This window comes from Erinaceus europaeus, chromosome 9 (assembly GCF_950295315.1).
Source record: "Erinaceus europaeus chromosome 9, mEriEur2.1, whole genome shotgun sequence".
Taxonomy (NCBI): domain Eukaryota; kingdom Metazoa; phylum Chordata; class Mammalia; order Eulipotyphla; family Erinaceidae; genus Erinaceus; species Erinaceus europaeus.
The window spans coordinates 39423165-39559719 of record NC_080170.1 but is presented as its reverse complement, the minus strand read 5'-3'; the positions used below and the strand labels follow the sequence as shown (position 1 = coordinate 39559719).

Here is a 136555-nt window from a genome sequence, read left to right as displayed (position 1 = left end):
GTAAATCTCTATCATGAGGTCTCTTAATAAGATGCAAGTTATTTATCTCAGACTTCTGGGTCCCTCTTCCCAAAATATCACAGATAACTCTCAAGTGGCCGATAATAGTAGAAGATATCCAAACAGAGGTGTCATGAGACCTCATTACTGAGAGAGCTCATTTCCTCATCCTGAGGTTGTCAGTTTGGAGGATAGAGCTGACTTGTTTTTAGGAGAAATTTCTGGAATGAAAGTGATCACTTTCAAATTGAGATGGAGTGGCTATGTTGCTGCTAAGTCACCTATCGTGTTCTCTGTTCATTCCTCTGATATCATAGGGGACCTTAAGATATTTGAGAATGACCTTTCCTATGTGACAGAAGAGAAGAGAATTGTCAAATGAGGTATAAACAGAGCCCTGTGACCAGGCACCCAAGGGTGGACCTCAAGATAGTCTGACTTGAAGCCAACTCTAAGTCTCAGGATATCTACAGCTGTCTCTGAATCCTCAGTCCAATCTTGAATCCTGCTGATTGAATCATTATCTCCATGACTAATTTCTTCCCTCTATACTCTGCTCAATGCACCCACCAAAGTCATTATGCACAGTCTACCTAGAAGCTAATGAGTGTTGATAGCCTTAAAGTATATAAGCACTGATGCTCAATTGTCATATAGTATTAAGTCCTTAATAATTTTCTTTGCATTGGTTCTATATCTGATTAAATCATAAGTACTTTATGAAGAGATATACTCATCTTCTGGGCCATCAATGTACAGTACTACTAGTAAAAATAAGTACCAAGATATAATACTTGTGATTATTATACACTAGTTAATAGGTTAGTTTCCACTCTCACATATATATTAATTCACTGAATGCAGAAATAATTTCTTATTATAGCATTATTACACTTGTTTTCAGGAAAGTCCAGAGATATAATGTAACATTCCCAAACAGTGAGCTGACAGATGAGAAACCGTCAATTAAACCCAGGAAATTCATCTTCAAGAGTTGTATTGGATGGGGCTGGGCAGTGGTGCACCTGGTTATGTACTCATATTAAAAATGCACAAGGACCCAAGTTCAAGCCCCCAGTCCCCACAAGCAGGAGGAAGCTCCATGAGTGTTGGAGCAGGGCTCCAGGTGTCTCTGTCTATCTTCCTCTCTATCTCCCCCGCCCCTCTCAATTTCTCTCTGTCTCTATCCAATAATAAATGAAAATAAATAATAAATACTTTAAAAGAGTTGTGTTGGAATAATTCTGAACAAAAATTAATTATCAAAAACTGAAATTGTGTTTTGGTAATAGTAATAGTAATCTAAGAAAATAACATTATGGTAAAAAGAAAAGAAAAGAAAGTATTGGAGTAGTAGTTCTGCTTACCAATATCTACCTTCCATACCTGCCAATTTGATGCATATATATATATATATATATATATATATATATATATATATATATATAGAGAGAGAGAGAGAGAGAGAGAGAGAGAGAGAGAGAAATTTACCTGATCTGATTGTAATTATCCATTTGTGGATGATTTACAGCAATGTCAAGATACTTTGCAGGTCATCTTCCATGTACTACATAGAAGTAGTTTTCACTCAGAGATTCCTCCTAATACAAATACAGTGACATCAATGGTGGTATTAAAGGATGATGATGGTAGTGGTGGTCATTATTGAGCTTTCTATTTTAATTGTTTAATGTTCTATCTCTTCTTTTTAACCTGTCATCAACTTGAAGAATTCAAGGATTGTATTGTCAGGCTCAAATAAATTTGTAGTTCTATGTCTTCTTAGCACAGTGAGTCTTTTTTTTTACCATAACTTTGTATATTTCTTTGTCCCTTTAACATTGCTAGCCTAAACATCCATTTGTCTGATATTAAAACAACCACTTCAGCTTCTTACAACTACTGTTTGTATGATATATCTGCTCACATTTTCTTTCAGAGCACTGATCATGTCTCTTAGATAAAGTCAGGACTTATTTGGTGCTGGCTTAGAATCTTATGAAGATCAATATAAATGGTTTGAATTCATCTCATAGTAGTCCTGCAATTCCCAAACACTCTGGTTTACTGCTCCATTTTTTTCAAATATGCTATTTAGATTGGTAAACAGATCATTCTCTTCCCTCCTTCTGCTGAGTAACCCATTACAGCCAACACTGAGTCAGTCCCAAGAAAAGGCTCTGAAGTTGGTCCATGATTTGGTGTGAGCAGCTCTACCATAAATACAGTATGCCCAAAGTGTATAGTTTGTTTAGCACCTGAGATGAATAACCTGTGCTCAAAATGTGTTTTTATAGAGACTAAGACTGAAAACATTTAAAATGTATATATTCATTTATTAATGAAAAAAGGAAGTGAAGAACCAGAGCATTATTCTGGCATGTGCTGAGTTGGGGATCAAATCAGTACCTCACACTCATTTAAGTTCAGTATTATACCACTGAATTACTTCTCTGGCCACTTGAGATCAAGATCCATAATGTTCAAAGTGTTTATGTGTGGGCTGAGATTTATAGCATGTTGTTGATGTCACAGGGTCTAGCATCCAGGGTACAGGACTACCCTGTGGTTCTAGGCTTCCATGAGAGGATGGATGAGAGGCTACCATGAATTGTCAAGGTTCTTCCAGGCCCCAGAATCAGTGGGGAGGTTCTTCAGTGGGTAGATCACAGGATATGTGTGTGGAGACCTGGGTTCAATTCCTATCATCAAATAGTCCTGAGAGGTGTCCCGTCCCTGCCCTGCCCCATGCTTATAAAATAAATTAACCTAAAAATAAAATAGAATCACACTGAAAACTCCTCCAATTTCTGTGAAAAACCACACTTTGTTTCTCCAGATAAGTATTCTGAGAAATGTTTCCTGAGTCACTCTGAGCCCTGGTGAAAATAGGTCACCTGACCACGTATCTTTGTCATGGATATGGGGTTTGGTCTACTACACCCCAACAAGCCAAGACCATCCCACTTCCCATCATGTCCAGTTCCCATCATGCTTCATTGCAGAACCACAGCTGAGTCACCCTTTCCTTTCCACACTGGTTCTTCTCTAGCCCATCCTTCTACTGCATCCGGACGCTGGCAGAGCACCTCTGATTTGCTACTTGCCTGCCTAAAAGCTTTATTGGTCTTCATCCACCTTTCAGCCAGTGTGGGGTGTCATCTAATGTATCTGTCAAAAGGGCCTCTGAGCACCGTTTGGATTCCCTCCAAGCCATCTTGGAATGATTTTTACTCTAGATCTGTGGAGTCTTCTATACCTGTGCTTATCTCACCTTAAAAGAAGGCTCTAATTTCACTAGCTGACCTACAACCATCTTAATGATCCCAGATTACTTCCCCAGAAGAAAATTGAACACTTCACAGGCTGGGAAAAACCTCCATTTTGAGGGGGAGGCTGGATAGTGTCATACCCAGTTAAGTGCACATAGTACTATGTGGAAGGACCTGCGCAGTGACGCAGGTTTGAGCCCCTGCTCCCCACCTCCAGCAGGGACAATTCATAAGGGGTCATGCAGGTCTATCTCCACCACCCCCCCAAATTCTCTCTGTCCTATCAAATAAAATAGAAGGGGAAAAATGGAAAAAATGACCACCAGGAGTGGTGAATTGATAGTGCCAGCACTGAGCCTTAGCAACAACCCTGGAGGCAGAGAGAGAGAGAATAAGAGAGAGAGAGAATGAGAGAGAGAGAGAGGAAGGAAGGAAGGAAGGATGGAAGGAAGGAAGGAAGGAAGGAAGGAAGGAAGGAAGGAAGGAAGGAAGGAAGGAAGGAAAACTCAACTTCACCCCCCACCCCTGGTTTTACTGTGTGCTCTCATCAGATCCTACATTTTCTCTTATAGCATTTCTTTTCGTTTGACTTAATACACTGATCTGTGGGGTTTTGTTTCTTCTTTTATCATTTTTTTTAGATAGCAACACACAGGCAGAGGAGTGCAAGTGATCACAGCAGCAAAGCTTTCTTCAATGTAATGGGGGCCGGGCTCTAACATGAGTCACACACATGGCAAAGCAGCACACTATCCAGTTATGCTGTTTCACTGGCCCCAGTGAAATGGAGCCTGTGTGTAGACCTCACACTGCTCAGGGATACCTAATCAAGGTGGAGGGCTCCATCTCAGCTCAGGTTCCCCTGGACAATTGAAGTCCCTGGTCCAGAGCTCTACTGTTCTATATGGGAAATACTCTCTTAGGAAGCAAGAACATCCTATCTGGTGCCTAGTGCATTTGCACAGGCTGCAGCTTCCCAAGCTGATTCTCTTGTTCTAAGACACTGGAGGCAAGACGATGGTGCACCTCAAAGAGCACACATGTAACAATCTAAAGGACACATGTTCAAATCCTTGTTCCCCACTGGCATGGGCAAGACTTAGTGAGTTGTGAAGCAGTGCTACAGGTGTCTTTCCCTCTTTGTCTCTACCCACCCCCCCTTATCTATCAGTTTCTCTGTCTCCATCCAATAAGTAAACAAAACATATTAAATTTTTAAAAAGGAGATTCTGGTAGATTATCAAAGTCTTCCTCCTTCACAAGTTCACCAGGAGAGAACACGCTGACTAGCCCAGCTAAGCTTTCCACTAAGCGCATAGTGTCAAACATAATAGTGCTCATTAATATCTGTGGCTTCAACAAATGAAGGGATGCTGCTCAGACAGAAATAGGCATGTGTCTGGTCTTCTTGCTTCTTTTAGGTCCATTGGTATCTTAGAAAGTTCACTTTAGCTTCTATAACACAAGTTGCTCTTGAGATCCCCTCACCAAAGGCAAGGTTTGCTCCTCTAATTGCCCCTTTTCCTAACCAGCCCCTTGAGGTTTACCTCAGGCTCCCCCTATCCTCCCCCTGGAGTCCTAGAATGCTTCTCTAGGAGGATCTCTAGAGCCTTGGGCCCCCTGGAACCAGTTCTTCTCTGGGGGAGTGAACAGAGTTGCTTGGTGGGAAATTAAAATGCTTCTCCCTGGCAGGAAGACTTTGGAAGGAGGCTTCCTTGGGATAGGGTCTAGTGACCCCACACCCTAAGCTTCCTGCTGACACTCGGACAGAGCTGAATGCTTGGGATTTTCATGTTTTCTCTCTTACTGCCTTCTTGGAGAGGATCCTAACTCTGCTTTGGTTTCTCTTTCTTTCTTTCTTCCTTCCTTCCTTCCTTCCTTCCTTCCTTCCTTCCTTCCTTCCTTCCTCCCTTCCTTCCTTCTTTCCTTTCTTTCTTCCTTCCTTTCTTTCCTCTTTCTTCCTTTCTTTCTTCCTCTTTCTTTCTTCCTTTCTTCCTCTTTCTTTCTTTCTTTCATTCTTTCTTTCTCTTTCTTTCATTTTTAGGTCTCAGATGCCCCAGCAAGTAAGAGAATTTATCTCCTCTCTTTGCTAACTTTACAAGATGTAAGTACTTGTTGGTAGAAAGATAGAAGAGAGTTGGTCTTAATCTAGTTTTTCTTTATTTTCTCTCTTCCCCTATTTCATGGATAGAGAACATATTCTCTGCCAAGAGCCATTTGGATACTTGTAACCTCATTCATGGGCCACAGAAAATTATCAACTTATAAATGAGCACTTGGTGTTACTATGAAAAAAGTCTCTAGATTGACTAAACTTTTGAGTCCTTGGCAGGATGGGACCAAATGATTTCACAAGTTGTATTCAGCTTCAGGGCCACCTCCTGCTCTATATCTGGCACACTGGTCGATTCAACAGAGTAAAAACAACATATTCTCCCAAGTTTTATTTGTATACAGTGGAAGAATCTGAGCAGGCAGGAAATATAAATATGATTAGTAGAACTACTATAACTAAAGCAAATAATATAATATAATATGATATAATGTAATATAATATACATAATCCAAGAGGCACTGTCTGCATTGACACGCCGAGTGGCTTCTGAGTGAGTGAGGCTCACGTTCAGACACTTATCTGCCCACTGCCTGAGCCACACATCTGCACACTCCTGCCCCAGGTGTGGAGCCACTTGGCATGTCTGGGACTCACCTGGCATCACACCTGCTCTTATCAGTTGCAAAATAAGTCAGTCAGAGAAGCAGCATGTCCTTCTGAGCCCCAACCACCCCTCCCACCCCATCCTTAGAGGAGTGTGTATTTGATATAATTTATCCTCATAGGCCAGTGCACAGATATGTTAAACAAAAATCAGTTTGTTTTGGTTTCTAATTCTCTCAGAAACCTGTCAATCTGTCTACCTGTCCATCAACCTATCTATCCACCACATTCAAAAATGATGTGACAGTGTTCCTACCAAATTGAATTTACATTCAGGAAACTACTGGACAAGTGGCCTGTGGCTAGAATTTGTTCATCCCTGCTTTATAATCCACTCTTTCACTGCTTCACTGTGAGCATTTTCTTCCATTTAAATAACTTCTCTCCTTTTGAAGAATATGTATTTCCATTTATTTTTCTTCTATCATAAACAATACTGCTTCAAGTCTTTTGTATGTTTCTTTAGTTTTTCTATATATTTATATCTATATATTATTTATTTAGTTTTTAAATATTTAATGGCAGTACTACTGGTTCATTGCACACGTTCATTTTCAATGTTATGAGCTAAAGTCAACCTATTTTCTAAAATTACTGCATCCTTCTACCTCCTGTCAGCAGGAAATACCACTGCTCAGCTGTGATCTGATTGGTGTTTTGCCTTCTAATGGGTGTGAATGGTCTGTGGTCTGAGCTTGTGGTCTGTGGTCATAGTTTCCCCCTGACTACTAATGATGTTAAGAATCTGTTCACATACCATTCGTGCTTCCTCTCTCAAATGAAATTACTATTCTTTCTTAAAAGTATGTTTGTGGGGAGTCGGGCGGTAGCGCAGCAGGTTAAGTGCAGGTGGCTCTAAGCACAAGGACCAGCGGAGGGATCCCAGTTCGAGCCCCCGGCTCCCCACCTGCAGGGGAGTCACTTCACAGGCGGTGAAGCAGGTCTGCAGGTGTCTATCTTTCTTTCCCCCCTCTGTCTTCCCCTCCTCTCTCCATTTCTCTCTGTCCTATCCAACAACAATGACATCAATAATAACTACAACAATAAAACAACAAGGGCAACAAAAGGAATAAATAAATGAATAAATAAATAAAATTTTTTAAAAAGTATGTTTGTGATAGGTTGATTTCTGTTTGATTTTTAGATACTCACAACACTCTAGATACTTGTATTCTATTTACTATTTTTTACTGTAAATATGCTTTTCCTGTTCCTTCTCTTTTGTGTTTTGTTTTAAAATGTGAGTTAGCTTTAACAAAATAAAATTTATCTTAATGTACTTTTATGGCTTTGGCTACACCAAGTCTTGTTTTGTTTTGGTTCTCCTTGGTGTTTTGCTGCTATTGTTGTTAGTTGTAGTCTTCTATATGATCTCCTAAGCACTGAATAGATAATTATGTTGATAGCTTCCTAGGCTTTCATTTTCGCTGAGATTTATTTTCCTATGGTGCAAGCCTATCTAATTTTAGTTTCCCCATACATATAGCTGAACTATTTCATGACAGACACTTACTCTCTTGATCAAGTTCTGGTGCAGAACTTCATTGCCTTCCACTGGTATGATTTTTTTCTTTTTTTTTTTTAGACTACTTTTTTGTATTCCCTTTTGTTGCCCTTGTTGTTCTATTGTTGTGGTTATTATTTATGTTATTGATGTCATCATTGTTGGATAGGACAGAGAAAATGGAAGGAGGAGAGGAAGACAGAGAGGGGAAGACAAAGATAGACGCCTGCAGACCTGCTTCACCACTTGTGGAGGGATTCCCCTGCAGGTGGGGAGCCGGGGGCTCGACCTGGGATCCGTACGACGGTCCTTGCACTTTGTGCCACCTGTGCTTAATCTGATGCTCTACTGTCCAACTCCCTGGTATGATTTTCTATCCCTATACCAATACCAGATCTTCTTAAATACAATAACCTTAGAGAAAGAAATGGAAAGGTCAAATTTCTTCTTCTGTTTCCTCATCTAGAGGGCTTTGGCTTTGCTTGCAACTTTGCACTACTCTATACATGGCACTTTCATGTGTACATGTGTGTGTATGTGTGTGTGTGTGCGTGCGTGCCCGTGTGTGTGCGTGTGTGTGTGTGTGTGTGTGTGTGTGTGTGTATGTATAAGTTGCCAGTCCAACAAACAAATAACCCAAACAAGTCCACTTGACCTCTTGCTTGAGTTGTACTGAATTCATAGATTTGGTACTAATTGGCATCTTTAAAATGTTCACTCTTCCTGTTCATAAGTGCATAGTTTATCTCAGTTTTCTGCAGTATTCTCAGTCAAAACTTGAATATTTTCAAATAAAAGTCTTTATCCTAGCTACTTTTATATTTTTAGGCTTTTACTGTTAATTGGAAGTCAGTTTTGTTGAAGTACAGAAATTACATGGATTTCTACATTAAGAAGATGTAGCCAAAATTCTCCAGATTCATAATAATTCATTAATGGTTTCTTGTAGATATATTTTTTTTAATTTCTTTGTTGGGGAATTAATGTCTTACATTCGACAGTAAATACAATAGTTTATACGTGCATAGAATTTCCCAGTTTTCCATATAGCAATACAACCCCCACTAGGTCCTCTATCATCCTTTTTGGACCTGTATTCTTACCCCCTCCCCACCAACCCCAGAGTCTTTTAATTTGGTACAATATGCCAATTCCAGCTCAGGTTCTACTTGTGTTTATCTTCTCTCTTTTTGAACTTCTGCCTGAGAGTGAGATCATCCCATATTCATCCTTCTGTTTCTGACTTATTTCACTTAACAAGATTTCTTCAAGCTCCATCCAAGATTGGCTGAAAAAATGGTGAGATCATCATTTTTTATAGCTGAGTAGTATCTATTGTGTGTATATATACCACAATGTGCTCAGGCACTCACCTGTTGTTGGACACCTGGATTGCTTCCAGGTTTTGGCTATTACAAATTGTGCTGCTAAGAATGTATGTGTACACAGATCTTTCTGCATTGATGTGTTGGGTTTCTTAGGATATATCCCCAAGAGAGGACTTGCAGGATCATAGGGCAGGTCCATTTCTAGTCTTCTGAGAGTTCTCCAGACTATTCTCTCCAGAGGTTCTACCAATTTACATTCCCACCAACAGTGCAGGAGGTTTCCTTTGACCCCACAACCTCTCCAGCATTTGCTGCTGTTACCTTTTCTGATGTGTGATATTCTCACAGGAGTGAAGTGATATCTCATTGTTGTCTTTATTTGCATTTCTCTGACAAGCAAAGACTTGGAGCATTTTTTCATGTGTTTCTCATCCTTTTGGATCTCGTCTGTGGTGAATATTCTGTCCATGTCCTCTCTCCATTTTTGCATGGGGTCACTTGTTTTCTTGTGGTTGAGTTTGGCAAGCTCTTCATTTATTTTGGTTATTAGCCTCTTGTCTGATATATGGCATATAAAGATCTTCTCCCATTCTGTGAGGGATCTGTTGGTTTAGGTAGTGGTTTCTTTTACTGTGCAGAAGCTTTATAATTTCATGTAGTCCCATAGGTTTATACTTGCCTTAGTCTTTTTTTTTTTTTTTTTTTTTTTTGGATTCCTTTCACTGAAGATGTCTTCAAAATTTCTGCGGAAAAGAGTTCTACCAATATTTTACTCTAAGTATCTGAAAGTTTCTGGTCTTCTAACATCCAAGTCCTTGCTCCACTTGGAATTTACTTTTGTATTTGGTGAAATATAGTTGTTCAGTTTCATTCTTCTGGATGTTTCAAGCCATTTTTTCCAACGCCATTTGTTGAAGAGGCTCTGCTTTCTCCATTTAATAGTCTGGGTATCTTTGTCAACGATTAAAAGTTTATAGGTGTGGGGGCTTACTTCTGGGTTCTCAATTCTATTCCACTGGTCAGTGTGTTTATTCATGATCCAGTACTAAGTAATTTTGATGACAATGGTCCTGTAATAGAATTTGAGATATAGAACTGTGATGCCTCCTGTTCTGTTCTTTCTTCTCAAGATTCTTTTGGCAATTCTAGGTCTTTTCTGGTTCCAGATAAACATTTGTAGCATTTGTTCTATTTTAATTAAAAATGTGGTTGGGATCTTGATGGGGATAGCATTAAATTTGTATAAGGCTCTGGGTAGTATATTCATTTTGATTATGTTAATTCTTCCAACACATGGACATCGAGTATCTTTCCACTTCTTTGTGTCTTTTTCAATTTCCTTGAGTAGTGACTCATAATTTTCAGTATACAAGATTTTCACTTCTTTGGTTAGGTTTATTCCTAGACATTTTATTGTTTTGTTGCTATAGTAAAAGTAATTGAGTTCTGGATTTCATGTTCTTCTAACTTAGTGTTTGCATAGAGGAATGCCACTGACTTTTGAATGTTCATTTTGTAGCCTGCCACATTACTGTATTGCCTAATGATTTCCAAAAGCTTCTTGCTGTATTTCTTAGGTTTTTCTATGTATACGATCATGTCATCTGCAAATAAGGAGAGTTTGACTTCTTCTCTTCCAATCTGTATCCCTTTAATTCCTTGCTCCTGCCTGATTGCTATGGCAAGAGCTTCCAACACTCTGTTCAATAGTAATGGTGATAGTGGGCATCCCTGTCTAGTACCTGATCTGAGAGGAAATGCTTCCAGCTTTTGACCATTGAGTATGGTGTTGGCTGTAGGTTTGTTATATATAGACTCCACTATCTTCAGGAATTTTCCATCTATTCCCATTTTTGTAGTGTTTTGATCATAAGGGGGTGTTGTATTTTGTCAAAGGCTTTCTCTGAATCTACTCTTATGGCCATGTGGTTTTTGGTCTTCCTATTATTGATGTGGTGGATCACATTGATCAGATTGTTTATTTGTAATTCTTGTTTCCTGATGTGTGCCTGTATGGCTCTGAAATTCCTTCTCAGTACTGCCTTAGCTGTGCCCCAAATATCTTGATAGCTTATGTCTTCATTTTCATTGAACTCTGTATACATTTTTGAGTTCTTCCTTTATTTTCTATTTGATCCAGTAGTTGTTAAGTAGTGTACTTTGGAGCTTCTACATTTTGGGACTATTACTAATCTTTTGTTGATTGTTGAGTGTTAGTTTAATTCCATTGTGGTCTTAAGTAGGGAGGTTGTGGAGATGTGGTAGATCCTGGCAGGGCTTGACCTGAGAGGTGAGTCCCTCCTGGTATCTCTCTCTCTCTCTCTAGGGAGGGGTTGAGCAAAAGTGGGGACACATGAACCTCAAAAGGTTGTGGCCACTTTAAGTCTTCCCTGCCTCACAAAAACATCCTGCATCTGCCCACCTCTAGGAGCCTGGCATTCCTTAAAACATTAAGCCTGCTCCATGCTACATTCCCTAATACTGTGGCCTATCCTTTTATTATCTACATATCAATCTTCTGCTGTGTCTTACAAATGACTAAAGGTTTCCTTCCTAATTCCCCTCAGGGCATTGCTAATCCTATCAATTGAACCCCTAGCAACAGTTGCCAGGGAGGTCCGTACCATTCCCGGCCCCCTTTGTATTTCTCCACCCCTTTCCTAACCATATATGATATTGTCAAGCCACTTCCATTTCTGTCTTGTCTCTTCTGTGTCCCAAGCTGGAGGAGGGCAGGTGTGCAGACCGGGAGGCTGACGGCCATTGCAGTTTGTGCCACATGCCTTAACCAGGTGTGCTACTGATAGACTCTGGGGTGTTCAAATAAATAAAGATTGGTATTGCTTTGCTGCCACAAACTTAGTTCCTGGGTCATCTCTCTCTCCCTCATGTTGCTAGCACAACAGTCTGAGAAGATGCTTGGGATGATTTCAATACTCTTGAATTGCTGACGCTGTCTTTGTGGCCTAACATATGGTCTATCCCTGAGAATAACCCATGTCAACTTGAGTAGACACTGTATTCCAATTTCTTGGGTTGAATGACCCTGAAAATATCTAATAGTTCTAGTGTATCTATCTCTTCATTTAGCTCCCTCATTTCTTTATTGGTTTTCTGCCTGGATGACCTGTCAAGTTGAGAGAGTGGGCTGTTGAAGTCCCCTACTATGACTGTGTTGCTGTTAAAATATTGTTGTAGCTCTTTCAGTAGATGTTTGATGTAGTTAGATGGCTTCTCATTGGGTAGACAGATGTTAATAAATGTTAAGTCCTCTTGATTGACTGATTCTCTGAGAATTAAGTTAGGTCCAACCCTATATTTTTAAATTTTATTTATTATAAAGTCTATCATGTCAGATATGAGAATAGCTGTTCCTGCCCCTTTTTGTGGTCCATTGGCTTGTATGATAGTTTTCCATCATTTCACTTTGAGCCTGGTGTGTGTTGTTGAGTTAGGTGAGTTTCCTGTAGACAGAAAATTGTTGAATTGTGTTTTCTGATCCATCTTCCTGCTCTGTGCCTTTTAATAGGTGAATACAATCCATTGACATTTACTGATATGAAAGATTGAAGATATTTTAACACCATTCTTTAGATTTGTAGAGTGTTCTGATGTATGACATATTTATGGTGGTCTGACTATTTATAGGAGACTTTTCAGAGCTTCTTTCAGGGCAGGCTTGGTGACAGTTGATTCTTTCAACTGTTGCTTGACTGAGAAGGTTTTTATTTCTCCTTATAATCTGATTGACAGTCTAGCAGGATACAGTAGTCTTGGTTGAAAGCTGTTATCATTGAGCATTCAGTAGATATATTGCCATTCTCTTCTGGCCTGTAGTGTTTGTGTTGAGAAATTTGCTGCTAATTTTATGGGTTTCCTCTGTAGGTGACTCTTTGTTTTTCTCTTGCAGCCTTCAGGATCCTTGCTCTATCCTTATTCTTTTCCATTCTAAATAGGATGGGTCTTGGTGTCTTTAAGTCTGGGTTAATTCTTTTTGGGACCCCCTGGGCTTCTTGAACATTTATGTCTTTGACATTGTCTAGACTAGAGAAGTTCTCAGCTATTATGTCCTGAAAAATGCTTTCTTCCCCTCCCTCTCTTTCTTCCTCTGCTAAGCCAATAATGCGTACATTCTTTCTTTTTAAGTCATCTGATAGGTTTCTGTTGTTGTTTTCGGTATCTCTTAATCTCTTTATGAGATCTCTTACTTCTTACTTAGTTGTCTCTAATTCATCCTTGATCTTGCTAATTCTGTCTTCAGCTTTACTTATTTTGTTATCTCTCCCCTCTACTGTTTTCTGGAGTTCATCTATTTGTTACCCTGTTCTGATACTGTTTTATCTTGTTCAGCTAGTTGTGTTCTTAGCTCAGCTATTTCAGCTTTCAGCTCTCTAATAACCTTGAGATAAGTAGTGTTGTTTTTCCAGAGTCTCATTTATTATTTCTGCATTTCTAATGACAATTCCTTCAAACACTTTACTCACTCCTGTGATTATTTCCTTAACTAGTGTTTGGATGTAGACCTCATTATTTTGTGCTTCACCCTTTGGGGGACTTTTAGCTGGACTCTTGTCCTGGTTCATTTATCCAATATTTCTTCTTGTTGGATTTACTGTTCTATATAGTATGTTATGAGGTCCCTCACTCAGTACTTTTCAAATTACTGACCACTCTTGCCTGGATTGACTTGTGTCTAAGTAAGGTACTTAAAGGGTTCACAGTTGTGGAAATTAATAGTTGTTTCAATATTATTTTAATCCCTGAGTTGGAGCACAGTGGCTTTTAAAGACTCTTCTGTTCTTTTTCTTCCCTGTTAGCTATGGGAGTGTGAAGGCTTTTAAACTATAAGTGGCCTTCTTAGCTTAACTCTCACTCCTAACCAAGAGATAAAGCAGGATGTGGGACAGATAATATGGTTATACAAAGAGGCTCTCACTCCAAGGATCCAAAGCTATGGGGTCAATTCAGCTTTCTGTCAAGCCTGGCAGTACTGCTGGACACTGTGAGTCTCTAAAAAAAAAATCCCATTTATCAGTCTGTAGGTTCTGAGGCAACTATTCACTATGTTCTCATCAGGAGAACAATATGGAAATGCTCCTATCACACAGCCCCACTGCTAGGCCACCAAGGTGTAGATCTTCTGAGTTTCCTGGTTAGTTCTCTGTACCCCGGTGACAGCACCATGCCTCCCCCTGCTTCTCCAGCCTCTGAATGCAGTAGCAATGGAGACTCACAGTTGCATTTGGTGTGTCTTAGGGGAGTCCTCTCCTCTCTTCAGTTTTCTTTTTGTTGGTGATGCCTCAACTGGTAACCTGCCGGCCTGTTATCAGCCCCTTAATCTCTCCCTAGGCTCCTCTCTATCCATGAGCCACATATATTCACACTCACCAGTGATTTGGTGCATTCCTGAAGTTGTTTTATTCCTGCCTTGTTGCAGCCTCAGATGATATCTATTGGTATTCCTAGTTGACCTGGGAGAGGAGAGGAGGGAAACATAGCTGCTGCTGCTCTCTGTCTTTTCCTTTCTTATGGACTTTCATCAGTACAATCACATTGTTTCTAAGGAATTCTTCCCTTCTCAGTCTATCTTTATGTCTTTCATTTCTTTTGCTTGTCTTCCTTGGTTAACTAGAATATATCCAGTGCCATTTTGAAGAGAAGTGCAGAAAGCAGCACCCATATCTTGTTCCTCATCTCAAAGAGAACTGAGAATCATCTGGTATCTCAACACTATGTCTCAAGACTATGTTGGCTGGAGAATTACTGTCTGCATGCTTTATCAGCTTAAGCAACATCTTCTATGCTTAGTAAAATAAGGGCTCTTCTCACAAGTAGATGCTGGTATTTGACAAGTGTCTTTGAAGCAGCTATTAAAATAATCACATTTTTTCCCTTGAAATATCTTATTTGAGGACTGGAAAGGTATCTCAGAAGTAACATCACGGAACTTATGAGCATAAGATCTGAGTTCTTATGTCCTCAACAGCAGATATGCCAGAGCAATGCTCTGGGCTCTCTCATTAAAATAAATCAAATCTTTAAACATACATAAATAAATGTATTATCTGATGAAATATAAAGGAGCCTATTTAATAGTAAATAAACTTTGTATTCTCTAATAAAGCCAACTTGGTTACACACTTCAAAACTTATTTGGTTTATTACCTCATGAATATTATAACACCTGAGAGTGAGGTTTGAGTGTTAAATAGAGGGTCAAGGTAATTCCAGCTTCACAGAATGAGGGGAGGTCAGTCGAGTTTTATGGGCTCAAACACTTTATATAATTTTTAGATAAATCCATATTTAAAATATTTTCTAGCACTTATTAAGGTTTTTTGTTTTTTCTTGGCCTGAAGTTTAGTAGATTTTTTAACTACTATGTCTCTAGAATATATTTTTTATATTTTCTACTTCTTGATCTACTCTTGGTTAACATTTTTTTTAAACCTATGATTGTCTCAAAATGTTTAAACATAGTGAGAAAACTGATCACTGGACTACATTGTGTCTTATTGTGTCCATGATTTCTGTAATTATAGTCCCATACTAATTAACACCAGAGTTCACCTATGTCTTTCTCGGTCGGTTTTACCTGTATTTTACTTAAACTTTGCAAAGAGTTACTTTATTGAAGCTTCTCCAGTTTATCCTTCTTGACTAGAGTATTAGCATCTAGTTTGTTATTCTCACTTATTTCTGTATACTTTGTTTAGTCTTGTTTTTAGACCATTTTAGATTGGATTTTCACCTCATTAATTTTCAGCCCCCTTTTTCCTAACAAAAAAAAGTATTTTAAACAATAAATCTCTCTCCGTGCTCCTAATATAGTCTACATGTTTTTGGTACGTGACTTTTATTATAATTTAGTTGTAAATATTTCCAAATTTCTATTATAAGTGTCTCTCTGAACCACTGGTTTGATTAGAAAACATTTGCAATTCCACCATGTTATTAGTTTTTGTTTGTTGTTTTGATGACAATTTCCAACTCAATCACCCTATTCCTGAGATGGTGGTCCCCATTCTAAGAAAATCCATTTAAAGAAGTTTTTGAAACCAACCTCATGAGCCATATATAGGTAGTCATATTTCAAATGACCTGGCTAAACTTAAAAAGAATACCTGCTCCCCAAACTTCCACATAATGTCACTCAGATTTTCTGCTCCTTACTTTCCAGATTAGAGACCCAGTCTGACACATCCCCAGATCAGACATGGACTCATGAAGCTGGTATCAGGGTAGAGGATGGAGTCTTTGTTCTTGGCAACATACTCTCAAGGGTGTTGATCTTCTTTGTTTCTTTCAGCTTCTATTTCCTCAATGAAGACAGCCAACTTTACGGTGGTAAGAGAGTTTGTTTTCCAAGGCTTCTCCAGTTTCCAGGAGCACCAGCTCACCCTCTTTGTTGTCTTCCTTGCACTGTACTTATTCACCCTGGCGGGCAATGTCATCATTGTGACCATCATCCGTCTGGATCGCCGCCTCCACACGCCCATGTACTTCTTCCTCAGCGTGCTCTCCACATCCGAGACATTCTACTCTTTGGTCATCATCCCCCGCATGCTGTGCAGCCTGGTGGGCCTGAGCCAGACCATCTCCCTGGAGGGCTGTGGAACTCAGCTCTTCTTCTTCCTGGGTTTCGCCATCACCAACTGCCTCCTACTGGCAGTGATGGGGTATGACCGCTACATGGCCATCTGCAAGCCACTCCGATACTCAGTCATCATGAATTGGAGGGTCTGTGGCCTGCTGGCCTCCTCAGTCTGTGCCACAGGCTTCTCCCTCTCACTGGTCCAGGCAGTGGCCATCTTCAGACTCCCCTTCTGCAACTCTCTGATTGAGCATTTCTTTTGTGATGTCAGGCCCATTCTTGACCTGGCTTGTGCCACCCCATTCATCAATGACATCTTAACACTAGTCATCAGCCTGCTGGCTATTTCAGCCCCAGCAAGCTTTCTGTTCATCTCCTACATCCTCATCATCTCCTCCATCCTCAGGATTGCTTCAGCCGAGGGCAGGAAGAAAGCCTTTGCCACCTGCGCCTCTCACTTGACGGTGGTCATCATCCACTATGGCTGCGCCTCCATCGCCTACTTCAAGCCCAAGTCAGAGAACAGCAGGGACGAAGACCAGCTGATTTCGGTGACCTACACTGTCATCACACCCCTGCTCAACCCTGTGGTGTATAGTCTCAGAAACAAAGAGGTCCAGGATGCCCTGCGCAAGGTGATGGGCAGGAAACCCCTTTCCTAAAAAGAAAAAAAAAAATCTCCACATAAGTGTACCAATCTAGGGGACACTTGTTGGGAAAGTGACAGAACAAAGAGCCCAGATTTTGAATCACAGCTGGATCCATACAATACAACTGGGCTCCAGGCAAGGTAAAGACTGAGCTCTAATACTCAGAACTCACTTCCTCTTCCTCCCAGTCCACATAATTAACACACAAGTCACTCTAAGGCCTGTGCACAGACATCCACTGGCCCCATTCCAGAGGATAATTATGAGGTCACAGGGTGATGGAGTGTTTATCACTATTTCAATTTAAAGTGACCCATCTGCTAGGTTAAAGTGTTAATCACGTTCCAGTCCCCACTCAGCTGAAACTTTTTTCAATACAAATTGGATGCTGAAGCAAGTGGTTCCAAGAAAGAATAGTGCACAGAAATCTAATTACCTGCAGTGTTAATAAGATAAGCAAAGGGGAAATGCAGATAGTGTTTAGGATATAGGTTTGGAGTGAGCTACAGTATCCTCAAAGAGAACACTTTTCAAGCAACCCCAAGGCCAATTTCCTGTCATACATGGGAGCCAAAGAAAACAAAGCTAGGGGTGCGATGGGGAGAGGACCTTCTAATACTGCCAGACAGGAGCTGGCCATAGGGAAGGTATGATGGGAATCATGACCAGCTCTCACCTGTTTCACAGAGAGCTGCCACACAAAGCCAAGTTCTGACTTCTTCTGGATATGAGCAAATAGCATGTCATCCTAGTAATTGGGAAGTTCACTCTGGGGCTCCATGTTGGGGCCTTGATACTTTAACAAATAAAACATGATTCATCACCATACCAAAAGCCAACTACTGACAGCAGCAGGCTTGATATAGAGGAAAGGGTGTGTTTTGAACTTGGAGAGAGGAGTTTGAGGGTGCCTCCCTAGGAGCAAGGTTTGTGATAGACTCACTCCAAAGTTGCCATCTCCCTGGCTGGAAAGTGGGAAGGGGAATCTATTGGGAAAAGGGAAGTGGCATTGAGTGGTCTCTGTTAGACTTGCTGCTGACAGAGGAAGGTAAAACAGAAAGCCTCCCCACTCCCCAGCCCACAGTTCCCTGCACTTCTTTATCCAGATCTGGGTTGCTTGATGTGATTTTAATCCTTATCCTACTGCAAAAGCACCCAAAACAGGGTTTCTGGGAGCTGAAGTGAGAGGAAGAGGCTCAAAGAATGTGATGAAGTAGCAGGATGTGTTGTCAGGGAATAGAAACCACTTGCCTTTGGGTTAGAAGACTCACACATGGCTTTCTCTTGTCCTCATGGGCCACCACACTCACATCCCTCAGTTTAAATTATTAACACTTCAAAAGAGAAACCACTTGCCAAAACCAGACACTTCCTGAGGCCTGTTGATGATGATTTCCCTGGTTTACAAGGGAACAGACAACCTTCTGACTGGGCTTAACTCTCCTTCAACAGTCCCACATTAGCCATGTAAGTGGGTCCTGCTTGGGTGCTGAGTCAGGCTGTCCAACCCCTCTGAGCTGGTCCTCCTGTCCATGCAGTGTAGACAGGACCTGCTTCATGGTGTTGCTGTGAGAAACATCATATGATTTGGCACCGAGCAGGGTTTGTGCCTCTCAATAATCAGCTGTCCTATTTCAGCCTGCTGCCCTGAACCCCCTTTCCCAAGCTGCACACCTTATGGCTGTATGTTGATTGGCAGCATCTGAGAGCCCGTTGGATTTCAGGTGCAAGTGTGGAGGCAGGTGGGGAGCAGGGGGGTGAATTTCCCTGAGTTGCCCAATGAGACACCACTGGCTGTGAGCATTATCTGCAGAGAGGCAAGTTCAGACTCAGCTGATGAGCCACCAGATAGGACCCAAAGTACGTTTCCTTCTCCTTTCTGGCTTCATGTTTCTGAAGGGCCCTGAGATGCCCACACAGTTGCTCCAGTGCTCAAGACCTATCTGCCTTTCACTATGGATGCTCCAACATGGTGTCTCTGGTGGCAAGTGGGTGGCACTGGGGACAGTTCTTGGGGTGACTTATTCAAATTTAAGTACAGTCCATGGGACACTGCCCAGGGACAAATAGGAACAGCCTTTTGGGGCTTAGAGGGAGGTTGAGGAAGGAGAGAAGCCCCTCTCCCCTCTCCCATCACCCCTGTCATTTCCTGGGGGATGTTTGGTCTTTACTGCCCTTTGAATGTGGCAGATACATCCCCATTGTGGGTCTAATGTGTGTTTGAACATAGATGGTTAACCCCCTGGGAGCTCGTCTGTCAGACTTCCCTTGGCATACCAGCCTTGTGGTCGAGTGAGATGTGGCCAGAGTATTTAGGGGATTTCCAACCTTCCTATCAGCCTTGCTGCATCACCCCACCCTTCCTCCCGCTGGTGGGCTTCACCTTCTTTAAATTTCTATTTCCCCGTTCCTGCATCACCATCCATACCTTCTCATTGCCTTGCTCTCTTTTCCCTTATAAAGAGATATTGGTCTCATTGGCCAACTTGGCTACTTCCCCTGCACAGCTACCCCTTTATAAACTTGTAACTGCGACAATGAAATGTTCCATCCTCTGCCACAGTACCCTTAGGAGGTTTGTTGTATCGTCCACTACCACACTACTCTGGGAGACCCCTCAGCAAGCTCACCCCTGCAGAGGCTGGCCTGAGGTTCCCCACTCTCCATCTGTCTCCTGGTAGCCAACAGCAGACAGAGAAGTGGGATCCGGGCTGGCTCATTCCCCCGCCCCCAAGGAACCAGACACCCTGTATCCCCTGCCTGGAGTCCAGGCAGATGGAACACATTCTTTTTCCCTCTCTATGCTTTTGCAGCTACAAGTGGCACACCAGCAGGTCAGTCTTTAATGTCCCTCTCTACACACTCCCAACTGGGGCAATTCGAAGATCTGAACAGCAAGGGGAACAGGAGAGGCAACAAGAAGGCAGACCCCAGTCTGAAGTCACACAGCAAAAAGGACTGAGCTTCCTGCTCAAAACCCATCTGTCTTGGCAGTTTCTCTCCTGTGCTAGCAACTGCTTACTCAATCCTCCTCCCCTCAAATAAATCACCATGTCTGCAGAACTTTCTCTATTCCAGGCTTCACATAACTGCTTCTTTCTTCTCCATAACCCAGTGACATGCCAGAACAGGTGCACAATAAAAGAAGTAATAAAGGGCAGGAAGTAGATATCACAGTGATTATGCAAAGAGACTCTCATGCCTGAGGCTCTGAAGTCCCAGGTTCATTCTCCCCACACTATCATAAGCCAGAGATGATCAGTTTGCTCTGGTAAAATAATAAAAATCATTACATTTACAATAAATAAAAGAGGTAAACAAAAATAGAATGCCTAAATTTATTTACTAATGTTGGGGTATTATATGAAAAGTTCTCCAGCCCTTATAGTTTTTGCTAGTCTGGGTGAGTACCACAAACAGTGCTAGACTGATCAACACAGGGAAATAGTCCAACCGTAGTATGTGTAATGCATGCACAAAGAGAGTTTCATTGTTAGGGGAACAAGGGTTTTTATACTCAATACTTTGCTTTCAAAAAAGTCAGAGAGTATGTAGGGCACCTGCAACTGATATGACAGGAAAGGGGCATCAATACCCCTTTCTTTTTATTATTTTATTTTTATTAATGATTGAATATACATTTACAAAATTATAAGATACTAGGGGTATAATTCCACACTGTCCCCACTACCAGAGTTCTGTGTTCCCATCCCTTCCACTGGAAACTTCAGTAGTTCTCCCAAGGCCATAGATATAAGTTAATTTTGTATCTATCTATATCTGTACTTTTTTTTTCTATTATCCTGCCTTCAGTTCCTTTATAAATCACATCTATACCTATTACTACTTCCAAGCAGCCTTCCTTTTTTCCCCTTATCTCTCTAAGAGAAACAGTTCCTGACTTCTTCTGGTGTTTTCCAGATTTGCCTCCCTTTCAGTGATGGTATAAAAATAAGATTCCTGATGACAGAACACATCGGGTACTGGTGGAATTGGGGTTTGAAACCCTCTGGTCATCTTCTTCTATCATTTACCCCTCTGGGAGTATAGACCAAAATTCTTTTTGGCATGCAAAATGCTTCTGGAATTGCTTCTCCTCTGGACATGGACATTGGCAGGCCAATCCATACCACCAATTTGTTTTATCTTTCCCAAGTGTGGTAGGGTTCTGTAGAGGTGAAATTGCAGGACACATTGGTGAGGTCATCTGCTCAGGGAGTTCAGGATGGAATCATTGTTGCATCTGCAACTTTGTGGCTGAAAGGCAGTAAGGTATAAATCAGGACAAAATGTTTAATGAACAGAAACCTAAAAGTAGGAATACAACAGATGTGAATAGGGTGGAAAGAGGATAAGTTTATTTTAGATATGTTTTTAAAGGTGCATGACTTTAGTAATCTTTAGTTGAACTTGGTAGCTAACATGGAGGTGGACTAGAAATATTGTCTGGGAAGAGGGTATCAAAGTTGAGAATACAACTACTAAGTTGGGGGGGAGCCAAGGTGGTGACTTGTAGACAACACATGGCCTGAGCTCTGCAAAGAGGCTGCTTCTAAACTGGGAAGTTCAGGTGAGGGTAGGAATTCTAGGTCAGTAATGGGATAGGGATCCACTGGGTGGGCAGACAAGAACTAAAAAAAGAGTCCTATAATTCATATTTAGGCTGGCAAACAGAGGCCAAAAAGGGAAAAAGGAACCAGGAAGACTGTCTGGGAGTTTTCTGTTTTGCTAGTTCCCAACCTCCACACCAGCTACTCCTGGTGGGATTCCTGTGGAGGGAATTTCTTAAGCAAGATTCCTAGATCAGAAGGGGTGTCTTTCAAATGTGTGTCATTCAAAAGACATTGAAGGTAGCAGGAACTCTATCTGAGTGATAGAATACCTGATCAATCAAGGCCTCAGTCTTGCCTGGTGTGTCATTCAGGGGTGTTTTTCAAAAGACATTGAAGGTAGCAGGAACTCTATCTGAGTGATAGAATACCTGATCAATCAGGGCCTTGGTCTTGCCTGGGGTAAGGTACCTGTGTGTTTCTGCTAATGCTTGAGTTTGTCTGAAAGTTACCTCTTATAATTGCTTATTTTTATCTTGGTTTACATGAAGCTGTGTGGAGTCAATCTATACTGGTTCAATCTGCAGAGTGACTGTTAGGCAACTTTATTTAATTTTACTCTATTATTGTTATTACTTGTGCTTGCCTCTTTCCCACCCTCTCCAACTTGAGCAAAAGTAGCCATTGCTGCTTCTTCCATTGATAGGTGGTTGGGTGTGCTACACATTCTGGGAGGGACTTGCTCCACCTTTTCTCTATTTCTCTTTTTCTTTATTAAAGCTGATCTGAAAAAAATCTCTTTCCTTTCACTGCTTTTTTTTTCTTTTTTATTCACTGGCATTTGTGAATTATCTTGTATAAGAAATCTAGCTGAGAGTAGATTCTTTCTCCTTCTTCTTCTTCTCCTTCTCCTTCTGCTTCTCCTCCTTCTCCTTCTTCTTCTCCTTCCTCATCTTCTTCTTCTCCTCCTCCTCATCCTCCTTCTTCTTCTTTTCCTTCTTCTTCTTCTCCTCTCTCCCGCTGTCTCTCTCCTCTTTCCTTCTCTCTCTTCCCATTATCTCTATAATTTATAGTTGACAGCTTATTTTTGTACTTATCTATTCTTAATTTTCCTTGCTTCTTTTCTTTTTTTTTTCTTTTCCCCTTTGTATTATTGGTTTTTGTTATTAGAGTGGGGGTGTTGCTTGACTATCTGGTTTTGGTTGAATTGCATTAATCTTTGCTTCAGCTGATATTGCACTTTCTGAAGTTTGTGACTTCATCTGAGAAAAGACTCTAATGTGGTCTATATTTACACAACACAAATGAAGAGTGACAGGACAGAAAAGTACAAACCACACCAACTTTAAAAAAAAAGGTCAAATCGAGAGCAATGAAAGAGGACAGGACCCCAAACTCCAAATAAGTCAGAAGCAATTATAAATAAGATAACTATCCAAACAGTAATGGAACTATTAGTTACAGAAATGAGGGAAAATATTGAGGAAAGGGCTATGATAAACAGGGAAACAACAGATGAAATCCTCAAGGAAAATACCAGCTACCTTGAGGTAACTAGCAAACTGAAAACTGAAATAGCTGAGATAAAAGTACAACTAGCAGAACAAGCTTATATTGTAACTGAAATGAAGAAGGAAGCTGAGGAAAGGGAAAGCAGGTTAACAGGAGAAGAAAACAGAATTATCCAGACAGAGGATGAGCTAGAGGAAACTAAGAAAGAGGTAAAAGACCTAAAAGAGAGATTGAGAGATACTGAAACCAACAAGAGACATAAGGGATGATCTCAAAAGAAGTAACATTAGCATAATTGGCCTACCAGAGGAAGAAATAGAGGAAGGGGACATAAACATCCTAGAGGAAATAATAGAAGAAAACCTCCCAACCCTAAAGAACAGAAAGAACTTTAAGATTCAAGAGGCCCAGAGAGTCCCAAACAGAATCAACCCAGACCTGAAAACACCAAGACACATCACAGTTACAATGAAAAGAAGCAATGATAAAGAAAGGATCCTAAAAGCTGCAAGAGAAAAACAAAAAGTCACATACAGGGGAAAACCCATAAGACTATCAGGAGACTTCTCCTCTCAAATGCTAAAAGCCAGAAGAGAATGGCAAGATATTTATCGAGCCATCAATGAAAAAGGATTTCAACCAAGAAACTATATCCAGCTAGACTTTCATTCAGACCAGATGGAGGGGTAAAAATCTTCAGAGGGGAAAATTGATTGAATGTCTCAAACTTCTTAATGCCAGACCATAGGCTGAGTCTTTGACATACTGACTCTCTTAAAAGCATAGACCAGGGACAACAGAAGCAACCAGTGGCATTACTCTATAAGACTCAGCTATATAGACAAAATGTGAAATAATACGAATTATGGTGATGATGTGTATGGTACAGAAGATCCTAACAAGGGGATTTTTGAAAGTTAACCCAATTGCCAAATAATGTGATTATAGCAATAACTATCTATTGCTTTCTTAAGCCCTAAGACAACAGGAACCATCCACTTCCTCTATAGAGCCTATATTTCCCCAGTCCTGTAACCTCTAGAGTGGGGATCATTTTCATGTATGCTTCTCTCAGTTCATACCAAATGATATTGCATCTGTTGATCCCAACCTAATCAACGCAATGAGTACTACTTTGGTATGCTTCACTGAAGACTGTGTCCAGGAACATCAGGCATGGAATGTCAACCTTTCAGCCTTATTACTTGGGTGAGACCTTTCCTTTCATAGGATTCTCTAATTCCATTTCAGTTGGTTCACTTCCTAACAAGTCCCAAAATATAGATATAGACCAGGTCCCATGAGATAGGGCATATGTTCACATGTATCCATAAATTAGGGCAAAATATATACCTGAAAGCAAAAGTACACAATAGTCTGCAGTGAGTCACCATAAAGTTCCTAATGAAATAGAGTCTAGTTAGACTTAGATACCCTCCTCACTTGCTTCCTATCATAGTTCTCTCACTCATTCCAAAGATGTCCTCATCAAAGCAAGGACTGAAAAAGTTGAATAAGGGCAAAAGACTGACATACTTTAATGATGACTCTTTAGTCACTATCAGGCCACCACATCACCTGGGGCCCTAATCAGGGAGTCCTGAGACTCCCAAACAGACATGATGGGCCTAGACCTCAAATAAATCCCTCTTTCCATTGTTACCAGTCATTTCTATCAGGTTTGCTATATATAGACTCCACTATCTTCAGGAATTTTCCATCTATTCCCATTTTTGTAGTCTTTTGATCATAAAGGGATGTTGGATTTTATCAAAGGCTTTCTTTGAATCTATTGACATGACCATGTGGTTTTTGGTCTTGTTTTTATTCATGTGGTGGATCACATTGATTGATTTACATATATTAAACCAACCTTGAATCCCTGGGATAAACCACACTTGGTCATGATGAACAATCTTTTTAATATACTGCTGTATCCTGTTGGCTAGAATTTTGTTCAATATTTTAGCGTCTATGTTCATCAGAGATATTGGTCTGTAGTTTTCTTTTTTGGTTGTGTCTCTGTCTGCTTTTGGTATCAAAGTGATGTTGACTTCATAGAAACTGGAAGGGAGTATTCCAGTGTCTTCAGTCTTCTGGAAAACTTTTAAACGTAGAGGTATTAGTTGTTCTTTGAAGGGTTTGTAGAATTCATTTATAAAACCATCTGGTCCAGGAATTTTATTCTTGGGAAGGTTTTTGATAACTGTTTCAATTTCATTAGTGTGATGGGCCTGTTCATATTATCTAGTTCCTCTTTACTTAATTTTGGAAGTTCATAGGTATCAGGCACGGGGCATTTGGCATGGGCTCCCTCCACGCTGCTCAGCCACTAGGAGCAGGGCGGCAGACATAGCGGGCAGGGCTGCACTTTCTGCTCCAAATTGTCTGCTATCAATCATCATGATTCCCAATAGCTGGAAGGAGGGGTTGTTTTAAATAAAATTGATAACTCACTACGAGTGGCCAATCAATAGAAGACAAACTTGATAGGCACCTCTAACAGAAAATGAGCTGTAGGCTGGGGATGTGAAAATTGGAATAAAAGACACAGTTCTCCCATTAAATGGGAAATGGGACCACAGATGCATCCATCATGCCAGAGCTGAAGGTTCTATGTTGAGAATAGCAGACAGTAACAGCCAGGGTCCCTGGAGGCTTCAGATAGTAGAAGAGTCTTCTGCCTTGATTGTGTGACTATCAGGGGCATTCAGGATGCCCCCATGTGGTGTTCATCTCCATGCCCTTGATACCACTGTCCCTGTGTCAATGCTGCGCTCCCCTGTATTTCAGAACGCCAAGTTCTCCTGTATCACATTCTTTCCCTTCAGGAAAATTGGATGACATGAGCTCACTAGTAAATTTTCCTGTTCCTAGTAGATTTTAAACTCTCAGTGGAATCAGCTACTTTTATGTGTGGTAAGGCCTCTGGGCTTCAAGGAGGTTGAAATTTCCCCAGGATGTGTACATGTGTAGCTGAAAGCTGGTAACTTATTTATGGATTTATAAGTATGGATTGCTATTCACAATCCCAGCCTAGTCTTATCTCAGCTGATATTTGCCTCTTTACCATACCTAATAACCATGTAATAAACCTTGATTGTTTTAAGCCCACGCCAAGCCGAGCCTACAAAGCCTTTATTTTGTAATTACAATAATCACCAAGGCATGATTCCTTGAGGATGCTGAGCAAATTTTTCACTTCTTAACCAATTTTCACTTCTTAACCAGCTTCCAAGAAGCTAGCACTGTACTGCAGCCAAGCAAACTGAGCCAGAGCCAGTACAGCAAGATCAATGACAGCACAAAGGGTCTGTTTCTATGAAAGGATGGGAGCCACTCCCCTCTGTCCTCACTGGAGCAGAGCAGAGATGAGCATTTGACCTCTTCATTTGCTGATTGTTATTCAGAAATGGGCTTGGACTGTGATTCCAAGGACACAGACTGTGCAGCAGAAGCAGACTTGGTATAGAAGTTTCGTAGACCTTCTGCACACCACCACTGAGTAGAAGGAAGGCTGCAAAATTGCACTGAGGGACAGTTAGAAATGTGAGGCAGGAGGCATTAGGAAGTGGCATGTCCATGCACAAGAATCCAGGCTCAAGTCCATGCTTTCTACCTTCAGGGTGGAAACTTCACAAGCAATGGAGGTTTGCTGGTGTCTCTCTTTCTCTCTCCCTCTCTACCTCTCCCTCCTCTCTCAGTTTCTCTCTGTCCTATCCAATAAAAGAAAGGCAAAAATATGAAGCAGGGACAGGATTGATCTCAAACCATGTCAGCAGACAGTCTGGAGCTGGCAAGCATCCCTCAACACTGGCTTCAAAATAGGATGTGGATGCTGTCCCTTTATACCATTGGGACAGACCAATCGTAGGAGCAGTCTGTCCTGCAGAGTGGGACTTCAGGGAAAGCAGCTCTTTCCATAGTCATTCCTGAGGATGAACCATGCCAAGTGCAATCAAACCAAGAAGAGTTGGTGTCACTTCTAGCTCCTGTCATGTCACTTTGATTAAGCAGAACAACTAAGAAAGCACATATGGCATCTGAAGACAGCATAATGGTTATGTCAGATTTTGATGTCTGAGATCTGAGGTCCCAGGTTCAATCCCCAACACAACCATATACCAAAGCCTAGCAGTGCTCTGGTCCCTCTCTGTGTCCTTCTCTCTGTTTTACTCTCTTTCATTAAAATAAATACAGAAGTAAATCAATAAATAAACAAATAAACAAAATTTAAAAGAAAACACATAATTTTGAGGCCAATCTCACAAAAATGGAGTGGCTCTATCTCCAGTCAGGTTTTTTTTTTTTCCTACAAATTGAGACATATTGTTCCCTTAGGGGAGTTGAGCCTTGGCAATGGCTGGTCCAGTCTTGGCTCCCTGGTGACTATCACAGGTGGCTCCTGCTGTGCAGTCACCCCATGGGGTCAGCAGGGATGTTTGCCTGGAAGCCCTGTCTGAGACTTGAGCTCTGGTCCATCCTGGATGCAGACACTATGAATGAGAACCAGTGCTTTCTCCTGGCACTTGCAGTGCTCACACAGAAAACGCTGCTGTAACTCAGGTCTGTGCTGGGAGAATCCCAAGAGAAAATTCTTTTTTTTTATTTAACAAAGGAGACATTGACAAAACCATAGAATAAGAGGGGTACAATTCCACACAATTCCCATAGCCAAGAGAAAATTCTAAAGACAAGCCTCTGCAGACTCAGGCACTTACTGGGAAATTTTTTATTTAGGTCAAGCTTCAGATTTGTGTTCATTAATACAAGTCTTCAGCCACTGCAGTTAAAGTGCTTATACTTATAACACTATTTCAAAGAGTTGAGTCTACCCTGCAAAAAAGAACTATACTTCTTCCACTTTCCTTCCAATCCCCAGCCTCTTTCATCAGGATTTGAAAGTGTGAGGAGGGTTGGTGTTTCCAGTAAGATCTCTTTGCACTTGGAGCTTTAGTACTGGGAGTGTCACGGTTGGGCAGCCAGCATGCTAGGGACTGGGAGCTCTTTGCTTTTGCCTATGTACAACCCTCTCTCCTTGGAATGGTCAGTAAAGGCACTTCTGCCCATTAGAAGTGAGTTACAGCCTCTAGAATTTGTTCATCTAGGGAATGAAAAGACATGAGCAAGAAGCAGAAATAGATGGCAAGAATGGCCACTGTGTCCAAAGAAGCCTATGCCTGTGAGACTCCCCACTTCTTGGGAAATGTACACAGTTTACTCCCATGGTCAGGAAACATCTTCCCAAGCTATTCCCCAGATCCCATCATCAGCCTGGAAGGTCCTGTAGGGCCTGTGCCTCTGTGGAGTTGTCTGACTTCACCTTGGAGGTGGGGTGACTGTGTGCCTGTGTGGAAGAGAAACAACCCAGCATAGTCCAGTGCAGCCCAGCTCAGTCCATGCTTGCTTATACCCTGAGGACATCTATCAAATCTGTCCTCTAACCAGAAATAAGACAACTGGTAGAAGCTTTTATGGAATCTCCAGCTTTAGTATCCAGATCCCTCCTTCCTCTTCACCTCCTCCTTCTCCATCTACACCTGCATTCTTCCTCCCCCTCTTCTAATTCCTCCTCTTTCTTCTTCTCATTCTGCTCCTTTTCTTACTCCTCCTTTTCCTCCTCTGCCTTCTCCATTTCTACTTTCTTCTTTCTCCTTCTGTGCTTACTTCTCTTTCTTCCCCCCTTCCTTCTATCCCTCATCTTCTCCCTTCTCCTTTTTCTCTTTTGCCACAGGTTTATCACTGGGATTTGTGTCTACTTTGAACTCCATTGTTCCTATCAGCATCCCCCTCCTCACCCTATTTTTATTTTGATAGAGGTTCAACAGACAAAAGTAGGGGGAAAAAGAGAAAGAGAGATACAGGAAGAAGGTGAGCCAACTAACATACGGCCTTAGCCCTAATGAACTTGCTGATGGTGGCCAGGGGCTTGAACTCAGCTCATTGCATATAGTAATATGGGCACTCTACCAAGTGTGCAACTACTTGGTCCTCAGTCAGTTCTCTTGATGCCACCATTAATGGCACAGCTGAAATCACACTAAAAAGTAACACCCATTTAGAAAGTCAAGGGAAAGGTCATCAGTAGTCTTTTCATGCTAAGAGGAGGTGGACCTCCTCCCCACAGCTCTGCGCAGGGCTTCTTGGACCTCCTTGTTCCTCAGGCTGTATACCACAGGGTTGAGCAGGGGGGTAATGACGGTGTAGGTGACTGAGATGAGCATGTCCTGTGCTGGGGAGCTCTGGGACTTGGGCTTGAGGTAGATGATGGAGGTACAGCCATAGTGGATGATGACCACAGTCAAGTGGGAGGCACAGGTGGCGAAGGCCTTCTTCCTGCCCTCAGCTGAGGCGATCCTGAGGATGGAGGAGATGATGAGGACATAGGAGATGAAGACCAGGCCCATGGGCAGCACAAGGACACACACACTGACCACAAAGTTGATGATTTCGTTGACAGTGGTGTTGGCACAGGCCAGCTTCAGCATGGGCCTCACGTCACAGAAGAAGTGAGGGATGACAGAGCCATCACAGAAGGGCAGGCCAAATACTGATGTCACCTGCACAATGGCCATGCCCAGGCCAAGACCCAGTGATGCAGAAGCCAACTGCACACAGGCCCCTCGGCCCATGATGAGGGAGTAGCGCAGAGGGTTGCAGATGGCCACATAGCGGTCGTAGCCCATGACTGTGAGCAGGAAGCAGTCGTTGATGCCAAAGGTGAGGTAGAAGAAGAGCTGGGTAGCACAGCTCTGGATAGCAATGGGCTGGCCAGGGTTCAGGAGGCCACAGAGCATGCGGGGGATGATGGCCATAGTGTAGCAGGTCTCAGAGATGGACAACATGCTGAGGAAGAAGTACATAGGTGTGTGGAGGTGGCGGTCCAGACGGATGATGGTCACAATAATGGTGTTGCCAGAGAGAGTCAGCAGGTACAAGGTCAGGAAGACAATGAAGAAGATGAGCCTATGCTGCCAACTAAAGCTGGAGAAGCCTTCGAACAGGAACTGGGTCACAGAGGTGAAGTTTGGTGTTGGAGAGGAGGAAGGACTGAGTCTCCAAGAACTGGGCAAAGGGAAGAGAGGTGTAGTCAGGGAGCAGAAAACAGAAGAAGCTGAGTCAGGGCCTTTATTAGACAGTGTCTATCCTAGTGAAGCTAAATGAGTGCCTGATGCCCTGTGCTAAGGGAAACAAACCATCATGGCAGGAAAGGGGATTAATTTTATTCACATCCAAAACAGTAGTCAGAGCCTCCACTATATTAACTCAGGTCAACCTCTCAATCTTTTACACAGGTGGAGATTGGGGAAAGCAGAACTTCAAGAGCTGAATTTGGGGACAGGGAGGAGTTGTAAACCCCCAAGTCTTCCTGTCTCTAGTACCATGGTTTTTCAAACTTTCCCTTAGAACAAAGTACAAAATAGGTCCTAACTATTCTTTATTATTTGAAAAAGGCCAACAGGACCTGAATACCTCAAGTCATCCTTGTTTCCAGATTCAACTTAAGCATAATTTTAAAAATATTTCAATTGTATGAAAGAGAAACATTGAATGACCAGAGCATTGGCTTATGGTGGTGGTGGGGATTAAGCTTGGGACTTCAGAGCCTCAGGCAGAGAAGTCTTTTTGCATAAGCATTATGCTATCTCCCCACTCCTAGCTTTAGCATGTTAACTGCTGGAGTTGAGTCCAACCCAAATTGAGTAACCTCCTTCCCCTAGGACCATATCAGACTATGAGCATGGCCCAGATCATAAGACTGTGCATCCTGAATTGTTAGGTAATTCCTGAGGGTCCTCACCTTTGCCCACCCTTACAAAAGCATCACCCACAGGACCTGAAATGGAGAGCAGAGAGAGAGATTTAAGATTGAAAGCTAATAGAAATTAAAAGGCAAATATGTGGAAATAATTACCTAGCCATTGAAGAGGGGAGTTCCAGGAGAACTCTGTAGTCTTCCTGTAATTTTTCTGAGATTAACTCCCTAGAAGTCCAACAAGGAAAGGTGATATAAGTGAGAGATAAAATAAGTCTATTTGTTTGCAAGACTCAGAACTTACTCTCAATGGCAAATTCTGCCAAGTGGTCTAAAATGATTTTTCCACCCCTTGCCCAATACCCAAGTGCTAATCTTTACTTTCTAGTCCTCCCAAAATCCACTGTGATCAGGAGACACACACAAAAAAGGGAGCACTTCTATTAACTATTCCTCCTGGAGACCATACACCAAGTACCTTTAAGATGAGCAAGCAAAGTTTGGTAAGATTCTGCGGGTGTTTTGACTTATCTCCTGGAAAAAGGCAACAAGCAGAATGGCATAAGTCTGGTTATCCCTTCAAGGAAAGAATGGAGTTTCCTAGTGTGAGAGGAAAGATAATACATATAACACATTTAGACAGAAAATCACCAAATGTACTATTTTTTTCCTACTTTGGTTTTATATATTCTAAACTACAATGGGGACCAAAATGAACCTACTCCATGTGAATGCAGAATTGGAGAATATATAGGGACAGATTGGACTTTGCCCCTTAAGCAAAATCTCCTCCTGACAAAACCCATTTTGGTTCAGTACTGCCTCCATCAGAAAGCTGGAATAATAACAATTATCTCTTTCTTTTTCTATTCTGAAAACAGAACCCCTGGGCCTGTCTCCTTGCTGCCCTGCTATGCCCTTACAGATATGTCTATCTCTATCCATATCTGACCACCACTATCAAGATCTGTGATGACTCATGATCTTCTCCCTTACTTTAGCAGACCACAGTCAGTCCAAGACTTCCTTCAGAATGTGTCATTCCTTTAAAAAAAAAAAAAAAAAAAAAACTTTTGCTGCTTTTTAAAAAAATTTATGCAGCTTTTCTACATACAATTCCCCCAATAACCCCTTGATCTTTGAAGAACAAGAGTGGAACTGATTTGCAAACTGAACACAGCAACACTCTACAAGTTGCCATGGGTTTATAATGGGTAAATGGACTTGAAGTATTGGACAAAGAACACAACACATTGGAAGACCCTAGTAAACAGTGGTCTTACTAAAGGTTATTTCTTCTCACTTTCTTGAAATGAACCAGTTTTCATATCTCAAAATGGCTGACTTGGGGTAAAATGTTTTTGTCTTGCTCTCTAGAGCTTGAAAACAAACACATAATTATCTCAGGCTTAAAATTATCCCAAGCCTTGGTCTGATAAATTCTATCATTTCTGGGCTGAGTGGTGACACACCTGGTTGAGCGCACATGTTACAATTCGCAAAGACTGGGCTTCAACTCCTGATCCCCACCTGTAGGGGAAAAGCGTTACGAGTGATAACATAGTGTTGCAGCTCTCTCTTTCTCTCTCTCTCTCTTTCTCTCTCTCTCTCTCTCAATTTCTGGCTGCCTATTAAATAAATAAATACAGGTAATAAAAATATATAATTTCTACCATATCCATTGTCATTGTTTATATGAACTTTTTCCTCTTTCTTTTTTTTTTTTTTTGGCTTTTAAAAACTTTTCTATTAGTAATTTAAAAATGATTAACAAGATTGTATGATAGGGGTACAATTTAATACAGTTCCCACCACCAGAGTTCTGTGTCCCAAATCCTCCACTGGAAATTTCCGTATTCTTTATCCCTCTGGGAGTATGGACCAAAATTCTTTTGGGAGTGCCAAAGGTGGAAGTTCTGACTTCTGTAATTGCTTCTTCACTGGGCATGGGCATTGGTATTCTTATTTGTGATTTACAAGATTATAAGATAATAGGGGTATAGTTTTATACCACTCATACCACCAAAGTACTGTAGCCCCCAGGATAACTACTATAGTTCTCCCAAGGTCTTAAATATGGGTGGACTATATATTTTTTTCAAATTCATGTGTTTTGGTTCTTTATACTCCACATATAAGTGAAATCATCTAGTAACTGTCCTCATTTCCTTACTTCACTAAGCGTAATCACCACTAGTTCCATCCATTTTGTCCCAAAGGTCACAATAGATCTTATATGGGATTTTTCAAACTCACTAAAACCCTTGAAGTACATGGACCAGAATCACTCATCTGACTTTGTTATCCCTACCTAGGACTAGGTAGAAAATATTCTCAGTTGTGCTTCTAATCCTCTTATAGCAGATGTCCAACAACCTCCCTTTCCCTTTCATCATAGTATATCAAGTGAATGTTATCTGGGAACAATCTCAGGGACATCAAGGTTGCTTTTCTGTGTTATAACTGGTAGTCTGAAACCATTCAGTAAAAATCAGTTTTTATCATACCTGCATAGTTAAGCTTTGTCCAGGTTAACTTTATAATGTAGTGCTCCTTTCTTAGCCAGAAGGTCTTACACAAATCTGTAGCTAGAATATTTATCTACTTTTTCCTTCAGACAGTTCATCACACCTAAATTCTAAAACAGCAGAATCTTTCTCATGCCAGCATTTTGAGGAAGATTCAACAGAAAGAGCAGTGGGTGAAATATGGGGTGTGGAAAAGAAATCATTGGTCAGAGTAGGGTTACTCATTTAGGCAAGGAAGAAAAGATGAAAGACAAAAATCAGGGAGTTAAGATGGACTGAAAACAGCCCCCACCCCACCATTCAGATAATGTCTTTGACTGGAGTTTTCACTACTATTTCTTTGCCTAAAATAAATATAACAAAATAAAGAAGTTAAATAAGATATCCCCTGACCCAATGATGGATAAATACACTATTCCTGTTTTGTTTTTTGTTTTGTTTTGTTTTTCTCCAGGGAAAAGGACATTTATCTTACTGGTCCCTTATTTTTTCCCCAATCTACTGTGAATAGTAAAATTTTGCTTAGAATTGAGCAAAGCCATTTTTCAGAAACTCAGTATTCTGAATAGCCACAATGTATAGTATTAGGTTTTTTATTTTTTAAAAAATTTTTTCATTGGGAAATTAATATTTTACATTTGACAGTAAATGCAATAGTTTGTACATGCATGACATTACCCAGTTATTTTTTTAATTTTTAAAACTTTTTGGTATCATCTGTATTACACGACTCCTCACTGACTTTTTTCAGATACAAAGAGAACAAGACAGAAGGAAAGAAGATAAATTCCACAGCACTGAAACTTTCTCCAGTATAGTGAGATCTAAGTACAAACACAGGTCTGTACATGACAAATCAAGCATAGTATCCAGCCAGATGAACTATCTTGCTGGCTACAGGTTCAGAATTTTTTAAATAGCATTTGAAACAAGAAGCAGTTAAAGATCCTTGAAATTTTATAGAAATCTTTTCTCTGCATTTGTATATACACCCATACTTACAAAAATCTTAGGAATCACAACTCTCTTTAAGGAATAATTTTCCTCATCTTCTGTTCCCTCTGAGCTCTTTTGGTATAATAATTGAATGTGTGCTACACCAGACATCTCCATTCTAGCATAAAAGGAAGTGACACTCACCAAAAGGCCTGTTTTTCTTGAGTCTTCTAGAGAGATGTTCTCATCTCCCAATTAGGAAATAAGACCACATGAAATGATAGATGTGTCTTTTCCCTACGAGTTATAAAATGTGTCCCACACTTTTCTCATGCCCTGAAATTATTTAAAACCTCTGAATTAGTTGATTCCATGTCACTTTGTAATGAAAAAAATGTTATTTTACCAAATAGTCTATGAATGTCATATGAGGCTTGCTTACTGGACAGAGCTCTGATTTAATATACAGTCCCCCTTAATGGCTTATTTTTAGATCCAAAACTATTTGAAACAAAAGAAAGAAGAAGGGGAGGAAATAATGCCTGTCCCTGTCTTTGAGTATCAACCCCTTTAAGTTGTTATTGAGAACACTGCACTAAGCTCTTCTTCCCTATCGCAGCCCCTCTTTGGTCACAGTAGCAAATCTCTATTGTGAGGATTCCTAATAAGATGCAAGTTATCTATTCCAGTCTCCTGAGTGCCTCTTCCCAAAACATCACTGGCAACTCTCAAGTGACCCATAATAGACTAGACCTAAACAGAAGGTATCTAGAGACCTCATTACTGAGACAACTCATTTCCTCATCCTGAGGTTGACATTCTGAAGGGTAGAGTTGACTTGGTATTAAGAAAAATCAATGAGATGAAAATGGCTGCTTTCAAATTGGGGTGAAGTGGCCATGGTCCTGTTAAGCAACTGTCATACTTTCTGTCCATTTCTCTGATATCACAGGGGAGCTTAAGGTGTTTGAGAATGACCTATCCTACATGAGAGAGGAGAATTGTCACAAGGTGTAAACAGTACACTATGGCCAGGCATACAAGGGTGGACTTTAAGATACTTAGACTTAGAACCAGTTTTAGGTCTAAGAATATCTACAGCTGTCTCAGAAACCTCAGTTCTATCTTGAATTCTGTTGATTAAATAATTATCACAGTAACTGATCTTGCTTTTTCTCTGCCCTGTTCACCAGAGTAATTTTTGGAGCCCCTAGATAAGCTTCATTCAATGGCTCAGTTGTTGGCAAGCCATTCCAAGCACTACATCTCATTTGTTATTCACAGCCTACATAGAGGCTAGTAAGTGTTGGTTGATATCCTTAAAGTTTATAAGCATTGGAACTCTATTGCCATATAGCATTAACTTTTTAGTAATTCTATTTCACATTGATTGAATTTATTACTCAGTCACAAGCACTTTATGAAAAGACTCTCATTCATCTTCTGGGCTATCTTGTACACTACTAATATAAATAATTACCAAGCTGAAGTGCCTATGCCTATTATATACTAGTTATTAAGCTATACAACACACATATGTTAATTCATCTAATGAAGGAATAATTCATAATATAGCATTATTAAACTCATTTTCAGAAGAGAAAACAGATCCAGAGATATTATGTAACTTTCCTTAGGACAGTAAGCTGGTAGACAGGAAACCACAAATTAAGCCCAGGAAGCTCAACTCAAGGGTTATATTGGAATACTTCTGGACACAAAAGTAATTTGCATTAACTAATGGCTAGATTTAATTGAAATTGAAATTGTGTTTGGTAATGGCATGAATTATGAAAATCTATGAAAACAACTTGAGTATGTGTTTTTTTAAAAAAAAAAAAAAAAAAAAGAAGGAAAGAAAATATAGAGCATTGGAGAAGTGGCTCTGTATACCCACGTCTACTCACCATACCTGCCATTAATTTTTTTTATTGATTTAATAATGACTGATAAAATTTTAGGATAGGAGGGGTACAATTCCCACACCAGAGTTCCTTATCTCATCCCCTCCATTGGAAGCTTTCCTATTCTTTGTCTCTCTCAGAGTATGGACCCTAGAATTCTATAATTGCTTCTCCATTGAACATGGGTGTTGTCAGGTGAATCCATACTCCCAGCCTGTCTTTATCTTTCCCTAAAGGGGAAAGGCTCTGGAGAGGTGGGGTTCCAGGACACATTGGTGAGGTCATTTGCCCAAGGAAGTCAAGTTGGCATCATGGTGGATGTGCAACTTGGTGGCTGAAAACCATTAAGATATAAAGCAGAACAAATTGTTTAATAATCAAGAACCTAAAGGTAAGAATATAGCAGATAAGACTTGGGGTCTCCATTTGGAAAAAATCTAGGAAGTCTATTTTAGGTATATTCCAAGGGGCCCATAACCTTACTAATTTTGCCTGAGCCCAACAGCTAATAAGCAGGTGGGCTAAGGGTACTGTCTGGGGAGATGATGTCATAGTTGGAAATAGGACCAGAAAGCTGGATCAGGGGAAAAATAGCCCCCAAATATGGGAAAAGTATGTAAATACTATTAACTATAAACCCCATCAATTTGATGTGGGGCCTGTGTCTATTCATATTCAGCACAGGAGCCTGTGTAACCTCTGCATTCCTGTGGGTCTGAGCTCACATTCTATGGCCATAGCTAGGAACGTTCTAGGCTACACTCATTTCAGGACCTATCTTCCCCAAGTGGCAGAGTATGTTGACTCAGACTCCCTTTGAAGACTGGGGCTGTTTCTACCATTGGTGTTCTACATCAAAGGCAAGGTCCTGTAGAGGTCCATGAGAGGTTTTATGATGTTTTTCTTGTTGGAGATGACCAGAGATAGTGGAGAGAGGGATCTGTTAGAGGTCTAGGCCCATCATATCTATGTGGGAATACTATAATTCCCTGACTAGATGTCCTGATGATGGGAGTGACCTGCCATTAATTTGATGAGTGTTTGGACAGATTTATCTGATCTGACTCAGTCTGTCCACCTGTGATCAATGTCACAATAGTAGTGTTGCTAGTGGTGATAGGGATGGTGATGGTGGTGGTCATCATTGAGCTCTTTAATATAATTATTTAATTTTCTCTATCTTCTTGTTAACCTGCCATCCACTTCAATGATTTGAGAATTGTATTATCAGAAGCAAATTCATAGTTCAATGTCTTATTTACATAGTAACTCTTTTTGCTATAAATAAGTATATTTCTTTGTCTCTTTAATATTCCTTTCCTAAAATATATTTGTCTGATTATAACACAGCCATCTCAGCTCTCATGACTATTATTTGACTGATATAGCTATTCACAGCACTTTCTTTAAAAGCTCCCAGTAAGGATCTCTCACATAAAGTCAAGACTTACTTGCTTGCTTGGAAACTCATGAAGATCAGTAGAAATGGACTTCTGGCTTGAATTCCTTTCATGGTGGTTCTGCAATTCCCACATACTCTCCATTTTTTCAAATATGCTATTGAAATTGGTAAACCTAGCATTCTCATGCGCACTTGTTCCTTCCCTCTTTTTGCTGAGTAACCCACTAGTTAATGTTAAGTTAACCCTAAGACAAGGCTCTGAAGTTGGTCCAGGATTTGTTGTGAGCAGATCCACCAGTAGATGCAATGTGCCCAAAGTGTACAGTTTGTTTAGCACCTGTGCTAAACAACTGAATAACCTGTGCTCAAAATATGTATGTTTGTAAAGACTAAGACTAAAAACATTTAAGCTTTATTTATTCATTTATTAATGAGAGAGGGAAGCTGTTGGTATTCTTCATATTGGTTTGGTCCCCTTCACCCCACCTCTAGGAGATTGTGGTTTGGCCCTTGCTAGTTTCGCGGGCGCCCTTCTCCCCGCCCCAGAAACCCCTATAGAGTGCCAGAGTTCTTGGCGTGGCTGCGTGAGGAGAAGGGTGCAGGAGAGATCTGTGTGGTGATTAGTTTGGGTTAGTTTATGAATTGTTGTTCATGAATAAAGAAATACAGCTTCCCGGCCCAGCCATGTGTCCTCGAGTCTCTGTTCACCGCCGTCTCTGTCTACCGCCTCGAAGCTAGCCCGGCCTGCTGGACCCCGAACTTTAACGACAGGAAGCAAAGAACCAGAGCATCATTCTGGCATGTGCAGAGTTAGGGATCAAATCAGTACCTCACACTTATGCAAGTCCAGTATTCTACCACTGAATTTCTTCTCTGGCCACTTGAAATCAAGATCCATAACATTCAAAGTGGTTTTCTATAGACTGAGATTTATAGCATGTCTATAATACATGTTAATGGTGATGTCATAGGGCCTAGCATCAAGGGCATAGGACCACCCTGTTGTTCCAGGCTTCCATGAGAGGATGGATGAGAGGCTACCATGAATCAAGTCAAAGTTCTTCCAAGCCCCAGAATCAGTGGTAGGGAGGTTTCTCAGAGGGTAGAGCACAGAACTTGTGTGTGGAGACCTGGGTTCAATTCCTGTCATCAAATATTACTGAGAAGTTCCCTATCCCTGCCATGCCCCACCCTTATGAAATAAATAAATTCACCTAAAAATAAAATAGGATCACACTGAAGACTCCTCCAATTTCTGTGAAAAACCACACTTTGTTTCTCCAGATAAGTATTCTGAGAAATGTTTCCTGAGTCACTCTGAGCACATATCTTGGCATGGCTATGGAGTGTTGGTCCTTTGCACCCCAATAAGCCAAAATCAACTCCATGTCCACCTCCTGTCATGCTTTACTGAAGAACACTTTACCTTTCCACACTGCTCTCCTCCAACCTATCCTTCTACTGCACCTGAACATCAAATGTGCATGCACCTGATTTGTTGCTATCAAAGTCCCTGGTCAAGAGCTTTACTTTTCCATTTGGGAAGTGCTCTCTTATGAATGTAAGACTATCCTGTTTTCTGTCAAGTGCATTCTAGTAAGCTGCATCTGTCTGGCAGATTCTCTTAATCTAAAAAAAAAAAAAAATACTGGGGGGCAAGGTAGTGGCAAAACTGATTGAGCACACACGTAACAATGCATAAGGATCCAGGTTCAAATCCCTGGTCCCCACCTGCAGGAGCAAGTCTTCATGAACAGTGAAGAAGTGCTGCAAGTATCTCTTTCCCTATCTCCCCCTTCCCTATTGATTTCTCTTTGTCTCTATCCAGTAAGTAAGCCACTTTTAAAAAATAGTAATGAAAAAGTACTGATGGATTAGTAAGGCTTCCCTTAGTCACAAGCTCAACAGGAGCAAATGCCATGACTGTTTTTTCAGTCTCTGCTTTCAACTCCCTGTACAGTCCCAGGACATAAGTAGATGTTCAATAATAGCTGTGACTTCAACAAATTAATTAACACTGCCCAGACATAGAAGAATAGGTGTGACTGGTCCTCATGCTTCTTCTTGGTTCATTGGAATCCTTAAAAGTACATTTCAGCTTCTATAACACAAGTTGCTCTTGTGAGTCCTTCATTGAAGACAGTATTTCCTCTAATTGCCCCTGTTCCTAACTAGCCCCCTGGTGTGTGCTTTCCTCCTCCTCCCTGGAGCCCTGAATCTCAGGGACTTTCTCCTCTCTGGAGAGTGAACAGAGTTGCTTGGTAAGGGATTAAGACACTTCTTGTCAGAGAAACCTTCTTGAGCAAAGGCTTTTCCTCAGGATGAACTTAGGGTTGTCCCCAAGCCCTGTATCTCTTGCTGACACCAGGACAGGGCTGAATTTCATGATATTCATGTTTGCTCCTTTGTTGCCTTCTTAGAGAGAGTCCTGCTCTGCTCTGCTTTTTTTTTTTTTTTTGAAAGTTTCAAATGCCCCAGCAACTAAGAAAATTCCTCTCTTCTCCCTTGCCAGCTTTGCAAGAAGTAAGTACTCATTAGAAAGAGAAAAAAAAAAAAAAAAAAGAGTTGGTTTTAATTTTTCTTCTATATTTCTTATTGTTGTCAGGGCTGAGGAACCCTTGTTCTGCCAAGGGCCATTTGGATATTTATAACATTATTCTCAGGCCATATGAAATTACCAACTTAAAAATGAAAACTTGATGTTGCTATGAAAAGAGCCCCTGGACTGATTGAATTTTTGAGACCTTGAGAGGGCCAGACCAAATGGTTTCACAGACAGTTTTTGGCTCAAGGGCCACCTATACTTGCACATTGGCTGACTCAAGAAAGTGAGAACATATTTATTTGAACATAATGGTAAGAGTCTGAGTTGGAAGGAAATAAAAATATATAATTAATTAGTTAATACAATTCATATGATATACATGACCCAACAGACAATGCATTGACAGCCCTGGTAGCTTCTGAGTGAGTAAGGCTTAAGTTCAGACACATTTCTGCCTACTGCCTGAACCACACAACCGCACATTCCTGCCCCAAGTGTGGAGCCATTAGGCATGTCTGGGAAACATCTGGCATCACACCTGCTCTTACCCTCTTACCAATCACAAGATGTGTGAGTCAGAGAAACAGCATGTCCTTCTGAGCCCTAGCACCTCTATGTACAATCCACACATACACAAAGGGTACACAATTATTCTATCAAGTTATATTTACAGGACAACTGACCTGTGGTTATACTTTGCCCACCCTCATTCAATGTGAGCATTTTCTTCCATTTAAATATATTTTCTCCTCTTAAAAAATATTTATTGACATTTTTTCTGTCATAAAGCTGCTGAAAGGCTTTTATATATGCCTTTAGTTTTTCTGGATTAAATATCTCATGGCAGTACCACTGGCTCATAGAATGTATTCGTTTTCAATGTTATCAGCTAAAGTCAACCTGTTTCCAAAAGTTATTGCATTCTTCTACCTCCTGCCAATAGGGACTAGAAACTCCACTGCTCTGCATCTGTGATCTGATCACTTGGTGTTTTGCCGTCTGATGGGTGTGAAATGGTCTGTGGTCTGAGCTTGTGGTCTGTGGTTATAGTTTCCCCTGACTACTAATGATGTTAAAAATCTGTTCACATACCATTCGTGCTTCCTATTTTTTTTCATGAAATTTCTATTTTTTTTCTTTAAGCTATGCTTGTATTAGGTTTTTTTTGTTTGTTTTGGTTTTTATAAATTTGCTCTACTACTTGTATTCTGTTATTTTTTTTACTATATAATTATTTTCCTTTTTCTTTGTGTGATTTTTTAATATGATTTAATTTTTATAAAATGAAATCTATATTCTTTTAGGTTGTATATTCTACTATGCCAAGTTTTTTAAATAGGTTCATAGATTATCTTCTAAATATGGCAAAGGGCATTTTGATTGTTTCTTCTTTGGTTTTCAGTATAACTGAGATTCATTTTCCTATGGTACAAGACTATCAAATTTAATTTTCCCCTATGGACAGCTGCAATATTCCAGTACCACTGACATTCATTCTTTCCATCAAGCTGCAAAGCCATTCTGGTGCAAAACTCTATACTATCTTCCACTGGTATAATTTTCTGACTATTTGCCAATACCAGATCTTCTTAAATACAATAGTCTTAGAGAAACTATTCTCTAAGGTATTGGAAGGATGACTTTTTTTTCTTCTGTTTCTTCATCTACAGAGTTTTTGGCTTTGCTTAGATGTTTGCTCTCTCATATATATTTAAGGGTCTAGTCAACAAACAAATAACCCCAAACTAGTTCACTTGACCTCTTGCTTGAATTATACTAAATTCATAGATTTGGGACTAATTGGCATCTTTAAAATGTTCAGTCTTCCTGTTCATAAGTGCATAGTTTATCTCAGTTTTCTGCAGTGTTCTCAGGCAAAACTTGAATATTTTCCAATAAAAATCTTTATCCTAACTCATTTTATATTTTTAGGCTTTTACACTTAATTTGTAGTCAATTTTGTTGAAGTACAGAAATGACATGGATTTCTACATTAAAATGTTGTAGCCCAAATCTTCTAGATTCATAATAAGTTATTTAATTGTTTCCTTGTGGATTTTCTATCAGTACAATCACATTGTCTCTAAGGAATTCTTCCCTTCTCAGTCTATCTTTATGTCTTTCTTTTCTTTTGCTTGTCTTCCTTGCTTAACTAGAATATATCCAGTGCCATCTTGAAGAGAAGTGCAGAAAGCAGCACCCATATCTTGTTCCTCATCTCAAAGAGAACTGAGAATCCTCTGGTATCTCAACACTAAGGCTATGTTGGCTGGAGAATTACTGTCTGCATGCTTTATCAGCTTAAGCAACATCTTTCATGCTTAGTAAAATAAGGGCTCTTCTCACAACTAGATGCTGGTATTTGACAAGTGTCTTTGAGGCAGCTACTGAAATAATGACATTTTTTTCCCTTGAAATATCTTATTTGAAGACTGGCAAGGTATCTCAGGAGTAGCAGCATAGGGCTTATGAGCACAAGATCTCAAGATCTGAGTTCTTATGTCCTCAACAGCAGATATACCAGAGCAATGCTCTGGTCTCTTTCATTAAAAAATTAAATAAAAATGCATATACATATTACTTGAGGAAATATAAATTGGACAGCTTTAGCAGTAAATAAATTTTGCATTCTCTAATAAAACCAACTTGGTTATGCATTCTATTCCATGCTCTTGGGTTTAATTTCACAGTATTTCCTCATGAATATTAACACCTGAAAATGAAATTGACTGCTAAATATTGGTTCTAGATAACTCTAGTTTTAGGGCTGAACAGTGATGCACTTGATTACAAGGTTCCCGGGTTCAAGTCCCCAGTCCACAACAGCAGAGAATGGTGGGTTCAAAAGCAGTGAAGTTGTGATGTAGGTGTCTTTCTTTCTCTCTCTCAATATCTGTCTTATCAAATTAAAATACTTTAAAAATAAAAATAAGTCCTGTTCTTAAAAAAAAAAAAATTAGCAAGGACTGGAAGAAGGAGCCCGGTTTGATCTCCTGGTTCCCAATTTGCAGGGGAGTCCTTCACAGGCCTTGAAGCAGGTCTGCAGGTTCCTCTCTTTCTCTCCCCCTCTGTCTTCCCCTCCTCTCCCCATTTCTCTCTGTCCTATCTAACAACACCACCAACAACAACAATAAAAATTAACAAGGGCAACAAAAGAGAAAAATAAAAATAAAATTTTTTTTAAAGTCCAGCTTTATGGATAGATGGGAAGACAGTCCTTCCATTCTTATGATCTCAAATAGTATATGTCATTTTGAGATAAACTGTTCTTTAAATATTTTATAACACTTTAATTATTACCTTGGCCTGGAGGTTAGTAGATTTTAAGGTACTGTATCTCTTACAGTATTTTTTCAGGTTTTCTAGTTTTTAAAAGCTTTTAAAATATATATATATATATATATTTATTTATTTATTTATTTATTTTAGAAGCTTTTATTTATTATTGGATAGAGACAGAGAGATTGAAGGGGAGACAGATAGGGAGAAAGACAGATGGACACCTGCAGCACTGCTTCACCACTCATAAAGCTTTCCCCCTGCAGGTGGGGACAAAAGCTTGAACCCGAGTCCTTGTGTAGTATAGTATGTGCACTTAGGTAGGTGCACCACTGTCTGGTTCCAAATTTTTCTACTTATTAATTCACTCTTGGCAAGTTTTTTTAAACATATCAATTTCATCAAAAAATGTTAATGTAATGAGAAAATTAATCATTTGGCTTTTTTTGTACATTCTGTGTCCATGACTTCTATAACTATGTCCCTGTACGAATTCATATCAGAGTTTATCTAGGTTGTTGCTTGTTCTTGGTCATATATATGCACATTTTACCTAAAGTTTATAAACTGTTACTTTCATGTAGTTTCTCTATTTTGTCCTTCTCTTATAAGCCACTACCATTGGCTTCATCATTCATGATTATTTCCATACACCTTCTTATTTAATCTTGTTTTTATAATGTTTTAGGATGGATGTTTGACTCATTAATTTTCAGCCTCTCTCTTTTTTTCTAACAAACAAGATTTTTTAACTTCTTTATTGGGGAATTAATGTTTAACATTCGACAATAAATACAATAGTTTGTACATGCATAACATTTCCCAGTTTTCCATATAACAATACAGCCCTCTGTAGTCCAAGAGGTGGTGCAGTGGTAAAGCTTTGGATTATCAAGCATGAGGTCCCGAGTTCGATCCTTGGCAGCACATGTGCCAGAGTGATGCATGATTCTTTCTCTCTCCTCCTTTCTCATAAATAAAATCTTTTAAAAAAAAAATACAACCCCCACTAGGTCCTCTGTCATCCCTTTTGGACCTGTGTTCTCCCCCTGCCCCACATCCCACACCCACCCCAGAGTCTTTTACTTTGGTGCAATATGCCAATTCCAGTTCAGGTTCTACTTGTGTTTTCTCTTCTGATCTTGTTTTTCAATTTCTGCCTGAGAGTGAAATTATCCCATATTCATCCTTCTGTTTCTTACTTACTTCACTTAACATGATTTTGTCAAGCTCCATCCAAGATCGGCTGAAAATGGTAAAGTCACTGTTTTTAATAGCCGAGTAGTATTCCATTGTGTATATATACCACAACGTGCTCATCTGTTGTTGGACACCTGAGTTGCTTCCAGGATTTGGCTATTACAAATTGTGCTGCCAAGAACATATGTGTACACAGATCTTTCTGGATAGGTGTGTTGGATTCCTTAGGATATATCCCCAGGAGAAGAATTGCAGGATCACAGGGTAGGTCCATTTCTAGCCTTCTGAGAGTTCTCCAGACTGTTCTCCAGAGAGGTTGGACCAATTTACATTCCCACCAGCAATGCAAGAGGGTTCCTTTGACCCCATGACCTCTCCAGCATTTGTTGCTGTTACCTTTTCTGATGTATGATATTCTCACAGGAGTGAAGTGGTCTTTATTTGCATTTGTTGTCTTTGTGTTGGTATTCTTCATGTTAGTTTGGCCCCCTTCCCCCTACCTCTGAGAGTAATGGTTTGGCCCTTGCTAGTTTCGTGCCCCTCTTTCTCTCTGCCCTGTATGCTAAGGACTTGCAGAGTCCCAGCAGCAGCGGCGGAGAGAGAATGATAGGGAAGCACATGGTGTGGTGATTTGCCCGTTCATGAATAAAGATTAAATTGCAGCTTCTCAGCCCAGCCATGTGTCCTCGAGTCTCTCTCTACTGCTGCGACGCTAGCCCGGCCTACTGGAGCCCTTGAACTTTAACAACAAATGGTGCCCATGTGGACCTGACCAGCGCATCTCTCAGATAAGTGAAGACAATTTGGCTACCTATGTACTATGGCCTTCTCTTCTGCTTGTGAAGAGATCTCCAAAGGCCTCTGCCTTTTCTTCACGAGACTGTTTCGCTGTTTCTGGAACATTTATCTCTGGACCACTCTGTGGTTTCTGCCCAATGCCAGCCCGCAGGAGCCCAACGCCAGCCTGCATGAGCCGGCTTTCCGCCTGAAATGAGGCATTGGGCACCGGCTCACCCCATGAGGCTCGGCCGCTGGGAAGAGGGCAGCAGACATGGCAGCCCATCATGGCTGCTCCCCTGGGGCACCTCGGGCCGCACCTTCTGCATGGCTGGCCAGCCCGCCCTCCTGCTATGAAGTCTGGACAGATCCTGGACCACCCGGAGACCGTGGGCTCCCTGACGCAACTGGGCCCCCTGGCCGAGATCTCCAGCTTGGGTCTGAAGGCAGATGAGCTATAATACGCAGAGATTCGTGCAGAGATCACAACCTATAATTCCTACAAGTGGAGCTGCGCGTGAGGCCACCTCTGGATGGTAACCCCCCCAACAACTAAGACAGTACAGATCTAAATTCGTGTTTAAAATGACATGTCTTCATAACAAAGGTTTCTCTCCTTGTGTATTAAAGACCATGTTTACGTGTGTGTTTAAAGTTTGTTGACATTAACTTTAAGGTTAAAAATGTAACTTTAAGGCTATATTCTTACCAGACAGAGTTAAATGAAAAAGGTTTTCAACATAGTTCTCATAAAGGTAAAATTAACTTACATTTAAAGTCTGAGTTAAAAATTAATTAAAAGTCAATGTATTTTAACTAAGTTAGTCTAAAAAAAAAACTGCGCACACCTAGGGTGTGTCTCCATCTTGAATGGGTGTAACAAAAGGTTAAAAAGACACTGTTGATATGTAAAACTCTCATATTCCTTCTCAGTTAAAAATGTTAGATTGTGCTATGGTTATGCTAACAATTGTAATAGAGTTATCAATTGTGGTAAACTTCTAACCTGCTACAAGTTTTGTTTCATAGTAAGTAAATTGCAGCTGTCAAGTTCTCTACTGAAAAGCGGAATTCTGATGGCTGACATTCCCCATCGGGACAGACATACAACAATTCACCCCCTGGCAATTCTTCGGTGGACATCTGCTTTGTACTCGCTTCTATCGGACTCACTGGTACCCCTCGGACACTTTGCACAAAACTAGCAGCTTCACTTTATGCTGCTGGGTTTCTCAAAGACTGACTGCAGCCAGCTGCCTTGAGATTCTAGGCCATACCCCCCCATGCTAGGTAATGCCCACACACACACACACAAATGCCGTCGAGGCAAGTAAAGCCCCCATAGGCAAGAAATGTTTTTTTTTAGCTGATAAAGTTTTGCCCACAGAGGCAAAAACGCCCCCCTCAGGCCTTCCCTTGGCAGCACACTGGTTCTTGTCTTACATGTTCCTCCATGTTTGTGCCAGTTTCTTTTTTGAAAATGCCTGTGCAATATAGGTTTCTGTTCACCCCACACTGATACTATGGACATTTAGTTAAAAAGAAAAGGGGAAAATTGTTGGTATATTTCATATTGCTTTGGCCCTTGCTAGTTTCGCGGGTCCGCTTTCTCCCCGCCCCCTATGCTAAGTAGTTGGAGAGTTCTTGGCACAGCCGCGTAAAGAGAAGGATGCTGGAGAGATCTGTGTGGTAGTTAGTTTAAGGGTCTCTTGCTCTGCCGCCAGAGGAGAAAGACAGGAGAGCACATGTTTGCCTGCTCGTGAATAAAGATTCTCTGCCCAGCCGTGTGTCTCTGGTCGTCTCTGTCTGCCGCTGCGAAGCTAGCCCGGCCAGCTGGAGCCCCCAACCTTAACGACATATTTGCATTTCTCTGACAATAAAAGAGTTGTGTTTCTCGGCCTTTTAGATCTTGTCTGTGGTAAATATTCTGTCCATGTCCTCTCCCCATTTTTGGATGGGGTCATTTGTTTTCTTGTTGAGTTTAGCAAGCTCTTTATTTATTTTGGTTATTAGCCTCTTGTCTGATGTATGGCATGTAAAGATCTTCTTCCATTCTGTGAGGGGTCTCTTGGTTTGGATAGTGGTTTCTTTTGCCGTGCAGAAGCTTTTTAATTTGATGTAGTCCCATGGATTATAGTTGCCTTAGTCTTCTTTGTAATTAGATTTGTTTCATTGAAGATGTCTTTAAAATTTATGCAGAAAAGAGTTCTGCCAATATTTTACGCTAAGTATCTGAAAATTTCTGGTCTACAATCCAAGTCCTTGATCCACTTGGAATTTACTTTTGTATTTGGTGAAATATAGTGTTTCAGTTTCATTCTTCTACATGTTTCAACCCATTTTTTCCAACACCATCTGTTGAAGAGACTCTGCTTTCCCATTTAATTGTCTGGGCACCTTTGTCAAAGATTAGATGTCGATAGGTGTAGGGACTTACTTCTGGGCTCTCAATTCTAATCCACTGTTCAGTGTGTCTACTCACATTCCAGTACCAAGAAGTTTTGATGACAATAGCCCTATAGTACAATTTGAGATCTGGGAGTGTGATGCCTCCAGTTCTGTTCTTTCTTCTCAAGATTGTTATGGAAATTCTAGGTCTTTTCTGGTTCCAGATAAACATTTGTAGCATTTGTTCTATTCTCCTAAAAAATGTGGTTGGGATCTTGGTGGGAATAGCATTAAATTTGTAGATGACTATATTCCTTTTGATGGTGTTAATTCTTCGAACCCATTAACATGGAATATCTTTCCACTTCTTTGTGTCTTTTTCAATTTCCTTGAGTAGTGACTCATAGTTTTCAGTATACAAGATTTTCACTTCTTTGGTTAGGTTTATTCCTAGATATTTTATTGTTTTTGTTGCTATAGTAAAAGGAATTGATTTCTGGATTTCATTTTCTTCTAACTTAGTGTTTGCATAGAGGAATGCCACTGACTTTTGAATATTAATTTTGTAGCCTGACACTTTACTATATTGCCTGATGATTTCCAAAAGATTCTTGCTGGATTCTTTAGGTTTTTCTATGTATACTATCATGTTATCTGCAAATAGGGAGAGTTTGTCTTCTTCTCTTGCAATCAATATGCCTTTAATTCCGTGCCCCTTCATGATTTCTATGGCAAGGACTTCCAACACTATACTGAATAGTAATGGTGATAGTGGGCAGCCCTGTCTATTACCTAATCTGGGGGGAATTGCTTCCAGTTTTTCACCATTTAGTATGATGTTGATTGTAGGTTTACTATATGTAGACTCCACTATCTTCAGGAATTTTCCATCTATTCCCATTTTTGTAGTGTTTTGATCTTAAGGGGATGTTGGATTTTGTCAAAGGCTTTCTCTGCATCTATTGATATGACCATGTGGTTTTTGGTCTTGCTTTTATCTGTATTATGGATCACATTGATTGATTTACATATATTAAACCAACCTTGAATCCCTGGGATAAACCCAACTTGGTCATGATGAACAATCTTTTTAATATACTGCTGCATCCAGTTGGCTAAAATTTTGTTCAATATTTTAGCATCTATGTTCATCAGAGATATTGGTCTGTAGTTTTCCTTTTTGGTTGTGTCCCTGTCTGCTTTTGGTATCAGAGTGATGTTGGCTTCATAGAAGCTGGAAGGGAGTATTCCATTGTCTTTGAAGTTCTGAAAGACTTTTAAAAGTAGAGGTATTAGTTCTTCTTTGAAGGGTTTGTAGAATTCATTTGTAAAACCATCTGGTCTAGGACTTTTATTTTGGGGAAGGTTTTTGATAACTGTTTCAATTTCATTAGCTGTAATGGGCCTGTTCATGTTGTCTAGTTACTCTTTACTTAATTTTGCAAGTTCACAGGTATCTAGGAAATTGTCCATTTCTTCCAGGTTTTCTAGATTGGTGGCATATAGTTGTTCATAGATGCCTTGCATGATATGTTAGAATCCAATTTTAAGAAATGTTTGAGAACAACTTCATGAGCTATACATTGTGAGTATATTTCAAATAACCTCAGTGAATTTAAAAAGAATGCCTGCTCTCTTAAATTCCAAAGAATATTGCTTAAATACTGCTCCTTAACTTCCAGGACAAAGACCTAGGCTGCCACCTCTGCAGATCAAATGTGGATTCATGCAGCTGGGATCAGGGCAGAGCACACTTAGTCCTTTCTCTGGGAAACATGTTGTAAAGAGTGTTACTTTCTATTTTTCTTTCAGCCCCAAATTCCTCAATGAAGACAGACAACTACTCAGAAGTGACAGAGTTTGTTTTTCAGGGCTTCTCCACCTTCCAGGAGCACCAGATCACCCTCTTTGTGGTCTTTCTTGCACTGTACACATTAACCCTGGCAGGCAATGTCATTATTGTGACCATCATCAGCCTGGACCGCCACCTCCACACACCCATGTACTTCTTCCTCAGTGTATTGTCAGCATCAGAGACCATTTACAGCTTGGTCATTGTCCCCCGTATGCTCTCCAGCCTGGTAGGTCTGGGTCAGCCCATCTCCCTGGGTGCCTGTGCCACCCAGATGTTCTTTTTTGTAACTTTCGGCATCAACAACTGCTTCCTGCTCACAGCCATGGGCTATGACCGTTATGTGGCCATCTGTAATCCCCTGCGCTACTCCCTCATCATGGGGAGGAGGGCATGTGTCCAGTTGATGGGAGGAGCCTGGGGCATTGGACTGATTGTAGCCATGACACAAGTGACCTCTGTGTTCAGATTGCCCTTTTGTGCCACCATGGTGGCTCACTTCTTCTGCGACATCCGCCCAGTAATGAAGTTGTCCTGCATTGACACCAGGGCCAATGAGATCCTGACTCTGATCATCAGTGTGCTGGTGCTCGTGGTGCCCATGGGCCTGGTCTTCATCTCCTATGTCCTCATCATCTCCTCCATCCTCAGGATTGCCTCAGCCGAGGGCAGGAAGAAGGCCTTTGCCACCTGTGCCTCCCATTTGACGGTGGTCATCATCCACTATGGCTGCGCCTCCATTGCCTACCTCAAGCCCAAGTCAGAGAACAGCAGGGACGAAGACCAGCTGATTTCAGTGACCTACACTGTCATCACACCCCTGCTCAACCCTGTTGTGTACACCCTGAGGAACAAAGAGGTCCAGGACTCCCTGCGAAGGGTGATAGGCAGGAAGCCCCTTTCCTAAGGAAATCTCCACACAAGTGGACCCGTTTAAGGGACACTTGTTGGGAAGGTGACAGAATAAAGAGCCCAGTTTTTGAGTCATAGCTGAATCCATACATTGCAGCTAGGCTCCAGGCAAGGCAAAGACTGGGCTATAATACTCAGAACTCACTTCCTCCCCCTCCCAGTCCACATAATTAATACACACTTGGCTCTAAGGCCTGTGCATAGACACCCACTGGCCCAATTCCAGAGGATAATTATGAGGTCACAGGGTGATGGAGTGTTTGTCACCATTTCGATTTAAAGTGACCCATCCACATTCCAGTTTCCACTCAGTTGAATCTTCTTTGGATACAAACTAGATGCTGGAATAAGTAATTTCTAGAAAAAAAAAATAGTACCCAGAAATCTAATTACCTTGGGCATTAACATGGCAAGTAAAAGGGATACAGATAGATTAGAGGAAATGGGATGAGGAGTGAGCCACAAAACCTTCCAGAGATAATACTTTCCTTTCTTGTATTTTTTAGTTGTTAATTTTTTTATTTGTTTTTTATAGAAACAGAGAAAAATTGAAAAAGAAGGGGAGATAGGAAAAAAGGAAAACACTGGAAGCACTGTTTACTATTTATGAAGCTCCCCCACTCCTCCCACCCTCCCCAATGCCCTACAGGGGCTTGAACCCAGGCCTTTGATCTCTGTAATATATGCTCAATCATGTATGCCACCTCCCAATCCTGAGACAATACTTTTCAAGCAACTTTGAGGCCAGTTTTTTGTCACACATGAGAGCCAAAGGAAAAGGGAGCTGGGGCCAAGGTAGAGGACACCCCTATACTGTTAGAAAGGAGCTGGCTATGTGACAGAGTTGTTAAGACCAGGACATACTCTCATCTCTTCTGTAAAGAGCTACCACATGAGGCTGGGGAAGCACTAACAGCAATGTCCCCTCAGAGACAGTTGGGCCACAGGCTTAGAGAAGAGACACTGGCTACTCAGGGACTCAAGTGCTGGAAGAGCCCATGGAATCAGTTAAGAAAGAAAAGCTAGAGCAGAGCCAAGTAGCACTTGAGGAAGGGGTTGGGGCCACAGAAAAGTTGTAAAGGTCCAGCCACAAAACAATTTCAGTGGGAATTTGAAAAAGAATCAGCTTCACATCTTCATAACAAGCCATGTAATTTTGTTACTCCTAAAATAATTTTTTCAAGCTAACAGGGATTTTAACATGAAAACTTCCATAAAATTAACTGAATTAGAAACAAGATAATCCTCTACAATTTCTTAACTCAAAATGATATATATGTACATATATATGTACATGTATGTATATATATGTTTATATATATACATATGAAAGTAGGTGAACTGTAGACCAATCTGCAAGGCAAACTGTGAACTGTGTTCAATAAAGCCTTAAGAATCAATGGCTGGTATTATTGGGCAAATGAAAGTTATTAGACTGATTTATTAGGAAAGGAAACACACACACACACACACACAAAAAAAACACGAGTGCACAGTATTCTCACCACAAAACACTTCTGAAATAGAGAAACTACAAATAAAGTGTAAAGTGATTGTGAAATTTATAGGCAGGTGCATGAAAATCTACCTCAAAATAAACTCTTCAATTCTATCTCCATAATTCCAAGATCCCACTGCTTCCAATGGAGAAAAGGTCACCTCCCCAACCATGTAAACTTGGCAGTTCTGTGACTGCTAAGTCCCTTTAGGAGTCAGAACAGAGCACTTCAGAACCCTACTCCCTCTGCCTCCCCGTTATCCTTGGGGTAAATCCAACTCTGGTCAAGATCTCCAATTTGGGGAGAAAGCAGAGGTCCTGAGTTCTGTGGAGTTGGTCTCCCTCTACCCGTGCCACCTTTTTCAGTCACAGTGAAACCCATGATGGAATGAAGGGGATCCTGAGAGGTCTCACAACCACCCACCCCAGCTCTCTCACCATCCTCCCTATGCCAGGATTCAAATCTGGGGAGGTAAGGGGCACCCCTTTTACTTTGATCAGAACCCCCTTCCCCACAGTAGAGTTTAGCTAACAGGTGCAATTGTAGGCCTCCCAGTACCCAGTTACATTTTTTAAACATCATTAATTAACAAAAAAATTCTGTTGGCAGGAAAATCAAAATTTCTCCTAACAGTATAGCTTACATTATAGATTTCATACACCAACTACTTTTGGTGCTTAAGCTTTTGAAATTCAAAATCATCCTTTGTAAACTAGAACTTCCTTTCCACTCTAGGAATGTCTGCTGAACTCAAAAACTGTCTTAGCTTTTAAGACAATGGACTCAGCTACAAGTTAAAAACAACAACAAAAAAACCTTTTTTGAAATTCAGTTGTATTCTTTTTCATCCCAACGCCCTTGGTTTTACCCTTACCTGGAGCAGAGGAAAGTCCTCCAAAACTATGTAGAATGTGGAAAAGATGTAGAGTGTGTATTGCTATATTTACACATTTATACCAAATATCAACAATATTAATTATCATGGATTTTTTTATGTTTCATTATTCAGATGTGGTAGTTACCTATCAATTCATTTGGATTTGGGGCCAGGGTGTGTTTTTCTTGTTTAATTTTACATATAAAAAAATATATATATGCATTGGAAGCAATTAATTTACACCCTTAATAAACACACACACACACATATATTCAACACAGTTATAGACCTCCAAGAAACCCAAACCCTGGAATTACTTTATCAATATCTTTTTTAAATTTATTTATTGGGGAATTAATGTTTTACATTCAACAATAAATACAATAGTTTGTACATGCATAACATTTCTCAGTTTTCCATATAACAATACAACCCCCACTAGGTCCTCTGTTATCTTTCTTGGACCTGTATTCTTCCTCCCCCACTCCTTTATCAATATCTTATTACACTTATGAATTGATTTGTGAAAATATTTCAGTGAATTTTTAGAAGATTTCAAGGTTACTATTATCAGCTGAAAATTATGATAATCCTTCCTCTTCCTTCCCAGTTCATGTATCTTATAATAATTTGTCTTGACTTCATAATGTTGATCAGTACATTCAGAAAAGGTTAAAGAATAATGATTAGTGGCCATTCTGTCTCATTGCCCTATTTATTGTTCATGTTTTTCGTTCCTCTTTTACAGCACAATGCTAAATTCTTAGTTAAGACACAAACATTTTGATAATGTTAAGAAACTATGTCTTCACAGGAGTATGAATCAAACTGTCAACGCCCATGTTCATCAGGGAAGCAATTACAGAAGCCAAACCTTCCACCTTCTGCACCCCATAGTGACCCTCTGTCCATACTCCCAGAGGGAAAAAGAATAGGAAAGCAACCAGGGGAGGGAATAGGATACAGAGTTCTGGTGGTAGGAATTGTGTGGAGTTGTACCTCTCTTACTCTAGGGCTTTTGTCAGTGTCTCTTTCTTATAAATAAAAATTTTTTAAAAAAGAAACTATATCTTTAATCTTATCTACTAAGATACTTTAAAGAATGGGTGTTAATATTTTACCACATATCCTTTCCAGTATCGAGGGAAAAGGCCATAATTTTTCTCATTTTACATATTTGCATGGTGAAATTGACTAAAAGATCAAAAAAAAAAAAAGGTAAAATCCTCCTGTACTGCTGGAATTAGAGTTAGCATATATCAAATACTTGCTGTGTGCCCCGCACTTTTTCTATAGTTGTGTGTTAATGAACTCATTTCCTCTTTAGCAACCCTGTGGCTTACATCTGCCATTATACCCAATGTAATGGTGGATACTGGGGGTGGATACTGATGCAGACTCCACTTAACAGAAGTGGGATGTGAGGCACCTGTGCTCTCACTCAAAGGCCTACGGTTACTTCGTCTTTAAGTGAAGTAAGGGTTTGAACTCTTGAGAGTTTGAATCCAAGACTTTCCCTCTGGGTGCTCGCCCTGCCCCGCCATACTTTGCCATGCTGGGCACTTGCTTGAGTATGCTGCAGCTTCTCTTTATTTAGCTGACTTCATTTTCTTTATTTAGTTCTTTGCCTCTGTGCACACTGACTAAATGAAGCTTCATGTCCAATGTTCTTCACTATGCAGAATAATTTGAATGGCTCTTCCCCCCACCCCTTCTTCTAGGCTTGGTGCCTTTTAAAAGACCAGCAGATTTTTTTATTCCTGAAATGCTTGGTGACATTACTTTCTGAGTTTGGATTGTGTTATTTAATAGTCTGAAATTATCTGGAGCTGAGATTTCTATGTGGAGGGTAACACTTTGGTGTGGGCTCTGTGATTTCAAAAAGGTCATTTTAGGCTGGTCTTGTTGCCATGGGGAGAAGGAGAATCCCCTATCTAGATTTCTAGCTGCAAGCCTTTCTGGATCTGAGCTTGTCTATGAGCTGCCTGCTTTAGGCATTTCTGTCTACAAATCTGGGATCATTCCCAGTAAGACATGTGGGGAAAAAAATTAGTGTACATTTTCTAGCCTGTGAAGACTCCCTTCTCTCCCCAGTTCTTGGATAGCAGGTCAGTGAGTATCTAGAACTATCTTGTTTTCCCACCATTTGTGGAAAAGGCAGTAAAAGACATGTATAGAACTGTGAGATTCAAAGCACTTCAAGGATTTAGAGAGCAAATCTCCCAGCAGAGAGATAGGAGAGAACACAGCTCCTAACTTTCACTAATCTAAGACTCAGCTGTCAGGAACCACACCGTCACTCCAAAGCAGCTTATATATAAGAAGAGACAGCTGGGGTGGGGCAGTAGAGTCTCCTGATGGAAATGACCACATAAAAAGGCATTAGAGCTCAGTCACTGGCCCCAGCTTATCAGATGCTAGAGAGCCACAGGTGCCAACCCACAGAGGGAGGAAGACCAGCCAATGAGCCCACCTATCAGTCTGCTCTACCTGAAACGCAGCTGGTGGACCGTTCATGTGCTGTCATGCCTACCCAAACTGACCTTATTCAGAAACAATATCCCCCCCCCCCCCTTGGCTTATCTTGGTCTTTCCCACCACAGTTCTCTATTCAACAGTTACCTTTTTAAATGGGAAATCGGGATCAGTGAGACAGTGTACGGCAGGGTGCCTGCTTTGCCATGCATGTGACCCAGGTTCAAGGCCCTGCTACATGATGTGGGAATACTGACAACGGGGGAAGCACCAGTGTTACAGGCTCCTTCTCTCTCTTTCCATTTGAAGCTGGCCCCTGGCTTATCATACACACATGCCTAGTAAATATTAGCTTTCTTCTCTATTGCCACAGGAAAGAGAGTATGAAAAAGCATAGTGTGGAGTTCCATGGTGATGGCAACTTTGGCAAAGACAGCTAGGGAGGCCCAAGGCTCAGTCAAAATGAAAAGGGAGTCTCTCCTGCTCAGTTACAGTCTCAAAGGCTGTAAAAGCCTCTAAGATATCATCCTAAGAGGATGGCAAGCCATGGCAGGCATTTCTGAGCATGCAAAAATCCTGGTGGCTTCCAGAGACTTCAGGTGTGGAACGACAACCCTTCCGCTTCATCACGTGGGTGAGACCTTTCCTTTCATAGTATTCTCTAATTTCATCCCAGGTGGTTCACTTCCTAACAAAGTCCCAAAGTTCCAGGAGATAGAGCATATGTTCACAGGTATCCATAAACTAGAGCAAATATATACCTGAAAGCAGTAGTACACTAGAGTTTGCAGTGAGTACCCCCCAACACTTCATCTCCACTATTCCAACCTTTGGGTCCATGATTCTTCAACAATTTGTTTGGCTTTGTATGTTAACTCTCTTTTCAGCCACCAGGTTCCAGATGCCATCAGGATGCCGGCCAGGCTTCCCTGGACTTAAGACCCCACCAATGCATCCTGGAGCTCCACTTCCCCAGAGACTCACCCTAGTAGGGAAAGACAAAGGCAGACTGGGAGTATGGATCAACTAGTCAATGCCCATGTTCAGTAGGGGAGCAATTACAGAAGCCAGACCTCCCACCTTCTGCAACCCACAACGACCCTGGGTCCATGCTCCCAGACGGATAGAGAATGGGAAAGCTATTGGGGAGGGGATGGGATATGGAGATTGGGTGGCAGGATCTGTGTGGAGTTGTACCCCCCATCCTATGATTTTGTTAATGTCTCCTTTCTTAAATAAATAAATAATTTTTTTAAAAAATCCTGGTGGCTTATAAGTAACAGCTTTCCCTGAAAATTTAAACCCTGGAGCCAAAGGGGAGACACATCTGTGAGGATACAGGAGATCAGCCAGGACCTAACTGGCAGTCCAGGTGAAAGGAAATGGTGCTCAGGACAAGCTTCCTAGAGAGGCTACAAACCAGTGCCAGTAGGACCCAATCTGATTGAGATGCCATGAAGACATCCCAGTGGAGCCCATGGATGATTGTTCAAACAGCTATGAAGTTTGGAAAGGAGTCTGGGTTTAACTTTTGAAATTGCTCAAATCCAGAAAAAGACAACATCACCAGGTCAAATATATGAAGACATAAGGGTACAACTGAACTAGGCTGCCCCAGTATCAGGAAATCAAAGAAAGGAGGATAGAGAAATTCTTCTTCTAGCGTTTGCCCTTCTTCCGTAGCCAGTCAACAGTGTCAGGTTGAGCCTGATGTAAAGTTTCGAGACCTTTGAATCTGGAGAGGCGGCAATCATTGACTATGTGGGTCATAGTCTGTCTGTAGCCGCAGGGGCAGTTCGGGTCATCTCTGGCTCTCCAGCGATGGAACATAGCGGCGCACCGGCCATGGCCTGTTCGATAGCGATTGAGGAGGGCCCAATCATAACGTGCTAGGTCAAAGCCGGGTTGACGCTTGCAGGGGTCTGTGATGAGGTGTTTGTTCTTTACCTCAGCTGACTGCCAACTCTGTTTCCAAGAGTCTGGAACAGAGAAATGAAGAAAAATCACAAGTTTGAATGGTGAAAGGATGCGCCCTGGAGGCCATGTGGCAAGGTTTCCAAGGAAGTGAAATTGATCAAGTGGATCCACATTGCCAAGACAACCGGAAAGAAGATTTAAATTCAGTGACCAGGGGCCTCCAGTCACCCTGAAAATTCTTTATTGGTGGACGGATGGCAATAAAAGCCTTTCTGTGTGCATCCAGGAGAGAAAATAGAAGAGAGATTGAAGACAGTGCAATTTCTTCCTCAAGTTTTAATGTAAAAAGGAACAAATAAATATTCCCTGAAGTGCTTTCAGTACTCAGCAAAACATTGTGGAATTAATGCAAGTGGATATCTTATTTTCACTTTTGGTCCTTTTGCATGGGGACAATTATAATAAGTCAGTTTGTGACTGTGACCAAATTTGAGTGGGTATAAAGGAGAGTTCACAGATTTTTATTTTTTTTTAGTGTAGGACTATACCCCATGGTGAGGTCACAGAGTGACTTATTGAGACATATCCTACTTACTATGGGAAGTAAAAAGCACAATTTGTTTTTAAGAAGTATGTCTAGCTTCATTTCTTTTACCCTTTAAGTATTGATTAATCAAATACTGAAACGTGAAAGTGTACAAGAAAGCACTGGTACTTTTAAAAAATCCCTTTAAAGTTAGGACGATCTGATAAACACGTAACTATAATACTAATGAAGTTTCAGAGTCAGAAACTTAATAAAAATGATAACACAGAAAAATATTTGCAACACATATACTAAAAAAGCCTATCGTCTCATTAGAGCTCTCTTAGTTGAAGAAAGCAGCAACACAAAGTGAGAAATGAGCACATTATGTAAATAGACATTTACAGCAAATGAAGTTCCAATGGACAATAAGTCCATGAAAAGATATTCAGCCTCATGCCTAAGTGGAGAAATAAAACTCCAAGAAAAATAATTGACCATCGGCATAGCAGAGCCTGAGAGAACTGGCCGGCACTCTTGGCTGGTAGCGATGTGGTCAAGGAAGTGAGCTCAGCTATTCCAAGCCTGAGGCCTGACACAGCCTGTTTGGTTTTAGCCTGGCAATAGTTACTAGGGTTTAAAAGTACTTGTCGCTAACTAAGGATTTTTATTTGCAAGAATGTGCCCTGATGTATTTCCACAATGTACAATTATCCATGGATGGTGATTCTCTTTACAAGAGTTTATAAGATGCCTCAAACTGCAGTCTAAATAGCCATCAGTAAGATAGGCTAAATGACTTATGTTGTAGTCTTGTCCAACAGTATGAGTTTGTTTGAATGAATGTAATAAATCTCCACATGCTGACTTATAAAGATATCTCAAATGTATTGTTGTATGAAAAAAAATCAAGTCTTCTAAAGGCACCTAGAACACACACAGAGAGAGGAAGAAAGTTACACAGAGACTGTTTCTAAATCTCATCAGCAGACTTGGGTTTGATATGGCAGGCTAAGCAATTTAGAAACAACTTTCTGTGTGTTTTAGACTTAAGCAAATATGTGGAGAATAATCAGAACCAGGTTTCTTCCCTCTAAAGAAAGGAATTGCAAATGGAATGGGGGTCCCTGAAATGTACTCTGAGTCTAGTCTGGAATTAGAATTAGAGATTCCATCATGGAATGGTGGTTTTTAAGACAGAAATGCACACACACACACACACACACACACACACACTACTTTGTAGTTTGCTCTCTGAAAAAGTTTAAAGCAATTATGCAACAGTAATAAGCACACCTACACCCAGATCTTGTTTTCTAAATATAATTCACCACTAGACACGCCGTGGCTTCTTGCAAAAGCGGCTGATCACAACACTGGTTGTGGGAAGGCACAAGGCAAGTAGAAGACCCTTGGCCAGCTGGAGTATAAAGAAGTGTCAGAGTAGTAAGAGCACAGGAGTCAGGTAGTGTATTTCCTCCTGGCCAGTTATGTTAGCGTGTTTACCAAACATGGCCCGAATCCAGAAGTAGGTGTGTAACAGCTCTTCCTCACGGCAGAATCCACTCCCCTGGAGGGATGACAGAATGTCATCAATGGATCCTGAAACTCAAGGGTGAGAGTTTGATGAGGAAAAGAATAGAGACAATAAAGACTCTCCTCTATAATTTTTCTTGCTGAACAAGCACCACCCCAATTGAACCATGGGAAAGAGATCAAAATTTCTGTATTTTTCTGGCTCCCTTCTCAGGAAAGAGCAGGAGTCAGACCTGAGGGAAAGGCAGGCCTTGCGCTGGGGAGATAGTTCAGTTTCTAGGTTGGATCCCCAACACTGCCATATGCCAAAACTCTTTTTCACTCCCATTTCCTATTACTTGTAAAAACAAATACATCTAAGGCCAGGGTAGATAGCATAATGCTTATGCAAAGATATTCTCCTGCCTGAGGCTCCAAAGTCCCAGGTTCAATGCCCTGCACCACCATAAGCCAGAACTAATCAGTGCTCTGGTTAAAAAAAAAAAATACAAGTGAAGAGCAGGTCTGAACAGCTCATATCAGAGAAGTAAATTCCTGTATAAGTGGATACAAAGATATCCTTTTTTTTCCATAAGATTTTTTCAGAGCTGTTCTGAGACCACTTACCCTGAAGGGCTGAAGTTTGAGGAACTGGATCAGAAATGTAGTTGCCATATCACACGTGATACCTAACCCTTATACATGTCACCCAGAATCATTGCTGGAAACACTGAACAGGCAGTGGACATGGGAGGGAGCACTAGGAAGCTCCTGTTAGGTTCTCCAGAGTATTGCCCATACTTTCCCTCTGCTGATTTCTAACCTGTCCCCTTTCACTGTGATGAAGCTCACCACGAGGTTCTCTAGCCTGTGACTCCTTCCAAGGGAGCCAGCCAGCTCACAGGTGAGGATCTCTGGCAAAAATGAAATAATAAATAATAAATCAAATAAATGGGGTGACAGCTTCTCTTACTTCACCCCTAATGATCTTTGAATTTAATGATATTTCATAAGCCTCGCCTTAGTTGGTACAGAAAAGCAAACAACTGGGAGCTGGAGCTATTAAGACAGTGTGACTTAGTACAAGGAGTTAAACTGAAGTGTGGAACAGAATAGGCAGTGTGTCTCTGCCTTGTGTTTACACAAAATTTTGACATTTGACCAACATTGAATTGCAGACCAGTGGGGAAATGAAATCCCTTCAAATAGAGGAGCTAGGAAAAGTGGCTACCCACCTCTGTAAAAGAAGAAGACTGGCCAAATAGTTACTTGGATAATGTGTTATTTTGCCATGTGTGTGACCCAGGTTCGAGTCCAGCCCCCATCACATTGAAGGAACTTTTTGTGCTATGGTCTCTTTCACTTACTCTGCTTCTCTGCCTCTCTGTTTCTATCAAACTAAAAGGAGGAGAAGCAGGAGGAGGATAGGGAGGATGAGGAAGACAAGGAGCAGGAGGAAATAAGAATAAAAAGAAACATGGATTTGGATATCTATCTTGCTACATATATAAAATTTAATTCCAGGCAGGTTTAAATATGAAAAGCATATTAATATGCTCAAAAGAAAATAAAGGTTTTCTTCCCTCCTCAGCTATGGTTGCCATTTCTGAATCCTGCAGCACAAAAACCACGACCAAAACTGATTATTTTCATTCCAGAAAAGGAGAAGAAAGTGTCTCCTGATCCCAAGCAGGTTCTTGATGCATTGAAGGAGGTTATCATGGTCCCTGGAATCCAAGAGTGGCTCTTAGCAGGAGCTCATTTGGGTTTAGTAACCATGGTTTTCCAAGGCCTTGCTGTTTAAAAATAGAATATTGTTTAAGAAATAACACCTGACACATAAGATGCTGCTGTCTCAACTCTCAATGTAGTCAGTGTCCCAGGGTAAAGGCACCCTCACATAAGGAGACCCTATAAACTCGGGGTAGCCCTCCATGGAGCCCAAGAAAGGTACCAGAAGCTCAGAGAGTCTCCTTGAAGACACTCCTATGGGCATCTAAGCTTTTCTGCTCACTGAAGGGAATTTCTCACCCACCTCCCTCTGCACAGCCCTTCATGCCCTTCACCCCACCTCTGGCCTGGTCCTGGGTAACCAGAAAGACAGCATTTGGATGCCTATCCTTGAACTTCATTCTGAACAATGGGTCCCTATGGGCCATGACTCTGACCTCTGCCTTCATCTTTCTATTAAGTCCCAGATTTGCAGGAAGAACAGTAACATAAGGATGGTGAGGGGCAGATGGAGCACACAGTGGTGCACCAGGTTAAGCATGTAAAAGGCAGTAGCCTTGAAATTCCCTTTTTATGCAGTTGTTTGTTAAGTGCTTTTATTATGAGTTGCTTGTAGTATGAGGTGGAAAATTCCTTGCCCCTTCCCCCTTGAATAAGCAGGACCTAATCAGTGAAGGCCACCCATTGTTCGAAGGACCCTGCCTGGGGACAAGCCTTATCAGGACCTCATCAGTGAAGGCCACCCATTGTTCGAAGGACCCTACATGGGGACAAGCCTTATCAGGACCTTTGAACAGACTTTGTGGTGTGCTGCCTACCGGATGGGTGGTCATAGCCGATGGCAGGAGGATGTGGTGACCCTGCCTGGTTGAATTCTATACTTACTATATTTGAAACTAGCCCGCGCTTTGCTTTGAATGGATCATGCTTTTGCTAAGTTTGAAATGATTGGATCTTGTGTTTGCTATAGCCTGTTATTGGATGTAGGTTGATAAGGTGATGTGCTCCCCCTCCCTGAGTGTAGTCTGAATTCCTATAAATTGTATGGTTTGAGCCCTGTTCGGGGTCGAGCTTGGTAGACTAACACCAGTCACCATCTCGGCCTGGATTGCAATTCGTCAATAAACATCTTTGCTTCCTTACAGTGGATGGTGGTTTGATTTATGCTCGCTAACAAAGCACACACATCACCATATGAAAGGATCTGGGTTTGAGCCCCTACTCCCCACCTGCAAAAGGGCTCTTAATGAGCAGTGTAGCCAGTCTGCAAGTGTCTATATTTCTCTCTTCCTCTCTATATCCTTTTTCTCTCTCAATTTCTCTCTGTCCTGTCAAAAACTGATCCAGGTTTCTAGTTCTTTTTCCAAGTATGACATTCTCTCCCCAGACAATAACCTGGGTCCACTTGCATATTAGATGTCAGGCTCAGGTAAAAACTAGTAAAGTCATGGGCCCTCTGGAATATACCTAAAATAGACCTACTAGCTTTTTCCAAAATGGAGACCCCAATCTCCATCTGAAATATTCATGCCTTTAGGTCTATTATGAGTCAACAATTTGTTCTGCATTATGTCTTAACTCTTTTTCATTCACCAGGTTCCAGATGATACTATGATGCCAACCCAACTTCCTTGGGCAGAGGGCCCCACCATGTGTCTTGAAGCCCCGTCTCCCCATATCTCTGCCCCACTATGGAAAAAGAGAGACAGGCTGGGAGAATGGACCGGCCTGCCAAAGCCCATGTTCAACAGGGAAGCAATTACAGAAGCCAGACCTTCCATCTTCTGCACCCCATAGTGATCCTGGGTCCATACTTCCAGAGGGATAAAGAATAGGGAAGCTATCAAGGGAGGGAATTGGATATGGAGCTCTGTGGGTGGCCACTGTGTGGAAATGTACCCCCTCTTATCCTATGGTCTTGTCAATGTCTCCATTTTATTATTATTAGTAATAATAATAATAATAATAATAAATTGAAAGATAGAAAAAAAATGGCTGTCAGGAGCAGTGGGATCCAGTGATAACCCAAGTGGCCAAAAAGAAAGAAACAAACAAACAAACGAAAAACAGTGAGATGTGAAAAAATACTTCAGTGGCTTAATGCTAAATGAATAACTTCTATTTATCTAGAAAGTGTCCTCAGAGCTATGAAAATCATTTTCCTTTAATTTGCCACATTCAAAGTCCTCCTGCTGAGGCAAGGAGATAGCTCACTGAGTAGACTGCACACATTACTATGCATGAAGGCTTGGAGTCAAGTTCTGCACTACATGGGAGTACCATGAACAGCAGGAGAACTCCATGTATGGTCTTTCCTCTTTGCTAGCGTGTCTCTCTTCACTATCTCTCCCCCTCTTTCTAAATTAAAAACAAAACAAACAAAACCACTGGTCCCTGGAAGTTGTCACACCTGCATAAGACCCTTAGTTCATTTTCTTATTCCACATTAAAAAAAAAAAAAAAGATACTCTGATTCTTTGCTCATCCTCTGACTTGCCAGGACAAGAGTGGCTTGTTAGGAAGAGGAGGAAGGGCTAAGCTGCAGTCATCAGCTACACTTCCTGACTTGTGTTTTGTTCCTGGGATGAATCACCACTTACAGAAACTGCAGAGTCTCACAAGGCATGCCCACAGTTACCATGGCACAAACAGCAAGGCCAAACCACGCTCCCCATCAAGAGATGTTCCCTGACAGCTTACATAAAACTCATTTCCCCTGGCAACCCCATCCGTCTTCCTTTCATACTCGCTGGAGGCAGTCCCACTAGGCATCCACCCTTTTCTTTTTCTTTTTCTTTTTTTTTCCCTGCAGATTCCCTGGATGTTAAATGGCACATCTCCTTTTTAAAGGATTCATTTAATAGAATCTTGAGATCACTGAACAAGCCCATTCTGGCAACAGTCATCCCTGCAGTGTGGTTAATTTCTACTTCCGGCAAAACTTACTGTTTAGGCAAATTCTTTTAGTCTACTGCTGCATTTCTTTTTATACCTAAGCTGTTTCATAATTACCCACTGGTTAGTCACATGGTGAAGGTAACTGGAAAAGTCTGACTGTCAGTGGATCTTCCAATCAGATGTTCTTAGCGACATCTCATTCATCTCATTTCACAACGTTACCACTCCACTGTAAGATTTAGCCCAACAGCACTTTAGCTATTTGCTGCTGTCCCAACAGAGACCTGAGGAGGGGGTAGAAATTCAGAATGTGGCCCCTCCTCTGCTTCAAGGAGAATCTCACTTAGCAGTGCCTTGCCTCCAAGCTGAAATCTGCAATAGAAACGTGGTCCATGAGAGGTTTGTGCCCCCACTGCAGGGATGACAATGGGTTCATCAAGAGTTGGTTGAGTGCATATATTACCATGCACAAGGACCTGGTTTCAAGCCCCCAACCCCCACCTGCAAAGAAGATGCTTCACAAGCCATGAATTAGGGAGAACAGCTGCTATTTCACTTCCGATGCAGAAATCAAGAATCAGCTCTGTCTGGAAATAGATGTGAATCCTTGTCCACGGTCTCTTGAAGAACATGAAGCTGCATTGTGTGCTGGTCCCTCCACACTCCACCAGATTATATTATAGCTGAGACCAGGGCCTATGTACTCCAACTCTTCCTTTCTTTTCTATTTTTTCTTTTTTAAAATTTGTGTTTATAAATATAAATATTGACAAGACTATAGTCTTTTCTATTTTATTTCATAGAACAGAAAGAAATTGAGAAGGATGGGGGAGATAGACAGAGAGAGAGAGGAAGTGAGAGAAGACAGCTGAAGAGATGAAGAGAGAGAAGGGATGTATGCTATGGAGGACAGGAGGGAGAGGAAAATGATTATACAAAGGACATGGGCTTGTGTGGCTTTGGAAAGTAAGTGGCCTCCTAGAAGGCAGGCTGTAGAATAGGCATTAAAGCCACAAAGCCATGGGGGCTAACACTAGAATGATCCTACAGAATAACCTCATTAGTGGCAAAACCTCAGTCAGACAGAAGGAGCTCAGGAGTTAGAAGGGAGCCACAGAGTCAAGAGCTCTCCCAGAAGCTCCCGAGCTTGAATGCATTCCATAGTTTATTGAATTCAAATAGCAATGTGACAAGCTGCAGTTCAAACTTTTCCTATCAGAGCTCTTTGGGGCTGTTATCACCATTCTATCCATCTAAAGATGAGGAAGCAGGTCTCTGAGATGTTAAATGTGTGCCTGAGATAAGATAGCACATGATACTGAGACAGGAGTTCATAGCACTTGCCTCTAAGAGCCATGAACTTCCTTGTTGAGGACAGAAGAGTTACTCCATATTTCACTCTTAGAAGAATCAGTGTGGATGTGGATGTAAGTGGGCAGAGACCCATGATAGATGAGCCATGAAAATTGTGGCAGTCACTCCCCCAGCTTCCTTATATAGTCTCATTCTTAGATACCACATACCAGCAAGTGAAAAGAGAAAACTTCACTTGGGTGAATGAATTACCTTCCAGAGTTTCTCCAGTTTCCTGCACCAGCTCACCCTCTTCGCGGTCTTCCTTACACTGTACTTGTTAACCCTGGTGGGCAAAGTCATCATTGTGACCATCTTCACTCTGGACCACCACCTCCACAAGCCCATGTACTTATCAGCATACTGCCAGCTTCAAAGAACATGTACACCCTGGTCGTCATTCCCTGCAGGCTCTCCAGCCCCATGAGTCTGGGTAAAGCACACATGTTACCTATGTGCAGGACCCTGAGTTTAAACTTCCCATCCCTACTTGAAAGGGAGAAGCTTCACAAGCAGTGTGAAGCATGTTGCAGTTGTTTCTCTGTCTCACTCCTTATCTCTCATTCTTTTATGCTTTTCCTCTTTGTCTCTATCATAACAAAAAAGGGAGGAGACACCTTTCTGAGAGCAGGGGATTCATTGTGCAGACACTAATAAATTATCCTGGTGGCAAAAAAAAAAAAGTAAAAATAAATAAAAGAATAAATAAAAAAATAAAATCTATGAAATTTATCATCCTTTGAATTCTGGATCTTTCTCAAAGGAGGTCCAGGTTGACTATTCAGGAAGGTAGAGATCTAAGTTGATTATGTAAATTTTCCTTTACATAATCTAAGGATTATGTAAAGGAAACACTGGAGGAAGTTATTAAAGTTATTTGATGATCTAGTTGAGGAGAGAAGTAGCACCAGATAGTCACATTGGCATTGAGACTGTCAGATTATGCATATGTTGCTGGTGGTGTTATATGTGAATGATCCCAGAATGGTCTTTGGCGATACTTTTGTAGAATAGATGGACATAGAGGGGGTGGGAATGAATATAGAGCAAGGGCTAATAGGGTGAACTGTGGAGAATTCACAAACACAAGGAGCTCAGGAATTAGGAGGGAGCTACAGAGTCCAAAGCTTTCCCAGATGTTCCTGAATTTGAACGTATACCATAGTTTACTGACTTCGAGTAGCAGTGTGACAATCAGCAGTTCAAACTTTTCCTATCAGAGCTCTATGGGGCTGTTATCACCATTCTATCCATCTAAAGATGAGGAAGCACCAGCACATTTCCTCGTAACAGCTCACCCTGTTCATGGTCTTCCTTGTACTGTACTTGTTAACCCTGGCAGGCAACATCCTCATTGTGACCATTATCAGTCTTGCCTGCTACCTTCACATGCCCATGTACTTCTCCTCAGCGTACTGTCAGCTTCAGAGAATGTGTACACCCTGGTCAGCACTCCTTATCTCTCATTCTTTCATGTTTTTCCTCTTTGTCTCTATCATAACAAAACAAACAAACAACAACAACAAAAAAAAAAAACAGGGAGGGAGACAGGAAAGAAAATGTACCATCTAGTGATTCCCTAGTCACATTCAATCATTTATCCTGGATAGCATACCCGAAGAGCACGTAAGGCAGAAGGTGCATTGAGCTTCCACACAGATGTGACTCCACCAGTCAGTTTTATTGGGTGAGAACACAATCACAGGACACTTGAGTTAAGACTCACCTGAGTTGCTTTTCATTTGTGCATCCCCCCAGGAAGTGGTTGAATCTCCTTCTCAATGAAAAGGGTCCAAATGCCTGCTCTGTCTTCCCTAGTAGTCTGGTGGAAGAATCAGCTATGCTAGTATATAGTAGATATACTAGCATAGCATAGATATACTTTATATAGTATAAAGATAGTGTTTATTGCTATGATGTCATGGGGAGCATTAGGAAACATAATATACCTTCATTGTTATAACTACTACTCTTATTTTATTGTTTGTTTATGGGTTTTGTTTTGTTTTTTAAAGTTTTTTTTTAGCTTTTATTTATTATTGGATAGAGACAGTGAGAAATTGACAAGAGAGGAGGATATAAAGAAGGAGGAGAGAGAGAAAGAGAGAGATGCCTGTAGCCTTGATTTACCTCTAGTTAAGATTTACCCTTGCAGGTGGGAACTAGAGGGCTTAAACCTGGGTCCTTGCACACTGTAATGTGAGCACTTAACCAGGTGTGCCAACACCTGGCCCCCTACTATTACTATTTTATTAAGTAGAGAGGATCCTACTGTTTTTGTCCCTCCTATCTTTCCTGACCTCTTCATATGATTTCACTAGTTAAGGTAATTCCTGCCTTCTTCCACATGCTCTTAAGTTGCATGAGTCCACCCTTAAATTTAAGTTTTAAGGTTACATAGAGGGCCAGGTTACAATGCACATGGAATCAGGTTCAAAACTTCAGTCCCCACCTGCAGGAGTAGTTTTGCAAGTGGTGAAGCAATACTGCAGGTGTCTCTTATTCTCTCTCCCTCTGTCTCCCGTTACCCCCTCAATTTCTGGCTGTCTCTATCCAATAAATAAAGATAATTTTAAAACTTTTTAAAAAGGTCACATATAAATATTTGTAGAGCATAACAAAAAACATTTCCAAAATTTACATTACTACAGTCCCAGCAGTGAATACTTATCCCCTACTCAGTTCTTCCCTACTTCCTCTTTAGTGGATTTCAAATTACTTACCTGAAAGTATATATATTGTATGTGTGTGTGTGTGTGTGTATGTGTGTGTGTATGTGTGTATGTGTGTGTATGTGTGTATGTGTGTGTATGTGTGTATGTGTGTGTATGTGTGTATGTGTATGTGTGTGTGCATGTGTGTGCATGTGTGTATGTGAGTATGCGTGTATGCATGTATGTGTGTATGTGTGTATGTGTGTATGTGTGTATGTATGTGTATGTGTGTGTGTGTATATGTGTGTATGTGTATGTGTGTATGTATATGTATGTGTATGTGTGTGTATGTGTGTATGTGTATGTGTATGTGTGTATGTGTGTGTATGTGTGTATGTGTGTGTATGTGTGTGTGTGTGTATGTATGTGTGTATGTGTGTGTATATGTGTGTGTGTGTGTATACATATATACAAATAATGAGACAGATATCTACAAAGCAGCACTAAGCTTTACTACATACAAGGCATGCCAATGCTCTCCATTCTACCTATTCGGTACCTACTTATGTAAGTTATATTAATAAATACATAATACCTGATCCATGTTTTTGACCAGATACTAAATGGTTGAAGATTAAAATCCGTGTTCAGAGGCCAGAGAGCTGTCCCAGTCTGGTAGAGCTCCGTGTTTGCATGCATAGAGGCCCTGGGTTTGATGCTATTATCTAAATAAATAAGTATATAAAATGCAGACATTTAAAAATTATAAAATAAATAAAGCTCATAATCAGCTGAAATCAATACTGAAGACTTTATTCCAGACTCCAATTCTAAGATGCTGAAATGAAACTTAATTATACCACAGAAATTTTGTAAAACTTTGCTAAGTCACTAATAAAAACTGGAGAAAAGTTAAATCTTATTAAAAGCTTAGTAATATGACAAATGTAGTTTTTAAATATTCAGTGATCATATTTAAACATTTAACCTTTTAGAGAACAGATATCTTGTCTTCACCATGGCTCCTAGATAATCTTAGCAGTCACTAAAATATGCATTTGTCTATTAGGTACATAGTCTTCAAAAGAAAAGTGGAGATGCAAAATATCAAGAGGAAATTACTTCATTTATCTTTAATACTTTCTTCACATTTTATTAGATATTAATTTAAAATAATTTATCCTGAATTCTGATTTGGTGGCTAAGTTAAAATCCCAATGCAAATTCAATTACAAAGTTTATGAACATTCTCAGTTTAAATGGAATTTAAAAATTACATTTAAGTGATCTGGGAGATGGCACAGTGGATAAAGCATTGGACTCTCAAGTATGAGGTCCTGAGTTCAGTCCCTGGCAGCACATGTACCAGAGTGATGTCTGGTTCTTTCTCTCTCTCCTCCTCTCTTCCTCATAAATAAATAAAATCTTTAAAAAACTACATTTAAAATGTAGTTTTAAAAAATATATATTAGTAATTTAATAATGATTAACAAGATTATAAGATAACAGGAGTACAATTCCATATAGTTCCCACCAATAGAGTTCCATTAAAGTCATCTTATTAAATTTTAAATAAATACACAAAACCAGACAATGACACAGAGATTAGAATTCTGGTATCTAAATTTCTACTATTCTACTTTGAACATTTAAATATAAGTATTTATTGACTTTACACAACTATAATGTTCTTTATCTTTAAAAAAATCTAATAATCAAAAAAATCTAATAATCAACACATTGTTTCTTTTCTCTTTTACTTCTTTTTATAACCAGAGCACTGTTCAGCTCTAGCTTATGATGATGTCAGGAACTGAACCTGTGACCTTGAAGACTCAGGTACAAAAGACTTTTTGCATAACCATTATGCTGTCTCCCAGGAAACACAGTATTTCTTAGCACTTACACTTAATATTGATTTTATTCCCATTTACTCAAACATGCAAAAAGGTTAAAATGTTCAGAGAAAGAAATCTCACAACTATCATCACTTACTCTTGCCTTTTGCTCTTATAATATTAAATATAAGGTAAATTTCAATAGATTGATAGAATTTTAGCCTCTGAATCACATAAAAACTATTTTAGTCTAAGTTAGAATGATTAACTATATTTGGAAATGAATACTTGAATATTTTCAAAGATCTAAATAAACTGCTTTATTCAGATTACTGATTAGAGATAATAAGTATGTTACCACAAGTTCATTGTTTACCTGCAAATTGAAATAGCATAGGAGGAAACCTAGATGACCTTGGATATAGCCTGACTTATACTGCAGTGACCCGGCACCAGACTTGTACGCTTAAGGCCACAAGTTCCCAAGTTCGATTCTAGCATCATATTCCAGGGATGAACAGACTTCTGATCTGTCTTCCTTTCTCTCATGAAAATGAAAAACTAAAACTTTAGGGAAAACAACAACAAAGAAATAGTTCATATTAAAGGAATCAGTTTAATGTTACTAAAACTCAAAACTTCTCTGTGAATGACCATTTCAGAATGACATTACAAACTATGTATTGGGGTTGGAGAATATTTGTAAAAGATACATCTGATAACAGAGTGCATATATAATATATATGTATTTTTTTTATATATGTATTATTTTACTAGCGATTTAATACTGATTTACAAGATAATAGGGGTATACTTCTAACTACTCCCACCACCAACGTTCTGTGCCCTTTCCTCCATGGCAACCAAAATAATTCTCCCAAAGTCTTAGATAGGGGTGAACTCTATTTTTTTTAACGTCATGTGTTTCAATTCTCTATATTCCACATATGAGTGAAACCATCTGGTAGCTGTCCTTCACTTCCTTACTTACATCACTAAGCATAATTATCTTCAGTAGAGTATTTTTAATTGCCGAGTAGTACTCCATTGAGTATATGTCCCATGACATTTTTTTCTATTTATAAGACTCAAATGAGTGACTTTATTGCATTTTAGAGGTTCTTTTTCCCTTATCCTACCAAAGTACTCCTCATTTAATTTAAAATTATATTTGAGAAATATACGTGCAGACGCACGCGCTTGTATGTGTGTGTGTGTGTGTGTGTGTATGTATGTGTGTGTGAGAGAGAGAGAGAGAGAGAGTGTGTGTGTGTGTGTGTGTGTGTGTGTGTATGACTTTTTAAAGTAAAGAAACAAACAATTTGGGGTAGGGTGGGGTGGGGCAGTGGCACATTGGGTTAATTTCACATATTGCCACGTGTAAGGACCCTTGTCCAAGACCCTGCTCCCCCCCTGCAGGGGCCATTTCATAAGCTGTGAAGCAGGTTTACAGATGTTACTTTCTCTTTCTCTCTCCCTATCCCTCTCCACTCTCAATTTCTGTCCAATATAATAAAAATGGAAAGAAACAAACAACTTGACATAAAATGGTACAATAACCTTAACAGGCACCTCATCAAAGAAGATATACAGGTGGTAAACAGGTGGAAAGATGCTCTACAGTTACATGTCATCAGAGAAAAGCAAATCAAACAATAATGAGCTAGCATTGCACTTTACCAGAATGACCAAGTTAATCTCTAAAACTCCAGCCTGACTAAGAATCAAATCATGGTTAGAAACTTAGTAAATAGAAAATATAAAGTAAGATGGCAGTTATATCCAACAATTTCTCTAAATAAAATTAGTGTGGGTGAATTAAACTAATCAACTAAAGCCCAGAGGCATTCAGGCTGAATTTTAATAATCTGACACTATGCTCTCAAGATAATATGATACAGAGAAGTTGAAAAAAAAGAGGTTAAGGTGATATTAAAAAAATTTTGGCAAACAAGAAATTGATATAAGGTTACAAATAACAGACCAACTATTCAAAGTGAAAATTGCAAAGGAACTTACTGGTAAACAATATCCCATTTAAAAAAATTCCATCCAAGAGTATATAAAGTCTTCAAAGAATAGCTTCAAAATGCATTTTATCAGTGATAAATCTCCAGGGGGAAATTGACCAATATCCAGGTACAGCAGAGGTATTCTAAGAGATGTTTCTCTTAGAAACTGAATAATAAAAATTCAGTAGGTTAATAGGCCTATAAAAATGTTATAATGACAATGAATGAGTCTATTCTTTATACAGAAAATAGTCATGATTTTGACTCTACTATATGCCTTCATGTCACTAATGTTATATGAATAATTTCCATGGACCACAATGCAATAAAGTTAGAAACCACCCTCCCTTACCCAAAGTAATAGAAGCCTGCATTGTCCCTCATCGTAGAACTGAGTACATCCTACACAAATATTTTGGGGGTACTTATAAGATTACTCTGAGCGCTTTCAAACATTTACCTGTCTAGTCTTTGCAGCAATAATTACACACACGCGCCTTTACAAATAAGGAAATTAATTAAGGAATGGAGAAATGGAATGGCTTCCCCAGCTTCATAGGCAGTATGGGGCAGTGTGGAGACTTCTGACTCCAGGACTGAGCCCTTTTTCTAAAAAAAAAAAAAAAAAATTAAGCTTATTTCTGTGGCATACATCTCTAGATAAATTCTGAATTAAAAAGAAGAAATAAAAATGAAAATTTACTGCACTTTAACAACAGCATTATTTAGCTAACCCAAAGAGGTAATTTTCCCAAGCAGGTCTCAGAAAGAAATGTATTGCTTTACATAATTACTGTAAGACAAGAGAAAATAAATTGGTAACTCAAAGAACTGAGAAGATATCTTAGTGGTAGAGCATAGAATTTATATGAAAAAAAAAAAGGCATACAATTTGATCACCAACACCACCATATGCCAAAACTTAGCAGTATTCTAGGCCAAAATATTAATACTACTACTAATAATAATATTTTAAAACAAACAAAATAACACAAAGAAAGTAAAAAACAATAAGACTGATATTAAATAGGAGCAAACAAAAATGATACAATTAGTTTTAAATGTATATCCTTTAAAAGTAAAAAATAATGATCAACTATGATCAAGAGTAATCAGAAAGACACTATGAGCAAGGTCAGGTGGGAACAGATAGATACAGAGAGAATTTTGATTAGTATATACCTCGAACAACTTTATATTAACCTATCTGAAAAACATTCAAAATGGGGAAAATTCAAAGACATATATAAATTGCCAGGAGCCATTTCTCTGCTTGATAGAAGCTAATCCTTGAAACAACAGAAGCCCCTGAGATAAGTTTCTAATTCCCGTAGGAAGGATGTTTGCCAGAAACTAAGTGACATACCATATAGTTATAGTGACATACCATATAGTTATGGTTTAACAGAAATAGTTGCAAGGGACCTTCCACCGCAATCTCTGCCTCCCCCTTCCCCCTATGCTCCCCCTTTCCCAAAGCCTTAAAATGCCTGTGAACACAATAAAATTTTGCAGCTTGATCAGAAACTTGTCTTGCTGTCGTTCTTTCGTGTCTCTTGTCCCTGTCATTCCAGGTCTTTTAGGTTCCTAGCCCCTGTTCACCGCCCTGCTGGTCGGGGCAATAAATCACCATAATTATACCTAGAAGAAATAGGAAGTTTATGGGAATAACCTACATAAGAGAAAATGATAGTAATTGAAAAACCTGCTCTTCCAAAAAAATCAAATAAGTTACCAACAAAGAAAAACAAAAAAGACACCAGACTTAGAACACAAAAAAGTGTGAAATTCCCCCCCCCCAGCATTTAAAAAAATGCTAATTGCAAACATTGGATACCAAAAATAGATTTAAAAATATATATCAGCCAATAACAGAGAGATCAAAATTAGCAAATTGGATTCAGCAGTACAGAAAAAAAAAACTAAGTAAGGTTTTCCTTAAAAATGAATGAATGAGTCATCTTCAGAAAAAGCTATTAGTGCAGTTCACCACTGTAGCCAATTAAAGAATATAAGACACATAATTATACCCACTGATATAGAAAAAGAGTGAACTGCAATTGAACACCAAGCAGGGACTTCTTGACTCTGGTCTCCTGATCCATAGGTAAAGCTGGCACATGCAGAAGTTTCAGGATTAATGGTTATGCTTGAGGAGTAAGTCCATTCAAATTTGGCACAAAGGCAAAAATGCCCTCTTGTCTATTAGCATTCAGTATCGTTATTGATTTGCAACCAGATGCCACTCTCTCAGAGAAAGGAGATACAAAAAAACTAAAGACTAAGAACTGTCCAAATGCTTGGACGACAACATTATAGGTACACATTCTTTCCTTTCAGAAAGCAGCTCTTATCCACTCCCGGAGTATTCTGAATCTTTTTCAGATTGATATACATGGAGAAAAGTATATTTTTCAGACCAAGGAAATAGGCTGGGTTATCTCTACATTATCGGGAGCTTGAGATCCCAGAGGCCCCAGGTTCAATCCCTGACACTGCTATAATGCTAGATCTCTAATCACTCTATTTCTCATTATTTCCCATAAAACACAATTTATTTATTTATTCATTTATTATGAGAGAAGGCAAATGAGAAAAGAGGGAGAGGCAGCATTAGAGCAGTGCTCAGCTCTGGCATAAGGTGGTGCCAGGGTTCTAAGTTGTAGCCTCTGGGGCCTCAAACATGCTCATTGTTGCTCTAATAGACTGAGTTCTCTCCCCTTCCTCTCTGAAGAGGAAAATGAGGTACTGAAGTAAGGGGAGCTAGATTTGCATTCACTTCACCCTGTTCTGACACATTTCAGAATATATAGAGTCTGAAAAGGAAGTGGAAACTGAGACTGGACTCTGGATCAGTAGAGGCTGGAGAAATTAATAATGAGAACTGATAGACATGACAAAACGAAGAGATAAGGCATGTGTGTGTAGTAAGGATATGTGATGAGTGGGGCTTGGGGAGGGCTGAGCTTATTTGTGGCATGGATGTGGTGTGTATGTGGTATAATGTTGATAAGTGTGTAATATAATGTGGGGGGTGATGGTAAGGGTGTGTGTGTTGGATATAATACACAAACAGAGCCTAGAGCTTCAGAATTGGGGGCAGAAGAAGAGATAAAGGGAGGGGAACAGAAATTTAATTCATCATGTGCCTGTTACATATCAAGACAATTTCTACACAGTAATTTACACAATCTCCATAGTAACACAACTTATGATAGGGTTATATTCCAATAAAGGCATCATAAGTTGAAAATACCCTAAATTAAAAGTGTATTTAATACATCTCACTTACTAAAATCATAGCTTTGCTGAACTGACTTTAAACAGCTTAGAACATTTGGATTAACCTACAGTTGGGCAAAATCACCTACTCAAAGCCTACTTTGTAATGAAGTGTTGACTGTTTAATGTGATTTATTGAATGCTGCACCTCCACCACACTCCTGGCCCCTGAGACTGTGTGACTAAGTGAATGCTGTGTTCACTGCCCTGCCAGCCTTACAGGAGAAGTGGATCACACCACATCACACTAATCTAGGGTGTAATTCCAGATGGGGGGTAGGGGGCTTCTAATGAATGTTTGTGGTTTCACACCATCATAAATTTGAAAAAGTGTAGATCAGCAGGATGAGTCAGGACTGTCTGTTTTTTTTCTATTTCATAGATGAGCAAAGGAAGACAAATGAATTAGGAACTAAAATCTAGCATCCCTCCAGATATGTTGGGGTTACAGCCAAACATATCTGTATACAGGCATATTTTACTATTTAGATTACTGTCTTATTATAGTTACTGGTAAATTAAGCCCTTGTGTTTTTTTTTTAATTTCTTTTTGGGGAATTAATGTTTTACATTCAACAGTAAATACAATAGTTTGTATATGCATAACATTTCTCAGTTTTCCATATAACAATACAACCCCCACTAGGTCCTCTGGTCATCCTTTTTGGACCTGTGTTCTCCACCCCACACAACCCACCCAAGAGTCTTTTACTTTGGTGCAGTATGCCAATTCCAGTTCAGATTCTATTTGTGTTTTCTCTTCTGATCTTGTTTTTCAACTTCGGCCCGAGAGTGAGATCATCCCATATTCATCCTTCTGTTTCTTTCTTACTTCACTTAACATGATTTTGCCAAGCTCCATCCAAGATTGGCTGAAAACGGTGAAGTCACTGTTTTTAATAGCTGAGTAGCATTCCATTGTGTATATATACCACAACTTGCTCAGCCACTCATCTGTTGTTGGACACCTGGGTTGCTTCCAAGGTTTGGCTATTACAAATTGTGCTACTAAGAGCATAAGTGTACACAGATCTTTCTGGATGGGTGTGTTGGGTTCCTTAGGATATATCCCCAGGAGAGAAACTGTACGGTCATACGGTAGGTCCATTTCTAGCCTTCTGAGATTCCTCCAGACTGTTCTCCACAGAAGCTGGGCCAATTTACATTCCCACTAGCAGTGCAGGAGGGTTCCTTTGACCCAGCATCCTCTCCAGTATTTGCTGCTACTACTTTTCTGATGTATGACATTCTCACAGGAGTGAAGTGGTGTCCTTATTCTTGTGGGGAGGTCTCTTTTCAGGCTCAGACTCCTGGCGTGCCCACCCTGTAATGCACCAGATGTGGGGGTCTAGGAGAACGTCACCAGAGGCAGCAGGGGCTGAGTCTTACAGGACTCACTCTGTGTCCATTGCTAGTGACAGGACAAGAGATGACCTAGAGACCAAGCTGAAAGCAATAATCCATTGCTTTTAAGGGGTTGCAGAAGGAGGTAGCTTGTTTATACCATATATAGTTAAAGTAGAAAAGGGGCAGAAAGAGTTAAGGGGTTGGGAAAACTATCAGGTGAGTGATCTAAGGAATGAGGAAGCTGGGTTTTGATGTGCATGGGTATAGGGGCCCTTGCATCTCAAGATGGTGAGGTTTGGTTATAGTCTTATTCAGAAGGGCAAGAACAAAGAAGTGAGAAAAGGGGCCTCTGATAGCTTCTGTGTAAGCAGGAGAGCCATTTTAGGAATGAGGAACTAGGGTTGGTTATCAATGGCTAGCAGACAGAGAGGTGTCCTGAGGGTAGAGAGAAGATGGGTCAGGTATGGTAACTTCTGGTGGCTTTTGAGTAAGCAGACCATTTGGTTTAAAGACAAGGAAGTAAGCTATTGTATTGGGAATTCAGAGTCCCTGTGAGGCAGAGAATCTGACAGGTGAAGCTGAAACTGAAGGCCGTTCTCTCCCATGCCCAATCTCTAGGAGAGAGATGCTGGCAGGAAAACAGTGTTCCTCAGGCACCCATCTTTCAATGGGCAGTTCCACCACATTCAAAGATATCCTCACAGTTTCCCTACAAAGTGGTATCTCATTGTTGCTTTATTTGCATTTCTCTGACAAGCAAAGAGTTGGAGCATTTTTTTCATGTGTTTCTCAGCCTTTTGGATCTCTTCTGTGATAAACATTCTGTCCATGTCCTCTCTCCATTTTTGGATGGGGTCATTTGTTTTCTTGTGGTTGAGTTTGGCAAGCTTTTTATATGTTTTTGTTAGTAGCCTCTTGTCTGATGCATGGCACGTAAAGATGTTCTCGCACTCTGTGAAGGGTCTCTTGGTTTGGGTAGTGGTTTCTTTAGTTGTGCAGAAGCTTTTTAATTTGATGTAGCCCCATAAGTTTATACTTGCCTTAGTTTTTATTGTAACTGGATTCATTTCATTGAAGATGTCTTTAAAATTTATGCGGAAAGGAGTTCTTCCAGTATTTTCCTTTAAGTATCTGATATTTTCTGATCTAATATCCAAGTCCTTGATCCACTTGGAATTTACTTTTGTATTTGGTGAAATACAGTGGTTCAGTTTCATGCTTCAGCATGTTTCAACAAATTTTTTCCAACACAATTTGTTGAAGAGACTCTGCTTTCCCCATTTAATACTCTGGGCACCTTTGTCAATAATTAGATGTCTACAGGTGTGGGGGCTTACTCTCAGGCTCTCAATTCTAATCCACTGTTCAGTGTGTCTATTCATGTTCCAGTACCAAGCAGTTTTGATGACAATAGCCCTATAGTACAATCTGAGATCTGGGAGTGTGATGCCTCCAGTTCTGTTCTGTCTTCTCAAAACTATTTTGGTAATTCTAGGTCTTTTCTAGTTTCAGATAAACATTTGTAGCATTTGTTCTATTCTCCTAAAAAATGTGGGTGGGATCTTGATGGGGATAGCATTAAATTTGTAGATGGCTCTGGGTAGTATATTCCTTTTGATGGTGTTAATTCTTCCAGCCCATGAACATTGAATATCTTTCCACTTCTTTGTGTCTTTTTCAATTTCCTTAAGTAGTGACTCAATTTTCAGTATACAAGTCTTTCACTTCTTTGGTTAGATTTATTCCTAGATATTTTATTGTTTTTGTTGCTATAATAAGAGGAACTGAATTCTGGATTTCATGTTCTTCTAACTTAGTGTTTGCATAGAGGAATGCCACTGACTTTTGTATGTTAATTTTGTAGCCTGACACCTTACTGTATTGCCTAATGATTTCCAAAAGCTTCTTGCTGGATTTCTTGGGTTTTTCTATGTATACTATCATGTTATCTGCAAATAGGGAGAGTTTGACTTCTTCTCTTCCAATCTGTATCCCTTGAATTCCTTGCTCCTGCCTGATTGCTATGGCAAGAACTTCCAACACTACTCTGAATAGTAATGGTGATAGTGGGCATCCCTGTCTATTACCTGATCTGAGGAGAAATGCTTTCAGTTTATCTATTTTGTTACCTTGTTCTGATACTGTTTTAGCCTTTTCAGCTAGTTGTGTTCTTAGTTCATCTATTTCAGATCTCTAATAACCTTGCAATAAGTAGTGTTTTTTTTTCCAGAGTCTCATTTATTATTTCTTCAGCTCCACATGTATAGGTTCCAGGAGAAGGTAGCATGTCAGGTCCTGGAAGCAGGACAGGCACCACACCAACACAGGAAGAGAACAGCTGGAAAGGAGAGTGCAGGAAAAGAGGCCTGACTTCCAGCGACCTGGAAGAGAACCCACAATCCCTTGTGGGTTGCCGTAAATTTGTACTATACTCATAGACTGGCATCATCCATATGCTAATTACGTTCATCAGCTTCAGCTGCATTCTAATTACTTCCCAAAATCCCCAAATTGTGTCACAACAACTCTTCATGGGCAAGACGACCTACACAGGGTATTGGCCAGTGGTTCCTGGAGCATCAGACTGAATATAGCCATCACAGGTTTCTCCCAGGCCTGGGTGATCCATGATGCCTGCAGGTGATGCAAAGCCTGCCCTTCTGCAAAGCCAACATCACCTCCCACTTCTTTTGTGACATCTGGCCCCTGATGGAGCCAGCCTGTGCCAACACCACTATCAAAGAATTCATCACACTATTCATTAGTCTGTACATCCTTGCCCTGCCCATAATCCTTATCTCCATCTTCTCTGTTCTGATTATCATCACCATTCTCATAATTGCCTCTGTCAAGGGTATAAAAAAAAGCTTTTGTCACCTCCCCTTCCCACTTCCCACCATAGTCATCATCCACTATAGCTATACCTCCTTCATCTACCTTAAGTCCAAGTCCAAGTCCCAGAACTCCCTGCTGCACAGGCTCATCTCTGTGACCTACACTGCCATGTCCCTGCTCAAACCTGTCATGTTCAGCCTGAGGGACAAAGTCAAGGAAGCCGTGCTCAGAGCTTTGGGCAGAAAGTTCCTCTCCTGAGTGCTGCTCATCTCAGTTGCAGTGAAATGGAAGACTGTGCAGAGGTGTCACCATGAGGGAACCAGTTAAACAAGGGACAGAATGAGGGCACCAGGTACTGATCCAGGAAACATCTGGGGACAAGAGAGAACAGTGTGTGTGTGGGGGGGGTTGGGGGAGTATGGAAATGATTAACAAAAGAAAAGGTGGGTGGATTCACGTAGATGGGCCAGCTTAATGAAACTGCAGTAAGATACAGCTTATCCTGGTGCTCTAATAACATAAGTAATTTTCCTGTGATCCTCAGCAGGAGGTGTCAGAAAGCAGCAGTGTGGTGACTGATACAATCACAAACTGAAATTCATGTCATTAGACCGTAGCCTGGCCATGAAAATAGGAGGCACTAAAAACATACCCTTCGCTATTTACATGTTTCACTTCCTGTGCTCTGCTTCACACTTCAATGAAAAACCACTCCATCAACTGGTTATCTGTGCCCAGCATTTGGTGTCTGGACCCAGGCAACTCCTTCAGCCCCAGGTTCTGATAGCCATTTGACACAGTAGCTGAGAAGATTAGATTTTCAACAGCACAAACAAAACCGCTAAGATGGCTCCCTGGACACTGGAGACTTTCAAAAAATGAACCCACAATATTCACAGCCCACTCATTTTCCCAACACCCTGGAGCTCTGCTGGGGTGAAAAGGGCACACTCACCCTGTTGATGTTTGTTTGGTAGGTCAAGCTCTCTTGCTACAAGTGAGGGCTTTCTTAGAGAAAGATACATCCCCCTCACACCCTTCCTGAGTGATGTCTACTTTTCATGATGATCATGAAAAGACATCATCCATCCTGCCTCTGGATCACCAACTCTAGGGTTCAGTCCTAGGACTTTCTGTCAAGCACCTGTCTTGGGTTCCTTCCAGGGAAGCCATCTGCATCAGGTGACATCTAAGCCATCAGGTCTCTGATATGCCTAGACTAATGCTGGTGCACAGTAGAGTCTCCATCCCCTGTTCTGCGAGAGAGAGGAAGACACAGGGAGTGGTGGGTGGCTGAAACAGTTTGTAGTGGTGGCTCTATCCTTTCTTCCATGTAGTATTTTCCCCCTTCACAGGTTGTCATGTATGAATGCACACTGGGGATCAAGCATCCTCATAAGCATTTCACTCACACCTAGCTATCTGGAAAACTCCAAGCTAAGTCCTTTATTTAACCTACCTGACAGGTGAAGGGCCTGAGACCTGACACTCTGATGCCTCCTCCCTCCTCACAAGGAGGAAGCACAAGGAAGTCCAGAGTGGCTAAAGGCAGAGAATAGTAACAAAAATCCCCCACCCCCACCCTACCCTGTCCCTTTCTTGATTCCTAAACCTCATTCTTAAAAAAAAATTCATTATCTTTACTATACTGAATAGAGACAGTCAGAAATCAAGAGGGAAGGGGGAGATAGAGAGGAAGAGAGACATACAGACACTTGTAGCATTGTTTCACCACTCACAAAGCTTTCTGCCTACAGGCGGAGACCAGGGACTAAAACCTGGGTTCTTGTGTATTATAACATGCACTCAACCAGGTATGCTACCACATGGCCCTCTAAACCTCACTCTCTGCATTGAGGGTCACTCTGATTCCTTCCAAGAGCTGCAGAGCTGGAGCAGGGGATGCCTGAGCAGAGTGACATTCTAGAAACACACTGGTTGGAAGTTGCAAGGGCAGGTATACCAGCCTCAGCTCCTTCATAAGCATATATCTGAGTATACTCACTCAATTTCCTGCCTTTCTTCCTATCTGACAGTATCACCTTCAGGTTCACAGTGAATAGTTGAGAGGAGTGTGGCATAAGGGTTCCTGGCATGTGTGTTGGACCAGCCTCCTCTGGTCCAACATTCCCTCTCTCTCTCTCTCTCTCTCTCTCTCTCTCTCTCTCCTCTAAATCACTGAGTCTTGGGACAGCAGAGATTTCACTCCTAGATTGACTCTTACTTCCCAAGATGTTCCAAGCTTGAAATGGGCTTTCCCTCATCATCTCTGGTTCTGTTTCAGTAAAAGGAGCCTGCCTGTGCTCCAGGTATACCAAGCATCCTATCCTAGACACATCTGTCCACATAGATGAGCTATCAGTAGCCCTCAGAATTCCCACCCACCTTCCCTTCCCTCTGATCCAGCTTCTCACAGCATCCTCCCCAGTGACCTCAGGTCACCTCGGGACCTATGTGCTTCCCAGTCTTCATGTGCCATGAATAAACAAATGCTGTCTGTGGGTGGGTGTGCTCACACGTGCACAGCTCAGCTAGGTGTTCTCTAACACACTCTAAAGCATCAATCATGCAAATCATTATGCTCTCTCTAGAACTTACCTTCCTTTACTTGGTACATACAGTGTAATACTTACTATCTAACTATCACCAAGTCAAAGATATATGAAATAACTGAAAATTTGTTCAGCCAGGAAGGTTGCTCAATAGATAGAGCACAAGTATGAGATGTATGTTCAAATCCCAGTGCCGTGTATTCCAGATGGATGCCCTGTTCTCTCCCTCCCCTCTCCTCTTCTCTCTTTTTCTCCCTGCTTCTCTCTCTCTTTCTATAAATAAACTTTAAAGGGGGAACCCTGTTTATAAAAAGAGTTTTTCGGGGGCAGCAAGTGAGCTCACTTGGATAATGTGTTTGCAATTTCATAGCCGTAGCTCAGCCTCTACCAAAGCTTCAGTACTGTGGTATCTTTCTCTCTATCTCTTTTTTTTTTTTTTAATATGGAACACTTCATGAATTTTCATGTTATCCTTGCACAGGAACCATACTAATCTTCTCCATATCATTCCAATTTTAATAATGTGCTACTGAAGCAAGCACTTTCTATCTCTTTATCCCCATCTCTATCTCTTTATCTTAAAAAGTCAGTGTGGGGCTATGAAGCCCCAGTAAGACAACAACAACAACAAACTTTAAAATAAGAGTTTTCATATGTAAAAAATAATCATAGAGGCCCCAGTTTTAGTAAAGGACAACCGTGTGAGAGATATAGTTTTGGAGTTAAGGACTTGAGTCCCCAAAATTTGGGGGTTGCATCTATAAACCCTATGGTGAATGGGTTTAGATGAGGTCAGATGGAAGGGGACTTCAGTCACAATGAGGATCTTGTGAGGAGGGGAGGGAATCTAGGAGGCTGGGACAGACAATGGCCTCTCCAAAAGAGAAAGACATGGAAGAAGAGCAGAGCAGACTCTCCAAATTGCTCAAGTGTATAATGGGGACATCACCAAACTCACAGACTAGACAGTCATTTTCTCTTTGGAGATAGAAATGTGAGAAAGTGGTACTCATAACTACAAGTTGGTTCTCAACCCTCTCATACCCTCCTCCATCCCAGAACTACTATTTTATCATTTCTCTAGTCCCCCCTTTACAGATTCTTCCTGACTAGTCCCAAAGTGATGGCAGCACAAAGCTCCAAGACTTGGTCACCTTTACCATCTTTGCCACCTTTTCTTGTTTATATTTTTATTTTATTTTTTTATTTATAAAATGGAAACACTGACTAAACCATAGGATAAGAGGGGTACAACTCCACACAGTTCCCACCACCAGAACTCTGTATCCCATCCTCTCCCCTGATAGCTTTCCTATTCTTTATCCCTCTGGAAGTATGGACCCAAGGTCATTGTGGGATGCAGAAGGTTGAAGGTCTGGCTTCTGTAATTGCTTCCCCGCTGAACATGGGCATTGACAGGTTGATCCATACTCCCAGCCAGCTTATCTCTGTCCCTAGTGAGGAGGGGGTCTGGGGAAGCGGAGCTCCAGGACACATTGGTGGGGTTGCCTGTCCAGGGAAGTCTGATCAGCATCATGCTAGCATCTGGAACCTGGTGGTTGACAAGAGAGTTAACATACAAAGCCAAACAAATTGTTGACCAATCATGGACCTAAGGGCTGGAATAGTGCAGATGAAGAGTTTGGGGATCCTCCACTTTGTAGATAGCTAGTAGGTATATTTTAGTTAAATTCCAAAGGGCCTGTTGCTATGCTAGTTTTTTTTTTTCCTTTTTCTTTTTGCCCCTGAGTCTGAAATCTGGTATGCATGTGGATCCAAGTTATTGTCTGGGGAGATGATGTCATGGCTGGAAAAAGGACCAGAAAGCTGGATCAGGGAAGAGAGTAGCTCCCTAATATGGGTAAGGGGTATAAATATTGTTGACTGTAAACACAATGATTTGATGTGATCTGGGTTGCCACCTCTTCTTTCCAGGGCCACTAAGCAAAAATGAAGTTCATCCAGGGGGAGCTGTCTATTCATGCCACAAAGGAAGCTGTGCAGACCCCACCCTCATCATCAAGCCCAAGGGTTCACCTGTGATGCCACTCTTAGTCCCTCTTGATAGCTTCAGCCTGACCTGTTCAACCCTGTGGCCTCTTTGGAGACCCACACTTTGAGGACCACCCAGGGCAAGTGTGGGCTGATGCAGCCAGAAAGCAGCCTCACCAGAGGAAGGGGAGGGGTGCAGGGCAGCTGGTGAGAAAGTTGGGGAATCTCCAGAACCAGTTGCTAAGGGACTTTGGAGTCCAGGAACAGGGGGACTGATAGCCTCACTTGAGAGATATATGAAATAGATGTGTTTAAATGCTCTGGAGTATGCATGTTCTGGCCTTGCTTGGTGTTGTTAAAATTCAGTGGCTCTAGCTGGCCAGGCTAGCTTCACAGGCGGGTAACAGAGACTCAAGGACACACGGCTGGGCCGGGAAGCTGTATTTCTTTATTCAGGAACAACGATTCATAAACTAACCCAAACTAATCACCAAACAGGACTCTGCTGCCTCTTTGCCCCGCGACGGCGCCAAGCACTCTCGAACTCTGGAACTCTGGAACTCTCTCAGGGTTCCTTGGGGCGGGGCCAAGCAGGCCCGCGAAACTAGCAGGACTGATCCAATTTTCTTGGCAGGGGGAGAGCTAGAACAACCTAATGTAAAGCATACAACAGCTTGGAAGACGCATTTTGCTCTACCCATCCTCGACAAGTGCACAGGGTGCTCAAGTCATCCTGTGGCCATTGTCTGTCACCTGTCACCAGGGCATGCTTAACAGCTTCATTTCAGTTTGTCTCCTGGTCACTGGCACAGGCAGGCCTTTCCTTCCTGAATGAAGAATGACTGAATGTAGAATTATACCCACATTTTGGTGAAAAGTGCAAAGAAACAAACTGATTCATACAAGATGTCTAGAGCAGTAGAGCTGGGGAACAGAGCAGCAGAAATTTTCCAAGCAGAGAAGGGGAAGTCATTCCAGTGAGGAGAGAACCCAGTGTGTACAGGCTCATCTGTCTCCTACCCCCAGGTCTAAGAACTAAGCATCTGGGGGCTGGGTGGTGGTGCACCTGGTTGAGCTCATACATTACAATGCACAAGAACCCAGGTTCAAGCCCCACCTGAATGGGGAAAGCTTTGTGAGTGGTAAAGCAGTGCAGCAGGTCTCTCTCTCTCTCTCACTCTGTGTGTGTGTGTGTGTGTGTGTGTGTGTGTGTCTCCTGACTGCTGGCTATCTCAATAAATAAATATCTCAATAAATAAATAAAAATAACTAAATAAAATAATAATTTTTTTAAAAATAAGCATCTGTGACTCTATAATTCAGAAACAGCAGAGCAAAGACAGACCAGCAGCAGGACCCACTCTCTGTGGAACCATGCTGGCCTCTTTCAATCCAGTGAGGAACCCAAATCATAAAAAGAATAGATTCCTTCCCATTAGGACAATGGAGGGTCTCAGTAATTATTACTATTATTATTATGACTAACATACATTTATTTTTAATTCTTTCTTTTAAGTACTTATCTATTTTTAAGTAAGAGAATGGGAAAGTGCCAGCAAAATAGCTCTCTTGAATAGTGCGCTGCTTTGCCATGTGCATGACCCAAGTTCAAACCTGGTCCCCACTACCTTATCAGGCTAGCCTCATGAAGGAGAGAGAGGTGACCCTGGAACCAAGCTTGTGGCGGCAAAGCAATACAAATCTTTATTCATCCAAGTGCCCCAGAGTCGGGTGGTAGCACACCTGTTAAGCCACGTAGCACAAACTAGAATGGCAGAAGTTAGCCTCCCTGTCTACATGCCTGCCCTCCCCCAGGTCAGGACACAGAAGAGACAAGACAAAAACAGAAGTGGCTTGACAATACCATACATGGTTAGGAAGGGGTGGAGAAAGGCAAAGGATGCCAGGAATGGTATGGACCTCCCCAGCAACTGTTGTTAGGGGTTCAACTGGTAGGATTAGCAATACCTTGTGGGTAATTAGGAAGGAGACTTTTAGTCATTTGTAAGACAAAGCAGAAGATTGATATGTAGATAATAAAAGGACAGGCCATAGTATCAGGGAATGTAGGGTGGAGCAGGCTTAATGTTTTTTTAAAATTTTTTATATTTATTTATTTATTCCCTTTTGTTGTCCTTGTTGTTTTATTGTTGTAGTTATTATTGATGTCATTATTATTGGATAGAATAGAGAAAAATGGAGAGAGATGGGGAAGACAGAGAGGGGGAGAGAAAGAGAGACACCTGCAGATCTGCTTCACCTCCTGTGAAGAGACTCCCCAGCAGGTGGGGGGCTGGGGGCTCGAACCAGGATCCTTACACTGGTTCTTGAGCTTTCTGCCACGTGCGGTTAACCCGCTGCACTACCACCCAACTCCCAGGCTTAATTTTTTTTAAGAATGCCAGGCTCCGGCAGGAAGATGCAGGATGTTTTTGTGGGGGAGGGAAGACTTACATGGCCGCCAACCTTTTGAGACTCATGTGTCCCCCTTTCAGCTCAACCCCTGAGCTGAAAGAGAGACTTACCAGGATGGACTTACCTCTCAGGTCAAACCCTGCCAGGCTCCACCACATCCCCACAACCTCCCTACACTACCTCAAAGGAAGTTTCAGTTCTGTGATTTCTTCTCACTCTCTCTGTCTCTCTCTTTGTCTGTGTGTGTGTATGTGTGTGTGTGTGTTTCTCTCTCATTCTATTCTCTCCCTTACTCCTTCTCTGTCCTCCTTTCTCTCTCTCTCTCTCTCTCTCTCTCTCTCTCTCTCTCTCTTTCTCTCTCCATCTAAGGAAGAGAGAGAGAGAGAGATAATAAAAGAGAGAAAAAGAAAGATGTGAGCACTGCCCTACTCTGGCAGACACCATGTTCTGCTTTGTACTTATACCCGCAGACATGGCCACTCTGTGCTTCAGCACTGAGCTGCCTCGCTGGCCCTTGGTGATGCAGTTCCAAAGCTCAGGCTGCTAACTTTGTAATTCATGGGTTTCCAAGCACAGCTGTAAGAAGCGCAAGGCACTTATTCACACAAGTAAACATTAAATAAATCAGTTTCCCCCAAGGCTATTTCCAGAGGAAGGAAAGATGTCCCAGCCCCTCCACCCCCAGAGAGTCACCAGAAACTGAGTAAATGAACCCCACACATAATGAGGTCTCCAGATATCTGTCTATGTCTCCCAGCACCAGGGCTCTTGGGACTCCTTTAGGGAGCAACCCCCCAGGATCCCCCACTGCATTTAAAGAGCCTCTTCTCCAGCTTTGAAAACTTTACAGAGAGCACATAGGAGCCTGCATGCCTGTGAGCCCACACTGCCCCTGTCGTAGGCCCTCTGGGTCCCCTGCTCTTCCCTGTGCCCCCATATCATAGTCACAAGAGCCAGTATCTGTGCCTTCCCTCCCTCGGATCCTGCTGTCCTTGCACACAGGAAGCAGACACAGGTAAGTGTTCTTTAGAAAAGGAGTAAGAGGGGCCAAGAGCAGCTTACCTGGTAGCATGCATGTCCTGCTATGCCTGAAGCCCTGGGTTTGATCCCCAAAACCACAAGGGCACACCATAAATGGCACCAGAGAAGCTACAATGATGGTGGATATGTGTTGTAATGTCATTCCTCTCCTCTCTCTCTCTCTCTCTCTCTCCTTATACCTCTTTATTTCTCAAGGAAGAATAGGAGAAAGGGAAAGAGGGAGGGGGAAAAGGAGGGTTACTTCCCAGGGCTTGTTTTTGATTCACTGGTTTACTATAAGGTTAAGGATCTATAGTTCCTTCCCTGGGTTTCTTGAAAGAATTAGTGGCCCTCAAGGGTGGAGGGGGCCAACAGACTCAGTAGTTGTTCTACATGAGGACAGACTCCCACAGGTCAGAGGACATTGACGGTGGGGCCTCAGTAGGGATCCACAGGTATCTAGGAGTATCCTCCCTGGGAGGAAGAAAGGTGCCATCCCCACAGGTCTGTTAGGACAGCCTGCATCACCACTGCTCGCAGTACCTGCATCATCACCTTGTAGCCAAAGATTCAGTGGAGGCATGCACAGCTCAGGGCAGTGCCACCTCTGCCTGTGCCCAGGTCCTCACACATGAACAGTGTCTTCAGTCATGTAGCTTCAAGTCCAGTGACTTTCACCCTTGGAATTATTTCCTGTGTAGCTTCCCTTTTTTCTCGGCATTCTTGCCACAAATGATTAACAGCTGGCCGCCAGATCCTCTTAAATACATTTTGGTAAACTTGGAGGAGGTCTCCATGCCTACTAAACTTTATCAATGATGTGATTTACTTTCATGCATGAAGACTGTCATGAATATTCATAAGCAAATCAGAATGTGATTTAAATGCCCTGCAGGAGCTTGGTGTCTAATGGGACAAAAATTTGACATATTACCAAAATGGGGATGAGCCCTACTCTCAAAAAAAACCATGTGTCTCTCTGTGTGTGTATAGGTGTGTGTGTGCGTGTGTGTGTGTGTGTGTGTGTGTGTGTGTTATTGAGACTTCAAACACTTGTGATTTTACTACTATCAGGTTGATTTTTATTTCAAGGAGAGAAAGAGAGAGAGACAGAGGCAGAGAGACCATAGCACTACTCTATGGTAGAGTGGAGCTTCAGCCATCAATAGTTGCCATGCAGCACTGGGGCTCAAACCCAGATCCTCACATATGGTAAGACAAGTTTGAGCTGATAAGCCATCACCCAACTCTAGTGTAACTGCTTCGCAGTCAAAAGTCTGTTCATACTGTAGGTGAAGACACTTGCACCTATGGCTTCTTCGCTGGGATGGGTGACCTCTGCAGAGGAGGATGGCCATTCACAGGTTGTACTGGCTGGAAGCCCATTTAGGAGGCAGAGCAGGAGCTGGCTTACAATGCAGGTGACAGCTGGGCACTGTCAGGGGACTTCCAGCATCTAGGCAGAGTAGGAAGGAGCAAGGGAGGTAAGAAACACCATGGGCTAAGTCTGCCTCTGACTCATTCCAAAGCAAATGCAACGGGGTCCTACCTACTCTTGAGGGGAAAGTCATAGGCACACCTGAGGTGAAGCCACACCTCTGAAGCTCTATAGCATTGCAAGCCAATGTTAGCCTGATAAATACAAGAGACCTCTAATTAGCTATGAGCAGTGTTTTCAAACATCAAATTCATGCCTGATCCTAAGCCAGTGACACTCAGAGGTGAAAATTATCATGAAGACTGGCATTTTTGTGAAAGGGACACTCCAGAAGTTTGAAGTACCTAGTACACACAGGAATATCTGCATACCTATGTGTGGCTAGAGAAATAGCCTCCCTTGGTCTTTGGATGACAGGAGAATCAAACAGGAAAGACCCCCGAGTCTGGAGATGGTGGATGGGGGTTGAATTGTACATCTTATGACAGGAAACATGTGGCTCTGAGCTGCAGAGGCAATTATGAAGGACAACATCAAGAAAAAACTTTTTTTTTTTTTGCCACCAGGGCTATCATTAGAGTTGGGTTCCTATAGAAATCTACAGCTTCCGGTGGTCTTTTTATTTTTTTTTCCTTAATTTTTCTTATAGAGACAAATAGAAATAGAGAAGGAGAAAGAGAGAGAGAGAGAGAAAAATGGGGGTGTTCTGGGAAATAGTGCACCTAGTATGGCACACCATGCACAAGGACCTGGGTTCAAACCCCTAATGTCCACCTTCCAGGAGGAAGCTTCATGATGGCTGGGGCAGTGCTACAGGGCACCCCCAAAAAATTTTACACCAAATTGAGTAAATTCAGGGATACCTACCCTACTAGGAAATGTACCCCATAATTGTGGCTGGGAACTCAAAACTGGTCTATTTCATACATTTCCTCAAATTGCTTCCCTGAAATGATGTGTCTTTCATTCTGCAATTCAGACATCCTGGAACTCAATGAAGACAGACAACCAGACACTCATTGCCCAATTTACCTTCCAGGGATTCTCGAGCTTCCAGGAGCACCAGCTCACCCTCTTCGTGGTCTTCCTTGCACTGTACTTATTAACCCTGGTGGGCAATGTCATCATTGTGACCATCATTAGCCTGGATCGCCGCCTCCACACGCCCATGTACTTCTTCCTCAGCGTATTGTCAGCTTCAGAGACTGTGTACACCCTGGTCATCATCCCCCGCATGCTCTCCAGCCTCGTGGGCCTGGGTCAGCCCATCTCCCTGGGTGCCTGTGCCACCCAGATGTTCTTCTTCATCACATTGGCCATCAACAACTGCTTCTTGCTCACAGCCATGGGATACGACCGATATGTGGCCATCTGCAACCCCCTGCGCTACTCACTCATCATGAACAAAAGTATATGTGCCCAGCTGGTGGGGGGCGCCCTCAGTATCGGGCTGCTAGTAGCCATCATCCAGATCTCCTCTGTGTTCAGGCTGCCCTTCTGTGGCACAGAAGTAGCCCATTATTTTTGCGACATACGCCCAGTGATGAAGTTGTCCTGTGCCAAAAATGATATGCATGACATAATGACTTTTGTCATCAGCTCACTGGTCATCCTTGTGCCCATGGGCCTGGTCTTCATCTCCTATGTCCTCATCATCTCCTCCATCCTCAGGATCGCCTCAGCTGAGGGCAGGAAAAAGGCCTTCGCCACCTGCGCCTCTCACCTGACAGTGGTCATCATCCACTATGGCTGCGCCTCCATTGCCTACCTCAAGCCTAAGTCAGAAAACAGCAGGGATGAAGACCAGCTGATTTCAGTGACCTACACAGTCATCACACCCCTGCTCAACCCCATGGTGTACACCCTGAGAAATAAGGAGGTCCAGCATGCCTTGCGCAGGGTGATGGGCAGGAAGCTTTCCTGACAATGAGGGACACACTCTCCCCAGCCCTGCACATCTACCAGAGGAGGAAAGACAATGAAGAGGAGCTCCTGACCTTGGCTCCAGAGCTGCCCCATGTGGGGGAGGTGGAGGCCAGCATGGCAGCCCAGTAGACTGGAGACTGTACTGCAAATGAAACTCGGAAGGTGCCTTGTGGATAGACAGACAGGGACAGGGTTGTCTGGAGAGGAGGTAGTCACTAAGAGCTTAGCATTGACCTTCGGTCTCTGGGTGCCATTCACTTACTGAAGGGAATCTCTGGCAGAAAATATGCCCCCAGAGCACATGCTCCCTTATCCCCTTCCTACACTTGAACTTGGCTGTGTCCCTTTGGTACACCAGTCCTGCTTATACAAGGCCTTTCAAATACAAGGGACAAGGTGACCATGAGGACAAGGGAGTGGTCTCAGGGAGAGAGATGGGCTCTTCTCCTACCACTATAATTTGCTCAGGTTCTAGTGGGAGTATATATCATAGGCATACGCATGTAATACCTTCATACAACCCTATATATGCACATTCACATGTACACACACACATTCACAGGTACACTTACAAACATAGAGACATACAGGCAATAAGTTCATCCTAATAGACATTTTTAATTTTTTATTAATTGTATGTTACAAGACTGTAAGATTCCACACCACATCCACCACCAAAGTTCTATATCCCTAGCCTCCCAAAGATAACCCCCAGAGTTCTCACAAGTCTTACAATTTGTTTGCTTCTGTTTTCTTTTTTCTTTGCTTTTTTTTTTTTCTGGCAAGTTTATGCCTATCAGATCTCTAGATTCCACATATGACTAAAACCATCTGGTAACTGTCTTTCATCTCTTTGCTTACTTCGCTAAGCATAATAACCTCCAGTTTCATCCACTTTATCACAAAGGATACAGTATCATCTTTTTGGATTGCAGAGTCATCTGAATAATCCTATAGTACATATATGCACATGTGATATTCTCGTATCAATACCGTAATACCACATGCATGCACATGTGTAATATTCTCAGTCAGCAGGCTCGGTGCTGATCTGAACAGGTCCCAGAACATGCAGAAAAGAGGATTCAGTTGCCATGATTGTTCTGAACAGGTAACACCAGATCACACCCCAGACCCAGAGCACTTCAAATACAGTAAGACTGAGGAGGCAGTCATAGCTAGAGCCTTTGGGAGAAAGCCTGAACAGCTCACAATGCAGGTCTGGCTAGAAACTCAGTCCTATCTCCAAAGGAAGTGACTGCTCCTCCTCTCTGTCACCCTCTGGAGCCATTACTGTCCCTGGAAGGACTTTCTGGACTGGATCACACAGACAGTCACTCTCATGTACCCACTGGATTTTATGGTGCTCCTAAAGACTAGCTAGCCACACCCTTACTCAGGGAGGAAGGAGAGACTTTTAGGGTTCTGATAAAATGCAATTAGCAGTATCTGGGGCCCAAGCTCTAAGCTCTGCTGGCTAAGTATGAGCCTGGCATGCCTGGCACTCCTGACTAGATATCAATGCCACACATGTGCTGAAGTGGTGCTCTAGTTTCTCTTTCTCTAGCATAAAAATGTTATTTAGAAAAAAAAAAAAAGGAAGCAGAGCACAGAAAGAAAGCAGGAGGGAATGGGCTCGTGCTTCCCTGACTCATCTCTAGTCAGTCCCCTTGATTCAGAAAGCTTTGATTTTGGATGTTTTTAGCCCAGAACAATTTAAACTCCAGACAGTCTCTCCCCAAGCAATCTTCACTAAATCCCTCCTTTCTAATCAAATGAGGGATAAAGTTAGCTACAGTTAGCACTTGGCTCTATATAAATTCCTTGAAAACCTAATCAGAGAGGGAAACGTGGAAGAAGGTCTTTCTATCCCAGCAGTAAGAAAAAAACAGTTAAACAACCCCCCTCACCCCACTCCACCCCACCCTGGCTCCATGAGAAACTGAGGCTATCTGGAATCTGGAGATGGGAGGTCAGTCTCAAGGGAGTTTTTCAGGCATTGACTATTATTCAGGGGTCACTATGTTTGGACTCACTAGAGAGTGAGCAGACCCCTGGGCCCACAGACAGGGAAGCCACCAACTATCTGGGGTCCTAGCTTAGAGGTGGGGGTGGGGATAATGACCTTTGTGAAATACACTGGGGTCTTTCTCTATGATAAGGCCCTTTTTCCAGGAAACAGCCTGCATAAGGGTTCTGTTACCCCAGAAGTTAATTCCTCCACAGTTTCCTCTTCCTGCCTCATCGTGGAAGGAAGCAGAGCCCAAAGAAGTGGGGAACCTGCAGTCTGGAAGGGCCAGGGGGCAGGATAAAGTCAGGTGGCTAGTGGCACTGAAGAGACAGAGCCCGATGTAACACTGAAGCATCACCAGAAGCTGTCACCCACACCAAACAGCTTCAGTGATCTGGGTCCCAGACATCACAAGGACAGACCCCTGCAGAGACAAAAGAAGCTGCAGGAAATATTGGAAGCCAGATGAAAATAAACCCTCACATTTGAACATTAAAGGCTTGTCCTCATCAATTCCTACCCCCACTCCCCTCAACCCTGGGACACACTCATTTTCAACAAACCCACAGAGATTCTAAACAGCCATGGGGAGGGATTGTTAAGGGCTCGAAAGAAAAAAATAGGCACTGTGCAAGAAGAGATGGCTTGTGATGAGCAGAGACAGACAGAAAGCCAGAGGAAGAATGAGAAATAAATGTGGGTCCTGTGAGATAGAGCATATGTTCACATGTATCCATAAATTAGGGCAAAATATATACCTGAAAGCAAAAGCGCACAATACTATGCAATGAGTCAGTATAAAGTCCATAATGAAATAGTGTCCATTTAGACTGAGATGCCCTCCTCACCTACTTCCTATTATACTTCCCTCACTCACTCCAAAGCTAACCTTATCAAAGCAAGAACTGCAGAAACTGAATAAGCACAAGAGACTGGCATACTTTAACAATGACTCTTTTGTCACTATCAGGCCACGCCATCAGCTGCGGTCCTAATCAGGGAGTCCTGAGATTCCCAAATAAACACAATGGGCCTAGACCTCGAATAAATCCCTCTCTCCATTGTTACCAATTATCTCTATCAGGAACAACACAATAGACCCCTTTGTGGGCCCCCATAGGACCTTGCCCTCAACTTGGATCAACAATGGTAGAGAATGTTCCATTCTCTGAAGGGAGGCTGGACAACATACTCTGTGCTCCACCTGAGGAAGATGGGTCCTGATATTGGGGTAGCTTGGAACATTCCTACTCATATACCACAGCTGTCTCACAGAATGTGAACTCAGATCTTCAGTGATGCTGAGGCTACATAGGCTCCTAAGCTGAATATGGGCCCCAGATCAGATCAAATCGATGGGGTATACAGGCAACAATATTTATACATCTTTCCCATATTTGGGAGTTAGTCTCTTCCCTGATCCAGCTTTCTAGTCCTTTTTACAGCCATGACATCATCTCCCCAGACAATAACTTGGATCCACCTGCATATCAGATGTCAGGCTCAGGGAAAAACTAAAAAAAAAAAAAAACTAGTATCACTACAGGATCTTTGGAATATAACTAAAATATGCCTACTAGCTATCTATAAAACAGAGCCCCCCCCCCCAACTCTTCATCTGCACTATTCCAGCCTTTTGGTTCATGATTAGTCAACAATTTTTTTTTTGGCTTTGTATGTTAACTCTCTTTTCAGCCACCAGGTTCCAGATGCTAGCATGATGCCTACCAGACTTCCCTGGACAGAAAACCCCACCAATGTGTCCTGGAGCTCCAATTCCCCAGAACCCCGAGCCACCTAGAAAAGAGAGAGGTAGGCTGGGAGTATGGACCTACCTGTCAACACCCATGTTCAGCGGGGAAGCAGTTACAGAAGCCAGACCTTCCACCTTCTGTATCCCACAATGACCTTGGGTCCATACTTCCAGAGGGTTAAAGAATAGGAAGGCTATTAAGGGAGGGGATGGGACAGGGAGTTCTGGTGATAGAAATTATGTGGAGTTTTACCCCTCTTATCCTATGGTTTTGTTAGTGTTTCCTTTTTATAAATAAAAGAAAAGAAAAAGAAATAAGAAATAAATGTGGGAAAGCCAAGGTAAAGTAGCAGGCATACAACACACCTTTCACCAGCTCAGCCTGTCACGAAGAGGCAGAGTTCCCCTCTTCCCTCAGTGCAGACATTAAATTTGTTTCTGTTGTAGTGACCTGAGCAGTTGTGACTTGCTTGTGTGTTTTGCTGTTCAAGCTGCTAGATAAGCTGAGCAACTTCTCAGCCCTTCTACTAGGCCAGGAAGAAAATATCTTCATATAAACTTTTTAGTTTTTATTAATAAAATGGAAATATTGACAAGACTATAGGATAAGAGAGGTATATTTCCACATAATTCCCACCCTCAGAAATTCATATCCAATTCCCTCCCTTGATAGCTTCCCTATTCTTTATCCCTCTGGGAGTATTGACCCAAAGTCATTAAGGGGTGCAGAAGGTGGAAGGAATGCTGTTGCTTCCAGATATTTTTTATGTTTGTCTACATTGAGATACAACTGTTCTTTAAAAAAATACATATATATCCAGACAGATTTCTGATAAATCCAGGAACTCCACAAGATACACACAGGTTTTTAAATCATTTTCTAATTACAAAGTAGTAAATGCACATTCCAGAAAGGTTATAATAATATAAAAAAAACACAAATGGAAAAAAGTAGGAATGATTTGAAACATCCAGTTAGCTGGACAATATAAGAACTGCATGTCCAGGCAGGGGTGTACCCAATTAAGCATACACATTATCATTCTCAAGGACCCAAGTTCAAAACACTAGACCTCAGCTGTAGGAGGGAAGCTTTATGAGGCCACCAGGAGCAATGGACTTGTCATGTAGGCACCAAATCCCAGCAATAACTCTCCTGGCACATACACACACACACACACACACACACACACACACACACACACACACCACTGTTCAGTATTTTTTTCATTATAGACCTACTATTTTACATTTTAAAAGTCACATTTTACTTTCTCACTTAATAGCAAAGTTTTTTTTCTATATGACTACCTACTCTTCACAAGCATATTATTAAAGACTACAAAAATATTCTGACATATGAGCATCAATATTTTCTCTAGTCGTTAATTGGTTTTTACCATTTGGGTACCATCTCATTTTTCACTAGTACAAATAATTGTAGCAAATTGCCATGTCTATTTTCAAAAGTAATCCATTTTTGATTGATTCTCACATGTAGCAGACTTAGATAAATTCCAATTTCAGGTAAATGTGGAGAGGAGAAAGGTGTTGTTCCACTGGATTCTAATATGCTCAGGTCCCCTCTGCATGAGAAATCCCCATAGTGCACAGAAATGTTCTAGCTGTGTTTTGTTTTCTTTATGCTGGGTAGTGAATACAAACCTAGAGTTAATCTTCCTCCTGAAGTGTATTAACCCCAAATCTCTCTGCTAATAACTCCATCTCCTTTCTCTTAAAGGAAAAAAAAAAAAAAAGAAAGAAAGAAAAAAAAACTATTCTAATTACCTGCAATCATTTTCTGCCGTGAAGCTTGCTGGCTGGGTTTGGCCTGTTTACTGCATTTGTACAATGAATGGAGTAAAGGATATGCTAGATAATGTTCAGGTACACAGATAAGTGTGCCTAGGTTCTGATGCAATGAACCTACCAGGGCTTGAGTGTGTGGGCTCCTAGATAAAGAGCTATGATTGAGGGCTAAGGTATTATTGGCCAGTGTTTCATAAAATTGTTTTCAAACTGGGAGATTTTTTTTATAGAGAGACAGAGAATCTGGGGCCTTGAATCTGGGTCTTTGCACATGGTTGTGGATGCACTTTACTTGGTATGCTACTGCCTAACCCTTGGGGCAATTTTTGTTTTTGTTGTTGTTGTTGTTGCCCTTATTGTTGTAGCCTTGTTGTAGTTATTATTGTTATTGTTGATATTGTTCATTGTTGGGTAGGACAGAGAGAAATGGAGAGAGGAGGGGAAGACATAGAGGGGAAAAGAAAGACAGACACCAGCATAAGTGCTTCACTGCCTGTGAAGCCACTCTCCTGCAGGTGAGTTGCTGGAGGCTGAAACTGGGATCCTTACACCTGTCCTTGGGCTTTGCATCACATGTGCTTAACCAGCTGCGACACCACCCGACCCCAGGGCAATATTTAAGAGCGTGCAATATATGTTGTTGTGACCCCAACAGGAATTTGGGACAATTAGCATACAACTGAAGTCAGCCTGAGGCAAGGGGAGCACACTCACAAGGAAATGTACATAAGCAAGGATTTACAGCAACTCTCTCTCTTGATTGGGTCACCTTCATCATGGCACTCTCCATTTGGTGTGGCTCCAGATTGACCCTGATCTTTTCACGTGGTGATCTTGCGTAGCTTAGTTGCTGACTTTGGACTTTTGCCTATTTTTCTTAACTAGACTTCTTCCCATATGTTTACTGTGATTCTTATGAATAAACCTCTCTTTTGTTTAACCCTAAATGGAGCTGTGTTTTGTTTTAGTTACAATATATGTGTGTCATAAAATTTCAAAACAGAGCTGCAAATTTCTCTGCCAGTCATCTTCTGTGTCTCTCCCTCACCTTGCTGGCTTCTCTCTTCCATTTCTCAAAAGTTAGCTTTTGAGAAATTGCTGGGCTAACAGAGAATTGAGATGACATTGTGCAAAGTCATCACCTTATAAAGTCAGACTACTAGAGGCCAAAAATGCTGAAAACCCAAGGGGCCTGTCTGATAATACAGCTGGCTGGCAGGCCCATGGCTCATTGGAAATGAGTGGTGTTTTTTTGTTTTTTTTTTCCAAAATACCCTACTATCCATCCTCACTTGAAAAACCCAAGTTAAAAGAAATCAGATTTCCTTTGTATCCCCAATGGGAGAGTTCAGGATAACTTTTTTTTAAGAGAGAAATTAAGAGGAGAGAGGGAGAGAAGAAAAGAGACACCTGCAGACCTACTTCACTACTTATGAAGCTTCCCTCTTACAGGTGAAGATTGGGGACTTGAACCCAAGTCTTTGAGTGTGGTAATGTGTAACTTTACCAGGAGCTTCACTGCCTAGCCCTGATTTTTAGTTTTAATTAAAAAAAAATGTTTTTAAACTACAATGCAAAGACATGGATGACAGAGAGGTAGAATGCTCTGAGTCAGATGCTCCATCCCAGGACCCTCCAGGAGGGGTGGATCAAGAGGCTTGGCATCCCCACAGTCAGTCATGCTTAAGAAACCTAGTCCTCCCCAGCACTTGTGCCATACACTTGCAAGGGGTCTGGGTTGAACATCTCTAATCATAAAGAATGTGTACATATTCTCTCTCACCCCCAAACAGAGCTTCCAATGTTTTTCCAAAGCCACTGCAATCCCTGAGTGATTCCTCCCAAAGCAAATGGAGAAAAACAAGGTGGTTTTCTCCATTATCACTTACATAAATCTCTAGAACTTTCAAGTGGTAATGTGTCTTACAGAGGAAATAAAGGAGAGAAAAACCAAAGGGGAAATATTAGATTTTGCTTTGGGGCACTTGCGCAGACAAGCCAATGAATGTTTCACAACCAAGTTCCTCTGTCTCTCTCATGTGTCAAGGTTTATACAAACCAGCCCTCCATTAAATAACCACAGGAGGAAGGAAATATCTATGAAAAGGAAGGAAAAGTGAAGGAGAATGGAACTGAGCTACAAAGAAGGTAAACAGAGCACACATAACTGACAGTTGTCCTCATAGGTTGGACATTTGACTTTTATTATATCCCAAGAAATGAAATAGGGATGTTATCCATACGTCATTGTTGAAGGTGATGAGGTCAGAACTCATACACAGTGAAGGGGCTATGGAGAGAGAGAGAGACTCTACCTGCCACCTCATGGCCCTCACTGTGTCCCTGAACACATTCTACGTGCATCACTCCAACAATGTCCAGAGATGCCATCTTGCCTATACTCTCGATCCATCAGGTATCATTGGTGAGCAAGCAGAGTCTATGGGATGAAACTGGGTCGGTCACTGCCTGTGCTCAAGTCATTCTGGCAGCTTTCCTTGTACCTTGAATAAAGTGGAAATGCCTTTCCCAGTCTACAAAGGTCTATCCCATAGCCTATTCCCATAGCCTATCATTTTGTTGTTAGAAAGTATTGCATTAGGAATAATAATTTACAAAAAGAAAACTTGGCATCATGCATTCATTTATTTGAAGTCTTTATCAGGAGATTAAACTATTAGTAAGTGGTGAGGGGTAGAAACAAGTCTTGGATGTCACAGTCCCAAGGCACCTGCACTCTAAAGAGGGGACTTAGATCATGGACAGGCCAATGAGTGTGTGAGTAAGATAAGATTTATCAGAACAGCAATCCTAGCTGATAGGACCCCTGGTGGGGAACCACATTAGCTTAGAGTGGCCTTTGAGTGGGACTCCTCTCCTGAGAGAGAAGATAGAAGCAGGCCATAACTGAGGGCTTGGGTAATGTTTGCTTTTTCTCTCTTTCTTTCTTTCTTCCTCTTTTTTTTTTTTCTGAGAAAACCAGATAAGAATCGTTTTTGACTTGGCAGCCCATGGAAGTTTTCATGGCAGAAAAGTTTGCCCTCAATCCTAGAAAACCTTACAAGGAAAGCAAATTTCCCATTGAGCTCAGCAACTTAAGTTTTCCCCTGAAAGTTTTGTCTTCTTCTTAAAAAAAAAAAAATAATAATAATAACTCTACTTTTATTTATTTTAAATACTTCACTTTTATTTTTTAAACCTTTTTTAAATTTATTATTGGAGAGAGATAGAAAGACATGGGGGTTAGAGAGAAGAAAAGAGACAGAGAAACCCCTATAGCACTGCTTTATCCCTGCAGGTGGGGACCAGGGACTTGAACTGTAATGCATGTGCTTAACCAGGTGCACCACTAGCTGGTCCCAAGTTTTGCCTTCTTCCTGTGATAAGTTAATGTCCTCCTGTTGAGAACACACTGTCAAAATTCACAGCTACAGCTAGCATGACACTCACATTCCTTTCCCATTAAAGTTTGATCATCTTAAAGGGCCCCAATGTGCTGCTAACAGTTGGAGTTGACAGAGAAGGCAGGTAAGTAGACAGGTAGTGGTAAGACAGGTGATATTGGCTCCTCCCAGAGCCCCTGACCCAGAAATCAACAGCCTTCATTGAGATGGTTGCTAAGAGACACAGCTGAGTAACTTTACCAACTGTACCTCCAGAATGTCCCTGCATGTGTGATACACTGTTGAAGTTCTTGCCTAGCTACCAACACTGCTTTACAGATATACAGAATGAAGATCAAGGATCAAATGCATGAATGGCTCTGCTTCTGGGGTAACCAGAAACTTTGGTAGGAACATGCATAGGGTATGGACACTGAGTGTATATTGATGGCAATTGTAGAGTTCAGAGGCTCCCAGAAATGCAAGAATCTTTCAGAGGCTAGAAGAACCATGCCCAGCTCTTCAATGGTTGAGAAGTGTAATAAAACACTCAGAACTACAGCTTGTTGACCCATGGAAATCATTTTCCTTATCATCTCTCTCATACATTGTGTGCAGTGTAATACCAGACATTAGGTTGGTCTGTATTTTTATGACATCATACCATAGAGAGCTTTGGATTCAGAAAACAGAGAGAGCTGAGAAGAGCTGTGATTGAGATGAGGGCCAGGTCACGTGTCAGATTCCAGGGAGCTACTGAGCACAAGTTAACAAAATTAATAAAGATCTTCTTTGTCATTTGTTTGTTTTGTTTTGTTTCATTATTTAAAATCAACATACCTGTTCTCAAGGGGGTGACTGTGAAGGTGTCCTAGGAGTGAAAGGTGGAAAAGCATGAGTTGGCTTTTGTCTTTGAATGCTGACTGATCCTGATAATGAAAAGCAAGCAGAGCCATCTTGTACAGACTGGAATGAAGGAAGGAAGGAAGGAAGGAAGGAAGAAGTGAGCTGAAGCTGGTCCCCTCAGCCAGCGAGGCTGGAAGCAGCTCTCTTGTGCTAAGTCTTGAGACTTGGGAAACCTCTTTATTATATTTATCAAATTTCTTAGCCTCAAAAACCTTTACTTTCTAAACTTATCCAATTTATTCTGTGTAATGAAATGGAGAAAATTATGTTCCCCAAAATTCCTCATATGGAGACTTCGTATTTATTCAAAAGAAATTACTTTCTTTGGAATATGAGACCCGAAGGAAATGTTCAAGTAAAACAACACAGCAATTAAATCGCTCTGACTAATAAAAGGATGAGGAATTTTAACCAGAGAGAATTCTGGTGGTGACAGAGAAGGGTAGGGTGGAGAACCCCACCACTAGGGGCAGAGAGGGGATTTGGAAAAGATCTAGCAAAAATGTCATCAGAGGGGTGCAGGGTTGTTTGCTTTGAGCACAGATGCAAGCCCTTTCTTCCAGAGATGACATTTTTATTGCTTTCTTGGGCTTGGCTGGATTATTTTGTTGACCTGAAGAAGTGCTGATCTCACGTTAGCATAGGGAGAAGATAGAAGATTCCAGCAGGTCATAACTCAGAAGATGACATTGGAGATAGGGGGAGGGAAAGTTAATATCTGAGTCAGACACAATCAAGTTCTTTATGATTTCTCATAGTATTATTAATGAAAAATTTTTTCATTACTTCAGCTGAACTGTTACATGAGAAATGAAGGTCTGAGATGCAAGGAAACTCCAGTTGTGATAAGAACTCTACCCCTCAGGAGTAGAGTTCAAGGACAACTCTGCAGACCCCCAACAGACTGTCCTTTCTAGAGCCCTCAGGGAATTTTGTACTTTCTTTATCCAAGCAGTGATGCCCACAAGAAAAATAAAACTCCAAAGAAGTATAATACCAGCTACAGATACCATCTCATTTTTTTCTAATAAAGTTTTAAAATGCAGAAATAAAGTTAATTTTGATAATGTATTTCACTTAACACAATATTTCTAAAATTTGGCTATCTCACCATGTGATCACTATGAAAATGATGAATGAGGTATTTAACATTCTTTCCATACCATGTCTCTTAAATGCAGTGTGTATTTGGCCCTTACATCATGGCCCAACATAAAGCACCATGTTTCATGTTTCTATTGTCTGGCTTGTCGTTCTGCGCTGTGGAGAAGAGAGAGAGGAGGTCCGGAGCGAACAGGAAACATTTACACTGGCACCTCAGAGTTGGGTGGGATAGAAACAGGTTGGGCCACGTGGAGGTAGTGAAAATGGCCGCCTCATGCAGTAACCTTTCCTGCGTCTAAACACCAAAGTGAAGCGCTGGCAAGAGAGGTGAAACGCAGGCAAGAGAGAGAGAGGTGTGGAAGAAGAAGGGCTTTTATAGGAGTAGCTTTCATGAGAAGGTGGAGGAGTAACCATAGCACTCCAGCATAGGATAATAACTCTAGTGAGAATGGGAAGGGGGAGGAGTAACCAAAGCACTCCAAATATTGCAGGGCAAATAGGCAATGCCCTGAGGGCACAACATGGCGTGATAGGTGCTTTGAGAATGTCCCAACTCTCGAGGGAACTAGCAATAGCCTGAGGGGACAACATGGCAGATGTGACTGCATCTGCACAATTTCCCAGCACTGGCTGGCTAGGCTCACCATTCTGGAAGGTGAGTGGAAGCTCAGAGTCCCGGGGGTAGGAGACACCCAACTGGGTTCACAGAAAATTAGTAGTGAATCAACATTTGGCATATTTATTTATTTTTATTAGCTATTTAATAATAGCTTATAAGATCATAAGACTTCAGAAGTATAGTTCCACACTATATGTTCCACCATGGCTCTGTAACTCCCCTTCTCCCAGGATAACCAACATAGTTTTCACGAAGTCTTATTGTTCGGCTAATTTTTTTTTCTTTGCAAGTTCATGTATTACTCATATTAGCAAAATTATCTAGTAGTTGTCATTCAGAAAAATGCAGGCCATTTGGTAGCATATATAAACTATAGCAATAATAACCCTTGAACATAAAGAACTGAAGGATAAAACTCCAGAGCTTTACCTTTTCAATCTACCCACACATTATTATTATTATTATTATTATTTTAATGAAAAGCCAGGAGGTAGCAAGTAGAACAATCAGTACACAAAAACCTTTCATACCTGAGACTCCATTGTTTCAGGTTAAATCCCAGGCTTGACTAAAGGCAAAGCTAAAAGGTGTTCTGGTCTTCCCTGAGCAGACAACCCCACATATGTGTCCTGGAGCCCCCTTCCCCAGAGCTCTGCCCCACTAGGGAAAGAGAAAGAGAGTCTGGGAGTATGGATCAACCTGCTAATGCCTATGTTCAGTGGGGAAGCAATTACAGAATCCAGACCTTCCACCTTCTGCAACCCACAATGACCCTGGGTCCATACTCCCAGAGGAATAAAGAATAGGAAAGCTATCAGGAGAAGGAATGGGATATGGAGTTCCAGTGGTGGGAATTGTGTGGAATTGTACCCCTCTTGTCCTATGGTCTTGTCAGTGTTTCCATTTTATAAATAATTTTTTTTTAAAAAAAGGTGTTCTGGTGGAAAGAAGAGGAAATGTTGAGATGAGAGGAGAGGAGAGGAGAGGAGAGGAGAGGAGAGGAGAGGAGAGGAGAGGAGAGGAGAGGAGAGGGGAGGGGAGGGGAGGGGAGGGGAGGGGAGGGGAGGGGAGGGGAGGGGAGGGGAGGGGAGGGGAGGGGAGGGGAGGGGAGGGGAGGGGAGGGGAAGGAGAGGAGAGGAGAGGAGAGGAGAGGAGAGGAGAGGAGAGGAGAGGAGAGGAGAGGAGAGGAGAGGAGAGGAGAGGGGAGGGGAGGGGAGGGGAGGGGAGGGGAGGGGAGGGGAGGGGAGGGGAGGGGAGGGGAGGGGGGAGGAGAGGAAAGGAGAGGAGAGGAGAGGAGATAGGGTAAGGTAAGGTAAGGTAAGACAGGAGGGAAGGAGAAGGGAGAGAGAGGAAGGGAGGGAAGGAAGTCAAAATGTGCGGCTGGTGGCACACCTGGTTAAATGCATATTTAACCACCATGTACAAAGACCAGAGTTCAAGCTCCTATTCCCTACTGGCAGGGAGAAAGCTTTGCAAGTGCTGAAGCAGTACTGCAGACGTCTCTCTGTCTCTCTTTCCCTCTCTATTCCCTTACCCTCTCAGTTTCTTTCTGTCCTATTAAATTAAATAAAGTTTTAAAAAAATCTTAAGAAGAAATAGAAAGGAAAGTCAACAAAAGAAATAATAAAGAAGAACATTCAGTAAATGAACTAAAATTCATCTCATGAATTCACTTTTCTTTTTTTGTTTTTTTTTGTTTTTAATTTTATTATCTTTATTTATTTAATGGATTGAGATAGTCATAAATTGAGAGCAAAGGGGATAATAGAGAGGGAGAGAGACACCGACAACACTGCTTCACCATTCTCAAAGCTTCCCCCCTGCAGGTAGAAACCAGGGGTTCAGACCTGGGTCCTTGCACATCATGACGTGTGCACTCAACCAGGTGCACCACAACCCAGTACTTCTTCCTTTATCTTTATTTAGTAAAAAAGGAAAAAGAAAAGAGGTAAAAGGGACAGTATAGATAATACACAACTGCTCTGGAATTATTCTAGTACTTTCCATGGTGTTCCTTTAATAGGCATATTATTGTATATCATTGGATATACCAATTTTCTCTTTAAATAGATGGTGCATGCAAGAGGACCCATGATCGATCGCTGGGCATTGCTTCATGCGGATACTGAAACAGGTACCTACACACACTCTAACATTTGATCTCTGCAACATCCTGCATAAAATATTTAATTGGAGGGCTTCTTTGCCTTCCTGAAGGTTGATAAGGGAGAGCCAAGAATCTTGTGTTTCCCAGAGTCTCTTTATTACATGAAAAGTGGCCATCTTTGAGCACCACCTAGAAGAGAGAAAGTCTTTGCTGGGGTTCAAGGCCTAGTCATAGACCTGCCACTCTGGTCATGTGGCTTGGCAAACTTTTGTGTGTTGTCAACCTGGGAAAACATGGTGTGGACTTGGCAGAGAACTCCAGGAAAGACTCCAAGCATGAACCATTCAGATTCTGGAGTGTTCAACAATAGGATTCCAAGTGGCCAAGCATCTAGACATGTCCTTCAGGAGTTGATCCTGTCTGACTTTCTGGATCAATATTTAGATGGGTCCAAAAAGGATGAATTGGGAATTGGGTGGTAGCGTAGTGGGTTAAGCACACGTGGCGTGAAGCGCAAGGACCGGAGTAAGGATCCCGGTTGCGGCCCCCAGCTCCTCATCTCAGTGAGTCACTTTGCAAGCAGTAAAGCAGGTCTGCAGTTGTCTATCTCTCTCTCCCTTTCTCTGTCTTCCCTCCTTTCTCCATTTCTCTCTGTTCTATCCAATGACAACAATAACAACAGCAATAATAATAACAACAACAATAAAAACAAGAACAACAAAAGGGGAAAAATAGCCTCCAGGAGCATTAGATTCATAGTGCAGGCACCAAGCCCCAGCAATAACCCTGGAGGCAAAAAAAAAAAAAAAAAAAACATCAAAAATTTAAAAAAAAAAAAAAAAAAGGATGAATGACAAATCCCAAATGGTCCATCTGAGACTTGGCATAAGCAGGACTGGAGGACACAGCGGTCCCCCACTGTAATGTATTTCTTTCCCTCTCAGCAGCTCCTGCAGTGGCCCCACTGTGCCAGCAGAGACACTGCCCATCATGACCAGGCTCTGACATCAGCCTTCCTTTCCTGTCACCTCCCTTCCTTTTATAGGGTGACTATTTCCAGCTCAGATCCCATTTCCTGGAGGAGCCAGCTAACACCAAGGGCTATCTTGCTCATGGAGTTTGCTCCTTGGCAGGGAGAAAGATTACCAGTCCCAAATTATTCTAGAAACAGAATGTGTGGAAGCCTGCTTTCTAATGAAGCCATATGGGCAGGGGATAGTGAGGGTGTGGCTGGTGCCTACCCCTTGGAGAAGGTTGAGACATGAACCAAGCAGGCATATAGACAATGCACAAATAAATTTCTGCAGAGAAATAAGGGGTGTGCTTTTGCCCTGCTCCCTTATCCACCATATGCATTTTGTAAACAATCTGAGCACCATTCATGATTTTCTTGGCTAATGACCTGGTATTTCCCTCACCTAGAAAATCACGGCATCTTGATATAGATGCCTTCAAGTCTCTTCTCTTGGCCCCGATGCCTGTCAATGTCTCTATCAGCCCTTCCTGAGCTGTAACACCCTCCCTGGGGAGGCTGAGTACTCCCACCATCACCCGTGATCTCTCCATTTGTAGTTGGAGGCCTTTCCATGGTGGTGTTCACAGATGCCAGGGAATAATTCCACATGTCTGCCTCCAGGGAACACTGCTGTTCTCACACTGCAAGTCAGAAACTGCTGATACTTCCAAAACAAAGACAGATGATTCTCAGGGATGTGCCACAAAAGGCCATGCTCAGTAAAGTGACGGTTCATTCATGTTTATTGAGCACCTGTTTAGATGCCTGCTTAGCAATGAATCTGCTAAGAGCATTGGCACCCCAGCCCTGCAACCCGTGTCTCCTGCTGCAATCTCAAGAAAGCACATTAAAAATTCTTAAGAGGGGCAGGGGTAGATAGCATAATGGTTATGCAAAGAGTCTCTCATGCCTGAGGCTCCAAAGTCCCAGGTTCAATTCCCTGCACTACCTACCATAGCCAGAGCTGAGCAGTGCTCTGGTTAAAAAAAAAAAAAATCTTAAGTGGAGGCCTGGGCTGTGGCATGAGAGCACATATTACCATGCACAAGGACCCAGGTTCAAGTCCTTGGTCTCTACCTGCAGTGGGAGGGGTTCACAAGTGATGAAGTAGTGCTGCAAATGTGTGTGTGTGTGTGTGTGTGTGTGTGTGTGTGTGTGTGTGTGTGTGTGTGTGTGTGTGCGTGTGTGTGTGTGTGTGTGTCCTTCTGTCTCCCCTTCCCCTCTCAATTTCTCTCAGTCTTATCAAATAAATAAATAAATAAATAAATAAATAAATAAACAACCACCAGGAATGGTGGATTCGTTGTGCAGGGATCAAAGATAGCTATGGAGAGGAGAAAAAAAAAAAGAATTCATATTTTGCAAGAGGGCACGCTAAGATAATGTGTGCTTGTCCCCAAACCCAGTAGAGACTATTCGTTTTAATGACCTGGCAGTTCTGGTGCTGCTGCCTGCTGTCTCCCTCAATCATCATGCAACATCAGGAGGCCAGGGACCTCCCCCCCTTTGGATTTTCTAACAGGTCCACTCCCAAAATTTGACCAGATGATCCTTTAACAGAATAGTCTGCTGAGGAGCAGGCAGATGGTCTTCAGAGTCAGAAGCTGTCTTCCTGGACCCAGAGGAAGGAGACCCCACAAGCCCAGCCAGCCCTGGTGGCCACCCTGTGGTACAGAAATGCCCTGATTGGGGGAAGTGTTCTTCCTTGCTCCTTCTGGCCCATTGGAAAAGAGGGAGAAAAACCAAAATCTCCCCACACACAACCTTCTCACAAGGCATGTCTGGCATCCCCAACCTGCCTTATAAAGTGGCATTTGTTCCCCTAACTCCCACCCCCCAGCAGCAGGGTACAACCACAGGCCTCAGAGATGGACAAATTGTTTCACCTCAGAACTGACAGTGCTGTCCAATGTCAAGTACTTACCCTGTCTTTCTTTCTTGCCTTATCAGAAAACAAACAAGTGCTTAGCAAATCACTGAGAAGTCCCAGACACATAAAACCCACTTTCTCTGTCCAGATGCACCAGGATTTGAATTCCTATGTTGTTCCCACAATTGTCATCTGGATATGTGTCAGTTAGAGTTCATGACTCTTAAGTTTCTCCTCCCTCCACAATGCTATTTGTCCCAAAGCTGTAACCCTGCCCCTGACATCCTGGAAACAACCAGAACTTGAGCAGGTATGGTGATGATCTCTCAAAAAAATCTTTATCCACTTCACGGATGGATGAAGTGTTCACTTCCTCTCACTTAGAGGAAAACAAACATACCTCTTGAAATACCAAATCTGCTGTGGGTCCACTTCAAATTTTAAACAGTTCCATCAAGGGTGTGGTGATGTAAAATTGCAGTGTGTTCTTAGCATCAGCATCTGCTCAGACCCTCTCTCAGTCTTGTGAAGTAAACATGGCAGGAAGGGTCAATTTCACTTATAGAAGAGAAATGCACATTTTTGTGAAGCTAATTAAACTACAGAGTCTTTATTCCCTGTGACAACCTTCACCCCACCCCACAGTCCCTATGGAGTGATTCTCAAAGCCCATTCAGGTCATACAAACCTGTCTCTGATCAAGGTGGTAGAGTCAAAACCATTTCTCTTTTTTTGTGTGTGTTTTATTATCTTTGTTTATTTATTGGATAGAGACTGCCAGAAATTGAGAGGGATGGGGGTTATAGAGAGGGAGAGAGAGACAAAGACACCTGCAACACTGCTTCACCGCTGGTATAGCTTTCCCCCTGCTGGTGGGGACCCAGGGCTTGAACCCTGGGTCCTTGCACATTGTAGCATGTGCACTCAACCAGGTGTGCCACCACCTGGCCCCCTCAGAACCACTTATCTAATCCAACTGGACCATTCTGATTTCCCAACTTGAAATCCGGAAGGACCTGCAACAACAGTTATAACAACTACAACAAGGGCAATAAAATAGGGAAAATGGCCTCCAGGAGCAGTGGATTCGTAGTGCAGGCACTGAGCCCCAGCAATAACCCTGGAGGCAAAAAAAAAAAAAAATGCACACATACACTGAGGTGTGAACTATACTCTTTAAAATTTATATTGTAATCCAAGGTGAAATCAGCAAAAATAAATTGTCTTTTTAAGAGAAATTTCATGACATTTTTTCCTCTTCTGCCTCATCAGGGAAGAAGTAAGACATTTTTTCTGTCCTCATTAACATATCTTCTATCTGCTCCTTACAGCCCCATCACCCCCAAAAAAGAAACCATGAGATGTTTCCTGCTTTGGAGTCTCCTTGTTACAGGAGAGAAGGAAATGGTGCTTCTGCCAGGCAGTTTAGAACAAGAAATTTCTGTGTTTCAAAAATATAGCTCACCAAGACAAGCAGGACAGCTTGGCCACACGTGGGAAGGATGGACCATTTGTTTTCAGAGAGAGAAAGGAGATCATGACTCCAAGGGAGCTTAGAGCTCCAGAATAGTGAGGGGACTTGATGTCAAGAGCCAAAGGGATTTGATGTCAAGGAAACAGCACCCCATAAACAGAGAACTCATTAGACCAGGAATAGAGGGGAACTTGGGATTAAACTGAATACCGCACACACCAAGTCCTGCTTGCTATTTGATGCCACCACCCAGTCAAAACATTTTAATAAAATTGTTTCCCACCTCTTTGTTCCCTCTAGAGCCAGGACACATTAGTTCTTAACTCTTCTTAAGCAGGTATTCACAGATCAGAACAGGCTGGGTATCTGTCTTTCCCCTCAGACACCACACTTTGAAATGAGCCAAGCCTGCAGCTCAGAGTGTAGCCCACTCTGCTAGAAGGCACCCCTTGGAGCACGGGGGGAGAGCAACATGTATGGAGCCAGTTCCTCCCAGGAATCACAAAAGGCCTGAGATGTTTGACCTTAAGGAGATTTTGCCCAGGATTTCTCTTTCTTTATTTTCATCTCAACTACAATTTGTTGGATCATCCTTTCAGACTACAGAAACCTACTTGTTAGAAGAATAAAACAACAGCTGGGTGTATAAAGAAAAAGTCAACATCCCCCCCTCAACACTCCCCCATTCCCAAGGCAATGAGATTGAATGATTTCTGATGTGACCTTTCACCCACTTTCTCTAAGCTCATGGACAAAAAGAAGGATATACATGTTCTTTGTTTCTTTCAGTCTCATTTGTCTGACCTCACACGGTGCAGATCATCCTATGTTTCTTCTAGTTTCATTTGTCCAACACTAGATGTGTTACTCTGAAATATGCATTTTTTAATATTTATTTTTTAATATTTATTTATTTTCCCTTTTGTTGCCCTTATTGTTTTATTATTGTAGTTATTATTGTTGTTGTTATTGATGTCATTGTTGTTGGATAGGACACAGAGAAATGGAGAGAGGAGGGGAAGACAGAGAGGGGGAGAGAATGACAGACACCTGCAAACCTGCTTCACCGCCTGTGAAGGGACTCCCCTGCAGGTGGGGAGCTGAACCACAGGGCTTGAACCACGATCCTTAGGACAGTCCTTACACTTTGTGCCATGTATGCTTAACCCGCTATGCTACCACCAGACTCCCGCAATATGCACTGCTTCAGTTAAAATGTGTTGCAGGTGTCACTAGTAATAAAGCTTGATCTCATTGCTCTAGATAGCTGGATAGTTTCCCATAGTGTGGAGGGATTGAAAATTATTCAACCAGCCTCCCACTGATGATTTAAAAATGTTTATGCTTGAAGCACAATATAATGGCCATCCTTGCCAATATATTTTACATACTGGGACCTATATGTCTTTAGACCTTGTTCCTTGGTAATTTACAAGTGAATGGGTGCTTTTAAAATTTTTATAGTAATGTTCCAGCTAATTTTTTAAAAATATTTGTACCCTTCCATAGTTGCACCAACAGCATACAAGAGTTGCAGTGTCTCCTTATTTCCAACTCAGAAAGAAAAATTTTTTTAAAAATGAGCAGGTAGTGTGAAATGGTGGCCAACTGCACTTGGCCTACAGTTAGATAGTCACACCCAGCATCTTTTCATGTGTTTGGGGAACATTAGCCAGTCTTGGTCTTTAGGAGACTTTCTGAAAGAAATACACTAACAGAAGATGGAGGTTTATTTATGGACTTTTTTTTCACTGTTTAATTAATGGACATTAGTTCTTGAAACAATTTCAGGAACTAATCAGAGAGAAAATACCCACCTACTCTCAATAAAGAGTGAGTTTACACCTGGCCTGTCTCAGCTGTGACTCTTTGGTTGTGGCACAGAACCACATCCTAGTGTTGTACAGAACCATTTCACAGAACTCCACTTGTTAACCCCTCCCTCTATCATGACCCCTGCAGTATTTTTAAACCTATATCCTCTAATGCAAGCCAAAATGAGGAACAAGGCTCTTCCTGAAGTTGAAGGGCAAATAAATGTAGATGCACCTTGGAGGCTACACTGGAACTGGGACTAGAAATCAGGAGAGATGCACCCAATAAATACTTGGTGTCATCAGGGTGAAGTTCTTTTCTCAAGGACAGAAAAGCAGAGACAAACTGGACCCAATGGTCAGCTTGTTCAAGGAGTCTCTACATCCACTCACCCTGCAAACTCACATGCACAGAAGAAACAAATTTTATTTATTTATTTATTTTTATTTATTTATGTTTGCCCCCAGGGTTACCACTGGGGCTTGGTAGGCACTATGAATCCACCACTCCTGAAGGACATTTTTTCCCATTTTATTGGATAGAACAGAAGAAAATTGAGAAGGGGGGAGAGAGAGAGAGATACCTGCAGACCTGCTTCAACATTTAGAAGTGTCCTCCCTGCAGGTGAGGAGCCGAGGGCTCAAACCTGGATCCTTGTATGGGTCCTAGTGCTTAGTACTTTGTGTGTTTAACTGGGTGTGCCACTACCCAGCCCCTAGATTATATTATTTCATCTGCCTTCCTCCCATGGAAAAAACTATTGCAGGTCAGTCTCTATGGACAGAGTTGGCTTCCTGAAGCTTAGAGGCTACCCTGGATCTCTACAACCACAGCCTGAATCCCAGAGCCCAGAGGATAAATTTTATGAAGGGGATGAATGCCAGGTTATTGGTGCTGGGTTAGGGGTGAATGACACCGAGGGCCTTCTTTTTTGGCATAACACTAACATCAGATAAAGACCACAGTAATATTTAAAACTGATAAGACAGCAAAAATCATGTTGGACTTGATGCAGGAATCCAAGATCAAGTTAACACTTCAGACTGATCAGTTTATGTCACAACAATTACAGAAATAAGAAGAAAACATACAATCATCTCAGTAGATGTAGAAAAAGCCTTTCATGGAATTTAACGTCCAATCATGATGAAACTCTTAGTAAAGTAATACCTGACAAAAACAGTACAAATGCATCCTAGAGAGTAGATTTATTTTGGGACATTATTCTGGCTGTTACAAATATATTTCGGTTAATTCTCTTGTTCAGGGTAATAAAGAGCTGATTAATGATGAGCTGAATTTCCCTCTATGAAAGACCTCTGTTTCGGAGGAAAAAATCATTTCACAAGGTTTACATGGCATTTAAGAAACAAACTGAGCTTAATGGGCAGTTTGAAACACAAACAATGTACAAGTATTAGAAATGGGATGGAGAGAGCCTAGGAACAATATGGTTCAAATACCTGTATTTTTTATTACTGGTTTGTGGATGGGGCCTGGAGACACAAAACACTTCATCAGTATCCGTCCACATGCCCCATTCCACCCCAAACTTCCAGGACTAGAAATGGAGCTCACAGTATTCCAGATGCCCAAAAGGATGACTTCCACCAAAAACAGTCCATCTGTTCAGGCTATAGATCAAACCATAGCATAGCCCTACCAGAACCCACTCAAATGTCCAGTGGTTCTGTGGCCATACTGTGTCCTGTTGTACAAATTTCTTCTCCAATTCTGGACTCATTAAGCATACCTTCTATGTCCTGGCTCAGAGCAAGAGGGACAGGAGCTGCTACAGAGGAAGAAGTCCATGATGACTCATCTAAGAAGCCTTTTCTCTGGGGAAGAGTCACTTCTTCTTAAGGGAGGAAGCAATATGTATCAGAATGAGCATATTAATACTGATTGAAATGAAGCTTCAGAAGCTAAAGAAAATTTTCCTTCTTCTTCATACTGTATTCTATGATAGGTATAGATTGTGTGTGTGTGTGTGTGTGTGTGTGTGTGTGTGTGTGTGTGTGTGTGTGTGTGTGTGTGTTATGTGGGCATGTGTATTTTTTTCTTATAAATGGTGTGCAAATCCCACCCATCCACTGTCATACTTTTCATGGGCTTAGTTACCCACCATCACCTATGGACTGAGAATATTTCACTCACTATTTTGAAAGAGAGGGACAACAGTTACATAAATTTATCACAGTGTTACTAAAATTGTTCTGTTTTATAACTACAGTTCATAACCTCTTACTGTGCCTAATGTATAAAGTATATCATAAGTATGTGTAGGATAAATAGTTCAACAGAGAAGGCAGGACTACCTTCCAGTTTCAAGCTCCTGTAGCTACTGCAATAGAAAGAGATTGGAATGTAGGGTGAACAGTTTTCTACATGAGGCTCACTTCTACTCCAGTCTGCTTCTGTCTCAAATGGTACAAGTGACTCAGGAAAAGCAGTTAGTGAATCCCTGGTGCACATTTCTGTGAAGCAGCCATATTTACATACAATGCTGCTGGGACACTCAATGAGATCACGAGTGTGAAAGATCTGTGTGGACCATAAATAAGTACCTAAATATTAGGGACAGCTATGCAACATGGACAGAATGCAAAATAGGATTACAATAGAACACCTTCAACTCGGAAATCAACACACCCACCTGCTAAAGTAGCTTCAACACTGCTAAGGCTATTGCTTGGAAACAAAGACTTTGAAAGTTTCTGTAGACTATAAGAACAGTCTTTGTGAATGTGTAGGTGGGGAAAAGTGCAGTAACAGAGGAAAGACGTAGATGACACTCTCCTCTTGGCCCCAGGGGACAGCAAGGGTACATGCCTGGCTAGACAAACATTCACCCCAGAATGAAAACCCTTAAGGAGCTAATCTGGCTGGATAATGACAGATGTTTTGTGGTGAGGAAGCTCATTTCTCAGTCGGCATGAATGAAAGGACCTCTTAATGCATGACCACTAGAGGATGCAAGGCAGCTTAGAGAATGCAGGAGCCATGGGCCATCCACCCAGGAAGCATTTCTTCAGGCACCCCTTTCCTGTGTGCAGTTGAGTCAAGCACAAGAATGCCTGAGCACAGACAGGAGAGGCTACAAATCTGAAACCCTGAGGCACAAAAACAGACCATCTCCATCAGGCACTAGATGACTCTTGCATCTGGTAAATTCACCAGAACCAAAACATGTTGTCTGCCATGACAGTGGAGAGTATGAAAGGGAAGTATTTCTAGGCTCTGACATTCCTCTTAACACACACAAACTATGATAGGCTTCTGCAAGTTCATGAGAGGACATACATCTCTCCTGGCTACGGCCTATCAGTCTGTCAAGAAATATTCCTGCCCATGGCTCTCTGCAAGGCAACCTTGACTTCTTTGTTCCTGAGACTGTACACCACAGGGTTGAGCAGGGGTGTGATGATGGTGTAGGTCACTGAGAGAAGGAGATCCTTCTCTACTGAGCTCTCTGACTTGGGCTTGAGGTAGGCAATGGAGGCACAGCCATAATGAATGATGACCACTGTCAAGTGGGAGGCACAGGTGGCAAAGGCTTTCTTCCTGCCCTCAGCTGTGGTGATCCTGAGGATGGAGGAAATGATGAGGACATAGGAGATGAAGATCAGAGCCACTGGTACCAAAATCACAAAGGAACTGACTCCATAGTTGATCATCTCATTGATGGTGGTGTCCACACAGGAGAGCTTCATGACTGGATGTATATCACAGAAGAAGTGGTTCACCACAGTGCCACAGAAAGGCAGATTGAACATAGCAGTCACTTGGAGAACAGCCATGGTCAGACCAGTGACAAAGGACCCACAGACCAGCCCAACACATGTTCCTTTATTCATGATAAACAAGTAATGAAGAGGGTTGCAGATGGCCACATATCTGTCATAGCCCATGGCTGTGAGCAGGAAGCAGTTATTGATGGCCAATGTTACGAAGAAGAACATCTGAGTGGCACATCCAGCTAGGGAAATGGGCTGGTCATGGAAGAGGAGGCTGGAGAGCATGCGTGGGATGATGACCAGGCTATACACGGTCTCTGAGCTGGACAGCATGCTGAGGAAGAAGTACATGGGCGTGTGCAGGTGGTGGTCCACGTAAATGATGGTCACAATGATGAAGTTGCCAGCCAGAGTCAAGATGTAGACAATTAGGAAGATGACAAAGAGGGTTACCTGGTGCTTTCCAAAGCTTGAGAATCCCAGAAAGATGAACTCTGTCACCTCTGTGAAGTTCTTTCTCTGCATCCTGTTATGCCAGTGTCTGGAAGTGACATAGAGAGATATTTCCTTTAGTGATTGAGAGTTGAGCAGACACAGTGAGCCCAGCTCCCTCCTCTCTGACCTTGTGTATAGGGAGGAATCTAGGCCAGCAAGGTAGTTTACTTAGGAACATACTTCCTTTGTGATGTGCAAGACTCAGACTCCAGCCCTTGCCCCCTTCCAAACTACAGGCACTGAGGGCAGTTTCGGTGCTGTGGTGTCTCTCTGGCTCTCTGTCTCTTTCAGGAAAAAAATCAGCCCTGATTGGTAAACCCCTTGCTACAACAAAGCAAAAATAACAACAGCAAAAATTTAAAAACCTATTGCTGGTTTGGGGGATAACATTTGCAGAGATCACTGTTGAACAAAGTGTTTCCTGACTCAGAGACGCTTTATGATAAATGCTTACCATATACACATACATAGCAAACACACACACACATTATTTAAGTTAGAGAAATACTTGATCCAGTATTTCATAAAAAGATACAGAAGTGGTCAATATCACAAGAAAGAATGCTCAAAATCATAATATCTTTAGCTATTTTAAGAGAAATGTAAAAGAAGACCAGGGGATAGTAACATACATCACTCAAGAGACAGAAATTAAAAACTAGATAATACCTAACATGGGCAAGGAAATAAATGAATTGGACCTCTCAAACACTGGCAGCAGTAACAGAAAATGATAGAAGGAATTTGAAAAAAATAAATGTTTGGAAAGGTAAATTTGTGCTTAGCTTATGAGTTAATATTTTCTCTATGTATCATGCAAAGACTTCAACATGGGTCCACACAGAGACTCAGAGACTACTATCCCTGACAGATTTATTCTTAAAAGTCAAAAGCTGGAGAGAACTACAATGCCTATGGTGTAGCCTGTGTTTATGGTGTATCTGTACAAGGAAATACTGTTCAGTCATAAAAGAAACAAATTACTAATGCAGGCAGCAACGTGACTGAATCATTAAACCACCAGCACACTGCATCCAAGAAGCCAGCCACAAAAGCATTCATATAATATGACTCCATTTACACAAGACTAGAAAGCACAGATTTAATCTGTGTCTAATCTACACTGAGAGAAGATAAGAATTGCTAGAATTGCTAAGAAATTTAATGACAAAAGACCCCAAGGGAACTTTTGGGCATGAAGAAAATGTTCCTGATTATGATAGCAATTATGTTGGTGTATAAATGTGTCAAAACTTAGCAAAATACACTTAAAAATCAGTGCTCTTGTTATTTTTTACACTATATCATATAGCACTTTCTCATGTTGTATACAGCATTGCACAATGTTATATAATGTACAACATCTCATCAAAGATGACCACAAGTAAGTTTCTATCCTGTGAATTTTTTTCTTTACCCCTTTTTTCTTAAATCACTCCCAGGGTTATTGGCATGGCCCAGTACCTACATGATAAATCCACCACTCCCGTGACTTGTTCTTTCTTTCTTTTTTTGATAGAAACAGAGAGAAGTTGAGAGAGAGAAAGAGGAAATAAAGAGACACCTACAGTAGTGCTTTACCACTCATAAAGTTTTTTCCCTACAGGAGGGATAAGAGGCTTGAACCCAGATTCTTGCACATAGTTATGTGTATGTTCAGCAGAAGTGCCATTGCCCTGCCCCTTGTGAATTTTAATTGCTACACCCACAGATCTTTGGAGGGGATAATAGTAATGTAAAAACAAACAAACAATTGTAGATGTCTGTGCCTTGGGGAATGCGAAAATTGATCTGGAATCTGAAAATGTCAAAATATACAAATGAAATCACCTTAAATTTCCATTGGTATGGTTCTGTGATAGGAAGAAACTTTCCAAAGATATTTAAAAGCCAGCAAAGACAAAGGGTGGAAGAAACCTTCAAAGACCAAAGAGGCAGCAAAATAATGTATTTGTATATTATGTGCTGAGGAAAAGATTAAGGTAAAAATAAATAAATAAAAAGATGGGGAAGGGTCCTGGTACAGCAAATGTGTTCACCATGAAGGTGATCTTTCAAATAAAATAAAGTTAAAAAAATAAATAGAGGGACGGGCAGTAGTGCACCAGGTTAAGCGCACATAGTATAAAGTGCAAGGACCCAAGCAAGGATCCCAGTTGGAGCCCCCAGGTCCCCACCTGCAGGGGGGTCACTTCACAGGCGGTGAAGCAGGTCTGCAGGTGTCTATCTTTCTCTCTTCCTCTCTATCTTTCCCTCCCCTCTCAGCTTCTCTCTGCCTTATAAAAATAAATAAATAAATGAATATACTAAGGCAATGAATTAATTATGAAAAGAGATCATGCATCTGTTATTTAAATCTGAGTGAACTTGTTAGCATAAGGGAAAAACTTCAAAATCTGTGAGTTAATCACCTGAAAATTGAGATTGCATGTAAATTACTCTTCAGGAAAACAAATAAACAACGCCCTGTGGCCTTTTCTCTGAAGACCTTGAAATATACAAATTCTAAGGTGCTAGGGGAGGTCAGAGTGCCCTCTTTAACGATATGTGATGCTTGTATAAATCTGAAAGAAGACAAGTACCTGCTTGAAAGGCAGTGGAAGAGTCTGCATAGCTCTGCCTTCAGAACAGGAAACCAGCTGAGTTCCTGTGGACTGGAGTGTTTGACCTCAGACCTCCAGGTCCCAGCCCAGGACAGATGCAAGAGCTAGTGGGAACATACCCTACTGAGGTCAGGTGAGTATGTGGTGTCCCCAACACCTCTCAGATCACAACTGACAGCACCGACAGATAAAATATCTCAAAACTTCTCCCCAGACATAAACCTTACAATTGCTCACTCTTATGGTGGACTGCAGCCCAGGACAGGGGGGCCCACACTGTGCACATTGGCCACAGCTCCAAAAGCTCTGCCCAGGGAGCAGGTGCTGCCCCTATAAACTCTGACACCAGAGGCACACTCCTAGGAAAACATGTTGATGGCCCTGCTCTCCAGGGTCTCTTCCTCCCCATCTCCAGGGAACAGACTCCACAGAGTGTCAAGGGATCTGATTAGAAATGGAAGTTTGTTTTTCCAAGAGCTCTGCAATTCCCAGAGCCAGTCTCTGGGGGTTGTTGTTGAGATACATCAGTGACATGTGTATCACTGAGAATGGTTATCCCTAGAAGATAAGCATTGGTCTGTGCAGTGCCTACAAGATGAAAACACTTAAGTGAGGAAAGTGTTGCATTTCCCAGTGACATGCATTTGTAAAGGAACCCATTTCAACACTAAGCAGAACTTAGACTGGAGTTGATGTACTGCACCAAAGTAAAAGTCTCTGGGATTGGGGGCTAAGATTCAGGTCCTAGAACATGATGGCATAGGAGGACCTAGTAGGGGATGTATTGTTATGTGGAAATGTTATACATATACAAACTGTTGTATTCTACTATGGACTGTAAACCATTAATCCCCCAATAAAGAAAAAAAAATTACAAGAAGTAAGAAGGAGGAGAGGGAGGAGACGGAGGAGAAGAAGAAGAAGGAGGAGGAGGAGGAGGAGGAGGAAGAGGAGGAGGAGGAATAAATCTACTTCAGCAGGACAAACAATATCAGGTATTCAGAGCTTGCTTCCTGTCCTGCACACTCAACATGGCCCCACTGAGTTTTTGCCTTTTGGGGGCCATGTCCTCTTAACTCCCCCCCCCCCCGATGTTATTCTCACAAAGGCATGATGAGCACAAGAAGGCTTGTGGCCTCCAATGAAAGTCAAATTTACACAAACACTGTTTAAAAATAATAATTTAGAGACAGAAGATGGCATAATGGCTATGCAAAAAAAATTTCAGGGTGCCAGGCAGTGACGCATCAGGTTAAGCACACATGGAGCAAAGAGCAAGAACCAGCTCAAGGATCCCTGTTCGAGCCTCCAGCTCCCCACCTGCAGGGGGCTCACTTCACAAGAGATGAAACAGGTCTACAGGTATTTGTCTGTCTTTCTCTCCCCCTCTGTCTTCCCCTCCTCTCTTGACTTCTCTCTGTTCTATTGAACAACAATGACAGCAATCACAACAATAATAATAACAATGAGAGAAACAAAAGGGGAAAAAAATAGCCTCCAGGAGCAATGGATTCATACTGCAGGCACAGAGCCCCATCAATAACCCAGGAGGTAAAAAAAAAAAAAATACTTTCATGTCTGAGGTCCCAAAGTCCCAGGTTCAATACCCAGAACCACCATAATCCAGAGCTGAACAGTGCTTTAGTAAAAATAAATAAATAAATATAAATAAATAAATAAAATTTTAAAAGAAGAAAAGTAAAAAAGTATAAAAATTTTATTTCAATTAGTAACTAAAAAGCTGTGAAATACACATCTCAGGTGTAAACAATAATGCAGTCATCTTTTTTTCCCTCAACTTAGATGGAACTTTAAGAAAACATGTTAAATGAGATAAGCCTAAACCCAAAAGAGAAGGATGAATATGAGATGCTCTCACACAAAGACAGAATTTAAAAAGCAAGAAAACAGAGGGGAAACACAAAAAGCAAGACTTGGACTGGGTTTGGTGTATTGTGGGCTAGGGAGGGAGCTTTGGGGTCCTGGTGCATGATGGTGGATAAAGATCTAAGTTGCTGGTGTAGTGCTTTTCACACACTTATCATTGTTATTGAGAAATTATTCCCATATGTCAACAACTATTCTGTAAATTATTAATCCTCCCCAAATAAAAATGATATAAAAACAACTAATTTATCAACAGTGTAGATAAATTTTATAAATATGAGCATGAATGGTTCAAATATATAAGTAAGTAGTTATGGGTGTCAGGAAGGAGAATGACACTTTACTATGAGATTCAGGAGAGAACAATCTCAATTGCAGTAGTAAAGGAGTCATGGAGGTAGCTTGCTCTACAAAGAAGACTGAAGCCCAGAGTAGAAAACTTTCTTGTATACATAAACCCTGAAAGTAGAGTAGATAACTAGGCCCAGGGAGATAAGGGAAGGGGGCAATTATTAACATTGCCAGAATGGGAGGGGACTGCCTACATCCAGGCTCAGAAACAACCACTTTGCTGGAAAGACCAGTCACAATCTCAAGTAGAGAGTAACACTTCTCTTCATTGGGACAGTAGGCAGAAACACAGTAACCTCTCTATCAAGAGTTTGTCACTTTTATGGGAGGAACATACTGGGTACCCACTCCCTGCAGAGAAGTCTGCTTCCTTCTTGTCTCTGCATCAGAATAACTAAGCATGAGGAAACAAGCCCCCATTTTTTTCTTTCCCTCCATAATCCCCTGCAAAATGGGTCCTTCCAGGCTCATGTTAGGAACTTGCTCTTGCAAAGGTCACTTGTGACATTTTTATTGCTAAGTCCCAGTGTCCTTTTCCACCTGGATCTTGCTGATTCATTTGTCATCCTGGACTGGGCTAGGAACACACACTTATTTGATTTCTATGACACCACACACTACATTCTTATAAAAACGATTCTGATCTCTCTCTCTCTCTCTCTCTCTCTCTCTCTCTCCCTCCCTCCTCTTCTCTCCTCTCCTCTCCACCCCTATTTCAGGTTCCAGGGAAAATGCTCCCCACTCAGAGCCTGGGTCTTCCCCCATCCCCCAAACAATAGAACTATCTGTCTGTATCTCATCACTGCTAATGTGTTGATTCCTCTGAAATCTGTATTTCTAAGCCCAAGTGACATTCACATATTTCACCACCTCTGCTGCCCTTTTCTATGTGTAGATCACACAAATATTTCAAACCAAGAGCTTTAGGAACCAAATGTATCAACTTCCTCCCTCTTCCTCCAGAAGAATTCTGTTTCATTGCTTATAGGCAAAGGTTTTCCCAAACCATGTGCAGTCAGAAACTGAGAGATAATCTAAGTTGATTCCTTATATTTAATTGTCTGTATTTTTTTTCTTTTACCATTGAATGTTGAGATTCATCTATAACCATGAGTCTCCTGTGCTATACAGTCTCTCACCAAGTATGAACCTGCCCATTGCCTCTCCTCACCTATCACAGATAAATGCTCTGGTCCCCACAAGGTAAATAATTCTTTAGAAGTACCCAACACTGTCCTGTCCTCCTCGTCTTTTCCTCCCTAGCCTTTCCTGGTATGGACAGACACACCAAGCCCTGCAGACATTGTTTGAGTGTCTTTTAGTCTCTGGGAGATCTGCAGTCTGTGCCCCCTTTGCATGTCCCACTCTTGTCTGGGTGACACCTCCTGTTTCTTTCCTTTAAGGAAAGTCTTACTGCACCCAGTGACACCGTTAATATATCCCACCTGAGGCTCTGCTTCTTCCAACAGTCACCTCTTCTCTCTTCTGCTGTTCCCCTCCAGAACTATCAGCTCTCCAACCAACATTCACAGGCAGGAAGACCATCCCAGCCCCACTCACAAACTCTCTGCATTCTGATGGGATTTACCTGCAACCACACTCAAACTTCCTTCCTGCACAGAAATATTCTTGGCTTCCATTTTGATGTTTGCCAAAAAGCAAGAGGCTATTAATCCCAAGGTGTAAGAAACCCAAGATAAAAACAGACACCCATTCCCATCCAATGAGGCCATCTGCCAGCAGTCCAGTCTCTACCCAAACATGCCCTCTGTGGAGGGTGTCAGTACTTGTCACCTCTGTCCACAGTGCTGAATATACAAGCTCTACCCAGAGTAATCTAGCTCCATCCTCAAAATCCCCTCCCTATCCTGAGCATGCACTTCTGTCCTGATCCTAGTGTATCTGTCCAGAGTTCTGAACGTATCTTCTCTGCCATGAACACGCCATGCCACAAAACACTGTGTCATCACAAAACTCGGGTGGTTCTCATGGCACTGTGACTCCTTGACCTCCTGACTGGGTTCCTTGTCCCTGAACTGGCCCCTCAGCCTTATCAGCATTAGAGCACACTTGTCCATTTTGGTGTCCAATGCATTTTGCTTAATAGTGTGATAGTCTACTCATTGATAATGAAAATCTGCCAGCCTGTGGTGTTTCAACATGCAAGTTGATCTCTCTGTCTCTTATGGCCCATGTTTACTCTGTTATGTGTGTTTTTACTTTTACTGAATAAAAGCTTAAAATTCTGAAGAAAAAAAAAGTAAAGAAAGAAGAGAGGGAGGGAAGAAGAAGGGTGAAAGGAAGGAAATTCAAAAGAAGGCAAAACCATGTTCTCTCATTATCATGGCAGGGAGCAGTGAGAAAGAGGCTTCTCAGGGTGGTTTTGTATCATCATAAAAGGCGACAGGTCTAGGGTGACAGATATGCGGGGACAGGAAAGGAGGGCAAATGCAAAGGTCAACAATTTCTAGTGGTGACCATAAATTGACATTTGAAACAGCCACATGGGGAAAGGAGAGGGGTGACAGGGTCTCATCAAGAGTATCATGTGGGGGGGCCGTGTGGTGGTGCACCTGGTTGAGCGCACATGTTACAACATGCAAGGACCCAGGTTCAAGTCCTCGGTCCCCTCCTGCAGGGGGAAAGCTTCAGGAGTGGTGAAGCATTGCTGCAGGTGTCTCTCTGTCTCTCTTCCTCTCTATCCCTCCTCCCTTCCCTCTTGATTTCTGGCTGTCTCTATCCAATAAATAAATAAAGATATAAAAAAATCTAAAAAAAAAGAGTAGCATGTGGTCCCAGCCCTGAAAGCAATGCCTGAGAATGAAGGAATGAGCATGAGGAACATGTGCAGACCAGTCACCAAACACACCATCAACATCCCCTCAAAGTCTGGGGCCACATAGAAAAAAGGAGCCCAGGGAGTCATGCGGTAGCCCAGTGGGTTAAGCACACGTGGCGCAAAGCACAAGGACCCGAGTAAGGATCCTGGTTCAAGCCCCCTACTCCCCACCTGCAGGGCAGTCACTTCACAGGCAGTGAAGCAGGTCTGTAGATGTCTCTCTTTCTTTTGCCCTCTCTGTCTTCCCTTCCTCTCTCCATTTCTCTCTGTTCTATCCAACAACAACAACATCAATAATAACAACAATAAAACAACAAGGGCAACAAAAGGGAATAAATTAAAAAATATTTTTAAAAAATAGAAAAGAAAAAATGAGCCCAAAGGAAACACCAGCCTTTCTGCCCACCACAGGCATGTCACAGGAGCATAAGTCACCAATGAAATGTCTGAGGAAAGGAAACTCAGGATGCTCAGGAGGAAAAAATGCTGAGGGGCTAGGAGAAAGCTCACCCAGCAGAGAAAGTAAGTCCCTTATCATGCACGAGACCCTGGGTTTGAGTCTCATGGATGGTAGGGCACTGCTCAGCTATCTCTCTTCTCTGTCTCTGGTCTTGCTATCTCTCTCAACAAAGAAACAATAAATAATAAATGTTGAGTGGGGAGGCCACTCAGCATTAACTGCATGCATGAGGTATTGAGCTTATTCTCCAGCACTGCATAAAATTTATTTAATTAATTAATTAATTAATTAAATAAACTGAGCCCCAATTGTGAAACTGCTATCCATGCCTCACAGGCACGGCAGGGCACACACTGACTCTTACTCCTTCTTCGAGGCCTGTCCAGATGCATTTTTCAACACTGATCCATTAAAGGTGAAGGCCATATAACAGAGATCCTGCAAAAAGATCACTTCTCAGAACCAGGGTCTCTCACCCCCAGAGAGTCCATCCCATGGTTCAGGGGCTTAAGCTGAGCAGACAAATCTGTAAAGGCCTGATGTGGCCAAGTCATGCCTGGGACTGGGGCTGGGGTTCCCACCTCGCTGACTAATGAGTAACCTCCATTGATCCCCACCCCACCCACTGCCACAGTACTCTGCTTGCTGATTGGGGACAATGAGACCATCACCCCCACACTTCAGGCACTCCCTCCAGCCCTACAGATAAGCTCAGAGCAGCCTGAGTTCCAAGTGTGACTCTGGGGAGTGGGTGGACAGTCTAGACCTCCTCATCCCAGCACCATTGCTCTGACCACCAGGCCCCATCATGGACAAGTTGTGGTTCTGGATCTCTGTCCTCACTGGGGTCCTCGGAGTCTCTGCTCAGACAGGTAAGGGCCAGGAGCCAGACGGGCAGTGAAAAAAGTGGTGGGATCTCTCTCCTCTTGATGGGGGGTGGGGTACTACCACACTTGTCTTCCTCTGCAGACCTCAGTGGGAAAGCATTCGTGTTCCCCAAAGAATCTGACAGCTCCCACGTAAGCCTGAAAGTGGTGCTAAAGAAGCCACTGCAGAACTTCACCCTGTGCCTGCGGGCCTTCACCGACCTCACCCGCCCCTACAGCCTCTTCTCCTACAGCACCCAGAAGGAGTACAATGAGCTGCTTCTCTATAAGAGCAAAGGCAACTTCTACAGCCTTTACATTGGGGGCACCAAAGTCAGCACCAGTGTGAAGGAAGAGGCTCTGAGCTCAGTGCACCTGTGTGTCAGCTGGGAGTCCTCCTCGGGCATAGCTGAGTTCTGGCTTAATGGCAGGCCCCTGGTGAGGAAGGGGCTCAAGCGGGGTTACTCAATAGGCACTAACCCTAAGATCATCCTGGGCCAGGAGCAGGACTCCTACGGAGGTGGCTTCAATAAGAGCCAGTCCTTTGTGGGTGAGCTTGGAGATCTTTACACGTGGGACTCGGTGCTGTTCCCAGAGGAGATCAAGTATGCATACCACGGCACTATCATCAACCCCAACATCCTGAGCTGGAAGGCTCTAAACTACCAGATAAATGGGTATGTTGTCACCAAGCCCCTGGTGTGGCTCTGAGGGCCCAGGTTAACAATACATGAGGTCATGAGCCCACCTCTGCTTCTCCCTTCTCCTCCCAGCATCCTGTCCACAAGTGTGTCTAATAAACAGCACTGCTTCAAGCCACCTGTTTGTCTTTCTTTTGTGACACAGGGCATGAATTCATAGCTGGCTTGGGCCCATGCGGGACACCACTGGGCAACCTCCTGGGTATTATGTTTTCATTTGAAGAGAAAGAGAGAGAAAAATGGGGCCTCATAGCATTACTCCACCATTGGTGAAGTTCCCCCAGTGCCATCCATGGTCTTCCCAGTGGTGTCGGGGATAGAGCCCAAAGAAAAGCCAACTTGTGGCACCAGTAAGTTGTCTCCTCGTTGTCAAGCAGAGCCGGGTGCCAATCCTTCTGTGGCTGAGGCAAGCCCACACCCAACACTTAGAACTCCAGGCAGATGGCACATCTCATGTAGTTGCCTGGGTCCCAATGCTCAGTTAAGTCTGAGCCTCAGGGATCCAGAGGAGGATGGAAATGATAGCTTGTACCTCCCGGCCATCTGCCTACAAACAAACACCCATGATTTGCTCTGAGCTGTGCCCAAGCCTGATCTCACCAGAGCAAAGCTTAAGTGTTTCCTGCTGGCCCCACAGATACCAGGAGAAGGGGAATTTCCACTGGACCTTTCCACCCACTGTCATTAAATGAGCACCAAAGCCAAGCAAGGGTCATCTCCTTCAGAGTCTCCCCAGGACAAAGCAGGAACTGGCCTCTAGGCACACAAAGCTCATGCCTTGCTCATAATGATCTATGCCTAAAGAGATCATCCAACTCCATTCTGGGTCTGTCCCCACCAAACCCCAGATGCCCACAAAAGTCTCTGGAATTCACCCAGGAGGTGAAAAGTAAGCATACCCTTCTCCCTTGCCAGGAGGCCCTTGAGAGCAAAGTCCAAAGTGTCAGTGCCACAGAGGTCAATGTACTGTGTCACTTCAGCTCAACCAGACCCAGAGACATGTCAGCAACAGAACTGTCTACACAGTTGACCTAGAACCCATCAAGACTGTTCTGCAGCAGTCAGTAGGATGCTGCTATCTTTTTTACTGAAATGGTAGCTTCCTCTGCATTGTCATAATCTTTCCTAAATAAATCACAAACACCTGGAGGGTGCTCGAACCAGAAAGGGGTTCAAGAAGGCTGTTTCCCAATTAGAGTCCTCCTGCTCATGTTCACTCCACCATCCCATGCAATCACCAGCTCTCCAGACTCCTTGATACTTGACTCTTTAGACCCAGTGCATCCAGACAGGCGAAGAAAAGATGAGAAGGAAAGCTGGGGCACTGTTGTTTTTAACTACATACAAAACATAACTACAGAGGCTGAGCTTCCGTGTCTTAAATTAAATTGAAAACCATCCATATTTTACTTTCTTAAACACAGTTTCTGCTCCTAGGCACGAATAGTGCTCACAAGGAGGGTGAGATTTGTCAGAGCCCAAGGTCTTTGTCATCATTTTTTCCCTGTGCCAATGGTGTGTCTCTCCCCACCCCCACCCCCTTTGCCCCTCAAACTGTTTCTCCCTCTATTTTCTTCTGCCTTTGCCTCTAGTAGGAATATCGGCTTCAAGACTCCGATTGTGATGCATGAACACATCTTAGTGTTCTCACTCCCCCGCGGGGGTTTCTCCTTCTGGAATGTATAAATCATTCTGAAAGCGCCTCTCTGTTCTGTACCATGCTTTTGAGATTATCTAATGGAGAGCCCCCTGCACAGAAACCCTTCGGGGTTCAGCCACAGAGGAACCCTGATTGGAAGGGGAAAGTCTGTGGTCACTCTAGCTGGGCAGAGACTTAAAACAGCCACCAGCAGGGAAGAGGTGGCTATTTGATGCTAAAGCCATCCTTCAATTCAGTGACACATGTCCCCACTACTGAGAACTCACCCAAGCTAACACCCCTCTCCCCCAGGGATACCAGCCTCCCACCCACTGGCTTGTTTGTCCCTGTTGTGTCTCTGATCTCTCCCCTTTTCCACTGGCATCTACAAACACCCCACTTCTGTGTTAGAGGGCAGGTAGTGACTCCCTTATGTGGCCCACATTCCCTCTCTCATTCACTGGGGAACCCCTCCTCCAGAGAAGGTGATGGCCCTGAATTTGTCATTTGAGTCATTATCCTTGTGCAGTAACAACTCTGCATTGCAGACAGGGTAAAACATGAAATGAGCAACCCAGAAGTGACACAGTGAACAGAGCTCCAAACTAGTAGCCTTGAGGTCCTAAGTTCAATCCTCAGTACTGTATATGCCAGAGTGATGCTCTGGTTCTTGCTCTCCATTTCTCTTGTTTATAAATAAACAAATTCTCTAAGTTAAATTAGTAGGCAGTGGACCTTAGTCTTCAGGCTGCTGTGAGTCCCCAGAGTGAAGAGGGGACAGAATACTTGCAGGTAAGCCAAGAGGCTGGGAGCACTTGGCAAATCAGAGAGTGGCTGTGGCCCACCTGGAGGAAGTGTCACTGCCTCTGAATGCACCAAGATCTCTTTGTTGAAATTCCATGGAAACGAAAGACATTGGAAGATAACGAGAGGCAGCATCCCTGGTGACACCTTCATCTAATTCTGCCCAGAAAGAGCATTCTGGGCTTCCTGCTCCTGTCTGGATGTGGTCTTCTCTCTGCATCCCCCACCCCCTACCTCGAGTTATAAGAAAAACTATAGCTCATCCTTCATTTTCATTCATTCTAATTCAAGAGCACACAGAAAGCAATGAAGTCCTTGTTTTCCCTGCTTCTTCCCTGAATTCATGAGCTGCCTTCCCCAATCAGCCATCCTGTCTACACTTTTATCACACAGCAAGAAGGAGCAGTTTCACATGATCATAGAAATTCCTCCCAAGCCTGTGACTGCTCTGGGGGAGAAAACAGAACCCCTCAAGAGCTTACTTGAAAGAATTCCTTAATTCTTCCTCTTCCTCCTTCCAAACAGCCCTGCAGCTCTCCTGGCTCCAGAACCATAGCCACTTTGTCCCTGGTGGCTACAGGCAACTGTGGTGTGACAAGGCTTTCTGTGCCAACTCCCTGCCACCAGCCCCTCCAGCTCAGAAGCACCAGGATTCTGCCCATCCATCAGTGACTTGTATCTAGCTCCTGTGTATGTGTGTTTCTCATACTATTCTATCACACACATATGATTTAAACAATAAAATACATTTTTAAAAAGACTGAAATTAGACCCTAAAATGAATAGGTTTTCTTATGTAGAGTGTGGAGGGAGGTTAACCTGAGAGTTAAATTGGATTAAACTGAACCCCAGTAGTAAATGCACTAAAACTCAGTCTGCAAACAGAAGGACAGCCAAGGGGACATAAATCCTGCTAGTCTTACCCTCTTAAAATGAGAGCAAATAATTAAAACTTTGTTCTAGAAGGAAGTTTGGTCCTGGGACTGGGAAATTTTGGAAGATTCCAGCCTCCCTGAATGTCCCCAAAATCCAGTTCCCCCCCGACACCACCACACCCTGCTTCTACCTGTATAACAAAAGTTAATACTTCTCACCGGAGGTAGACATATTTTGGGTACGAGTTGATTTGTTCTGATACACTCTTGCCCCTGATGGTAACTTTAGAAGGCAATAAAGTGATTCACTTTCGTGTGCATAATGGAGTCTGACTTTCTGTTCGACTCAGCACCAGCAAACAGTGAAACAGTGGAAAATGAGAGTCCCGCCAGGCAAGCAGCTTCCTAAGTTCTCAAAATGGGCCTCTGTCAAGAATTAAGAGCAGTCTGAAGACTGAGACTTAGATACCCTCCTCACCTACATCCTATTACAGTTCTCTTACTCACTCCAAAGCTAACCTTGGCAAAGCAAGGACTGCAAAAGTTGAATAAGGGCAAGAGACTGCCGTACTTTAACAATGACTCTTTAGTCACTATCAGGCCACCCCGTCAGCTGGGGCCCTAGTCAGAGAGTCCTGAGATTCCCAAACAGACTTGATGGGCCTAGACAATGAATAAATCCCTCTCTCCATTGTTACCAGTCATTTCTATCAGGAACAACACAATAGACCCCTTTGTGGGCCCCCATAGAACCTTGCCCTCAACTTGCATAACAACAACAGAAAATGTTCCATCCTCCGAAGGGAGGATGGACAACATACTCTATGCTACACCTGAGTAAGATGGGTCCTGAAATTGGAGTAGCTTGGAATATCCCTACTCATGACCACAGAATGTGAGCTCAGATCTACAGTGATGCATAGGCTCTTAAACTGATTATGGGCCCCAGATCACATCAAATCAGTGGGGGTTACAGTCAACAATATTTATATCCCTTTCCCATATTAGGGAGCTACTCTCTTCCCTGATCCAGCTTTCTGGTCCTTTTTCTAGCCATGACATCATCTCCCCAGACAATAACTTGGATCCACATGCATATCATATTTCAGACTCAGGGGCAAAAAGAAAAAGGAAAAAAAAAAAACTAATATAGCCACAGGCCCTTTGGAATATAACTAAAATATGCCTACTAGCTATCTACAAAATGGAATACCCCCCAACTCTTCATCTGCACTATTCCAGCCCTTAGGTCCATGATTGGTCAAAAATTTGTTTGGCTTTGTATGTTAACTCTCTTGTCAACCACCAGGTTTCAGATGCTAGCATAATGCTGACCAGACTTCCCTGGACAGACAACCCCACCAATGTGTCCTGGAGCTCTGCTTCCCCAGAGCCCTTCCCCACTAGGGAAAGAGAGAGACATTGACCTGTCAATGCCCATATTCAGTGGATAATCAATTACAGAAGACAGACCTTCAACCTTCTGCATCTCACAGTGACCTTGAGTCCAAACTCCCAGAGGGTTAAAGAATAGGAAAGCTATCAGGGGAGAGGATGGGATACAGAGTTCTGGTGGTGGGAATTGTGTGAATTTGTACACCTCTTATCCTATGGTTTAGTCAATGTTTCCTTTTTATAAATAAAAAAAAAATTAAAAAAAGAATTAGGAGCAGAAAGTGTGCTCAGGGAGGCAGTGTGTTGGGGAAGAGATGGGAAAGCAGAGAAGGTCTGAGTCACAGTTGGATGGCTTCCATATCTGAAGTTACTCAGATCTGTAGAAAAGCTCACTTGGTAAAGAAGCAGGGTGTCCACAGAGGTCTCTGAGGTTCTTGCCCTCACTGAGAAAGGATGATTTGTGGCAGCCACAGACAGCTGGCAGCCAGCAGCCAACAGCCCTTCTCCCAAGGTCTTGGGAAACAAGCACAACCCAGGATGCCAGGAATGCATTAGGCAACCTCTGAAGTCACTGGTAATTATTGGGCATAAATAGAAAGCAAACAACTGTACACATGCACAACCAGGCATCCGGGAAGCACACAAAAAGAAGCCTGCTCTGGCTGGGGATATGGGTTGACCATATCCATGTCCAGCAGAGAAGCAAAAACCAGAATTCTTTCTCTCTGCACTCCCCAAAAGAAGTTTGGTCCATACTCACAGATAGGGTAAATGTTGGAAGAAGATGACCAGAGGGCTCTGAACCTCAGTTCCACTGGGAACCAGAATTTTAATGACAAGAAAACTTTGGTTTGATTATTTATTTTTTTAGTGATTTAATATTTATTTCTTAAACTTTAAGGCAACAGGAGTATAATCCCATAAAATTCCCATGACTAGACTTCTGGAAACTGTAGTAATTCTCCCATGCTCACAGATATGGGTTGCCTCTATATATATATATCCTTTTTTTTTTTTACATTCCTGCCCTCACTTCCTTTCTAAGTCACACCTACAGATATCACTACACCTGAGTGTTCTTCATTTTCTTCATCTTCTCTCTAGTAAGGCAAATAGTGTCCGGCTTCCTCTGGTGTTTTCCAGATTTGCTTCTCTTTCTGTGATGTTACAAAAACAAGATTCTGATGACAAACACTTTTGGTCCTGGGATTCAGAGCCCTTTAATCTTCTTCCCCTGTCCTTTACCTCTCTAGGAGTATGGACCAAATTTCTTTTTGGAGAGCAAAAGTGGGAGTTTTGTCTTGTATAATTGCTTCTCTACTGCACATGGAAGTTTACAGGTCGATCTATACCCCCAGCCTGAAACCTTTGTTTTTGCACCATCACTGAGAGAGAAGAGAATCTGGATAATACCAGAGAAAGTCAGGTGCCATTTCACTTATCTGAGAAGGAGGAAGAGGAGAAAAAAAGAAAGGTAAATATAGGATAATTCTCCTCATAAATGGAATATAGAGAATTGAAACACATAAACTTGAATAGATAGATAGATAGATAGATAGATAGATAGATAGATAGATAGATAGATAGATGATAGATAGACAACCCATAACTATGATCTTGGGAGAAATATGGTGGTAACATTGGGAGTGGAGGACACAGAACATTGGTCGCAAGAGCAGTGTGGAATTATACTCCTATTAGCTTATAATCTTGTAATCACAATTAAATCACTAATTTAAAAAAAATTTAAAGCTTGTTCTCATCCTTCAAGTGCCTATTCTGCCATTGTCCTTGGATCAGGGTCTCCACCATCACATCCCCAGTAAGTCACCATGACAGGAACAGAGTGAAATGTGGAAGGAAGTCCCCCAGTAGCCCTACTTGTCAGTGTCCTCACTGTTGACTCTGCCTTCCATTCCTGTTGGGGCTTCAGGTACAGGGGATCATCTGACACCCCATCTGGACTCAGGCCTAAGGGAGAGTGTCCCAGGGCTGAGAAGAAGCAGAGATTACAGAATCTTCTGCCTCTTTCTCCACCTTTATGTCTAGAGGAGCTGGTGGCCTGCATGGTACCCTTAACATGTGCACCTTTGCCTGCTGTCTCTGCTTTGGTGACAGGGCTTTGGACCTTGCCCAACCACCTCTAAATACCTACGATGTCAGATACTTCTTGCTTCCTGGCATGGCAGGCCTTTCCTTGAGTTTCTACAGTGGTTCTGTGTGACAGCACCACACATACATACACACACACACACACACACACACACACACACACATACACACACACTTCTCCACTCCCCACCCCCTAATTTTTTTTTTTCTTTTACCAGACCACTGCTCAGCTCTGTTTCATGATGGTGTTGGGGACTGAACCTCAGGCAAGAAAGCCTTTGTATAACCATTATGCTATCTCCTCAGCCCTCCCCCTTTCTATTAAGCCTAGTTATACACATTCTTCTACTACCTCTTCCCTCCCTGAATCCCCTTCCTTTACCTCTTCTCCCTTTTTCACCATCCCTTAGTTCTGCTTGCTCTCTGCTCCCAGGTATCTGGATATGATCTAGAATTCTGCTCACTCTTAATCTGTGTGTATGTCACACACAGACAGGAGCTCCAGAGGAGCAGGCTCTGTGTCCCAATCCCTCAGGAAAGGATGGTGGGAGAATGAATTGTTGTCACCTCCTTTCCCCAATATTTCCTGCACCTGAAAACAGTTTGTGTCCTGTCCAGACTTTGACCTTCATCTGGGTTGCCCAGGTGTATGTCAACACCTGGTTCATACATGCTGCCTGGGGCATATAACTCTCCCTCCATCTCCTGTCCCTGGATCACACAGGGAACTCCACAGTCCACAACGGCTGCACAATAGATCTGTGCTAGCCCCAAAGTGTCATCCTGGGTACTCAAGTTAAGAAGGACACCTGTTTTTTATTTGTTTGCTTGCTTGCTTGTTTATGTTTCACCAGAGCAGTGCTCAGCTCTGGCTGTAGGTGGTGAGTGGATGGGGTCTGAACCTAGGACTTTGGAGCCTCAGGCTTGAGAATCTCTTTGAATAACCATTATGTTATCAATTCCCACTCTGCACGCTTTAAAAATGACAGTTTCCAGGTTCCTTACTAACACTTTCAGAAGGTTAGCTGCAGGAGATGTAATTATGTACAGGGTCAAAGATGGTAGTGACCCAGGGCTTGACCCCTAACCCTCTGTAAGGCAGTGACATTTTTCATCATTTGAACTAGGGCTCTCATCTTGAACTGAATCTCATAGCTGTGTAGCCCTAGTGTATGAGTGTGCATGAGCTTGTGAAAGTGTGCAGGCCAGAGGCAGGGTGGTAGTGCCCCACCCAGGGAAAGGGGGAAGCTTCATAAGTGATGAGACAGCACTGCAGGTGTCTCTCTCCCTCTATCTTCCTCCTTCCTTCTGGATTATCTGTCATTATCCATATAATCAGTAAATACATTTTAAAAAGAAAGTGAGTGAGTGAGTGTGTATGTGTGTGTGTGTGTGTGTGTGTGTGTGTGTGTACACAAGTGTGTGCAAACATTTAAGAGTAATATTGTAAACATCCATTCCAAAGAAGAAAGGACTCCCTGACTTCATTCCATGAGGCTTTTTTTTAAAGCTAATTCCTAATGCGAGTGAAGATATGAGGAAAAAGAGCAGTCTCATTTGTTACTGTGGTAATGTAATTTTCCTAGAGGGAAATTTCATTTTATATACATTTAAACCTTTAAAAAGTCCCCTTGGAGTTGAAACTCAGACTCTTTATACATTATTTTCCATATCTTTGCCCTTAAGGCTCTTTTTTTCTGTTTTGACTTTTATTACTTTTATTTCCAAATTGTATTCTTGTTGAGGTAATGCATGCCCATAGTTTAAAAATCAAACAATGCTACAACGCTTATAACAAGTAGCAGCAGTGTCTCACTCTCCCCTTCCTCTCTCCTCCTTACCCCAAGATCTGCTCCCCTGCCCAAAGTCCTTCACTTACCTGGGTCCTCTGGTAGTTGGTTCTCTATTTCTTTTATTTTTTTATTTTTTAAATTATCTTTATTTATTGGATAGAGACAGCCAGAAATCAAGAGGGAAGGGGGTGAAAGAGGGAGAGAGACAGAGAGACACCTGCAGCCCTGCTTCACCACTCATGAAGCTTTCCCACTGCAGGTGGGGACCAGGGTCTCGAACCAGGGTCCTTGCGCATTGTAATATGTGCACTCAACCAGGTGCATCACCACCTGGCCCCTGGTTCTCTATTTCTATGCTCCTAGTTGCATTCTCAAATCTAATCTGTTAACTGCCTGTGACAAAACAGATAATTCAGCCTTCTTCCCTTCCCACAATTACACTAATTATCTTACATGTGCCTTGTATGCTTGAGTTGTTGCTTTTGCATGCACACGTTTTGGGGTTTATGCAGTGAGGAGGTTTTATGTGTGTCTTTTTCACCAAATGCCTGTGTCTGAGACCAGCTATGTTGCTTTCTTCTGACTCCAAAGTACAGTCACGTGAAGAGGTCTAAAGCCTGGTCAGTGGTGGCTTCTCATCTGAGAGAAGTCCCAAAGATCAGATGTATTTAATCCTTCCCCCTGCTCTCCACCCCATGCTGACCCCAGTGGTGGAGTCTTCTCTGTCCTGAGCAAGAGCAAGGACTCTTGTGTCCCCCAAGAAAGCTGTCTGAACAAACAGTCAAGCGTGTCTCCTCTGTGCAGCCAGACCCATTCTCATCCCACATTGGTTCCTATTCAGCCAATGTCCCCTGAGGTCCAACAGGGACATCTGGTCCCCAGCACATAATAACAGCATGATGGGAATACATGTGTTGGTGCAGTAAAGTCTTTCATGGAGACACAGCTTAACGACAAACAACCTGCAAAGTCCCCACTGACATGCATAATGGTACTGATCACTGCAGTGCACATGAGATGGGGATAAAGTCTGATTTCTCCCCATTGTTTCTGCTTCCACCTATGCCCAGCAAATGTACCTTGTCTCACTATGACAATGCACATATTAAAGTCAAAGATGAAAGAGGCAATTTATGCAATAAACTTTCATGTCTGAGGCTTCAAGTTCCCAGATTTAATCCCTAGCACCACCATAAGCCAAAGCTGAGCAGTGTTTTGTTAAAAAGAAGGAGAGAAAGAAAGAAAAGAAGAAAGAAAAAAAGAAAAGGAAAGGAGGTCCGTCATTTGATCACAAATAGGGAGAGAGACTTCCCAAGCAAAAGAGTCTGCATTATTTGAAACTTCAAAATCCTGGATGGGCGTCATCCTCAATACACAGAGCCATCAGGAGCAATGATGGTTTGAAATGTGCTCAGACATGTTCTGATTTTATGCTTAATAAATTGTTACTGGGATTGTCATCAAGAATCTTGGTCCCTCAGCTCCTGGCTGGCTCACATAGTAACCAAGACAGTTCCAAAAAAGTAGGCGATTTATTGTGCATCACAAGATAGGAGAAGGGTTCATGTCTAAAGAAACTTCCTCCAGCAACAGAGAAGCAAAAGTTTTCATTTTTAGAGTTGAAAGAGAGAGTTACAGCATGCAGAGGCTGGGTCCCCAGTAGAGTGTGCACAGAACACCATCATGCTTCTTTATACAACCCATACTCAAAAAGTCAGGTTTACCTAGAAACAAAGAAGTCATTATGATAATAAGCCCTCACTCACCTTGGGTCAGATTAAGTCTCCACTTAACACACTCAGCCACCCGGTTCAGACTGGTCCTGCAGTTGCACTCCTATATGGAATGTTAATTGGTCAGACCAGAGATGGAATCGATAGTTTAACTGAGAAACAAGTTGTGATGAAAATCTTCTCTTCTGTCTTCTTTTCCTCCACTGGCCTCTTCTTGGAATTAGTATAGACACCTTCAACTGAACTGGATCCCCAGTATGAAGATCAGCCCATGTATAGACATGAGGGGAGGGTACAGACCAGGAAAGAGGTGATTCACTGTTTTTGGAGACCAGCTCAGAGTGCCTGGCTGCTATGGGGGGAGGACAGCTGAGTCAATTGATGTTCTAGGATGAAATCAGAACCCAGTTGGAAATGTAAAGTCTCAGAGAAGAAATGGCAGATCCAATGAAGAAGGCCTTGTCTGTGGTGGGCTTGCAAGTCTTGGTTTCAGCCTAGCTATCAGTTAACCAACTGTGACTTGAGGCAAGCCAATTAACTTTTCCGCCACAAGCTGGACAAGGTTAGTGGTAGATAAAATGCTCCACTTTTACCCAGTGGGGATAAAGTGCTCAAGGTTACAGGATGATCAAAGAAGAGGTCACAGCAGGGGTGAGGGGGGACTGATTACAAAACTGGAAATTGAGGACTTTGTGCACAAAGACTAGCCTTTTGGGTCATAGCATGTGCTATGCTGTCTGGGGTCCTGTCCTTTCAGGCTGCATTTCTGGAAAGCTCAAGCCACATGGCATGTGTGCCCCACTGTCTTGTGTTACCTCCCACTTCTCTCTGCCCTCTTTCTGGAGCCAGCTGCTCCCCTCTGCCCAGCTCTTTGCTGCTAATGTTTGGAATTTCTGTGTTTGCTCTCTCCCAGATTCAACCTTCAATAGAGAAATCAAGCTGGGAAATGGGTGGTGAGAAGTTGAGAAATTTGACCCTGGGACAAAGGGGATGTGGCTTTTGTTTCCCTTTGACTCAAAATTCAAATTTGTGAAAGAATTTGTCCTTTAGTAATGAGTAGAATTAGATGTCCTGATTGCTACCCCACTCCACTCCACCCCAGAGATTTCATAATCTCAGGTACACAACATAAAGACTGGATGCTAGTGTTGACTGTGAAATTGTCCCCTCCGTCATTTACATCCTCACTTGACAAGCTTACGGTTATCTTCCATCCTGATAAGAACTTTAAAGATCTAGCTTCTTTTTTTTATTGTTGTAGTTATTGTTGTTGTTATTGATGTTGTCATTGTTAGATAGGACAGGAAGAATTGAAGAAAGGAGGGGAAGACAGAGAGGGGGAGAGAAAGAGAGACACCTGCAGACCTGATTCACCACCTGTGAAGTGACTCCTCCTGCAGGTGGGGAGCCCGGGACTCCAACCTGGATCCTTACACTGATTCTTGTGCTTGGCGCCAAGTGCCCATAACCCGCTGCGCTACCACCCAACTCCCAAGATCTTAGTGCCTTTTAAGTACACAGGATTGATACCCCAGTCGTCATACAGCATACCAAGATCTCAAAACTGGATATTTGCATCTTGATCCATTTCACCTACTCCCCCAATTTGTCCTGTTTCTCTAACTATACTTCTTCAGATTCCCACATGTGATATCATTTGGTATCTGTCTGTCCTTGCCTGACTTGTTA

The 136555-nt window shown here is 42.0% G+C and overlaps 5 protein-coding genes and 1 non-coding gene across 6 annotated transcripts; 4 read left to right on the top strand and 2 right to left on the bottom strand.

The window, feature by feature from the left end:
* Positions 1-16146: 16146 nt before the first annotated feature.
* LOC103120180 (olfactory receptor 10J1-like) lies at positions 16147-50603 on the top strand. Its single transcript, XM_016191489.2, has 4 exons — positions 16147-16593; positions 29604-29626; positions 38592-38614; positions 49657-50603. The coding sequence occupies exons 1-4, from the start codon at positions 16147-16149 to the stop codon at positions 50601-50603; spliced, it is 1440 nt and encodes a 479-aa protein (XP_016046975.2).
* LOC103120178 (olfactory receptor 10J3-like) lies at positions 29228-135124 on the bottom strand. Its single transcript, XM_007530543.3, has 3 exons — positions 134900-135124; positions 114342-114854; positions 29228-30179 (listed from the first exon to the last, which is right to left on the bottom strand). Exons 2-3 carry the CDS (start codon positions 114836-114838, stop codon positions 29228-29230), a joined length of 1449 nt encoding a protein of 482 aa, XP_007530605.2. The 5' UTR covers positions 114839-114854; positions 134900-135124.
* On the top strand, positions 65402-79625 carry LOC103120224 (olfactory receptor 10J4-like). Its single transcript, XM_007530600.2, has 4 exons — positions 65402-65473; positions 65620-65782; positions 78971-79130; positions 79166-79625. The coding sequence occupies exons 1-4, from the start codon at positions 65402-65404 to the stop codon at positions 79623-79625; spliced, it is 855 nt and encodes a 284-aa protein (XP_007530662.1).
* LOC132540562 (U6 spliceosomal RNA) lies at positions 82356-82460 on the bottom strand. Its single transcript, XR_009551761.1, has one exon. It is a non-coding gene; the product is annotated as a U6 spliceosomal RNA (small nuclear RNA).
* LOC103120179 (olfactory receptor 10J1-like) lies at positions 89779-90708 on the top strand. Its single transcript, XM_007530544.1, has one exon. The coding sequence runs from the start codon at positions 89779-89781 to the stop codon at positions 90706-90708; it is 930 nt and encodes a 309-aa protein (XP_007530606.1).
* Positions 123644-124629, top strand: APCS (amyloid P component, serum). Its single transcript, XM_007530542.3, has 2 exons — positions 123644-123820; positions 123918-124629. Exons 1-2 carry the CDS (start codon positions 123757-123759, stop codon positions 124523-124525), a joined length of 672 nt encoding a protein of 223 aa, XP_007530604.1. The 5' UTR covers positions 123644-123756; the 3' UTR covers positions 124526-124629.
* Positions 135125-136555: the final 1431 nt, after the last annotated feature.

What these genes read in the sequence shown, in the direction of transcription:
- LOC103120180 (XM_016191489.2), top strand. Translation starts at nt 16,147, where the DNA reads ATGAAGACAGCCAACTTTACGGTGGTAAGAGAGTTTGTTTTCCAAGGC. An exon ending in TGCTGGCCTCCTCAGTCTGT is followed by an intron (nt 16,594 to 29,603) that starts GCCACAGGCTTC and finishes GTGTTGGCACAG; the next exon opens with GCCAGCTTCAGCATGGGCCT. An exon ending in AGCTTCAGCATGGGCCTCAC is followed by an intron (nt 29,627 to 38,591) that starts GTCACAGAAGAA and finishes TGAGATTTATAG; the next exon opens with CATGTCTATAATACATGTTA.
- LOC103120178 (XM_007530543.3), bottom strand. Translation starts at nt 114,838, where the DNA reads ATGCAGAGAAAGAACTTCACAGAGGTGACAGAGTTCATCTTTCTGGGA. An exon ending in GTGACTGCTATGTTCAATCT is followed by an intron (nt 30,180 to 114,341) that starts GCCTTTCTGTGG and finishes TTGGAGACTCAG; the next exon opens with TCCTTCCTCCTCTCCAACAC.
- LOC103120179 (XM_007530544.1), top strand. Translation starts at nt 89,779, where the DNA reads ATGAAGACAGACAACCAGACACTCATTGCCCAATTTACCTTCCAGGGA.
- APCS (XM_007530542.3), top strand. Translation starts at nt 123,757, where the DNA reads ATGGACAAGTTGTGGTTCTGGATCTCTGTCCTCACTGGGGTCCTCGGA. An exon ending in CGGAGTCTCTGCTCAGACAG is followed by an intron (nt 123,821 to 123,917) that starts GTAAGGGCCAGG and finishes CTTCCTCTGCAG; the next exon opens with ACCTCAGTGGGAAAGCATTC.
- LOC103120224 (XM_007530600.2), top strand. Translation starts at nt 65,402, where the DNA reads ATGAACTTCCTTGTTGAGGACAGAAGAGTTACTCCATATTTCACTCTT. An exon ending in GAATCAGTGTGGATGTGGAT is followed by an intron (nt 65,474 to 65,619) that starts GTAAGTGGGCAG and finishes ATTACCTTCCAG; the next exon opens with AGTTTCTCCAGTTTCCTGCA. An exon ending in CTGCCAGCTTCAAAGAACAT is followed by an intron (nt 65,783 to 78,970) that starts GTACACCCTGGT and finishes CTATACTCATAG; the next exon opens with ACTGGCATCATCCATATGCT.